The sequence below is a fragment of the Labrus bergylta genome, chromosome 14 (genome assembly GCF_963930695.1).
Source record: "Labrus bergylta chromosome 14, fLabBer1.1, whole genome shotgun sequence".
Lineage (NCBI taxonomy): Eukaryota > Metazoa > Chordata > Actinopteri > Labriformes > Labridae > Labrus > Labrus bergylta.
This window is the reverse complement of record NC_089208.1, coordinates 18,082,266-18,219,243: the sequence shown is the minus strand read 5'-3', so window position 1 is coordinate 18,219,243 and position 136,978 is coordinate 18,082,266. Positions and strand designations below refer to the sequence as shown.

General features: G+C 40.1%; 1 protein-coding gene across 1 annotated transcript; it reads left to right on the top strand.

Annotated features, from left to right (window-relative positions):
- Window positions 1–21,125: 21,125 nt before the first annotated feature.
- Window positions 21,126–107,655, top strand: LOC109988390 (protocadherin-16-like). Its single transcript, XM_065963088.1, has 29 exons — window positions 21,126–21,646; window positions 34,948–35,790; window positions 35,913–36,110; window positions 36,312–37,085; window positions 84,669–84,857; window positions 86,465–86,696; window positions 86,786–87,022; window positions 88,244–89,302; window positions 89,561–89,748; window positions 90,706–90,802; window positions 90,883–91,040; window positions 93,374–93,814; window positions 94,483–94,778; window positions 94,897–95,012; window positions 96,941–97,180; window positions 97,904–98,029; window positions 98,120–98,329; window positions 98,878–99,134; window positions 99,224–99,430; window positions 99,903–100,299; window positions 100,428–100,541; window positions 100,685–100,896; window positions 100,995–101,146; window positions 101,509–101,639; window positions 101,762–102,048; window positions 102,629–102,770; window positions 102,871–103,042; window positions 103,139–103,548; window positions 103,665–107,655. The coding sequence occupies exons 2-29, from the start codon at window positions 34,966–34,968 to the stop codon at window positions 105,707–105,709; spliced, it is 9,912 nt and encodes a 3,303-aa protein (XP_065819160.1). The 5' UTR covers window positions 21,126–21,646; window positions 34,948–34,965; the 3' UTR covers window positions 105,710–107,655.
- Window positions 107,656–136,978: the final 29,323 nt, after the last annotated feature.

The window sequence follows — 136,978 nt, the reverse complement described above, 5'->3', positions numbered from 1 at the left end:
GCTAGGCTTCTTACTGGTTGTAACAGACGACATCACATCACTCCAATTTTAGCTTCATTACACTGGCTTCCTGTACGTTTTAGAACCGATTTTAAGATTTTATTCATTACTTTTAAAGCACAGACGGGGCTCCAAGCAATATAACAGAGCTACTGACACCATATGAGCCAGCCCGCAGTCTTAGATCCTCAGGTGGGGGCCTCCTGGTCGTTCCAAAGTCGAGACTTAAAACTAAAGGTGACCGGGCCTTTTCAGTCAGGGCCCCTCGACTTTGGAACGACCTCCCTAAGGAGATAAGACTTGCAGATTCCCTCAATTCTTTTAAATCCCTTCTTAAAACATACTTTTACAGACTTGCTTTTATGTGATGTCGTCTTCTTAATGTCTTTTCTTACTGGTTTTACTATTTTTATCTTCTTCTACTTCTTACTGTCTTTTATTTATGGTCTTATCTCGTATTTATGCTCATATCTTAATCTCCTCTTGTGTTTTAACTTGGTAATTTCTTATCTTACTTACTTTGTCTATTTATGTTTCATATTTATAGTTAATTTTTTTTTATTTTTTTTATTAATATTATAGTTTTGGTTTTTTTGATCCTTTAACCACTTGTTTTTATTTCTTTTACTGCTCTTACCTTCTTATTGCTTTTTATTTGGTTTTATCTCTTAGTTTCTTACATCTTTCTAAATCTTTGGTCCTCTTGGTCTTAGCTCGTGTTGTTGGGTTCTTGTGTTTCCTGGGTTCTTATGATGGTTCTTATGATGGTTCTTATGATGGTTCTTATGATGGTTGGGTTTTATATGTCTGGTTGTGTATCGTGCACTTTGGGTTCTTTTCTGTTGAATTGTATTTAATTATTTTTGGTATTTTGCATCTGTTATATTCTTACTGTTGTTAATGTTTTTCTGTGTTTAGTTTGCTTTGTTCTTGCTGTTTGTCAAAGCACTTTGTAAACCTGTGTTTTTAAAAGGTGCTATATAAATAAAGTTATTATTATTATTATTATAACCATCCATGTAAACACTACCCAGCCTTTTTAATCATCAGATCTTTTAATTAGGACTCTCTATAAAAGGAAGGGAAACTCAAATAAACATGGACACAGGCGGGAAAAGTTAGGACGGTTCTAAGGATCAATGACTGTCAGGGGCACTAAAATATATTAGAACATTGTTTTTTTTTCATTTTCATTGTTTTTATTTTATTTTATTGAGAGGCCCAAAGTCCCTGGAGGTGGCCTCGAACATGAATAGTGAAGAAAAAGTATGCTGTTTATGCTGTTTGTTTTTCTAATTCCTGTACTGCACATAGCTGCACCCTCTGGAACTCTCTCCCGGCAGTTATTCACAAAGCTACATCCTTGGAAATATTCAAAAAATGATTGAAAACCCACATGTTTAACTCAGCTTATGGACTTAGTTATGTCTTGTGTTGTTTGTGTGATCTGATGTAAAGTGTCCTTGGGTCCCATGAAAGACACTATATAAATTTAAGATATTATTATTATTACCACTTCCTCAAATAAGCAAGCTTGAAAAAAAACCCATTGCTGTTGGTCTTTTATATTTAAGCTGTAAATATGATGTCATCGACAACTCTGCTCAAATATTTCCTTCCACTTAGTGACTGCACCCTTTTTAATGGGCTGAACAATCAATCTTTAAGATATTTTCCAAAATCTTGACTCTTATAATACCCACCTCTTAAAAACACTCTTACTGTGTCTACCTAAGTTTCAATCACCTGTTTCAAATGCTATTCTTATCTTTGAGCTGAAACCGTAGACTGTATAAAATTATATCATATATTGTAAAATACAGTACTGTAAGTGACCACCTTAAGGGGTATTCTGGCCTCAGAAATCAGACAGGGAGAGCAGATATGGTCACTGTCTCAGTTGTAGTATACAGTCTATGGCTGAAACACTCTTGATAATTTCATTAGGATAAGATAATACTTCATTGATCCACAGAGGGGAAATTCGGGCGTTGCAGCAGCACAGACAAGTAAGGTCATACAAAACACACATTGAACAGAATAGATTAGATACGATAAATAAAAATAGGGGGTATATACAAGTACAAAATGAATGATGAATCATCACAGTTTTAGCCTAATTGTATCCAGTTTATACTGTGTGTGTGTATGTGTGTGCTTATAGACAACGTTTCGTGAGTGGACGTGACCTTCGAAAAAACTCGAAGGTCATAATGAAATAAGTTTAGCAGGCAGCAGGAGTTTGGAACAGTAGTCGAGCTTTGATGAGGTCTGCTGCTGCCCTCTGTTTTATAAGTTAAAAACAACCTGTGCCAAGTCCCTGACCGTCACATGCACAGCACCGGCTCCAATATACAGATTTAGTCTTTGCCTTTAGAGCTCTTTATAAAGCTTATACTTTCTTTGATACAGTTTAATGGATAGCAGTCACATACACGCATGCACACACTTTACGGTTTATGTACGTGCTTGGCCTGAGGTCTACTGAGGTCAGCAGTGTGTGAGTTTAGGATGTCCTGTTGATGTAACTCAAAGGAGACGGATGATGTCAAAAGAGGAAAAACACAACTGGAGACACAACATGCACCACTTTGATCCTGAGCAACCCAAAATGAAAAAATAAAAAAAGCCGCTTAAACATCTTACGAGTGTAATCCAGTTTGATGAAAAATTGGACTAACACTTAAGAAACGCACTTTTATATTTGATATTTCAGCTATGCTTGAGGCTCTCTCTTCTGTACTAAACAGGATCAGATGTGTCTCGAATCAGTTTCTATGCAAAAGTTGAGGGTTCTTTCATTTAGATAGGAAGTCCTTGATCCACGTACAAAGAAACCATGACTGTCTGGCTTCACAAGCACAGTGGTTGCTCCAAATAATTCTTCTTCTCATTCCAATAAGTATGAACCTACAAAACAGAAAGAGAGAAAAGTACTCTTGTGCTTTCTCTGATCATATGCGTTTGATTTTGTTACATTATATTTATGAAGACGTGTATTGGAATCACTTATAATGCAAACAGTCCTGCTTGAATGTATCTGGAACGGGAATTGAAATACAGAGATTGAGTCTTTCCAGACTTCCTTGTTCCTGCACAAAATAAGGAAACAATAAAGTAATTTGAGGGAGAAAGAAGAAAATAGAGAACGAGCCTATCAACATAAGAACCCTAACTTCCACACAAAAAATGTTTTATTGCACTGGACAAGATAAGACACATTTGATCAATGATTTTGATTGTTCTTGAATTCATGCTTTTAGGGATTTGCACTCAAACATAACCATCTCATCTGCTGAAGGCTTAGCAGGGTACGCTCAAATTTAACAATAACTAAGGATGAAGAGGCTCAGGAGGATTTGAATGAATGTGATCTGATGGTTTTGTGTTTGGGCGGCAGAACTACAACACTTCTTGTTAAATCGCATGTTTCAGTGTGTCCAACCTAATCACATTGAATGACTAGGAGGTAGAGAGCACTTTTAAATCATCATATCACTGTCGATGTTGTTTTCTTTCTTTAGTTTTGTCCCTACATGTTGAGTATAAGTTTCTCAAAATAATCTTATTTTCACTAAAATACTTTTTTCTATTCTCAACGAGCATCTTTATTTCTTTCGGTTCACAGTTTTATTTTTACTATTCTCAAGGAGATGAAGACAATGGATGAACAGAGATTTTGTTCTCTTCTGAAATCTCACCATTTGCAGCTATAAAGTATTGCTTTGTTTATTCAAAGATTGATTCAAAAGGCAACTGAACAAGACCTCAAACCAGGAACCTACACAGACATATTGCTTTGTTTGCACTGAGAGTGAGCTCGGCCCTCTCTCGTCTTCAGCTGGCTTTAGTGAATTCTGAGACAAAGAAACACAATTTGGAATACAGTCTAGAGTCTCACTAGTGGGGCTGGCTATAAAAATGTTTAAGAATGGACTCCATTGCGAATTTTTAAAAGGAAATATGCTTCATAAAACAACTAATCAATGACATTATACTTTAAAGATCTTAAGTGAAACAACTGACTACCTGCTGAAAGGTGTCTTCTCTTAGTGCAGCTTCAGGGACTTAGGGACAGACATTCTGTAGTAGAAGAAGAGAAAAGTGTCTGGAGTTTGCAGAGGGTTAAGTTAAGGACATAAGAGTTAGGTAACATAGAAAAACAGAGTGGCTCAGAGTGCATGAACCGAGCAAAAGAGCTCAAGAATCTGAAGATGATACTGTCACTAAAATTAAAAACACACCTTAGAAGTAAAATCACATGAGACCCTGCATCTTCCTTGATAACAGTGTCCTAGTGGGGTTTATACTAGCTCCAAAAAAGACGTTCCAACACTAACAGATACACAGAAAAATGGAGAACCTTATCCAAATAAAACCGTGATGTATTATCATTCATACACACACAAAAATGCAGGCAAGCACATTGGCAGACCTCCTTTCGTGCAAAGAAAACACAAATATCTGTGTGCTTTTTGGCACATTTTTGACAACATGCCTTAAGGTTTTCTCTACACACTGCTGACTTTCCTTCTGCAATGTAGAATCTGAAATATTCCCTCCTCCCAACTTCTGCTGCAATACAGTCTAAAGCTCCTATGAGAAGTTTTTAGCTGGTTATGAAACAGACTGTAATAAATACTAATAACTCCATATGAACTACAAAAGCAAAACAGACCATCAGTAACAAGATTTAATATTTTTATTATGTTATTTATCGCTGCAGGGGGTTGGTGTCAGACGAGGGGATAAACAGCAGCCTGCCAAAAAAGCCTTTTTTTTTTAAACGTTTCCTGCCAAAGACTGATTGTGAGTTGCATGTTTAACATTAAAAATGATTTGTTTAGTAAGAAAACACCCCTTACACATATCCAGGACAAGCTCAGCAAAGAGATAAAGCATCCTGTTTTGTCTACAGGGGGTCGCCAAAACCTTAAAAGTTACTCACAGGAGCTTTAAATCTAACAACAATCACATAGAGGTTGACATACCTTTAGCATTAGATGAAACTGAAGCTAAAGCTTGCTAATAATGTGAACATTGCAGATGTGTTGAGCAGTCGGACAGATGGACAGACTGAAAGAAAGAACAAGAGGAGCCACAAACACATTTGAAGGGTCTCTTTAAATCGCAGCCCCCTGCTGTTATTTAATAGGCTGCAATCAGCACAGCGGCTACATAAAAAAAACATGGCTGCCTACTAAATCTTCACAGTGAATGTGCAACATTTCATATCATTAAAACCGACTCATACAGTCTGCTGTGAAATATTATTGCACTTGAATGAACAAGAACTCTTGTGTTCAGTGTCACGACTTACTTTAATGGTCACTCGGTATAGGCCTATACGGAACACCTGGAAACACTGCGAGGTGCCTGAAAAGTCATCAAAGAGGTTTATGAGTGTGTGCCTGCATCCATGGATCTAACGGTGAACAAATGAGAAGGCCTGTTAGGCTTCCTCGAACACCTTCCACCCCACATGGCACCCATATTTCGTTCACACGTAGACGTACTGCTTAGCGAAGCACAATAAGCTCATTACAATCAAAGACCCTCCATTTTTCCCTTTCCTGTCTTTGTTGTCCAATCCCGCCCCATAGCTCTCTCTGTTGTTCAGGAAATTAACCATTTGGAGCACAGGTGAGTGAGTGTGCCGCAGCCCAGCTTCAGAGGTGATTAGAGAGTCTGAGCCGGTTGGTGGGAAATGTGATAAATCTAAAAGCAACAGGCAGCAATCACCTAAGGGCAAGAGCATGTGGTCAAAATCAGGAACACTTTGAATTTGATGACCGATCAGAGAGAGCGTTGAGAGGGAAAAATCTGAGATTGTTTTTTTATTAAGCGCATTGAACTTTCAAGTGTTAAGAAACACACTTTTGTTTCCAAAATCACTTGAAAAACATTCTGTTTGATAGAATGAGAAGAGGCGGTTTTCCTTTTCTGAATCCCTGCATTACATTTTTTTTGGATGCCATCAGTGATGATCTCATAAGAGTGACGAGATGATTGATTGCACATCGATGATAGTTCTTCAATAATTTACATCACTTTCATGGAGCAGATTCCTTCAGTTTGGCATGATTTGCATCCCATCTGCATGCAGGATTCCTAAGTTTATCCCAGCACTCTGGATCCCCTGTCGAGTAAATGAGCTCTGACATGCCTTTGTATAAACTTGAGGGCAAAATAGCCCACTTAATATATCCATCATGTGGTAGAATTTCATAACACTTAAAGTAGGAGAAGATGTGTGTCTTTTTCAATTGTTTTTCTTGAAATGTGCTAAAAATGTAAGAGGGTTTGTATTTTATAGCTGTGGTGGATAGAAAGTAACTGACAAAGGATGTGGTATTGTGTGATATTGAAAGTATATGTTTTCCAGTTGGTTTCATTGTGTATTCATCTTTTTTGTTTGCTGTAAGCATATTTTTTTAAAGTTTATTTATTTGACTTTAAAAGATTGCACATGTGCTATCTATATATTTCTCTGTATGCATTATGCAGCTAATGCAAACTCTGTGTCAATCTCTCAGCGGGATGGGAATCACTTTTAATAAATACATGATGTCGCGTTTAAGATAGTCTGACAGAATTTTCATATTTCTAGTCATTAAAAGAGCTAAGTGTTGGGTTGAGCCTAATTCCATGACAGATTTACCCACAAACTCTGTCATGAATTTTAGCAGTTGGAGAGACTTGGGGACAAGTTTGTGGCTCTGCAACACATGTGTGTGAGCTTGACAGAGCATAAACATTTATGTCTGTGAAAGCTTGTCATTACACCCGGCTGATTAATAGTGGATGAGGAAGAAGTCGTCACTTAGACGTGCACAAATGGATGTGATTAAGTAAGAGACTGAAATAATTGTCTTTGCTCAGCTTTTTAATGTTCTGGCCCATATAAATCTTCCCTTTTTCTCCTCCTTAAACACTCACACTTTGACATCAGAGGTACACGCACACAAACACACACTCTTCCAGCTGCCGTCGCTCTCATACAGTCACTTCTAATCTCAATCTAACTCTGTTTATTATTCCCTAAGAGCAACTCTAACCCTCTCCATGGAAACGCTCACTATCCCTGGCAATTTGCTGCCTAATCCATAGTCAAATTGCCCTAAAATAGTCCTGTGTTCGGTGATTACAGAGCTCAGAAACCAGTGGTCACTGTGATGTGGACAGCCGGTGGGTATCCTAAGCAGTGCAGCAGATTTTCTGGTTGCGGTCAAACACACACCACCTTGCTTTTCTATCTGTGTGTGCAGAGGATGATGGGAAATACAGTGACCATGTCTGTCCCCATGTAAGCCCCGTGCACAAGCCGCTCCAAGGCAAGGGCACAATGTCGTGCATGTGTTTGTGAGAGCTGCTGTCGTCAAAGTGTACAGCTATTTAATGCATGGAACATTTGGAAATGAAACAGTGGTCGCCTGGAAAAGAGACAAGTGAGCCCCCTTCACCACAACCTCAATATCCTGAAATCCCCACACTCCGCTCCTGACACACTTCACCAACATGAAACAGACTGCCTATGCAAGGCACAGTGATATTTCAGAAGAAAGCACTGAGGAGGGCCTCAAAGGCAAACTCATACAGAAATGCAACAATTAGGTTAAGAGAGAAGGCAAGCAATAGAGGGGGAGGGGGGGGAGAGAGATGTTGAGCGCAAAACTAAATAAAAAAATGGAAAAGGGAGTCAGCTGGGTCCACGTGGGTTGTGTAACCAACGTCAGCACCCTCAAGCATCCAGGTTTACAGATATGTCTGACTTTGAGTGACTTTGAAAACCAGACAGCAAGCCAGATGAAGTCATGATGATGTCAACTTCCTAGTTAAAGGTAACTGGCAGCTCACTGTCGGCATAATAGGTTCCTTTACTGCAGTACCGGGAACAGAAACATGAAGACAGCCCCTTTAACTGTCATGGAGGGGACTGAGAAGTGGGTGAATTTCTCCCAAAACAGTCAAGATATAAATGTGGATCACACATAGACAAAAGAGGGGCACATTTAAGAGAGTCTGAGAGGATTGCATTTAGCCAAATTGACACTTTTTAATGTTGCATTGCAAGATCAGTTTGGCAGTCATTTTTGGAAGATAACTTTCACCCTCAATCATACACTCCAAAACTTGTAAATTACACTTTTAAGAATTCAAATCCACGGCAGTAAACAGATACTGGACACACAGAGGTGGAACTTAAAACACTCTCCATGTCCTACAACACAAACTTGATCAAAGGGCCTCCCTGCCAAGACGTCAGACTGATCTTTTAAAGCAGTTTTTCCACATTCACCGAACCATGTAACCACAAGTATTATATTCCATGCTCATATGGAAGCAGGCATGCTGTGAAGAAATGAAAAATTAGCTGCCAGTGTTGGCTACTCTGGACATTCATAGTCACCCCACCCGATTGCTATTATTTAATAGAAATAATGCAGAAATAATAGCCGTTGTAAAAATATAATTTCCACAACACAAACCCGGTTTTGTCAGTCTACAGATGTAAAAAAAACATTAGGAACACTTGTAAATATCTTTATGGCGGATTGCTTTGTGTGGCCTTACTTTACATAAACATGTGGAGGGTATGCATGGGGAAAACAATCTAACATTCAATAAAAGAAATAAGGCTGTAAATGTGAAAATACCTCCTTTGTGGTGGGTAATCACAGGTAGCTCATACAGGGATTTTTTTGATTTTTTTAAACCAAAGGTTTTGTTCCAAAGAAACACCTCACTATGCTGTTTGGCTCCAAACTGCCTACTGTACCTGGACCCTGAATTGTGCAGAACTAGTGTTTATGATTTCCTCACCGGTCAAAATGGTTTATAGTTAGCATTTAACAAATGTCATACATGAATCCAAAGTTTCTCTGGGTCTGTTTTGAATCAAAGCCATGGAGGCTGCACAGTTGTTGGTGGAAAATGCTCACAACTTGGCCAAGACCTGCAGTGCTCTTTTTGTCTTTGTGAAATGAAGCATAATTGAATAAATATGTCATGTAGAAAGGGGTGTTTAGATGGCAGACAAGGCGCTGTAAATATTTGGGCCTTGCTGACTGCCAAGCAGCCGGGGGAGGAGAGAGTTAAAGCCTCTGAGGACAGACACACTGGTCAAAACACGACTTAAGCCTGGTGCATTTAAATCATGACATCACACATACTACTCCTTTCACTATTATGAATGTAAGATGATTAATTTTAAAGTTCCCTCGACAGCTGGAAGAACACTAGTTGATCTTGCCTATTTATTTGTTTCCTTAAAGAAACTGAAGGCTGGGGAGGGCTAAGTCATGGATATTGATTTGCTTTTACAGCAACCAATAGAGCTGAGTGTGAGAAATTCAAAACAGCAGTACTGTTTAACTGCACCATTACTGTTGGCTAGCTTGTAGGTATGTGACATGAGGTCTGGGAGAAAGTCTTAAATTGAACCTCAAAATTAATAATCACCACTGACATCAAGAGGAGTCATCAACATTTTGTGGTTATTCAGCTTCATAATAAGCTCTGATTATACTGAACTCTGCACTCTGCACTTGAATCAACCTGCTACTTGACACCCCTTACTTGTAATCATGCGATACTTGATATATTTAATGTATATGATACATAAACAATATATTTTACTCATGTATTTTAATAGTTTTTTGTATTCATGTTATTATGGGCTATCCAGTGTGGTTGTTGATGTATTTTGTCTTAATGTTATAATGCTCTTGGTGCAAGACGAATTCCCTGATTTTTTACTTAAATAAGTTACTAGTAAAAACCAAATGACTACCTGTTTTAATACCACAGCAACAAAAATAAGCATGCTAGGCAACAAATATTGGGTAATTTCTTGTTTTTAATCTCCCAAAATTGCAGGCAAACTCCTATATTGAAACGTTACCAATGTATTTGTACAATTTAGTCAGTGCTCTCTCTTGTGTTCGTGGCAGCTTTTGGTTAAAAATATGAATGAGGGTCTGCATGTTTTTTAAGTTTCTGTACTTTAGGATACTATTTATAATCAAAATAACAGAGATTGTATTGTTTCAAAAGTCTGATGTAAAGTACTGATGTATCAAAAGTGTTGCCAACCTTGTTTGTGAAATTACAAAATTATTTATTTTGTCATTGGGTGTCTTAGCAATGGAAGCTAAGACCATAGTTGCAGGTGATGACCAAGGGGAAGCATGTAGAAGGTGAAGAGGAGGGGACCAAATACAGAAGCCTGGTGGACGCCTTGGTTGATAGGGGCCAGGGAGGAAACTGGAACCATTGATGATGACAAACTGTTTCCTGTTGTTGGGGTAGGTGTGGAACCAGGAGAAATCTGCGGAGGTATTCAGACATGTGTTTGAGGTGGATGGTGTGGGAGACTTTGTCGAAGACTGTAGATTGGTCCAGGAGAATGAAGATGCTGATGTGGCCAGTATCAGAAGCAATGAGTTGGTTGTTTGAGATTTTAATGAGGGTGGTCTCTATGCTGTGGTGTGCTCTGAAGACAGATTAGATAATTGAATAAGGATTGAATAAGAACTCTTACCCTCAGATTAGCCTCAGATTAAGTTTAGAGAGTTTGTTTTAGAAAGAAGCATGACTGCCATTAGAAACTCCAAAGTCGCATTAAAAATTGAAAAACACACACAGCACATTATCAGTGGCTCCTGTCCGTCTGAAACTCTTATCAGTGTGGAGTCGAGACATAACCTTGTTTACTATGTTGACTGAGACTGTCCAAATGTGTTTTCAAATTTATCTTTGTGTCTCTCTGTGCATGCCAATTAGGAACCATTAAGAGGAAGAGGACCTTGGAGGATGTAGACTGCATGGTCCAGCTCACATGATGAGGCCATATCTCTAACATCGGTTGAGATGCATTTCACAAAGTAAGGATGAGTAAACCCTTGTTTGGTGGTCGTCACGCTTTAAATGCTTAAACTGAAACACTCTGCGGTACAGAGGATGTTTTAGAAGCAGAAATAAATCAATCAACTTGTTGTTCAGACTGTTGAAACAAACTATTTTGGGTCTTTATTTTGTCATATATCTGCGCACGCAAGCTTTGTTAATAGCTGCAGCAGTTGTGAGAGCAGGGAGTCTTTTCTGTAGCATGTGGCAGGCCAAAACAGATAAAATATGCTTTTGAACAGGCATCCAGTGATATCACATGACTCTTGTTCTGAACCAGATCTGCCCTGTTCTAGGTTTTTTTTTTTTTTTAACTGTGGCCTTAACTTCACTCCATCTTTCTCCAAGTCTCTGTATACTCTGGTCACTTTGCCAAACTCCTTCAAACATCCTTATGAACAAATATGAGCTTTGTTGGAGTCTTTCCCTCTCCTGGCCCTAATCCCCTCTAAAAGCCCAGGCTGCAGTCCATAATGTAAACATAATGTGACCTGTATTTTGTGTGTGTGTGGCTCTGTGTTTGGAAATCAGCGTCACCTTATCTTGATTATTGTTCTCCTGCGATGAGTAATTTATTGGAGGAGAAATCCTAAACTCTTCCAAAAAAACAAACAATCAAACCAAGTTGACGCAGGGGGGAGGAGGGAAGACACGGTCTGAACAGAAATCACATTCGAAGAAGGACCCAGAGAATTTCTGCTGCTTCTGCCCTGGCTCCAGCCACAGACAGCTGTGAGAGTAACAAAGCTCTCTTTGGAGTTTTTCTTGACTATTTTCCAGACTCAAAGTGGCCTTGAGTTTTTGTACTGTAATTCCAAGAAGATAGTCAAAGTTTTGAGAGCACCATTTCATAAAAACTTCAGTAAAATCTATCAATCTTTCTGTCTTAATGTAACCAACACCTTGAACTTTACTGAATATAACATTTTTTGCTTTAGGAATAATTTTGTGCTTAGTTTGTTTCAGAAAAGTTCAACTGAGTTATTCAAAAAATAAGGGGCATTAACAACCCTTTGGATAAGGCAGCACTTTCCCAGCCAAAGTGAGAACCTAAAGGATTTTTTTTGATGAGCAGGACATTTCATTAAATCACATATCACACATCATGGTGCTCATATGCTCTTCTCATCTCATTCAATGTGCAAAGGGCAATGTGCAATATATGTTGTTTTAATCTGTGCAACTCTGTTTATATGTGATTTGGTGTTGGTTTCTATTGTTTTTATTTATTGATTCAACTGTATAGGTAGCTAATGTGTGCATCAGTGGAGTCCAAAACACATTTTCCTCAGGAGACAATAAAGTGTCATATGGTATCATATGGTATTGTGTGGTATCATATTGTATAACACTATACTGCATTGCATCACATTGCCTTGGCATGCCATCATAATGTGTCGTATCATATTGTATCAAATAGTAAGGCAGCGTGTCATCGTTGATTGAGCATGGACTGAGTCACCTTTACTAAAATATATTCATATATATTTTAACCTCCAAATATACTCGTCACCACTAATTTACCTAAATGTGATACCCGTGTGAAGTCTGAGTATGGGAAACTCGAGATGTTCATGACCTTATTTATAATAATCATATTGCAGACACCTGCCTGATGAGTAGGCACCCTCTTTCAACTACTTGCACAAGCATGAGGCCCTTATAGATGACGAGGCCCTTTACACACAGCATGAGTTCTGCATTTTTGGAGCACAGTTTCAACTAATCTGTCCTAATTTATACATAAATGGTTTTTTTTTCGGAGCTTGATTTTTTTTTAACATTTGGCTCATAGATTTCCTGCCTGCCTTTAAACAATGTTGGTCCACCATTGTCAGTAACAAAGAGATAATTAATGATAATATCAAGCTAAGCACCTATTTGAACTAACAGTCATAACTCCGCACTCTGACCCTGTATGACGTACAAACTGTATAAATGTAAATAGTAGGCAGGTCACATGGGTCATGTGATGAGATGTGACAAGGCACCGAACAATATGACATCCGTCGTCGGATGTGCTTCTGTTCCGCCGGGGTCAAAGGTCAAAGCCTTGTTATCTTCTTAGAGCACCACTTCAGTGCAACAATAAACAGGAAGCAGCTGATCCAGAAGGAACAACATCAGGGACGCACATGAACCTCTCTTCCGCCGAAGTCCATGACACACACTTTACAAGCTGAGCCAAGGTTCACGCTTCCTGTATGCACCTCACATGTATGCACACAAAAGCGGATATTTTGTCACATAAAGCTTCAAATTTGATTGTGTGGAAAAGGAAGGGGATGTGTGTGTGTCAGATTTGTTCTTGGGGTAAGGATCTGCTCCTGAAGATGAACTTTCACTTGTAAAAAGAGATCAAATCCTTTAAAACGTGCAAAAATGCATCTCCCACAACCAGGTGTTTTTATAACACGTAATAATACTTTAATACTGTACTTACTGTAAGGATTTTTTGTGAATATCTATACGTTTTTTATTTTATTTCTGTCAACTTTACTTCACTACACTACATTTACAAAACAAAATGTGTGATTTTACTCAGATATTTATTCATATACGTACCCAAAGAATCTTTGTTACTCAAAATTATATAGAAAATTGGTCTTGTAATTTTGGATTATGTAAAAATACAGCTTTCAATGAATGGAAACTGAGAGGTTAAAAAATGATGGTGGCAGCAAAGCCACATTGTGGATTTTTTGCTGGCTTAAGAAAAATGACCTTGAAAAACAAGAAGAAGAAGGAAAGGAGAAATCTCACATGCAAGTTTACAACAAGGGAACAGATTTAATTGAGATGGCCTCATTTAAGATTAAAAGTTCATTCATTTAGACCACATTTACTGATCATTTTCTTGTACTATTAAACACCAGCACAATCAATATCAGAAAAAAATTCTTTAAAAAATTACGTACAGTAAATATGAGATATATTTAGATTTTTTCTCGAGTAATATAAAAATATTATAATTTTGACACTGTATATTTTTGGTAACATCTTTTAGTCTACCTGCACTGTCATTAATTTACTGCTCTGTGTGCCCTTGAATTGCCCCCCCCGGGGACAAATAAAGTTTTTTGAATTAAATTGAATTGAGTTGAATTGAATTGAATAGCTGACTTTCACTTCAACCAAGGACATGTTGTATCAAGATGCTGTATGGCTTTCAGGTCCTACATCGCTTGCAACACACAGAAACAGACTTCTTATCAATCCGTTGTTCACTCTAAATATGGAATCACTGTGACGCATTAACAGCCCAATTTAACAACAGTGCCACACAGCAACACATCTGGTTCACAACACCCACTAAATCTGTCCCCGTCTCTGCAGCTTTATGTGTGTGCTGAGTGAGCGAGAGCTGTGCAGAGGTAAGGCTGGCTCTTTCCCACGATGCCTTGCATGAGCGGGCCAGGGGTAGCAGGGAAGGAAGCGGAGGGGATGGAATGCCGAACGGTACACACACACACACACGCACACGCACACACACACACTGACACATAGTAGGGACACATTCAGGAACCTCCTGTGCCCGTAGTTCAGAAACTTGCTGGTCAATAGGCTCATACAGGAACTTCTCAGCTTTGGCTATACTTCCTGTTTGCTAGACGCTTGTATGAGGCACACTGTCTGGCAGTGAGCAGCATTTCAGCAGCTATTAACCAAGAGTAATGCACCAGGAAAGGCATATTGCATGTAACTATTCTAAAGGCGTGATAGCTGATTGTCCACACATTTTAGGAGTTTTAGCAACAATGACCATAAAGTTTTCTCTCATTTAATCTGCATGGACTCTTTCAGAAGTCGGTTTTGCCAATGAGTAAATGATGAAGGTAATGATGATGATGTTTTTATCTTGCGACCACTGTGCAACCAGTTAGATCTTTGTGCACATAATGACGCTGCTTCATACTATTTCCACTTTCTTTTATCCTGTAAATACACAACATCCAATTACATGAAGCATTTATATTAAGGCAAAAAATTACATCTTTGAGTCAGACTCTGTTACGTTGTCTGCCATCTTGGATATGTTGTATACATTACACTGTGACTTGAGCACCATCTTTTTAAAGTCTGTCTTGCCTCCCCGAACCCACCTCCCATCCAACAGGGAAAATCTCCAGCTGTGAGCGTTTTAGGTGAAGGTTAACACCTGCCAGTATCAATGGAACGCTGCCCCTAACTTTTCAATACATTATCAGCAGTTCATGTCTGAAAATAAATGTTGATACTATATAACACATTTTTTTCAATACTGAACAATGTTTGCTTACCAGAAATAACTCTCCTTGATATAAAAGCATCCAGTTGGTTTTGTTGGTAAATGAGTGTAAGATACAATCACAGAAACGACACATTTTGAAAAGAGTTGGATTCCATACAGTCAATGTTTCAAAAGGTTGCACTGGTCGCCAAAAGTTTCATCATCTGAATAGTTTTCCCTACAGCCTTAACAATCTCAGATCTTTAATTGAGGCCGCCCTGATTTAATGGATCTGCCTGCTTTGTGTATTTTCTCAATAACAAAATTAAACACAGACAGAGGAAGGAAGGGAGGCGTAGGTGGAGAGATAAATTGGAAAGAAGGAAAAGAGTGTGACAATAGTGCTGAAAAGGACGGTATAGTCTGCAGGTATGATATATATGATGTTCTATAATGAAGAAAAGTCAGGCAGGAAAAGAGGAAGTGTAGTGAAGAGATAGCTGTTGATATTTAAAGCAGCCTCCAAGAAACTGTCTTTCCCTGCTGCAAAATTAACATCTGCATCCTGTGGTGGACTGTCTTACTGTATATGGATTTCTTTAACACTGGCAACACCTGATAAGACGTATTAATAAGACCAGGGGTTGAAATGATGTTCCCAACATAGTGGGAAAACCTCAGATGGATTGGGACTCATAAATTTCCTGCATCATACAAAACCTGGAAGCTCGTCAGAGGAACTGTTTAATCTCCTTCTGTGATATCAGAGCGAGTGGGGGTCATTACACCCTGCAGTATCAAACCTGGACTGTTTCTTTGCTGATTTCACTCTTTACCTCAAGATAACTCCTTGATAAAAAAAAAAAAAAAAAAGAAAAACAGCCATGACCTTCATGCTTGAAAGAAAGATAAGGCTCTCTGCAAATGTACGGCTAATGCTGGGAGGCCTCGGTCAGGTGAAGCCTGCCAAGTGGAATCAGGCCAGCCTCTGAAGTTATAACTGTTCAGTCTGAGGAAGACAGGTTTTAACTTTTATTTCAACTCTAAGAACATTATAGAGACGACGTCATTCAAGATAAGGCTGAAATATGAAGCTCAGAATTAGCAGAAATCTTCACTGAGTGAAAAGAGGATTTAGCCATGGATTTTGGAAAGTACTTTCCTTTATATAGAAGGTATTCAAGGGCTGAGGAGCCACATGACATCACAACTTTAGCCATTTACTTCAGACTTCATATCCGTCGGGATTTTGTGATTTCATTCTGTGAAACTCTTGGGAAGCTCCATCACGTTGAGCTCTTAATAACAATGCCCATTTCCTGCTTGGTCCATTTAGCCCTAGTCTGTCCCTAAAATAGCCTGTAAAGCTGCAGATGTCCATTCAGACAACTCACAAAAACAATGCACACGTAAAAATCACTGAAACGGCTGAAAAAAGTATAGAGGAAACCGCGCATAACCAACAGGAAATGTGCTGCCAACACACAATGGACTGGAAACAGAGATTTTTTTATTCTCTTCTGCTGGCAGCACAACACAAAGTTGCCATAGATTTACTTTGGATATATGTTATACCTCTATACTTAACTCTTGGGTCCTTTTAGTGACATCTGTAGAAATGCACAACGTAGCAGCTTTGAACGTCCAGCCAAAGTAATTTTCCTTGTGTGTGGTTAAATGGGCACACTGGCCGCTGAGTAGTACAAGTAAGCTATAATAATCTCCCTAAGAATACTTGCAAGGACAGATGAAGAAGAAAACTACTCTCTTTGTTGCCAGTAGAAAAGGAGGGCAAGTGAGAAAAGAGAAAAAAGCCAGTGAAAATCCCAACAGTGCTAAAAGTGTGAGAAGAAGAGATGAAGCTATCGAGCAATATATTTCAGCCTAGTTTCGTACTCTCCAGGATTGTAAAATGTTCAGCACACTTAATTCTGGCATGAATATAAAACTTGATGTTGAACTTTCATGAAGTTAATACTTTACTAAGAGCATTTTAAAGCACCCTTAAATAAAAGGGTCTCGCCATTCTATATATTTGAGTTACTCCATAGCTAAATGGTTCTAATGATTGTTTTAGTGAGCAGTGCATCACTGACACCAGCAAGAAATAAATAAATAGATGAATTAGAAAAATTGGATTCGTTCTCACAAGAGCTGTATTTCTCTCCTACCTCTTCTTCCTGTCAGGTATTTATCAACCATGTCAGCATTCAGTCTCGTTCTGTCTTCATATTCTTCTTTTTACTGTTTCTGAGGGAAATATCTAAAACTGGTCTCTTTATTATGTCTCCCAATCTTCTTGTTAACATCACACAGCCCATGAAGTGCCGTGTTATTTACTTTTTTTAATGAAAAACACATTTTGTTAAAATTACGTCTTGGGGTAGACATCATTTCATACACTGCTCTCAAATAATTTGGAGAAATTATGTTACAAACATCATTGTTGTAACCCTTACAATGCCAAAATGAAAAGAATCTTTGAAATTGTGGGTGAACTAACTGAACTTTAGCCGGTTAGAAAGAAATGGCTGAATAGAGGTACTGGATCTAGACCTGATTTCCCCCTGTTTACAACTTAGCATAACATTGAAACAGTTAGTGTTTGCTGGACTGTGTCAGGCTGGCCAGAGAGCAACATTTGTTACTGATCAATTTGATCTATTCAGTGTTTATAGTGGTCTTTCATGGAAAATATTGCTAAACGTACCCTTTGAGCTTTGCACTTTTCTGTGCTCACAAAAAAGTTAGAGGAAGCTTTTTCAATGAGGCTCCTAAAGTCAGGCAGTGATATTTTGGCCATGGGAAAGGAAGGTTGAGTTAAGCCACCAGTCTTTCCTCTCTTGGCACAGAAACACTGAGTGGAGCCGTGACCTCATCCCATCCTGCTGCACAGGAAAGGTGGATCAGATAGCTGCAGCAGACACCTGCGTGGACACAGAGTGGTATGTTTGGTTGATGGAGACAGACAGAGACAAAAATAAAAGTATGTGCAGTGCTCTGGATAGGAAAATAACTGAATCCAGATAGATGAAGTGATAACAGTTGAATGAAATAAGACATGGTGGAAACGGACACTTTTGAGATGAAGCTGCCAGAATATACAGAAATTGGAAATTATGTTATTTCAGACTTAGTTTCCAGAAGTTATTTCAGAGGAAAAAAAAAAAGTTTTATGATATAATATTCATCATCATTTGTTTTTAAGTGATGAAATCTGAAAATAAGCTTCAGTCCACTGCAAGTGCAAACATGCCAAATTGGCTAATTTGCTGCTTTGATTCACATCAGAGGCATCACAGTCCTGTGGTCAACCGTGTATGTAGCGCAGAGAGAGATGGACTCAGCCAACAAGTCCAATCATACAGCCAATACAGACAGCCCCTTCATTAGCTCCTAACCATGCATTTCAAAATGACCCCACCGCTACTTGTTAGCCTTCCATCATGTCACACTTACATTTATGTTGTGTTCATTGTGACCACATGTCCAAGAAAATCTAAATTGGTAACAGATAATGTTCAAAAGGCCCAGATTCATTCATTTAGAATTACTGCTCCATGGCTGCTGAATTAAACAGACATATTATGAATGCATGGAGTTGGAGCAAATTCAAGGCTTATCTAATACTTGACAGACTATTCATCTTGGAAATGTGCTAAAGATATGAAATGAGGACTGGGGTTATCATGGTCAGGCTGTGGGTCCTGGAGTTAGAAAGTCGGAACTCAAAAACTGGAACAATACAGGAGTCGAAAATTCTTTTGAAAGTTGTTCTTATGTGTACATGTATGTGTTTATGTGTAAATGTGTGTTAGACTGAAAGGCATTTTAAATTAACGAGTTTGTGTGGTTAGATATAAATTAAACAGTGGTTGCTTCCATCGTGGGGAGCCCCACCAAAAGTGTCACTTCTCGCCCATCTGCTATTGGTTTAAGCTGTGTAACTGCAACTCTGTGGTGCATTCAAGGTCAACGCTGAATAAAATCACATACACATACATAGATAGTAAAGCTGCACACATGCAAATACTCACTGACAAATGCTGAATCTACAAAGACACGGATGGATATGAGATGTGTGAAAGGAAATTTTGGCTCCTTAGGGAATCTTCTTTTAATCTCTTGGTACGTTTCTTATAAATTCAAGCATAAGCTAATAGCTTTCTGTTTTCACAGTTAATGTGTGGCTCAGAAAACTAAAAGACAGTATTGAAAACAGCATTGTGTTGATTTATTCACATTTATTATTACTTTAATTAGCTAAAAGGATTAAATTGTACCAACAGTGAATTGCATAAAGAGGAAAAAATTGAGATTTCAAAATAAACACATAAAGAAAATGTACTCTAATTGCTGTTTTACTCTGTCAAATTGGAAGCCTGTTTTCCCTGTGTTAGACAAAAGAAAATATGTTGTATTTAGTAATGACAGGGATTTCAGCTTATGTGAGGTAGCTAAACAAACTTTTTGTGACATAAATGGCATCTGATAAAATGACTTTTTGTGTATTGATCCATTTAATTTGAGGTGAAAAGTGATTAAAATGCACTTTAGACTACTCCTTATTGCCTTTTTCTTCTCTTATGTTTGAATTCAATCTAAATAAGTGTAAAGTATTGGTTTATGATTCTAATACTGCCATGATAGTTCACTTATTAGGGGACACCTGGTCAATATGATTGTTTGTTTTGTTCTTTTTGTTAAAAAGTATGATTGCTTTTTACATTCAGTTTTTATTTCAGCAGTTTTTTGTGCTTTTGTGCACGTCTCCTTTATTTATTTCTGGCCATCAGGTCATGGGCAATGTGGGTGAAAATAGAAATGTAATGGTTTAAAGATTAAATGTATCATTAACCTCTATTGACTGTAACATACAGGTACACACTCATGGGGCATTTGGTCCTCCAAAGCAAGAGGAGATGGATTGATTGTTGTCCTCGTCCACTGTCTCCACATGCAGACTCCCATCTCCACACCATGTCTCCCTCCTCTTGAGCTTTTCCTTCCTTGCTCTGCTTCAGTGATGCAGGTGGAGGCTTGACCTAAAACCTGGGGGTGATGAATGACTCTCATCTTGCTGATGCCTGTAGTCTGGAGAGTGTGTATGTGTGTCTGAACCTCGGCTCAGCCCGCTCTGCTGCTGCCTATTGTGGGTTATAGTCCCATGCTTTTATGTAAAACATTGGTAGATATAGTGCATATATTTATAATATAGATGTATGTACAGTATGGGCAATATTATTAGATGGATACTGCACTGGAAACATGGTGCATACATGCTAAGATGTAAGGTCAAAATAATGATAAGAACATTTATAACTATTATATGGTATAATATGACACAATAGGAAAGGATATGTTTTAATTTAAAACACATATCACACAACACAACCTAATTAACTTACATGTAAAGATATATTCAAGTAGGCAACTGAAAATATATACCTGACATTTTACGAGTATTTTTATTAGAATCTAAAGAAACATTCAACTTTTTTTCATGTAAACAAAAATAAACCCCAATAATAATCTTTGTGGTTCTTAAACCATAAAATAAAAATTAAAACCATAAAATAATATTCAAATAAAAAATTGGGCCTTTAAATGGTTTGTTAAATATGTGTGATGTCCTTCTAAATCATGCTATAACATGAAGTCATTATCCATTCAAAAAAGACAGAATAGCTGGCTCTAATGACTCATTTGCATTCAAATGATTGTGGCATGCTGTGCTAAACTCCTCCTTTGATGGTGCGCACCGCGCTCCTTTGTCTCAAAGAAAACTTCCACTGAACGGAGCTGGGGGGCACCAAAGTCTTCTCTCCAACCTACTCTCCCTCTGCGTACTCCTCACTTTACTCCACAGCCTGCCTCTCCTCTGTACCCCCTTTTGTGTTAGCTACCCGAATAAATTAGCAACCCAAGTCGGTGAGGGGAGGAGGAGAGTTGGAGGAAGGGGGGGGGGGGGGGGGGGGCTGGGCCTTGTGGCGGAGGAGTCGGCTTTCACTCGTTAGAGGTGCACAGACCCCTGAAGCCGCTGTGTATCAGCACACACATACACACACATACACACACGCCGTGTCTGAGTGACTGGATGCTGAGGGGGAGAAAACGAGGAGAAAAACGTTTAAGATCAGCCAGACAGCACAGCACTGCAGGGTTAAAACGGATCCTTTTTTTTTTTTTTTCCACAGACAGCAAAGAAATCGGAGAGCTTTCCAGCTGATCCAGACGCGCTCACCTGACACGGGGACGGAGACGCCGAAAAAGGACCATTCACTGGAGGAGTACCGGCTTCGAAAATTGGCGGAATTGGCTCAACAGTCATTTAAGTGGATATTATGTAAAAACAAACAAAAAAAAAAAAAGCCCAGTCCAGCTGGTCAGCACGGCTCCATTCAAGATTTTTGTCCCCTTGGATTGTCTGTCGTTGTGGGGGAGTATTGGAAACCCGTTTGCATACTAATCAGTGTTGGAGGACGATATCCAGAGAGCACTTCCAGAGCTACGGAGAGTCAGATGAATGTAAGTGACAGCTCTTTTATTTATTTATTTATTTATTGCATCTGATCAATTAGGGACAACGGTAAAGAAATCAGCCCTTGCCGGTTAGGAGCTTGATTCTCCATGTAAATGGGTGCACCCTGCATCTGCATCTGCACCTTGCAGCTCTTAGCTGCTATATAATGTAGGGAGACCGTATGAGAGGGACTACAATACCTTCATGAAATCAGAAGATCAAGGTGATGCAGCATAGCCTTATATTGGTAATCATTTATAGCCAAAAAAAGCAAAACAGTCAAAAGAGTGCCTTTTGAATTAAATGCTAAAAATAAAAGAGGGTTTAGGTAACAGGCTAGAATTTAGGCTTATGGAAATATTTAATAAGAGTTAGTCAGTGGCTTCCTCTCCAGGATTTCCATTTTACTGGGATTACACTTTGTTTTGGATGGAAGACTCAACCACTTAGTAGGAAACAGCACGGAGTGCATAAAGTGGGCCAGCATGGACTACTTTTTTGGATGACAGGGTTTAAAGAAGACTAGTGGAGGAAATTTTGAGAAATGTAATATTCCTTTGAGCAAGGGATAAGACCAGGAGCTACATATGGCCTTGCTCCCCTGATGATTCCTTTTTTTTGCCTGATTATGAAAACAGAACACAAAATTGCGGAGTGACTATCTCAGTAGACGGAATTTAGATTCAAAAACAAGAAGTCCAGGAGGTTTTTAGGTAGTTTTGATATCAGACAAATAGATTTTGGCACATGAAGTGTATTTTTAGCAGCCAGTTCTGCCTTTATATGTTTACATGTTCAAAAGTTAAATATGGGCACCAAGGGGCATATTTATGCACCTAACCACAACAGTTATTTCAGTCATATCTGGTGTCCGCAAGCATCCACAGCTCCTGGTTTTCTGCTGTTTTGAAGGATACGGATCTTTGCATTATTACACTATCCCCTTACATGGAACTGTGGGCTTCAGCTCTGCAAAAAAAACCCCCCAAAAAACAGTCAGAGTTTTTCTTGCAGAGTGATGAGGCGTGCAGCAAGACGTCTTCTAACAGGAAACATATGGATATTGGTTGGTGCGGCTGCTGCCGTGTAGAGCCTATGTTTGTACAAACAACTTATAATTACTGACATCAGCTGCTTAGCTGCAAGAAACTTTGATAACTTCCAGAGTTTAGTCAATTATGACATTTCTCGAGAGTTTAGATACTTCTTAAGTCATAATGTAGATTTAAAAAAAACAAAAAACATTTCAAGTTTGGCATTCATCTTTGGCAACAATTGGTATTCCCATTTACAACCTGCATTTTCAAGTCCTTCATTAAGTGTGACAAGGTTTAGAAGACTATTCATTCAGGTCAGAGTCAGGTCTCTTTGTAGGGTTTATCACCCAAGCAAACATCGCTGTTTACCTTGCACTTCCTGTGGTTCATTGTAGCTTAATGGATGTGCATGCACTGACTCCTACAGGGTCAAGAGCTTGGTTTCTCATTAGGCTGTGTCAGTCATCAATATACATCTCAGATAACAGTCTCTAATTTCTTTATATTACAACATTTTGGGACAGAATTGTATTCATTCTCTTAAATCCACCTCATTATATATTAGATTATTTTGGATGCATGTCAGTAGCTATATTGCTTCCAGCTTGGTTTGTTCTCTTTGTCTTATTCTTCGACTTGAATCTTGTAATCTTACATCTGACTCCTGTTGGGAAATACTTCAAAATCTCTGCTTAAGCTTTAATCAATTTAGCCTTTTCTCAAAATGAAATATAATACGACTACACACAGTCTTTAGGGATATGTCGTTGTTTATTCTCATGGTATTACTTTAGGGAATGTCCAAGTTTGGGCTTTATTCTTCTGAAACTCTCAAACAGTCTGGAGAGTTTACTTGAAATCAAAAAGATATACAGAGTAATCAAATAGCAAATTTACCACCCACACTGACACTGAAATCCTTCTTGCACTGTTTATTCTGCTGTCCTCTTTGTGACTCCCAAAAACCCCACATAAGAAGTAAAATTTGTCTTTTCAGTCATGTTCCATTATGTGCATGATTTTATCCTTTAACCGCTTTCTCACAGAGTCAAATGTCTGAATTCGTACAGAGACACTACACATGAAATATACTGTGTAGAAAATGTTGAAAGTGACGACTTTACTGTAAAATCTTCCTCAGTTCATCAACTCAAATCATGGCGTGCTGCCAAGAAAGAAACAGGGTAAAGACAGAAAGCATCTTCCCACCCAAATGTCGCAGCTCAAACAAAAATCTGTCTAATTGTGTCCCAAACTGTTTCCTGGGTTTTGTTTTGGGTTCAGCGTCTGAGTACAAATATCGGAAAGTGACTCAGAGACTCCCTCTCCCCGTCTCTCTCATAAACTCACGCACATTCAAGCATAGATACTACACACTTCTCTTTATAGCTGATCTTTCCTTACTCAATAATATTCCTAACATAACTTTGTACCCTATAACCCAAAACAAATCCCAATGCTTAAAATGCTACATTAGTAAAGAAACAGAGGCAAAAATACCATTTACCCGTCTTAATAAAACACTCATGCATACCTTAATGTCAAAGAAGGAGAAGATGACAGACAACAAAAACAAACATAAAATATTTGTTTCTCCTCCTTGGTTCCACAAGTGGTTAGCAAGTGGAAATATTTACCCTCCATCTTTCACTCACTGCCGATGCGAAGGGTTAGCGTTGGTGTTTTTACTTACCTCCAGAAGACCACCATTCCAAGAAATTACATACACCAAAGCCTCAATATTTAGGGGATTTCATGTTCAAGTTTAGTTGATAAGACGGCATGTGAACTGTTAAACTGCAATATTGCGTGAGGGAGTATCTTCAGTTTCCTGGAAAGCTACTTGTGTTTGCATCATCCATCCACAGTAAGGCCAGGCGGTTATTATTAGCTTTAGTAGTAGACACGGAAAATAAGATCCCCATTGATAAGGAATCCCCTTCGCTGATTGCTCCACATTTCATTCGATCTACCCTAAGGGGATCCTTGGTTGCCATGGGAGCCACCATCACCAAATCTTGCTGTGATAACATTTGTGATATTAAATTACACCATAGTAAAATTTTAGTTTTGTGTGTGATTAAGTGCACAGAAAGTCTTACACCAAATTTCTAAGCTGTAATTGAATTGATGCATTATAATTTATCGAATAACAAAAAGCAAATAAGGAAAGGTAAAGGCATCAAGTTGTTATTTATCACATTTATTTTTGCTGGCTACCATACTTGCTTAGCAGTGACCAACCATGCTTTGCTTCTTCTTTTTTTTTTTTTACTTCATCCTTGCTTCTCCAGCTTTTGGAGATATTGTTTGAATTATGTGTTTCATACTTTGCAATTTGTGGTCATGGTCATGTTTTTATTTAAAAGGCAATCTGGCAAAAAGACTCCATCCCAGATATATTATCATCCTAAGTGTTCAGTCACCTTCCAACTTGGACTGAAGCATATTTTCTGACTATATGCTGCTGTCTTTCCTCTGGGGAAATACAGATCTTACCTTCCTACTTCCATTACAAAGAGCCGTCTATCTGCTGCTCTGTGGAAGATATTACTCAATGACCGACTCAGCCAATCAAAGGAAATGACTGGAGTCTCCTGTCAGACGCAGCGTGATTGACTAACTGGAGTTTTGAGATGGTGCACTTCCAATTTCTGTTTGTTCTGAGTCCAACTTCTGAAGTAATTGCCTTCATCATTCTTCATGGTCCCTGTCCAGGAAGTAGGGATCCAGCTAGGATAATGAACAGGTCAGCTGAATGGGAAAGACTACAAACTCCTAGCCCAAAAAAAACAGAAATCTCTCAGTTCTCAAATTTGACAACAAATATTGATCCAAACTGGCCTGCATAGCTCAACCACTCCTTAAACTGGCCCATTATCAGGATTGTGGATAATGACTACTGGAAATAGGTTGTTAATATATTACTGGAGCAAGCTGCAGATGGAAGTCCTCTAAAGCCTGGTGTTGTCTCGAGTTTCTCCACCATGAGTTGGACCTGTGACACCAGATCCCGAGTGCCAAAGTGCGGCAAGATCGTTGGAAGTCTGGGTTTCTCATTGTTTCAATAGATGGAAGGAGAAAGTCATTTATTTCTTTACCTGCATGTAGACAGGCAAGCAGTTAGCCTTTGGATATAGCTTTCAGTTTGATGGAAATATCTCATTATAGGTCCAAACAGTGATGAATTCCATCGGCAATAAATCTTTTTATTGTTTTCCAGAATAATAGATTTACCATGTGTTGTACAATGTGTCAAACAACCAACAATCCAAACCATCAGACAATTATCCAACATACAATTATGTAAAACAAAGTAAAAATGAATTGATGTTGTTTCAGCACGTTCTCCCAGTCTGCCAGCAGATACATTTCTTAGATCTTTTGAATTATTCCTGCTCATGGAGAGGACAACTGATGCAGGCATTTATGCAGTATACAGTATGAACATGTTTCTGAATGAAGGGATCCATTAATTTCATTAGTCACATGAAGAGATAAATGTGGGAATTGCTCAGAGCAAAGATGAATGAAATGTTGAATGGTATGCCCATCTGGGAGCTTGATGGATGGGAAGTGTCTGAGCTCTAAGGCAAGCGAGTTGAGCCAATAGAGGAAGGGATAGCCAGTCTGTGTAGTGTCTCATGTGTTTTTAATGAAGTAAGTGAGATGATCTGAGCTCCTGGTAACTTCAAACACTCGCAGCAGGCTGTGAGCTGCATGTAGGGCATCGCAGCTCAGGTAGTGTTATGCAAGTTAAAAGATCCAGAGAGTGGATGCGTTGTGTGAGACAATAGGATAGTGAAGTAAACATGTGGGTCTTTATCATTTTCAGATTGAAAGCAAAAGCTTTCAGAAAGTTTCAAGTTTTATTTATGATTGATATTTTGTCAGGGGATCAAAATGAGTTAATTTTTCAGTTTGAGCATCAAACACAGCAGTCACATCCTGGCCTTTTTTATCATTATTTCATTGGCTGATCATTAACTGATGAGCAGCGATGTCTCTTTAACTCTCCAGCGCAAATTAATACAAAGACAGACAGACTTAATTCCCAGGCTTACCACAAAAAACTATAACAGAGTAACATGATACAAAGGCATTCTCTTGGAGAGCAGCTGTTGGAGCACCGACTAACCCGAGAGTTAAAGGAGAATTTAATAACTAATAAGCCAAGTTCTGAGTTAGAGATGAGTAATTACAGATTTTGATAGTTTCCAAGATCTGTCAGCCAAAGAACCAGAAACCAACTCCTTCCCAGACAGGGAGATGAAGCCCGTTCCCCCTGGAAGAATCTGACCTCTTTTTACCTTCAAGATATGTAAGCTGGCACTCAACTGAAATTTGTATTACTATGATTAACATTAACATTTACAGTAACAATAACATGATCCGATAAAACCTTGTACCAGCTTTGCAGTAAGACGATAATGCTGATTATTTCATTGGGTGGAATCAAACAAAAGATTAAAGTGTGATGTGTGTGTTTAAGTTCCAAGATATGTCATTGGTTTCTTTTTCTCTCTCCTTGTTTTGGCTATCAGTTTGTTTTGTCTTTGGGCTTAGCCTTTGTTTCTTTGTGAACAAATGCTTTGAGTCTTCTGATTTGGCCCTGTGTGTGTTTTTATGCGTGCTTGTTTAAGTGGGGTCATCATTGTGGGGACATAAAGCATACCACTTTAAATACTAACTTACTTAACCAAGACCTTAACTTTGTGTTTGCTGCTTTTAATGCAAGTCTAAAACACAATGTGCTGCCAAATGAAGCCATTAAGCTTTAATGTCCTCCACATTCACTCCTAATAAGAATATTTCCGGATGTTTAATTACTTCCAGTCAGATTTTTGTTACATTGGGCTAAATTACGGGAATCTTCCAGGAAAAACAAACAAACAAGCCAAATCATACAAAACAAAGCATTGTATTTGAACACGTTTAAGTGCATTTGTCCCAGTTTCAACAGTGAGGTGATGTTTTACGGAGAGTAATAGATTTGGTTCAGATCAGCAACATGCCCTTGTGAGACATAAAAACATGTTCTGAGAAGGGGTTGGGGCAGATGAGTGATGGTGGATGGTAGCCGCTGCTTCCCCTTCAGCTTTTGCTTTTAAATTAAAATCTCCTATTTCTCAATGGTCTTATTCTTCATCTTCTCTTAATCATACATAATTACACACGTAGTCTTCTTTTCAGCAGTGTCGGGAGTAATGCATCACTTGGTGTGAGCTTTTTGTCTCGGAAATACTGACATTCATTTTGTACTGCTTCTGTTCAACGACAAGAATAAAGTGGTGAGTTGTAGTCTATGTGCAGGAAAGACAACTTTGTCCACATGTAGAACAGTAGTTCTAATCTCCTAAACAACCTAGCTAAACAACATGCTACATTTTAAATCACTACCAGCTCCAAAATCAAGGTATGTTGTTGATGGCATGCTTCACATATCACCTGCTGAATCTGTTGCCTTCAGAGAACTAATTAGAAAAAGACCTAAATTTTATCTGAAATGTGCAAGTTGTTTCCTATCATACTGTGACAGCAACACTAAATAATGGCTTAATCTGAGTATTTAATCAAAAAAACCCTGCTAAAGTTACTAGTTACCTTTATAATGGAGTAACTCTTTACTTAGGAGTAACTGAAACAAATTTTTACAAATTTTAACCTGCCCATTACTGCTCTTCAGAGAAACAAACCTCACTGTATTTCCACTTGGTTGTATGGCCTTTGTATCTTAGTGAATCACCTCTGGCTGTGTTTTCACTTGCCCCTCTGGTTCACTGATCGTTCAGGGGGTACATTTTTTATGTGTGTGTGTGCGCGAGTCTGTGGGTTTGTGTTTCAGCCCTCACTCAGACTCTGTTAGAATTCTTTTCAGCCTCTTTCTGTCTCTGTCACTGTTGTAATCTTTTTCAAGGAAACCTCATTCAAAATCCAACTTCTTTTCAGCATCTAGTTCCTCTACTTTTTTCTCTTTAAATGTACTTTTACTTTCTCCTGCCGGTCTGTTGGGCAGTTAAATCTAGGACGGTTTGTCACAGGGGACCTGATGGAAGTGTGTGTTACTGTATTCTAGCTTGACATCCTATGTGTGTGTAAATAAACAAATCCAAGTCACTACACCAGGTTTGAATTGTTATGCTCCTGCTGCTGCTGCAGAGTCTTTCGCTGTTGTTTTCCTCCAACTAATATCCCTATGGAGTTGAGTTACACTGTTAGTGAGGAGATGCAAAACACAAGTGTAGCATGACTTTCTGTTGAAGTAGAATATTGAATTCAATCTGATTTGATAACGTCAACGCAAAGCTGCAGAATACATTGAGAAATGTAGTCTATTTTTTTAAACTCAGAGGAATTAACATTACCAATGGCTAAGAAGAGCTCTAGGAACCTGATAATGTTGTAAGCTCAGAATTACTTTATTGAACAATATCTTCAATAGCACTGAACCCCAAATAAGGAAAAAAAACAAGTACAATGGTGGCTGCATGGTATTTTATGACTGAAAATAAGACAACATTTTAACCTAGTTTTCATTGCATTGTTTTACATCCGAATAAGAGTATGGAGCCAAACCAAGAGAACAATTCATTACTCTATAATTACCATTCGATTGGTAAAAAACAAACAAAGCTATTCACTTAGTTGAGTCATCTTTTTGAAATTATTTCTGTTCTTCATGATAATAAAACAAAATTGCAATTCTTAAACGGTTACTAAAGAGGGCTATAACCAGAGTCTAAGTTGGATCCTTCAAACACACTGTGAGCTATGATGACGTGGTCCCTTGACTCCAACCACTCACCTCCCCTCGCTCTCTGCAGCCTCACTGATGTCAGTGACATCAACATTTATGTAGGAAATAGGTCATAAAATAAAACTCCGGAGGAACATTTCATGGACAGAATAAAAACAAAAGCTTTCACAGAGTTGAGGTAAACTGGGGAACATGTTACAGTGAAGTTCTTTGGCACTAGACTTTGTAATCCATGATATCTTTCTGCATTGGAGGAGGACATTAGATGATCAATTAGAGGATACAATATGCTAAAATCCGAAAACCTTGAAGCATTACACTACATGAGATTACTATTGACATAATATCATGAATGCGTGTTGCCAATATTGTGATTAATGTGCACTGTCCTAATTTAATAAATTCAATAAATACATAAAAAATTGCGGGCATCTTGCTGGATAAGTTGTCATTATTTATTAGATCAAGCAATTGAGCTTCAGCAAAGTGGCAGGGAACCGTCCCCCCATATCATAATTAATTCAAACTTACCTACTTGCATTCTAGCAGACTTCACAACCTGATAGGTTGGGTTTCTCAGGTTGTGAGAGCTTTTACGCCTGCAGGTTTCCCTTGGGTGGGGGAACCCAATTATGCTACCCAGTCATGAACTCTCTAAGGGCAAAGTAGTATTAATATTGATTGTGTTTTGGTGCCGCACGTGCATGTATATTTTAGAGTGTGTGCAAGTGTCCAGACATGCGGTCGTCTGGCTGTCTGAGGGGCCGGTGCTACCATCTTTTCAATCATTGTGTGAGGGTTGATTCAATTTGAATTGAGTCAGTTATGTAAATAAATTCAAACTGATATCTACATTAAATGTGTAGTCTCAACTGGAGAATAAGCAAAAGAGGGACAAATAAATAACAGGTGATATAAAAACAGACACACCCAACACACATGTAGTTACAGAGCTGGTGACAGCTGTGGTTTGAAAACGGGACGTCTATATCCAGAGATCCGGGGAAAGGCCACTCAAGGCGAGACGGGGGTCATAGTTTCTCCCCCCCCCCCAAACACACACAAACCCAAACTACATGAAAACTGAGATGCAAAAGCATTCCTCCATCCTCAACCCCCCGCCAGACTCTCAGCCCTCCCTCTTGTCACAAAGCCTTTTATTGCTACAGATGGCTGCAGCCTGTTTCACCACAATCTAGCCTAACCTTTCATTCCCAGTCATTTGAAGATTTGGTGTTTTTTCAGCCATCCTGTAATTGCACACTTGCAAAGAAATGTCACAAAAAGGACTATGTTACATTTTCAAATTGCACCAAAATGACATACCTTAACACCACATATAGCAATACATGCGTGACAAGATCTAAAAAGAAGATTTTCAAAATATAGAAATTCCCCCATAAATCCAAGTTTTGCAGTTGGGGGTTTTTAATATGGAAGGCAAGGTTGTTTCCAGTATCAGTCCTTATGTCCGGCATAATTCTGTTAACTTGTCCATTTCATTTTGACAGCTTCTCCCTGTATTCTTTCTCCTGTCTGACTTCTCTGTCAATCACAGATTAAGGCCAATGTTTGTTCTGGGTGACGGAGAAGCAGTTGAAACCCTCAGTAAGAAGATGCCAACTATTTATAGGCAGTGCCAGACCTCTCAACCGCTGAGAAGCTTTGTGTATGCAATTCTTTGCAGTCCGATCAAAGCAACCAAAACATGGCAAAGATAGAAAAATTGAAATTTTTTAGTCAGAACTTTCGTGACTTTGACTTCTGTTTCGCTTGGCTATAGCTTGCTATGGTGTGCCCAGCTCGATCTGCTAAATCCATTAGAGGGGACGGACAGAGGGAAGGAGGAGGGACAGACAAGTGAGGGATATTTTAGATAAAGAGGCCTGTTAAGACTTGGCACTGCATGATTAAAATTTACTCCTCAAAACTGAGATTTGACAGCATAAACACACTCACACACATCCTCATGCTATTCTTTTTTTTTTAAAATGGTCCCATCCTATAGAAAATACTATGGTTGTCTGTTATTTGGTAACAGCACTTAGGAGCGGAGGCCCATGTTTGAGGCTTTGAGGCTAGCGCACAGCAGAGCCAGATTATGGGGGTGCAATGCCAGATAATAATGTGGCTGAGACTGCACGGAGCCCGCCGGCTCTGCCCTCCCTGTCAATGTGGTCGCACAGAGATGATGTCACTGCCTGTATTCACATGTGTTGTTGCAGGCATATGAAGGCAAGGACTGAAAAAGTGACAAGTCACATAGGTGGAAATATGTCATTGGTAACATTTGACCTCTGTTTTGTCCATTTTTACATGTTTTTGGTGAAAGTATAGACTTGAACCAGCGTTTACCATTATTAACATAATGTTATAAAGAGTGCCACTAGAGGGAGTGAATCAGGTGGATGTCTTTCACTCCACTGGCCCTCTGTTTAAGCCAGTTTCCTTTCAGCATGAGTTATATTTTAACTCTCCATTCCTCATCGGATTGTGTTGTCCAGAGAAAACACAAGTGCATTACAGCACACGTCAAAGGGGAGATGAAGTCATGGACTGACTGCTCATTGACATTGACAGATCGCAGCAGTGAGGTCTGTTCATCAATATAACCTTTCACTGACACTCAGCTGAAGCAATGATGGAGAGAGAGCGAGAGGACGTAGACAGACACACATACACACTCACATACGTTACAGAACACCCTTTCTGACTTGGTTTTTTGATCACAAGTTTCATCTACACCGCTCAGTGGTCCCTGAGGCCGCCAAGCCAAAGAAAACTGTAATCACTCCTCAGAATAAAACTTTTCTATTGTGTCCCAGATCTCCCTTTTTCCATCCCTCTGCTTTGTTCTTTTTTTGTTGCTCTCCCTGGTGTTCTCAGTGGCTGCATTATGGCACTGTACTGTGGGTTCATTTCGTCAGAGCGGGGTCTCCAAAGACTCTGACTCAGCAGTTGGGTCGTAGGGTTTCTTTTCATCATCACACCCTTAATTGTTCCTGTCAGACTTCTTCTTTCAACTTTTCTCCTTTTTTCTCTTTCCATTCTGCTCTTGTTTAAGACCAACAGTCCCACAGATACAAACACTCCCAACTTCATGACACAAAAACAAACACACACAAAAAAGTTAGGGCGTGTATATGGAGGCTGTGCTCAGTCTAGCTCTGTTTCCCTTTTTTAGGTAGGACTGCAGCAGCAACTGTGCAAAGCAGCCGTCTGGACCACATGGAAAGGTCAGGGACCATACCAGAGGGGCTAGCATCAGTGTCCTTCTCCCTGTCCCAGTGGAGCTATAGACTTTATTAATCTGTCCTCCCCCATGGCATCATAAAGAACCCAGGAGGTCAGGGTCAGTGAAACGGCTGGTGGGGATGGATGATTGAAGGAGGCTTTATAAGACATAAAATAATGTTTTTTATTCCTTTACATGTCATGAGAAATACAAGCAGTCTTTTTAAAGCCCATGCAAAACAAAACACATGACTTAAATAGCATTAATGTATGAGATTTCAATAATGATTAGTGTTTTGCTGAAATAAATATGTTTTAACCAAATAGTATTTTTCAAACTTCAGACTTGACAGGAAAGGAATAAGAAACAGGAAAACGAGTACAACAAAATTCTTACAGGACAAACATTATGTCCCCCTTAAAAGGAATACTTATTCGAGGGCAATTGCAATCAAATAAGCTTTTATCTAGTAGAAGGAATCATTTTTGTTGGTCTTACTGACAGCCTTACAGAAGTCAGCCTTTACACTGGTCTACAAGAAGGTCAGTCGATGGTATTTTTTCACATATGTGAGTGTGAATGCTTCAATTCAACTTGTGTGCAAAACTGCAGCCGACAGCAGGCCGGCTTTCTCTCTAGAGGTGGAAGACATTCCTGAAGTTAACTGTCCAGTTTATACATGCACATGGGGAGTGATTGTCTGGGTGAAAATGGCCGGTTGGCAAAGACCAACACCCTCCAATGACAACCAACGTCTGTCTGCTACTGGATCTTTGCCTGAATCAAACATTTATAGTTTTCAACATTTGTACCAAACAAGGGCCCATAGAGCAAGGATTTTCAACAACTAGTTTATTTACAGGTATATCTAGTGATTTATGTCTAAGATTATTAAACTGCATCCCCCTATCTCCAAATGTGATGAATGAGATATTTCCAGGCTGTATTGTTTTCCTCATTACAGGATGTTTTGAAGAGTAACATGCTTCATCAATCTTCCTAAGTAAATACATGCAGAATCAACTGATCTCATTTGAAGCATTACCTAAATATTTATAATACTCATCAAGAGGAAAAACATGCATCCAACTTTTAAGACTTTTACAGGGTTCAATATGCCCAAACTGTTAAGATTTTTCTGGAATTATGCAGTACTGTGCAAAAGTATGTGTGTCAATCTGGGTTCAAATACCATTTGCAAATAATTATTGCTGTTTGTTTAACTTACTTCAAGTACCAGATGTTGGGGTTTGCAGTAGAATAATTTGACAGTGTCAGGTGAGTTTTAGATAGCCTTTTAAACTGTAGTGATTTTCTGTTCTGTAGTCAATGTGCCATCTGATGAGACATATATGACTTCTACATGCTCAGCAGTTTAGGCACCCACACAATTTATGGCAAAATGCGTTTGACCCTGTTCTTATGCGTGACTTTGTGGATAGTTTATGTATGTGTTCATGATTAGATCCAGTCTGGGACTTAAAAGATTGATTCAGCGTTAGCACGAGGATGATATTATCTATATGGATTTGAGCATGATTTAAGGTATGGGGAACTTCAATGCTAAGCTTAGTCTTAAATGGTTGCTTTTCCCCATAAAGGATCTGCTGAAGCAGCCATAGACTAACTTTCCCATGCATTCCATGTATTTGGGAGAGTGTGCATATGCGTGTAAGCGTTTGCGATCATCATATGAAAATCCTCCAAATTCAGAGAAAAGATCTTGATGCCTATTTCAGTGTCTTTAATGAGTTTTCCCTCAGGATTCCAGTTTGTGACTGCTCTAAAAACGTGCTCACTCAGTTAGTAAAACTTGCTATCCTTCAGATAAATATAGTTTATGGTTCTGTCCTCATTGTGGTAGAAGCCAATGTGGATCCTGGACAGATTTAAACTTCCATTTTCATGCTCTAGCAAATCTTTTTGATCCAGCTGAAAAGTTTCCAAAACATTATGTATATCCCTTTTCAGGCAAAAGAAGCTGAAATTCACCAGGCAGGGTGTTTAATATAAGTTTTAGATTGTAAATGTGTTAGCTCATTGTCACGCAAGGATTTACATTCTCATTTAAAAAAAAAAAAAAAGCTTTCTTTTTGTACTCAGAATCTGAGTGAATTTTCAATATGTTCTGAAATAGTCAACCAAAGAACATGTTCAATTGCTTAATACACGGATCATAAAATATTTCTGTACTTGCAGAAATCTTTTCTCTGGATGATAATTGTATTTTTCTCTTTCTTCTTTCTTTTCCTCCCTTTATTACTTTTTTCCCTGCAGGTGTAGCACAACCCAGCCATGCCGATAAGTAAAGGGCCTAGACAGAGGGCGTTGGTCAGCAGACCCTGTGTGTGTTCAAGTCATCGGCGATGGAAGACATCCTTTTATTTCTGCATCGTGCTTGTTCTTTTCCAGTCTACAACTGTCCTTGGAGCCCTTGAACTCCAGCTGGATGAAGAACAGCCAGAAGGGACCATTGTTGGTGACATCAGTGCTGGGTTACCGCCTGGTGAAAGTGCAAGTCTTTACTTCATCTCCGACCATGAGGGCACAGGTGTTGGCAATGATCTCAACATTGATGAAACCACTGGAATCATTTCCACTGCGAGGCGTCTGGACCGTGAGCAGAGGGACCACTATAGTTTCATTGCAGTAACAATGACAGGAACCACAATTGAGGTGTCAATCACTGTAAATGACATCAACGATCATGCACCTGTGTTCCCCAAAAAGAAAGCTGTTTTAAAGATCCCAGAACACACAGCAGTGGGGACAAGATTCTCCCTGGAGCCTGCAACAGATGCAGACAAGGACCAGCTGACCACCCAAGGCTATGCTATTCGAGAGGGAAATGTAGGCCAGGCATTCAAATTGGAGACCAAGAGAGCTGCCAACAAGGTGCTGTATCTTGACTTGGTGGTCAATGGACTGCTTGACAGGGAAAAACGCTCATCTTACACCCTCGTTCTGGAGGCCTTTGATGGTGGCTCACCCAGAAGGATGGGATCCATGACTCTTGAGGTGACTGTGACTGACATCAACGATCATGCACCGGTCTTCAATCAGAGCAGATACCATGCGATTATCTCCGAGAGTCTCCCACAAGGCAGTAGCATCCTACAGGTCAGTTCAGTAATTGCTAGTGTTCCGCTTGTAACTTTTACTGCAATAAAAGTTCCAAATTCTGTAAATCCAGACAGTTAAATTGATTTTAATTTAAGTGTTTGACTATCCTATTTTTGCAGGTGTTTGCTGCAGATGAGGACGAGGGCGATAATGGTCTTGTCCTCTATGAGATCAACAGGCGTCAGAGTGACCCTGACCGCTATTTTGTGATGGATATCAAGACTGGGGTCATCACTCTCAATAGGCCCCTGGATTATGAACTGAAGAGGGTCCATGAACTGGTGGTTCAGGCAAGAGATAATGCAAGTCACCCTGAGGTATGGTAATTCCTTGCTGTGCTTTAAGTTTAAATATGCAAAGTTGAATGAATGCTTATACTGCTGAAAGTGTGCTTTACACTTCATTCCTACTTGGTTTTCTAAAATTAAACATTAATAGATTCCCGTAAAACAGAAATTCATGGGCAACACCACTTTATTTCAGGACGAAGTAACACCCTTCATTCACTGTTTTCCCAGGTGACCAATGCTTTTGTAACCATCCATGTCCGTGACTACAATGACAACCAGCCCACCATGACCATCATCTTCCTCAGTGAGGATGGCTCTCCAAGGATCTCTGAAGGGGCCCAACCCGGCCAATATGTAGCTCGGATATCTGTCACTGACCCTGACTATGGAGAGTATGCCAATGTGAATGTGTCCCTTGAAGGGGGTGATGGGAAGTTTGCTCTTACAACCAAGGATAGCATCATCTACCTGATATATGTGGACCAGGCCTTGGACAGAGAGGAACGAGATTCGTATGACCTCAGAGTTATGGCAACAGATTCCGGCACACCTCCTCTCAGAGCGGAGTCGTCTTTCACCATTCAGGTGACTGATGTCAATGACAACCCCCCTCTGTTCGACCAGCAGTCCTACAGACAGACTATTCCTGAGGTTGTCTATCCTGGCTCCTTTGTTCTCCAAGTAACTGCCAGGGACAAGGACCAGGGCCCCAATGGGGACGTGATATACAGCCTCCTCAAGGGCAAGAACTCTCACTCCGATTGGTTTTCCATTGACCCAGTCACTGGGATCATTACCACAGCAATGGCTCTGGATTTTGAATCAGAGCCAGCACCAAGTGTGACTGTGGTTGCGACGGATAGTGGCAAGCCGCCACTTTCATCCACAGCAAAGGTGGACATAGTTCTGCAGGATGTTAACGATAACACACCTGTGTTCTCCAGCAATTTCTACAATGCATCCATCAAGGAGAACACTCCATCAGGGACCTGCTTCTTAGAGGTAAGAAAACCCCTGAAGAATTTTCTCCACACTCTTCTGTCCCTCAGTTTTACTCCACTCTGTATCTTGTAGGGAAACTGCTGTTTTTAATTCTCAGGGTGCTCAATCTTGCAGCGTGTTGGCCCCAACACTATTGTCCTACATATGCAGCCAAAGCCATATTCACTGTCTCTCTTGTACACCCATTCCTTTCTTCACTCTATCTTTTCACTTACACCCTCCCTGTAAGCCCTCCATGATTACTTTTCTGGCAAAAGCCTGATAGATACAGTAATATAAATGAGTCTGGAAATCAATGTCATGTCTGAAGTGAAAAGCTGCCTCAATGTCCTTCTCCTTTTGGAAAAAGATGCTGCACTTGGAAGAACTGATGCTTTGTGATGTGATTCATAAAAAATAGGCTTTTACCGGAGAAGCAGAGCCATTCAATGTGTCCATTAAGAGGGAGAAAAGATTTATAAAATGTTGAAGACAAATGAAACAGCTAGAGAGAGGCAGGGAGGGAGAGTTCACCTGCATTCCTGAAGCTGCTGTGAGGAGATTTACTCTTTTTGCCGCTATGTCCTCTCTCTAACCTCATTTGGTTGTCATGGTTACAAAGCCATCAGCGTAGGGTGAGGTCTGGGTATCGTGGCACTATCTCACAGCAGCATGGCTGTCTCGCTTTTATCTGGATTCCTGCAGCTCTAATGTGTAAGAAGGACATCTCCTGAGAAATGAATAAAGGGTTACTTGGTGTTTGTCTTTCAGCATGGTCTTAATGGCATCATGCACCGTTTGGACCAACTATTTGTACAGGCTGGTAGTACCCTGTGGCCGTGACGATTTTCTGTTTCTCAGCATTTTGAAAAACCCTGCTGCCAGAACTAATAAGAGCAGCGGTGTTACTGAAATATGTTTGACTTCTACTCAGATCACCAGAACTGGTATAGATAAATACATACATGTTACATTCTTGAAGCTTTGTTTACTGTGTACTTGAAAAGGTGTCTGGTTGGTATTTTTTTGAAACTTGCATGTGGGCATATTCCTTAGGAGAGACAGAAGGCAATTGATCTGATAGGCTGATATCTGATACACAAATTTAAAAACTACAAATAGAGGCAGATTGACCTGTGAAAAGATTGAGAAAAAGTACAAAGTAGGATGTGGATGAAAATAGCAATACAATGATTTACTTTTGAGCTGTCTTTCCAATCACGGATTCACTCTGTCCATTCATGAATTATTGAACCTTGTAATTTGCTTTCTAATTAGGCTGCTCTCTTGAATTATTATAACATTCTACCAACTCAATCAACCCCTTGGACCTTGATTCCAGTGGTTGCAACTGTTGTAATCAACTGTTGTCGTTTTTCTATTCCTAGCCGGCAGTTATTCTGGCACTAGGTGCAGGCGTAATCCCATGCCAGACATCACGGGTGGTTTTCCAGTATGCTAAAGTGAGTGAATAAGGCTTGATATGCTCATTCCGGCACGTTCCTCAAGGCTTGCTCGAACCGAGCCAAGATTCTCGGGGTGAGAGTCTCCCCACAGGGACTGTGATTTTCAGGATAATTGTAGTTGGAGTAAACCTTTTTTTTTTTTTTTTTGGCCAATGGAATATGAGGCCACTCAAATAGGACACACACACACAAGATGATGTTAGACCTGACATCACAACCTATTAATGGATGTTGCAGCAGATTTTTCTAATTTTCTCAATTTGCTTGCCAACCAACTGTCGAGATCGTGGAGCATTAAGTATTTACTCTGTCAAGATAGTGACAAAGTGAAGACTACAGTTAGCTGGTCCGGTAGGCCAAGCTTACATTTTTGTGTGATGTTATTTGGCATGAAAATCAGGTTCCATGGGTTTGTCATGTTCCCAACAGGGCAAGACGAAGGCAAAATGTTCTCAGAATTGTACCAATGTTTACAATAGATAACAATCACTGCTTGGCTTTGCAAATTATTATACTGGCCGGGCTGGCTTAGTTTGAATTTTAAGCAAGGAAAATTAGCAAGCTGTTAAAATTTGAATAAGGAAATCGATACAAAAGAACTGTTTGAAGCAATATGATCTGTGAGCATAGTATTGTCTTTCTCTTTGCTGCCCAAACTTCTCATCCCTGAATTAAAGTTTTCCAATTTTCACATTTTTGTTGTTTTGTCTTGAACCATTCTCTTCATCTGTTTTCCTCTTTTTCCTTTTTTTCTTTCTTGTATCCTCTACTCATGCACACATGCACATGCAGCACCAGTGTGTAGGCAGTTTCTTATCAGTTCGGCTGCTATAGTAATCTGTAATATGCTGCACTGTTTATGTAGCAGCAACACAAAGAAGTTATTTATTTCTTGGTTTCCCTGCTTTCCTCTACCTCCGCTTCCTTGAAATATTTCCCAGGCAGGAGAGGTTATGGTGCATTTGTGTGTGTGTGTGTTTGTGTGTGTATGTGTGTGCACTCATTTGATTCCTGTTCATATCCTGTGAAGGTAGAGATCATGAGAACTGCTTGAACTCTAGCCTGTGACAAAGTCGAAAGCATATTTAAAAGTCAAGCTTTTTGATTATTTAAAAACTTGTATTCGCAAAAAGAAGTTGCTGAAATGATCTGCTGTGTGGGGCCTGTTTGAATGCATTGATGTGCTTCCATCCATGTTTTACTTGGGTTTTTGAGAGGCTATGCATAATTTACTTCCTGTGTAGGTTGTGCCTTGCAGAGCTTCTTTCATATTCAATGACATGCTCGATTTGGGCATGACCTGCAGCCACTAGAAAGCCACTGCAGATCTCACAGAAAGTGACATGCCAAGAGTGAAAAGAAGTATAGCCTACCAAAACATCAAAAGATGAGCAGATGAAGAAACATTGGATAGAGAATGAATAAAACAATAATTAGAAATGAATACAAATAATTGAAAACTATTATACTAATATTAATGAAATGTTAACAAAAGAAACTAATAAAATGGAAATACACTTTCTGAGAAGTAGACTACAAAACAGAACGCTCTTTGCTTGTGTTTACATTCAAGTGCATACCTGTGTGTCAAACATGTGTGTATGTGTACTTGTGTAGACAATTGAAGCCATGAAACTTGCTTTCAGCAGGTGATGAATCTCCCCTGTGATGTTCACCATGTGGTTTCGTGGTCAAGCCTGTTCAACAACACTCAATCATCTTGACAGACACACAGATGTGTTCACCTGGGAGTTGTACAAGACATTGAGAACAGGTTGCTGGCATTGCAGTTACACTACATCATGGTACTTCATTGCATGTTGGTAGAGAACGGCAAGACAGCGTGCTTTTAAAATGGACAATTTTGAGGGATAAAGACATCCTGAAGATTTTGCTACTTGTTTTTCTATACTCGTCTTTAACTTGAGCTTTATCCCAAAGTAAGACTTGTACATTAGTGGCTCAGTATTATTAAGTATTTACAATTTTCCCACATATTCCCACAATATTCCAACAGTTTCAGCCATCAATATTGCAGTAAGTGGAATAGGAATGCAGATATTATTATCAAGATATTTTTCGTGCAGCAACCACAGATATAGGTGAAATACTGACCTGATAATGGGGATTTAATTCTGTTCTAGCAACTTTATCTTCCTGTAAAGCTCATATTTTGATTGACAGTCTGAAGTTTCTTGCCCATTGAGACTTGCTCGTATTCATGCTAAACGAAGGAGGAAAGACTAACACTAAAACATGTGAGGGTGGTGTGAAGTTGACTGAAATAGAGCAAAAACATGCAGGAGACAGGTTTCTTTTGACAGGTGGAGTTAGTCCTCCTGAACTTCCTGCAAAACCACTTAAATAAACACAGCCCCTCTGCCTGTCAGAGCAATCAGCCTCTTTAAGTTTGAAGTCCAAAGTCTGGGACCCCATGGCTAAACTCTATATGACTCTATAAGGAAAGAGTGATCATATTTAAAACATACAAACTGAGACAAATCACATTTGATAAACTAATAGAAACAGAGACATAAGGTGACTCAATAAAAACAGGAAGGTGTTCAGTTTAAGATTCCTGTAACACCGGGCCGGTGTCCCAGCTGGTATCGAAGTGAATTTTGCGCCCATGGAAACTGAAGCTAGATCTAACCACGGCCTCCACTTGGAGTTTGCACGCTCTCCTTCAACCCAGTCACGCAACACACACATTGTAGTTTTTATTAAGCTTGAAATTGTGTGGGGGTAGGATTAAATTTATTGTCCACTTGATGTCTTCCCTCCTGCCTGTTCTCCTACAGTGCCAGCTGTGCTTTGATACAGCCCTGCTCTGTTGAAACTTAATCTTGTGTGTTTTAATTAATCTGTCAGTGTGTTTAACTTGCCACGATCACTGAAAGAGAGGATAAGGATGCAGGTTGGAACGATCACTGTCACCACATCAGCCTCAGTTGCGCCGAACAGGTGATCACTGATGACAAATGGTCAGGTTCACACACAAAAAGACACCAGTGATCGAAAGTTTGGTGAATCTTTTCAAGCGGTTAACAGCTGGCCCCTATCCTGATACGCTTACTCTCTCTCTCTCTAAGGTTCTGTATTTCTGTCCCTCTCTTACCTCGTCACACACGTCTCTCAGCTGCCAGCGCTGACAGGATGTGTGTGACGAGGGATCAGGATGGTGTGTCTGCTATGTGAACTATTCTTATGACATCCATCAACACTTGCTACATATTCGTCACCTGTTTGTCACTGGAGGCTCAGATGGCATGAATGAAAAATCAATCATGGCTTTATGCTCATGCCTTAAACTTTCTTCATAATCAGGTGGGCTTTAGTTGTTAACTTTATGATATCATGTTAAAATGAATGGTTTGCTTTGTATTAGCCCACGCGTAGTAGTGTTCCTTTTTGAGATTGTAACATTGGTGTGTTGGGCGGTTTGGTCTGTCAGTCCAACACTGTGGTTAAACTACCTCAACAACTACTGGATTGAGTTTCATTTCATTTTCCACAGATACACATTAGAGAAAAAATACTAAGGAGGCACCTTCATTTCCCTTTAAACTTACTTTTTCTGTGTTTTTTGAAATATCTAAACCATTATTGGATGGATTAGTGTGAAATGTGATACTGCACATGCGTTTTCTCTTGGAAGTACTTTGGTGGTCTTCTTTCTTCTCAAGTAACATCATCAGGTTAAGCTAAGTATTACTAAATAAAACTGACAACAGCTGTACTTTACGTGAATTATCCTGTCTAAAAAGGAAATGTTAGCGTCCTGTCATGATAAACAATGATGTATGTATGATGTAAGCATTTAGCTCAAAGTGCTATTCTGAAAGTAAAGCATCAAAGAGCTGATAACTTTGTAGATTCTAGGTCTTGTTATGGTTGTTCTTTAGTGGGTGTGTGCTGCAAGAAGATACACGAGTTGTCCTTCTGTTGTATTTCTGACAGAGTAGCTCCTGAGGACATGTTGGCTACAATAATGATTGGAATGGAGCTTTTCGATCTTCGTAAGAAAAACAAACTAATGGTTAACTCCAAAACTAGTTATCACTTAAATTAGTCTATATACAAAAGATGCAAGACTTAAGAGTTAAGCGTCTAGATTCTCGAGATTCTTCTCTTTTCACTCTCTTTTTCTCTCTCCTCGAGTATATTTTTTAGTTGGAATCAGCTTCAAATGCTTATCACACAGACTACTTTCTAATGCATTTTTCTGCCTTTTGGTGGTAGTTGGTTTCTGGCCCAGGTTGTGTAAATTATTCCAACTCCTTTCTTTTTTCCCCTCAGAAGCAGTTGTTTGGTTCCATATCACTAGTTGTTGGCATATGCTGTGTTTGAAACCTATCACAGTGTTCATTCATGTGTGATCTGACTGGGCACTGCCTCTGTGGAGAGGATGGCCTTACGCCTCATTTAGCCCAATACTTTGTACCATATGGCAACGAGGGGTTTTCTTCTCTCACTCTCTTCTGACTGGTTTCTATTCCATTTATTCATCTCATCTGTTACTGAGTCTCACGCTTTCCATTGTGTTTTTCCTTGGTTTTAACATCACGTCTCATGGGCTTTAAAGGTTAAGGCTCCTTTATTGGTCTCAACTTTTCCCCCCCTCTGCTACTTTAAAGGAATCAATCTCCCATCAGTGTGTGAGACCATCAAGAATGGAAAGTATTTCTCTTTTTTCCTTCTGTTATTGTTGCTCAGAAATATGGAGACAATTCATTTTCCATCATGGTGCAGTGACATGTCTTCATTGTCCCAAAAAAACCCCCTCTGCCTCAGTGGACTTGTTTAAAGGTTAGCTTTACCAATAGTCAAAAATGCAGTATTTAAACACCTTAGTGGTTCTTCTTTTCATAGGAATTTAACAAATTCCCATCCCAATTTCCCAAATGCAGAGTTGATATTCATAAATTCCTGTTTTCTTCTCACCAACAGTTCAAAACTTTTTCGTTGTAACAATCAGAAAAACAAACACCAAATCCTTAATTTTAGGAAATTAGAAAACCGCATGCTGGAGCAATTTTTGGTCAATGGATGGTTACACAATTTATTATCAAATTGTTGCAGATTAGTTTTTAACAAGTCAATTAATCAACATATTGTTTCAGCATTTCTATAAAAACCTAACCACGCAACACGTTTGGCTGTTCTTGAATCAGATGTGATGAATGCCTGAGTATTTGGTGATTAAACCAAACAATAATGAATTCAAGTGTGTAGGGGGAAAAAAATTGGGATTTGCAAAACTTCGATTTTGCATGGAGGACACATTCAACTTGAGCACAAAAACACAGCCGAAATAGCTCCACTAGACAAAACACAGAGGTATCAAAAGGCTGCAGGCAGGATTGTCGATACACAACACAGACTTAACTACAAACACACACACACCTACAGCTTTTCTGTCTCTTCTCCTCGCCTATCTCTCTATTCCAGCTCTCCTGTATTGCTTCTGCATTGTGTTTCCTTTCAAACTTATCTGCCGCCCAGACATCCTTTCTCTCTCTTTCTGGACCTCCATTTTGTCACAGTTGTATCCCCTAATGCTCGAATCCTCCCTGTCGCCCCTACAGTGGATTGAAAGGAACACACCCACATGCGTGTAGACACACAGTCACACATTGTAATTGAATGCACACTCAATATTGCACACACCCAGCACACGCGAGCGGCAGGTGATCCGGGGGCTCTCCACAGTTCATTTGGTCACACTAATCTAATTTCGTGACACACTGAGTTAAGTTGGTGTAAATTAGTATGCTTCCTGAGTTTCTTTAGATTGTATTTGCCTTGGGAGGGGTTCTGCAGTTTGGGACAGCAGGTGGTCAATAAGTTAGGGTTGAAGGGCGATGAAGGCGCTGGTTTCCCAGTGTATCCGATTCTGTCATTGTGGCTTAACAGAGCTATAGATGTTAGATTTGAAGTCACAGTTGGGTGTGACCAGACATTTCTTTCTGTCATCAGATTGTTTGTGTGATAAAATATGTGAATGATTCATTTTTCTTTGTTGAGATTTTTTCACTACTCAAATGCACGATACACTTGTTGTGTGCGTTTGTGTGTGTGTGTAAGTGTTGTAGCACGGCTGTGGAGCTGCTATCAGGCTGACTCTGCTCCTCTGTTGTTGTGTCTGTCCCAGCTCTCTTCACGCTATTTATTTTTCCACTCGGGGGTCAAAGCCTGTGCAAGACTCTACAGAATATTTGTTTTCTCAAATGAATCATCCATTCAATCATCTCCCTTCGTCCTCTCTTTCTACCTTCCCACCTCAGGAACTCAAACGTGGAGCTAAGCTAGGGGAAGCAGAGTGGGAAACATCGGTATTCCAGATCTAGTGTTGCGTTTATGGTGCCAAAAGACACAATATTAAACAGTGCCGCTGATCTCGCCTGGTCTATATGAGATCACAGTAACGGCACCGACTTACACAGAGGATTTTATATTCAATATGGTCCACATCTCATTTCTCACTTTCTTTACATCTCCCAGATGCATTTCTGTCATGCGTGCACCTCATATTGTCTTTTCTTTTGACTTGGGCTTTTATACGGATAGTTCTCACCATGAGATTTCTATGAAAGGTTAGAGCAACACCAGAGAGAGAGAGAGTTTCCACTTTCCCAACGTGGAATTTTTAAAAAGAATCTATTACTGCTTCCCAACTGACTGTCCCTTGCTATTTCCCTTTTTGCTCTCTTTTTTAAAAAAAAACTTTCTGTGGATTCAACTGAGCTCTACATACTGAAGTTGTAGTATTTGAGATTCATCTTGATCTTCAGACTTTTTGAAGGTCTCTGTATCATCTCCCAGTATGTTTTACTCTTTAGATAGCTCTCCAACAAAGAAAAATCTTTTTTTGCATCATTTTAATTCTAAGTCAGTCATGTAGTGTTCTATTTATACTGGTTTTGGCCTGGTCTTGACTTGGTCTCGATTTAGGTGGTCTTGGGTCTAAGTGAACTACTACAGTAGTTCATACTGTTAAATGAGATAAAATGCAAAGTTATGTTGGTTGATTTTGATAGAGACAAACACAGTACAGTAAAAACCATTTTGCATTGGCAGTAGGGATAAGAACCACAGAAAAGTCCGACTTATTTCCACTTTGGGCCTCCGTGAATGTGAGCATACATGTGTGTTTGTGGTTGCTGGCTGTGGTCTGTCAGACAGGGCTGGAAGGACTACACGAGTGGAAATAACTTCAGTGTTTGACTTGGGCAACTGCTGTGATTTGTTTCAATGAACTTTACAAATCTTGAGCCGCCGCGGGGGCCAGGGGACAGGAGTGAATGAAAGAGTGCTGACAACAAATGGAGAGGCGATCAGGAAGAGAATTCAAATACTGGAACAGAAAATCAATTGACCAAAGAAAATTGATTGAAGACTTATTCTACATCCCAAACATCTGTCTTTTCCTTCAACAAAAGCCCCATCTCCAGACAGATAGTCGAGGTCCTCTCTTCTGTCGCCCACTGGACTCAGTGAACCCATACATGCAGAACAAACAGCGTATTCATTTAATAAGCAGCCTTGAGATTAGGAACAAACCTCAGTCTTTTTTTCTGTCAAATTGACTGCCATGTCAGTTTGTGTTGGATGATTTAGAATCTACCACTGTGTTTATTGCTGTCTCGTCTAGCCTTCTTATTGGGCCAAGGTCTAACAAATCAATCATGTCGGCACAAATGGCAATGATATGCTTTTCAATGAACACTCACAGCAATATTTGTAAAGCTCCACTGACATTAAAAAGCTAATAATATATCTAGAAATACATGCATCCAAGCTTTCCGTTCATCAATAATGGTTTGATTATTTCTCTAAGCTCTTGGTTTTAAATATCCTTGACAACTTTGGTCAATCAAACTTTTGCTTCAAGCTATTTTCTGCTACTTCAGGGTGGTCTATCCTTTTCTGACCAACCTTCCTGTAACTCATTATTAAGGAAAAGGGATTCTTCATAGTGCCTGTCACTCTGTCTTTCAGTATTCCCAGCCTGGAGTTGGTGAAAACTACTGTTAAGGACTACTGTACAACTAAGGGGTTTTTTTTTTGTATAGAGTTCATGTCTTTCAGTCAGCTCTTTCATAACATATTTTTGTTGGATTCTTGTAAAGGAATCCAGGATGAATCCTTCTGACCTGAAACAGTAGTTGCTATATGTTGTTTTAACCTCACACTGAGTACATTTACAGGAATCTGGCCTCAGTGATAGGTGTTGGCTTCGGCAAGGTAAATCATATGTTTTGGCCTGTCTTCTGTCCTGCTGTTGTAAGTGATTTAACTTTTATGGTAAGGATGATCCAGATTTAATGTCAATTCAGGAGAACCAAGATTTTTGTGCATGTGGCTCAAATTCAGCACTGAGGTTTTGGATCAGATTTACTGCGGCCTAACACACCCTGGTGTGCAGAGTACAGTTAAGGAAGTTCTTTATACTACTTGGAATAAATCTGCTGGTTTTGAAATAACATGTCCGTTGTGCAGAATTAAGCGGTAGAAAAGTTCCTAGATGATGTTTTCAAATCAACGTGTAGGAAAAAACGGCAGTAAACATTAACACACTTAACTGTACCGCTGTAAAAACAGAAGATCTTTACCCTGATACAGAAACATTGCTAGCACATGTATGAGACTGGATATTTGAAGCCAGCAAACACTCAACTCCCCTTTTGCTTGAATATGTTGAACTGCTGCCATTAAAGGGATCAAAGAAATTGTCAACAGGAGGGAGCTGCAGCAGCCATCTTTAAATGTCAACATCTGGTGTCCTTGCTGATGTCACTCAGTGCAGCCTAATGTTTTCACATCATGGCTCAGTGGAGCGCGACTGTTGCGGCAAGTGGGAACATTTGGTTAGTTGGAAGATGAGAGGGGAGATATTTGCCATTGAATCTGATGCCCCACTCATGTATTGGCACCCAGAATGGAGGAGGACATGTTATTGGTTACTAGCCATGTATCAGTAAAGGTGCTTTACAAAATGGGCATTTGCTTAAATGATACATCTGAAGCATTGTATCATTAACTACCTCTTTTGTAGATACATGTACAAATCAGTAGTATTTTATTCTCAAATATAAGGCCAATCACAGTTATGCATCTTACACAAGACATACAATCATGCTTAAGCATGGTATGGGACATTGCCAGTGTGACCGCGCCCTTATATTACATTTGTGTCCACTAAAGACCTTCTCAAACTTAATGCATAAATATAAATGTGTGTTTTGACCCCTACATGTACTTGGCAGTTGTGGCAACCTATCTCACAGTCCTTAGGTTGATTAAAGGTATAAAGTTGTGGGTAGTTACAAAAAAGTATAAGATATACAGTATATATAAGATAACATAAGATATGGCACGATATGATCATACATTACGATACATACAATGAGGTAATATATCTTACCTGACATATAGCTGGGACTCACTCCTTTATTTTAGCACTAAGGAGCCACTGAGACAGAGGTCTCTTTTCCAGGGGTGACCTGCAGCATGAAGACCCCAACAAAATATACCCGTGTATACACATTGTAAGAAAAGTTACATATTCAATTATAAACGCATATTCATACAACTACTTTCAAACCCATGCCCCTTTCTATGTGTTCACATTTTAAAATAGTTGCAATTACCTTCCTTTAGTCGTTCAGACAAGCTCTTTGAAAACCCCATATGATACCAGACTGGGCAGCTTTGCAGTCTTTTGAAAATCATTCCACATAATTGATGCAGCATTACTCAAAGCAGTGTTCTCCAATTTGAACACACACACAAACACACACTCATTTATGCATGTCCACACATCTATGCTTCCCCACAAAAGCTCAGACACGTGCACAGTGGCATACAACCACACCACAGGCAGACTGTTGGGAGTATTTTGTGCTTTGCTCCAGGGGACGATTATAGAGAAGCTGCTTGATTGCAAGAATCTTGGAGTGCCGGATCTGCCACTCTAATACCGGATACAAGGGCCTATGTGAATCCATATAAGGTTTTTTTTTTTCTCCTCCTGAGTCTTTGTTTCTTATCTAAAGAATGGTTCTTTTAAGTTGTTCAGATGGAGCAATTGAGAACAGAGGAAGTGAAGAACAGATGTCCTGCTTACTTGTGGATAACCTGTAACAAAAATATATGCATGCTGTATGTTGTAATAAAGCAAACTGTGACACTTATGAATTGCAACAGTCTGATCTTAACTGATCAAAAGCTGGTCCTTTTTGTACCTGAACATATAATACAGCGGTATTTAGCTACATGTAGTTATAAGGAGAAACCTGTCTTAATAGAGAACGACGTCTAAATGATGTTATAAAGCAACCAAAATCTGTTTTTGGCATATTTTAATATCCAAAGAGTTATTTTTTTCAAAAAAATGTCAAATAATGTTGAAGTTGTTTGGCTCTTTTAGATTAATAAAATATAATGATATACAAAAATCAATGGTTTAATGGAGCTATTAATGAGAAAAAATAATTATACTCTATGACCATTTTACAATTTAGATCTATATATATATATATATATATATAGCATATATGAAAGTACTGAGCAGCTCTGCAGTCGGAGCATCACAGAGAGCGAGGGTATGACAGTGAGAGGAGGGAATGATGGAAATGATGCAGCAGCATGTGGTGTGAAAGCATGAATGCAGGATGTGGCGGAGGTGCTGACGGTTACCATGACAATGAGAGACGTAGAAGGAGGTCAGAGGAGGTGGGGCCGAGCCAATTAATCACAGCTTACTTCAGTATTTGGGAGTGTGTGTGTGTGTGTGTGTGTGTGTGCGCGCGTGTCTTTGTGTGTGTTTGTGTGTGTGTGTGTTTGTGTGTGCGCTTGTGTGACTTCACCTCTATCTGTCTGAGTATGCCCTTGAAACAGGCTATGTCTCTCTCACGTTCACTGCTTGCACACACATTTACACACATACTATTTGTTAAAAGGTAGAGCAGTGCAGAGGGGAATTCAATGTGGAGCAGACGGCTAGTGGGCAGACCAGCTGTGCAGGTCAAACAACAGAATTTCCTAGTGAAAAAGAGAGAAAATGGACACAAATATTTCTTTGTTTTAGCTCTCAAAGCCCTGTGATTCTCTCTATTGTGCAGGATACATTATCTTCTACAAAATGCCGACTGAGGATTGTATCAAAAAATGCCACAATGAAGCTCCAGAAAGACTAATGATTGGATGAAAAGATGATGGTGATGACAGGACTTTTTTCTGTAATTGCAAATAAATAGGACCAGATGAGAACGAGTGCAGACTGAAATTCGTGTGTAGGGGAGGAATCTTCCATTTAAAGATGTTTTTCATGGCTGTCACGGGGAGAGTGGGGGTCATGTTATTTTAACTGGGCACAGAGACAAGCAGGCAGACTCATCATTATGAACATTCACCCTGTGAAGGATTATCACCCATTACTTCATCCATAGAGTATGTGTCTATGCATGTGTGTTTGTGTGTGTTTGTGTGTGTGTTGGGTGGGGAGAAGCAGGATGGTTTTCAAAGGGGTTGGAGCCAATATGCAGCGGTAACCATGGTAACAGGATTCGCAGGACCACAGGGAGGGAGTACAGAGGAGAAGGGGGTAGGAGAAGGAAAGATGGGGAGACAGAGGGAAATAAGGGGGAGAAGGATTGTGGTCTGTATCTTATGATAAGGGTTAATGTGAATTTCTGCCTCACAGAGCCAAAAAAAAGAATAAAACCCTAGCTTGGTTTCTGGGGCCACTCAAAAAAAAAAAAAATCAAAGTACATTTTAAATCTAATTAAAATCAAAGATTAAAGAGACTTCAGAAGGAAGGACGGAAAAATGTGTCAGAATTTGAAAAATTACGTAATCATACTGTGTGTGAGGTGAATTTTCACAGCCGAAAGGATCTTTATCCACCTCTTTGGGAATCAGGCTTTAATGCTGGGAAACATTCTGTGTTTCTTTTCCCTTCTTTACACACAAATGCACAATTTGTTTGCATAACTGCATGCACAATTTTTAGACAGATCGTGTCTGGTACATAGATAAGTGTTGAGCTTGAATTCCCAACATTTAAAGTGGGACTAAATTTGAGGTTAACGACCCTCAGCCCGCAGAAAAGAAACAACATGTGCGGTTTTTATTTGCATCACCTTTAAATCCCATGTGGTCCACCGCTGCTTTGAGGTAAACTGAGGTAATTTTGCTTTCCAAAACTGTAAATACTCGGTGCATGAGCCAGTTTGACTGGCACAGCAGTAGGTTCGGCCTGATGGTTTGAATTAGCAGAAAGGTAAATTCACATTCATTCTTGTCCGGCCTGGCTTTACTTACGCCATCTTTTCTTTCTTATCAGAACTGATGGTTCAGGTTTGTTTCAGCTCAACTTCCCCTTTTTTTGTCTGTTTCAGTTCATAACAGAATCTTGACAAGGACACACACACACACACACACACACACACACACACACACACACACACACACACACACACACACACACACACACACACACACAGTATACACAGCCTCCAACTGTGGCTCTAAATGGAGTCCTTTGTTTTCTTAATTGTCAAATGAAACATGTCACTCTATTTGAATGGGACACTCATACGCCAGCTGCCAGTTAACCCAACAGAGAAATGGGGCCCTTATTCATTTAATTAAAGACACGAGCCCCTTCCCCCTTTAAAAAAACTACTTAAACATGCTTGAAAGACCCCTCTCTCGCACACACATATGTGCATGCACACACACAAAGAGGAGAGGATGAGGAGAAGTTGGTGCAATCTTTTGTCTGTCACAGAGTGCGGCTGGATGGATGACCCCCCCCAGCCCCCCCCTCCTTTCTTCATCTGGTAACAATCACCTCTCAGGCTGCCTCAGCCTCTCTGCTTGTGTGTGTTTAACCACGTGTGGCGCTCCCAAGCATGTAGATGTTAGGACAAGCATGTGTGTGTGCATCCATGTGTGTTCATGTGTGCGTTTCTAATCCCCAAGTGCCACTAGAAAGCCCCATCCATCCCTGTGCTGTCTGAGAAATATGAAGGTGGAAGAGGAGGAGGAGGAGGAGGAGGAGGAGGAGGAGGCAGGGTCCTGCTTCTAAAATGGAAAACTACAACATAGAATAGATTGGGCGCCTTCTTTCTTCTTTTTTTTTTCCTGTGGGTGATTATTCTTTTATATTTATTTGCCAAGCAGACGTCCAATTTCACATCCTCCATTTTACACATTAGTCTGGCCTCTCTTCCAGCTGCCTCTCTCTCACAGCAGAGTGGATGTGAACCCCGTAGCGAGGTCCAGGCTGCCCACAGCTCCGCACAAGGCACACCTATATTTCACGCAGTGGGAGCTAATTCTACTGCTTGTTCCTTGATGAATGCTGCAAGATGTTTTGTAAAGGACGGATCATTTAGCTTAATTAATGTCCTCTTGCCACACGGCCCTGAAAACACATAATTAAGGTTCTGAATTCAGAGCGTTTTTTATTAGGTTAAGACTCAAAGGAGTGAGGGGTGCCAACATGTCTTTTAGTCCAGTCAATGGATTGTTGAGTATTTCAGAGCAGGTGTTATTTCTCAATGGGGAGTTAAAAAAAAAAATCCATGACTCTGTATAGGACAAATAAATCACAGAATCCTGAAAAGCTTATTCATTAATGAATGCCGGATTTAAACCTGTATCCTTCAAATAGATTTACATCTTTAAAAGACAAAACAGGTTGTTCTATTTTTGGAGGAAAGTTTTCTATTTTCCTAACCGCCCATTTTCACATCATCTCATTTTGGTTTCAGTCATGGCTCCAATACTGCTTAGCTATGTGCACCGTGTAATAAAGTAATCTGGCTTCTTCTTCCCCCCTGCCAGCTCATCCCGATGATTTAAAGGACTCTAGTCAGGTCCACATTTTCGCAAGGTTAGGTTTGATGAATAAGACCACTTTTGGCTCGGCTCTCTAGGCGTCTCAGAGTATAAGTGTGTCTCTCTCTTTTTCGCCTTACATCAGCGAGGCATGATATACACCAGAGAGCATTTGGCTGAAATCCTAAATGTGATACATTGGGTCACCAGGGAAACCGATACAATTATGCACTCATGTCTCTTCAGGCCGAGTGCAAAGAGAAAAGGACGGATCGAAGCTAAAATCCGAACCCGGGTCTGAGCAGAATATCTTGCTTTGAGGTTTTAAAATGTTCAACCAAATAAAACAGACTGCACTTTCGCCCCCAGAAAAGTAGTAGAGGACGTAGAGATGAAAATGGGATGGACAGGCGTGCAGGTGGACTGGCAAACACACTATACACTCGATTTCATGCTTTTTCTGTCTCAATATCTTGGTATACAAGGTTAATGCATTGCTGGTGGTCTTCATGGAGTTGGCGTGCTGAGTGTTCCATTTTAATACTGCTATGTTGCAAATTGCCCACCCACACACACACACACACACACTAATGAGCACACACACAAACACACAAAAAACTGAACATCCAACAAAGATCTTCAGCCAAGATAGAGGGGAGCTGTGGCAATTATTCACCTAATAAATCAGTCATTCACTCATTTTTGTATGTATGCGCTCACTGTGCAGCCTTGCCTCTCCCCTGACGCTGTTGACCTCTTCACCCACATTCAAACACATATGGACACATTTTTAGTGCGGTCTCACAAATAAAAAGGCTTGTATAATCACATGCATGGAGAGGTCCCCTTGGCTGGTACACAAAAATGACACACACTTATTTCATGGCTGACAGCTTGCGTATGGAAAGACTGAACTTTTGCAACCAAAAAACAGCCCAGTTTAGGCTTCTTGGACAGTCTCCTTTGGATTCTTCTGTTGGGTGGAGCAATAAAGGTATGGGTATCTAAGACCTGGATCAAGGGCGTAAACATTCTGGCCTGGTTTAGCCATCAGTCTCTACCATTTTTGGAAAGCTAGCATGGAAGAAAGAGGGGTGGGGTACTCCTCGTGTCCCTCTCTAAGCCTATAGGGTTGGGCTCAGCTGGGCAAAAACAGGATGGCCGTGTCAGATCTGGCGGAGTTTCTCAGGTGTGAGAGACAAAGGGACATTTACATCCCAACGTGTGTGACAAAATTACAGCTGACAGCTCCATCCTCCAGGCTTAGCCGCAACTTCCACCTGAATTCATATTCATGCAGGACAGAAATAGACAAGAATGCAAAGAAAAGTTTGAATGACATTTAGGAGCTGCCAGGTTTAGTATCAAACAGAATGAAAAACTTAAAAGTTGATCTCATTTTAGCTATAACAAAGTATGTAAGGAAAAACATAGCATGTTTGATAGATGTTTGAATATATAAGGACCAACAGGGTACAAAATGTTTCTAGCAGCTAAGGTAAATACAGTATAAAGAGAGGGGCCGATGCACAGATGGATCATATCATGGGACAGACTGAGACGTAAAAGAAGTGGATGAAGCCTCTTGGATGTACTCAACTCTACTGGTTTTAAATGTAAGTGCAGTTGTAAGAAACCATTTTAGAACTCAGACCCATTTCCAGTTTAATAGTTACCTTGTTTACTATTTTCTCCTATGTTCTCAATTGCTATTTTCACTTATTTTCAAAATAGCTTGATATCAATTTAGGGAAAAAAGGTAAGATAAACAACAAAATTGAGGATAGAGCAAGGTATTCTCTGGGCATTGCTACCTGCGATTTACAAGTCGCTGGGCTATCAACAAGAATAACGATGTAGCAATGTTAATCCAAGCTCTCCACCAAATATGGACACTTCTAGTTTTAAAAAACTACAGCGGTGATGGCCAAAATGTAGAAAATCAAGGTTTTGATACCACATTTTAGAACCAATTTGTGATATCTCATTGGCTCTTTCATCTTCTTTTATAGTCCTTCCCTCTAATCACTGAAGGAACCCGTCTGACAATTTATTTAAACTACTGAGGGTTGCTAAGTGTGTTTTGAATTAGTTCCCAATTTTGTCTTGATTTGTGGCTTGTATTCAAATCTGGCAATGAAGTTTTCCAATATGGTGCCCCATTCAGTCCAATGAAAGATGGCTCATGAGTTATATACAAAATATGTTTACATTTTTTAAGCCGTGTACACGCTCATTATGGTTCTTTGAATCTCAGCTCATAAAATGGAATGACAATATTGGCGTATTAGTTTCAATTTAAATTGGACCAGATGGCTTTGATTCCATAACTATTTCTAAATGTGGCTGATTTATTTTGGGTCTCACATGATGGGGACCCCTAAGAAGCCCCTCAAGTGGCCCTTACAATGTCTGGACCCCAGTTTGGGAACCACTGGTCTAGCATTAACACCACCTAAGAGAGACAAAGGAGCTGGGAGTCAGGTTTGGTTAGCCAGCAGACCACAGAGCCAGGACAGGGGTAATGTGAGACGCGGGTTGTAGCAGACCTATGGAAATGGAGAAACGTCCGTTTATAGTCCAGCTATAGAGATTTAATCTGCACTATTAAGCTGGACGGCGGCGTCCCTTGGCTGTTTCTCTCTTATGGGAAATTTCAAAGGGAACTATTACTGTGATTTACTATCCACTGGTCTCAAAAAGTCCACACTCTCTGTCTGCATTTCTGAGACATTTTATTCTACTTTTACTCCTCTCCTTTACTTTGTCTTATCATACCTGTGTCCAGAGCCAGACTTAAACTTGCATGAAACCGCCATAAACAATAAAGTACTGGGCGTGTTTATACATGCAGTAAACCTCAGGGGCTCGGTGTACACACATGGGTCTGGGTAGCATTTCCCGGCAGGGTCTATGAGGTTAGGGTCAGACTCTCATGTAACACACCCCTCCATAGTATTTTGTTTAACTCCATTGCCCCCCTTGACCTCACTCCAATGTCCTGATCAATTAAAGCCAATATAATCACATTAGGCACCAGCCCTCTTTCTCGTATCCCCACCACCTCCTTTGAGCATTTTGGTCATGGTTAAGTTGGCATTGTAGCACAGCTGCTTTACTAGTTTCTCTGTGATGAATATTTCCATACACAACATCATTTTTTATCATGACTTGAATGAGTTATTTTCTTTTCATCATGTTTTTTTTTTTTGTTAATGGGAACAATATCCTTTTGAGTCAAATTGTATTTTTTGATTAGTAGCTGAATATTTCAACAATCTTTGCCCCATTTTTCTTTGTCGCTCACACACTTGGAAGCAATCATACAGCCAACCGAACCCTCCCACATGTTCCATCACTCAATGTTACTGTTCGTGTATTGAACGGTGGGAAAAAGGGAATTATCAACAATGATCTCAGCTTTGTAGCGCAGTATTCTCCATCTGGCATACAGTTTAATACTGACCACCTCTAGGGTGAGTCAGCTGTGTGGAAATTAGTCTAATTACTGGTCTGTATTCACAGTATCAGAGGAGGCGAAGAGAGAGGAGAGGAGTTTAATCTGATTTAGGGATCATAGAAAACTTGATTGAGTTCGTGCCTTTGAATTAATATTTTCCTGGTTTCTTTTGGTCTTGGTTTGTTCCGCCAGTCATGTCAATCTATTTTTCTGTCAGTCTTATCCTTTCAATCCTTCCACCCCTTAGGGATAGCTTTAGCAGATGTATGTAAATACACACATGTGTGTGTCTGTTTTACCCATCCCTCTGATTGGGTTAAGGCCTGGACCCCGGGGCAGAGACCGGGGTGAGAGCTGGGTCTGAGGTCCGCTACTCACGCGAGGTGGTGAGTTTGGACCTTAAGCCATCTGTCAGCCCCCCGTCTCTCTCACATAATGTACAGACACAGAGGGAAAGTGAAGGCGACATAAAGCTTTGTACAAAAACTTCTGTTACACAATGCAGCCGTTTACTGGAAAATGAAGTTCCAGTTTTTTTTTTTTCTTGGATTGAGACAACACTGGCTAATTTATGTGCTGATAAGGTTTCACAGCCATAAAGCCTATATGTCATCTAATTGTGGGGAGAATGTCAGGCTTGGTACCAGTGAAGTTTTTACTCCCTTAAGCACTTCATTTTGGCTTTCATCTGTCACCAGCCTTATGTTTAATATACAGCAAATTCAGCTGGTGAGATGTAAACAGGGGAACAACAGTGAGTGCAAATAAATGAGCAAAAATGTTAAGAACATTTCTCTCAAATGTTGTACATGCTTTTTGAATATGAACATATGCTTGTGTATCTGAGTCCTTGTCCTTGATCACAGGTTAAAAGGTTTTCAGCAAAGTTGAGGATGAGGTGAGATGATCCAGAACAGTTTTTACCTTTCCAATATTTATTCTGATACCTAGACTTCAGTATTAGAGGATACCGAGTCCCTCCAACACTATATTGGGATACAAATTGTACTCATATGAATATTTTTACTCAATGGAGGTGGCAATCTTACTAACCCTGAATTAATGTCAAATGATTGATATCATTTTGGCTCAGTAAAAAAATTGCTTACCTAAAACCTGCTCGTCAAATCAAGCTAAGCTAAGTCAGCCCCTCCTGATGTGCCGTGTGAGCAAGAAGTGTCAGAGAAACCCTGCTTTTTCACATCACAACATTTTATTTTGCATTTTTATCATGTTTTAATTACAGAGACTTTCAGTTTTTCAAAAATAAACATCTGATTGTGAAAACAATGCTTGATATCATTTTCACTTGCTTGTATAGTGTCACTGTCAGCTAGCAGCACACTGTTCTTCTCTTTCATGCACTTAAACAATGGTTGTTCATGGAAAACACAATATAGGGTACATGATTAATATGTATCCTAATGTTTTAGACAAGAATACACAACATACATATTTAAAGAGCCAAATAGTTAATGTTATGGGGGAGGTGTATTTACTACTTGAAATACTTGACACTGGATCTTAGGCTGTCATGTGAGCACCTCTGTTACTTGTTTCGGTATAACCAGTGTAGACCATCTCACTGCTCAGCTCATTCTGAGGTAAAAGTTAAATCTTGGTTTATTACAATTTCAGTATTATTTCTGTAATGTGATTTGTATTTAGGCGAGACTTTCCCTCACCCAAGTTCATCTGTCAATCACCTGTCGTAACCGGAGGTCAGCTCTGTTTCTGCACAACTGGTTGCATTTGAAGTTTATGTTTGTATTTGTGATGCACACAGTAAGTGTTTGGATTTCGTTTTTCTGTTTATATGCAAGTTAATCATGTGGCGTCTGTTTGCAAGTGTGGTTAAAGTTCATCTCTCATGTCATCAGTTGTTGAATGGGACGCTGGAAGTTTTAGCCATGTAATGGTTTAAATGTAAACAAAAGATAGAAGTTCTCCTTGAATGTCTTAATCTGTGTGTCTCTCTTCTGACAGATAATTGAGATGTTTTTTTTTTTGCCTCAGACAGACTTAAGTATTATTAATGAGATGCTGAAAAAGCAATACAGTTTAACCTCTTATTAGAATACCAACTTCTTACCAAATGAAATGTAAATGTAAACTAGTGAGGAAACACTTTTAAAGCTAGATTGTCATGACATTTACAATCTCTCTCTCTCTCCCCAGCTTCTCTTTCTCCCCTCATACAAACACTGGTGTAGGGTGACTGATAGTGCAGTTTATAATGCTGACTGGCTCTCTAGTGCTAATAGAATACAGTCCCTCCCTCACCCTGTGAGGTTATGTTTCACTCTGTCGCTTCAATATTTTATGCCCCTTGTGTTAAAACATTTACAGATCTATTGATTATAGGGGCAGGTTAGAAGACCACCCTCCCCCAAAAAACAGACCCATAGGCTTCAAAGCATGGAACCTGGATGTTTATACTATGTCTCAACTTGCTATAGCATCTATCTGTGTAGATCTAACCTTTGCATGTCAAGCACCAGGATTACTTTCCATCGCTCAGAATTTAACCACTCTGGAAACCATTACTTGGCTTTGCCCCTGCTTCGAAGTCTTCTCCTGCTCCCTCTGATGACAAATCAGCATTCTCAGTTCCTCTTGGCTCTGTGTTGTCTGAACCGATAGTAGGAGGAAGACTTCTAGAGTGTGAAGAAACTCCTTTCTAGCTTTAAAGTGAAGTATCCCTGTTGTGCCCTGGGAGTTTGAAGGCAGTTTATCTCTACCATGGCAGGATTATTTGTTCCAAAATTCAAAGTAATGTTATGAAATCAAACTTTTCAGTTTCCTCTTCTATCTCATTCCTTCACTTGTTAAAGTTTCCTTTGTAAGCTTGAAGGAGGCACTTTGAACTTGAAAGGTTTTAAAGTTTAAAGATTAGTTCTCATACTGCCTTGATGTTTCTTTGAACACTGACTTCGGAGAACAGGGATATCCAAAACAAGTTGGGAGTTTTGTGCATTGGGAATCATCAAAACATTTGGGAATTTCCTTGAAGGAATGCAAATAAAACCACAGGTTTGGTTTATATTACATAACACCAAATTTTCCTTGGATAACAAAACTGTGATACGGTAGGATACCGTGAGGGGAAATTTGTAGTGGACTTCAAATGCTGCATAGATTTAGCTTATACCTCTAAAGTAGTATCCATAATGATAATCTGGTGTACACAGCAAAGCAGGAGCATTTGTCAACAGAGCAGTCAATCTTGGCAAGTATCAAATATCTCATTAAAACTAACATTGTCTGGAAATTAACATTTGGACAAAAATCTACATGATAAAAAAATTAAAACCTTAAAGACAGAAACCATGTTTGAGAAAATAAATATTTGTATTTTTTAGTTTGTCCATGTCCTTTCTGTTAACAATGGAGGAATAAGAGCTTATGATCTATACTACAACGAACTGTTTTGGCTTCACTTTTGGTGTTCTGTCGGGATGGCCATCTTTTTATACCTAATTATTTGTGTCATTTACATTTCAGCTAAATTTTTCAAAGTGTACAAATTATCATTGAAAGGAAATACTCTGATCTGTCTTTGTGCTTTTCAGCCATATGGTACCTATCAAGGTAAGGAGTGAAAATAAATATGTTTGCCAACATGACCCAGTTCTCTCATCGCTCTTGTTATTGGTGCTGTCTCTCTCTGTGACTCTCATGTTGCCATAGCGACTAACAAGGAGACAGCCACATCAGGGGCCTTTCTCTACAATCTCAAACTTGGCTTTCACCAGAACTGAAACATCAATATCTACACAATTAGTCTCATTAGTCTGAATGTAACAGTAGATCCACATAAAAGTGCACACACAAACACTCCCATCGACATGTATTAACCTTTTACTCTCCTTTTGAACCAGTCTTACCAGCAACCAGCTGTTTGATTAAGGCTGTATGAGTAATCCAGATGTGTTCTCCTGCGAATTGGCTCCCATTATGAACCCATGAAAGGCCCTTTTTTTTAACGTCTCAGCGTCTGTCTGCAGATCTTTTCTTCTTTATTATTATTTCACACAGCTTCAGTCATGGCTGGTAGAGATTGGTTTTCGTACCTTTTTTCTTGACGCCTTGTGCAGTCTGGCTGTCGGTTTTGAGAGCTCACTTGAATTAAATCAATTTTGCACAAGCATACACAATTTGTGTGTCGCTGTCAGTAGCACGCAAAAATCCCATTTAATCATGTTCTCATTGACAAGCATCCTTTTTGTCCTTGCTCATAATGAGGTTTGTGTGGTGAAAAGAAGTGGAAGATCGGTTTGAGCAAAGGAGAGCCAAAAAGAAATGTACTCAATGCACCAAAACATCGAGTTGCTCGAAGCCATTAGAAGGCTCTGTGCTGCACGCCAGTTCTATTTTCTACATGCCTGTCTCTGTGTCTGTGGTAGAGAATTCAGGATGTTGACAAGGAGTAAAAGCACGGCTTTGATGAGGAAATCAATGCTATGCAACATGGAGACTTGAATGCGAGAGAAAAAAATGTTCCTGTCACAAATCGTTCTCATGTGTGTAACACAAGGACTAAGGAGGGGGGGGGGGGGGGGGGGGGGTTAAAGCACAGAGTCAAGGGATTTGTGTGTGTGATGCATGATTCTCCTGCGGTGTTACTGTAAGAAAAGGGTTTAATTGAATCTTAGGAAGAGAGGTGTGAAATTGTGTCATCAAAGTGCGGCAATTGTTGAGTCAGACCAGAATAGCTGCCAGGTTGTCAATCTGACGCTGGAGGTTTGAGAAAGTAAACATATACATTAACTAATAGTCATGCTTGTCACTTGCTCATCACAGGGTGTATTTCCTTATAGGATGAGCTACAACGATTCTGCTGAAGCAATAGATTGCTTTTCTTCTTTTACCATTTAATGTGGGGCCGGCTGTGGCTCAGTTGGGATAAAGTCATCGTCTCTTAACAGGAAGGTCAAGGTTTCGATCCCCAGCTCCTGGGGCAGCAACTTGTCTGTTATGTCCTTGGGCAAGACACTTAGCCCTGAATTGCTCCTGCTGCTTTGTCGGCGGTGTATGAATGCGTATGAATGGGATTAGTTACTTCTGATGGTCTTCCCAACCACTGCCATCAGTGTGTGAATGGGTGTGACATGCGGTTTAAAAGCACTTTGAGTAATCAAAAAAATAGTGAAGCGCTATACAAGCTCAAGTCCATTTACCATTTACCAATGTCTGTCATTACAAATTTATCATAGCTGTGTTTACACGTGTTTCTCCTTACCAATCAATGACAGACCTTTGTATGTAATTCAGTTTTTTTTTCTTCATATTCTTTGAATGATTTATACTTATCAAAGCACCATAGTGGATACTACCATTTCAACTTTGTCACTGAGGAGATGGATTCATAATTGCCTTTGATTAACAGAAAGTGTTTCCTGTCTTTAAATTACAAACCAAGACATATTGCAATCAAAACCTATCTATTCTTAATTTTCTTCATTAATAATGTATATGAAAAAGCAAGTTCTGAGTTTTTAGATGTGTTTTCTAATATAAAATGTAAAGACAAATCCTTGGAGGATGTTTGTTTTTGAGAGTTGAAGTCACTGAAGCGTCACATTTTCTCAAAAGGAGTGTTTGAAAGGGATGTGTGTGTGTGTGTGTGTGTGTGTGTGTGTGTGTGTGTGTGTGTGTGTGTGTGTGTGTGTGTGTGTGTGTGTGTGTGTGTGTGTGTGTTTCTCCTTTTTACTTTCCTTGTGTGATTCCTGCATAGAGGTTCCAGCTCTTGTGCATATCGTTCCCCGCAGAACATCCGTTTTGTTGTCCTAACAATAGTGGCCACTTCCTGGTTTTATCGCATCATTTCCTGTCTCAGTTCTAATACCGTCTCACGCCTGCAGCGTCCGATTCAAGAGGCTGGAAATCCACCCTCTAACCCACCAAGAAATCAAGGAAGGGGTGAAAGCTGAAAAAAAAACAAAAAAACAGGCAAAGCTTAACAAGTTTTGTAAATTAGATTAAGTCATTTTATACACCATAAATCACATGTTGCTTGTCCTCTATCAGCTACAAGATAACATGAACTCCTGTTCAAGTTCACTTTACATTCAGCTCAAGGAACATAATCTGGTCATCTTCATGGATTTAGCTGGCCAGTAAATTGAAATGTTACACTCAGTTTCCCTTGTAGATCACATTGAAATGGCATGTAGCAATGACGAATTGCATTTTAATTCTTTGATTTAGGTCAGGAGATGAATGGAACGAAAACAGAAATCTTGTTTTCTCTTTTGAAGCCACATTTACAGCACATCTGGCTTCACAGACTTTTAGGATTTATAATATTGATTTTTTTTAAATTATAAACATATACTTAACAATGACATAACCATGCTCTTCTGCCTAACTTGGATTCATCGTTGTTGAATTAAGTCATGTCAGTTAGGCTTAATCCCTCTTTGATGTTTAACCGGGAAGTCACCTGATTCACCCAGCATTGTTTCAATCAGCTGCAGAGTGTGATGGAGGCTGCTATAAGACTAGCTTTGTGCTACAGGACATAATGCAGGCAGATGATCAGGCCTTCCTAACATACTGCTGGCAGGTTAATCTAGTCCTCCTCTTCATCCAACACTTGCTCCCAAGCCAGGGAACCTGAATCCAGGGGTTATGATGAGGACTGTCCTGTTAAACCTGAGCTGGAATGACTTATTGTTGGGCTTTTGCTGCCTCAAACCTTCTCTCTAACTTGCATCTCATCATGCCTGGGGACCAGGTTTAATGAAAACGTTATAGTAGTGCCATGATTCACTGATTGTAATCTTCCTGACTGATTTTTTTTAGCTTCCATTACATGTAATCAAAAGGTTTGGCATAATGTAAATGTAGAATGACTTCACTGTGTTTAAAACATTTGGCTAGATCGTGTTTGGGCTCATCAGAACTTAGTGAAAGGCCTGATATCAAAATAGGTCCTACAGTATGAAAGAAAAGAAGGTTTAATTAAATGACATGCAGCTGGTGGACAGTGATGTAGAACAGCAGAGTCTGAAGTAGCATTATGTAACATTTTTGTATCAAAGTGTCAAAAAAGAGATGACTAAATTGTTGTGTGTATTCACATCTCCCAAAATGTTTTCTTCTTAATCAACATCATAACTTGATTCAAGGTAGCGGTGCATTTCATTTAGTCCGTAAGGAATAACTAGATGATTAGAGAAAGGAAGGAACTTTTGTAGAACTATGGCAGTTTCAATAAAATGCCACGACATAATGTGAATGAATGTGACGAAAACATGAATAAAAATGAAATATAGAACATGGTCATGGATGCTGCCTGAATCACTTCAGATCCGACTTCAGACTTCTGGTCTTGACCTGCAGTGCTGGCTTTTTTTTTTATCAAAGAAGAAAACACTTCTTTTGTGTTTGATTATGATAGTGCTGGACATCATGTGCTTGGTGTTTAAGAAAAGTGACACTTTGCGTCCATTTGCACTGAAATTGTGGCTCATATTCTACCCATTGTTTTCTGTTTTATTTCACTTCCCACTGAGACAATTTGACTCATATACAGTACGGTCGAACCAGTGCTGTCATATTGTCTATGTTTGCAACATTTTTAATCTAACAATTTGCTCGAAACTACAACTAAGTTTGAATAGCGGATACTTCATTTTGCTTAAAACTCTTAAAGTGTATACAATAACTTGATTTTACTATCCTAACATTGGAGGAGTTATAGGTGCAGAGGGGTCAATTCTTCTACGTAAGTTTTTTTATTGTGTAAATGTACCGCCTGATGGGACACGATCACAATAAGTAACTTTGAGTGCAGTGTGGGTGTGCGTGTCAGTTTGTGTGTGGGTGCCCACTCAGCTTTTTGTCATTCTTGGTTTTCTGAACCTGACCCTGCTCAGTTCTGCCAAAACACTGAGCGAGGGAAACCCAGTATCCTCCGATGGAGCCAGTTTTTTTTAATGGAAGGCGCTTTGCAGTTGGCGATCTGCTGTTGTAAGCCTAAATATGAGTCGTCAATATGCATTATGCTGATGGAAAGATCAGATTTAACTTTATTGTTTTGTACAGAAATTGTTCTGATATGTGTAAGTCCTCTTCAGAAGTCTGTGCAAGTCTCTGTGATGGTATTTATTCTGCTACTGTACAAACTGTAGCCTGTTATCTGTTTGTATCTTCATCCTTTTGTTCATAGCATCGTGTGTGTGCAGGCCTGTGTACACATGCGGTGTGTAGAGTCACAGCTTGTGTAGCTCTGTGCCAGTATGTGCCACAGAGAGTGTTGGAGATTAGTGAGAGTATCAAAGCAGCGAATCAGAGGAGCGCTGTTTCTAGTAATGCCTGAATTTACTGCCCCCTAGCCTTCTGTCATCGGCCACACCTAGTGGGGAACAAAGAGAGCGGAGGCTGGCACTGTCTGGAGAAAATGAGGGAGGAGGAGAGTGGGAAGCAAAAGACAAAAGAGGGAAAACAGAGATTAAAAATGCTCGAGATTAATCGACCTGGCAGGGATAGGAGTGAGAAAGGAATGGAGGCTTAACGGGGTTTTTCCTGCTTTAAAAGGGATATTTGGCCGTTCCTTTGTCCATTGGGGCCAGATGATGTCACAGGAAAATGTTCAAATTAGTAATGGCATCAGCTGCACCAGTGTTGGATTGTCTGCTTTATAAAGGCAAATCTGAGACATTCACAACCCTGTTAATGTCACATACATTGAATAAAAAGATAAATGCCAAGATTAAAATGAAATAATAGGCTTTAATAAATCTTTAGCACCGAGCAACTTAAAAACTGTAATACTAAAACTACAGCAGAATATTCATCAATAAAGACATCACAATGTAGCTGAAGTCTTTGGAAAATCCCAAACAAAAAATGAACATTTCCATCTGTTTGTAACTAAAATCCATTTTTATGGCATGTGTGTGGTTTATGTTTTGCTATAAGTGTGTGTTTTCTGTTTTTTTTTAACAGCAGGAGTTGGAGTCCATTTTGGTTTGGGGCCCATTTACCAACCACATCCCATATTCACTTTCAGAGTTTTCTGCATTCAGAGACATAACAGACAGAAATTTTTGTTCAATTGAATTACACATTGAGTCCACAGAACGACAACAGTGCTACTGCATTATGTTTTTTTCTCTGAGAATAATGACACTGAAGATGATCCTTCCGATTATCCTTAAAAACTCTTGGTGTCCGTCCAGCCGTGCGGTGTTCCCACTGCTGAATGAATGCACAGCAGAGGAAACACAGTGTACCCCAACATAACAGAAGTAAAATCAAAATCAACCAAAAATATTTTTGGCTTTTCTTGCCCGGTCAAAACCAAAATGACAGTGGACCGTAGCAAAAACATCCAGAAATGAATGTGACACACCCTCCTTGTATAGTAACGTACAGCTTACTGTAGCACAAACTGAAAACAGAAGAAGAAAAAAAACACGTCAAAAACATATATATTACTTAAAGCTTCCATGAGGAGTTTTCATTTGGTAATGAAACAGACTGGTTTGCTTTTGTAGGTCATAAAGGTACATCAGTATTAATTTACGCTTTTCCACCCAAAATATTTGTTGTTATTTGCACGATAAATACCTACATATGGCAAAGAAGGATGACATTTTTTTTGTCGGAGAATACAATTTATGCTTGTACAGGACACTACCTCTTCTGAGGAACTCTAGGGTTGTGTCATTTTTGGCAACATCTGTAGACAAATAAAGTGGGTGGATAAATCTCTTTCCTGAAGCATTTACTGAATATAATACCAAAGTACAAATTCTTAAGGTGATCAATTCATTGCAGGTAAACATGCATTACTTGTGGCTTTCTAGGTTTACCTCCTGGCAAAGATTATTGCACACGTGAGCAGCTTGAATCCAGTGGGGATGAAATGTCAATCTAACCAAGTCAACAGATAGATGGAGAAAGCTAAGGGGCCATGAACATTCGATTGAAATGACATGGATTAAAATGGGTTCAGAGGAGGAATTGAGGAAGTGATAAGAAAATATATATATATATATATATATATATATATATATATATATATATATATATATATATATATATATATATATATATATGTATATAAATATAAGTCCAATAACCTTTCAGTGCAGAGATTGACCAACAAGAGGGAACCTGGGGAACATTTTGGTTGGCCCACACACACAAGGACCCATTGTGTGCCCATAGTGGCTCACTAACTGAGTTTGAGAGGCTTGTTTTGGCTAACCCTTTGGGGAGCAATATATTTGTGAGAGAAATTTACAGGCGCATTTTATTTCCATGTCTCTTAAGAAGCTGCTGTATTTTCCTCCCGTACAGTTGCTATCCTTCATGCTTCATTCATAAAAAACACAGGGGGCATATTTACCTTTGGGTCACTGGGAGAGAATCTTTACATGCTGCTAGACTCTGATCCACGTTGATTTTTACTTTGGAGTTGCAAATAATAAATGAAAAATAAGCTAAATCACTGCTAAATATGTTATTAAAATAAGTAAGTGATGTACCAATGTGCACATACTGTATTCCCTTAGGCATGGATCATATGAGTAATAGCTTTATTGTGTACGTGTAGGTTCAGACAGTATAGTTAACCCACGGGAGGCAGGTAGTGTGCTGAGCCAACACAGCGTCTGTAATGAAAGAGAAAACCAATAAGACTTTAAAGACAGGAGGGACCTCCTCATCTTCTATCCCTCTGTTATTTGCCCTAGAACCTTACCCCACTTCTTCTTCTTATTGCAGTTGTATCAGTTGTCCCTCCGTCATCCTCCTTTGTTAGTGCTGTGCTGAGCTAAATGTGACCCCCATTGATGGGGGGCCTTTGCTGGCTAAGGTGTGAGGCTGCCATCTGAGCCGACAGAAGGGGGGTGGGGGGGAATTTAAGGGTGAGAAAAAACAAAATAATATAGATGCCTCTTGGAGGTCAAGTAAATACATTAAATGGTAAGCAAACAGAGAGGAAGCTTGGGTAGAAGCTGTTTTTTGGCAGCAGTGCATCAAAGTGGGGGTTGGGTTAGGGGGGCCAGCAGGATGCAAATCTGTCATAGCAGGTGCATACTGTAGAAATTGTGAATATTGTATTAGGGGGGAAAAGTCTGCTTTTCTTTTTTACTTGACAGGACTGCTCATCTTTTCAACACTTTCTCTGCCAAAGTAAGGTATAAGAATGAATGCAGTTATAGCCAATAATTCAGTTTTTCCTAACTCTCTCAGGCTGCAATATAGCTTGTTTTTCCGTCATGAAGCGCAACGTTATTAAACTTTTACAGAAATATAGTGGGGAACCAGGAACAACAATGCTACTTTAGCTATGTTATAGTCCCTTCTTTGAATTGGAGTGAAAGTGATGAATTTGAGGGAAAGCGATGAACTGGTTGAGAGTGCCTTTCACTCTGTTCTGGCTGAATCGGCTATCCTTGACATACTAAACATGTACATTCAAGGCCACACTGTAAAACAAAATACTACCGTAGTTGTTTGACCTAAAAAAAGTAAGTGTTCGTGCTCCCCTAAAATTTTAGTTGACTAAAATTAAGATACATTTCATATTCATTCAAAGCAAAAAGCTTTGCTAGTCCAATGAACTTGTTCTTGTAATGACTTGTATTTCTAATTTAGTTGTCTCAACACATTCCTTTTTTAATTCAATTTACCATATCTCCTGACAAACTACTGTATAAGTTATCATGACTAATTTGTTTTTACAGTGCATTATATAGCCAAAGAAAACCAAAGGCTCTGACTGTTTGTTCACAATGAATCTTGGGAAAATGCAGGCACTGCTAATAGCTTTGTCCTTGTTCAGCCTACCAAATAATGAGGAATTGATTCCTTCAGTTGACTAAAAATACCATCAATACTAATTGGACATATGCATAAAACATGGTTGGACATGGTCAAAGTACTATTAAATAATACATGTTTTTGGTGTGTATAATGACTGGAGGCAATTGCAGAAGAGATTTTGGATGTGATGTAAGGCTAATTTAACCTCTTTGATTTACAGTTTACTATATCTTTAGATCTCCACCCTCCTTTTATCCAACACTCTGCCCCTGTCCTCCCCTTCCCTTTCTGAATGCTAAATCCACTCAAATGTGGCTTTGATCTGGGTACTAATCTACGCCAACCCAGTCCACCTTCCCCATTTTACCCTGGCAGCCTTGGTGTGACCGGGCATGTGATAGCTGGGACCCCATCATTTCCTATTACTGTGTGGCTTAGTGCTTCTTAGTCTTGGCCTCCTACTTTGAACCCCTTGGCTTACTGTGTTGGAGGTCTGTTTACCCCGTGACTTTAAGCTAATCTCCCTGCTAACACCAAGCTAAACCTTACAGCCTTCATCGCCTGTCCTCCCCTCATTCGTTGGCAAAAATTACTCCAAAATAGACCACTGTCATCTGCAAAGAAAATACACAAAAATACAGACCTGTTCAGATAAAACCATGAATCACTTTTCTATTCTGTTGTCATCTCTTTGGTTTGATGTCTTCATCCTTCTACATTCTCTCGGACTTTCTGTCTACCTCCTCGTCTTTGCATCCTTAAACCATCTGTGTCCTATCTCCAAAACACCACATTAGCTCAGCTTTTTTCTTCCGCCCATGCTATACACCTTTCCTCACATACGCTTCTTATCCTGACAACTTCCACTCCTCCCAGGACGTACTGTACACGGCACTTTAACTGCACATCAGCACCCCATCTCTCAGAACTAAACCCATTAGTGGAATTACTCTATCCTCGCTTTTAGCCCCGACTTCTATTTACACCTCCTCCTCTCTTACTCTTGAGGATGCCAATGACAGGTGCATCATGATTTGTCGTGTCGAATGAGACGTGGACTTCCAACTTCTGTCGTTTCCTGCATGTGTCAGCATTCATTTTTATCTACTGTACTGAGCACAAGTTGTCCAAAACTTTTTGCACGAGATTATCAGTGCAGCTGTTTTCCTGTGCTGCAATGACATCAGCGATGTGGATGTAATGATTCAGCAGTATAGATACAGATTGTATAAAGATGGACTAAGGAAGATAGACAAAGCCCCTCAATTAATCAGACTCACTCGAGACTCATTAATTTTTTCTTTGAAGCCTAAATCTCCCTCTATACGAGAACTATTTAGCCTCAAATTAATCTTCATTCCTGCTTATCTCTGCTTCTTTGCCTCTGCTAAAGCAATTAAGATTTCCACCTTCCCGAACATTCAGATAAGACGCCTGTCTAAACATTCAACATTCCTTTGAATACCTGTGGTGTGCTTTTATAGGTCTTTATTGGAGACAATGGAGCAATCTGTGGCCCTGTCTGCCCAGTTCATGTCTGCTCTGTTTGTGTTTGAAGCTACTACCATGTTGTACATCCCTTGCAGCGGGTCTTTGTGTTGAGAAGTCATTTCCCAGTGAGTTGACTGATGAAGTGCGGACGTGCAGCTGATTTAAGACTTCTTTCCACACATCCGTAGGTGTGCAGGGCTAACCCCCTTCTCCCTCCTCTTTTTTTCTCTCACACTCTCTCTCTTTCCCCTTTTTCTACATCTCTGCCTGATTCGCTCGCTGCATGAGTTGGCCGTGTCTCTGACCCCAGGGCTGCATCATGCCTAGCCAACCTGTTTTTCTTGGAAATTCCAGTTGGCTGAGCTAGCTGTGTGGAGGATTTGGGGGGAGTGGGGGGGGGGGGTAGAGTTAGTGGGGGAGTAGAGCATGCACATATGCGCTGGCTGCCTCTCTGCAGATAAATGCATCTTTAATGCTCTACCGTGATGACACCATGGTTTACAAAGACTTTTTTTTTTTGCTTTTGGTGAGGCCAACTCTGATTGGTTCCCTGCTGTTTGGCTGTCCACATGGACCATCTTTTGTTTGTAATAAAATCAGAGGGACTGAGAAAAAGTCAGAGAGAAAGGTGCTCACCAAAAGGAAGCAGTTTTCTGTGATCCTCTCTCAGACAACCAATGAGAGTCGGATGAAAAGCATGAAGATCAATAGAGGAAAAAACAACAGAGAAAGACAAAGATGATTTAAGCAGCTAAAGTAGCTTTGGACAGAACAGTTTATCCCATGAATAACTTGGCAGCTACTTCTAAGCTCGGTTTAAAAAAAAAAAATCAAGCTTTGGTCCCACATGAAATGTGATTTAACAGGTGCTGTGAGAATCAGGAGGGCCTTCTCGCCACTTCCTCATATTCACCTCACATGTGCAGAGTCAGGAAATTAATTTAACAAGGATAAGCTAGTTTTACACCACCCCAGGCTGTATATGAATATGTAATCGAGGTGGCTAATATCCTTCCCCCACACACTTACACATTGAGGATTTTTGTATCTCTGTGGGTCAATAAGGCAGAACTTTGTTATACTGTAAGCACGTGTGTTCATGTGTGTGTTTCTGTGTGTTTCTGTGTGTGCGTGTTTGGCTCCTGAACCTTCAGCAGAATAAAGTCAAATCAATAGAATTCATTAAGATGTAATTGCTTTGACTGAACGTTGCCCATTCAGCAGTTTGTGTGTCAGAAAGAGTGCAAAGTGTGCAAAGAGTGTGAGTGTGCGTGTGCTAGTACATTTGTTTTAACAGAAGCAATCAGTTTGTAAATGATCAGCACGCCATGTGTAGCAGCTAGAGTTCATAACCTTCAGGGGCCTTGCACTGGACACAGGTAGTTAAACCTTTCACCATTACATTTGTTAAGTGTGTTTAGCTTCATCTCTTATTCCACCCTGATGCTAATTGGCATTAGTTCAGACAGAAGAACACCTATATGTTTCTCTTAACTGTGAACCGAGCAACTGACCTATCCCTGACTCCGACTGTGGTTCAGGCCGGGGTCAATGAGAAGCTAATCCAGTTATCATTGCTGCCTGTTACTCCTAACTGCGCAATCAACTTGGCTCCATTTTGAGTCTGAGGTCCAATATTAGCAGCCGTTAAGTTTGCCTCCATGTTGTTGGGCCCTTATCATGCACATGACTGTAGAAAATGTACAAGGTCAAGTCACAAACAGACTCAGATACACATGAATGCACATAAGTCCACTTGTCTGCATACTTTCAGTTTTACAAACAACTGTAGGTTGGCAACAATACTCAGGCTTTATACTCACCAGGTCAGAACACCTTCAAAAAATGTAAAGTTTTGGGCGCAGGTGGTCCCTTAATGCGAGCGCCCCATGTATAGAGGCTGTAGTCCTTGAAGCAGGCGAACCGGGTTCAAATCAGACCCGTGGCTCCTGACCCACTCTCTCTCTCTCTCCGATTTTCAACTCTATCCACTATCCTGTCTATCCTTAAAGCATAAAAGCCTAAACAACAAAATCTAAAAAAAAAGTGATGTCCAAGTCATGACAGTTCGGGATGAATAAACATACCGTTACACCCCTAGTTTAGCACATATTATAGGGATGTAAGCCTTCATTCTAATATGAACATGAACGTATTGTATTTTTAAGTTTTCTAAGCAATAGCCCTCCAATTGACTTGCATGTGTGAACCTATGTGTATGTATATATATTCTGTATGAATGACACACTGTTCACTGAAATTTTAAGTAAATGAGCTTATCCTGTATATGAGTGTGACCTAATTTAATTTGATTGTATTGATCAGATTAGCCGGTACACATGATACAAGGCTGTTTGACTTAATTCAAGGAAATCTCACTTGGCTTGCCTAATTAAACATTTTGAAAGTACTGAAAGCCTTGTGTGTGTGTGTGTGTGTTTAGAATTAGCAGGTATTACTTAATTTAAGCCTTTCTGACCTTAGGTCTGTTAAATGGATGTTGAGACTTATTTTAATAAATCCCATCAAGTCAAAAAAACTCACTGAAGTGGCAAATAAATTAGTTTAATGCAAATAAAAGAAAGCTTTTTCGTAAGTAAATTTACATTGAAGGAACAGCGAGGGTGAGCTACTGCGGCTGTCATACACAGGCCTGCTCGTGGTTTACCTATTTATCCTGACCTGGCTTTCACCCTCGTGTAAAACAGTCACTCTCATACTTTGACTCACATACACTATGGATTTACAGATAGTACTGTGCCGTTTGAAGTGTGCATAAAACTGCACAAACACACAGAGAAACACACACACATGGAACATCTTGTTTGGAGCTGCTGTGCCTCCCTGCTGTCAACAACTATCAGAGAAACCCAACACTTCATGTAAGCTCAAAGCTCAGGGGGTGCACCTACTATCTTTTACTGTTGTCACATCCTTCAGGTGGAGGTTGCTAACTGCCTGACCTCGGGCAGAAAGAGTAAAAGATGTTGGGACGTGGAGAAACTCCAGACATAGACGAGGGATTTAGTTGAAAAAAAAAAAAAACCTACAAAGAAGAAGAAAAATCACATGGTACAGAGTTTAGGGGTGATCCTCCTTAATATTTTTTAGTGACATGAATTTGATGTCCACACACACACTCACAAAAATACTAAAAAACGTATCTCTGGGGGTCAAGGATGGAGAGGCGCAGCTGGAAGTTTAACTGACCTTTGTCGTCAAGACTCACTTGATTTGATCTCACAGGGACTCACGCATACACACAGACGTACTCTTAAATGACCCCCACCTAAACTAATGTTGTCAGGCAAGTATTGGCTCTATGTATGAGCACTTCTAAAAAGGCAAAAGCAAAAGGCAGAGGGTGGTTAATTTAGTCTATATTAAAGCCTAGCTTACGCACAGTGGTAAACACACTCGGCCTTATTAACTCAAACCTCCCACATCGCTTCGTGTTGGTTTACACATCGAGAAATAAAATATCACTGAAACATAAATGTTTATGAGGAAAAAATTAGGCTCCAAGTAGCCAGGAAGCCTGTTTGTATTAAAAAAAAAAACTTGCTGCTCCACAGAGGGGGGACTTGGTTTCATTCAGATATTCTTTATAAACCCTTGATTTAGTTTGAATTGGAAACATGTCAGCATAGAATCCTTTAACTCAACTTTGGCTAGATTTATGGTATTCTTAGCCCCCAAGCTCAGAAAGTAATAGATAAATAATGTAATAAGTCTTTGAGTTAAAGACTTCCATCTGGTGACTTACGACAATGCCCTAACCGCAGCAGTGCAGTAGGCAGAAGATAAATGGAATTGTTGTGGCAGTGACACATGATTTTTGCTGTTTACCTCTGTGCGAGGTCAGCCATTTTCATCTGCCATGTTTTGATCTTATGATGGTGAGTGGTACAAGGAACTTTTTAACCTGTTCAGTGAGTATTTATCGGGTTCTTTTCTCAAACAAGTTTGCCTCACGAGAAACTATCAGGAAACCAAGTTGTTGTGATATTTTTCCACCCATTTCCATTATAAGAATTGAGGTTGTGCTGTAGTACAGACTATCAGCACTGCTGTGTTTTGCCATAGGTATGAAGATGCAGATCCTCACAGCCCAACTGACTTTTTGTCATTCTGTAAAACAACACAGCATTGAGTGTGATATTGTTTGGTTATTACATATTTTGATTCTGATTGGCACAGCTAGGGATAGCAACAGTCTGCTATCCATTGATAGCTCACTGTTCTCAAGACAAGCACACAGTTTCTATGGGCTTGGCTCTTATCACAGACACAGATCATCATACACTATCATCATACCAATCTGTGGGAAGAAGTCCTGTTAGTTAGACGCCAGTCTGTTTACTGTGGGAAAAGTAGAAAGAAGAGGATAACAATAAGGGAAAGAGGTTGAAAAAACCCAAAAACTGTATGACAGAGACATCTACAAAACTAAAGAGAACGTGCTGTGGGGTACGGTGGTGTTTAAAGACTGCTGAATGGAAAGGGAACCTGCTGATTCTTGCTGATCTGTTCACCGTCACTCATTTAACCATCAGAAGAAATGTTCAGTTCAATGTGTATAAAATCAGCTTGTTTCATTTCAGAAAGGCTACATGGTTAGCCATTGCTATGGACACAGCTCAAACTGTATGTTCCAACAGACTAAGTTAAGCTGAAGAAATAAATATTTCTTAAATCAATACAATTATTTTCAAATCAATATCCTGTTTCAAATTCTTGATTTCCTAAGTAAGTATCCGTGTAATAAGCGGGATAATGTATAGCTCACTTTGTCCCTTACAAAACAGTTCCAGCTAATAGCAGTAAACAGTAATAAGCAGCTGCAGATTATTATTCTTCATCAGATAAGGGATTTGGCTCCAACATCACTTCTAGTTCTTGTCTGCAACTTAAACATTCTCCTGCACTTTTACTACTTTGTGTATGTCTAAAATAATTACATTTAAGTGGAATATATTGAAATAAGAATCTGTTGAGGGTTACTTCTGTGATACATGTGTTTGTTAAATCAAGCCAAAGATCACCTGTTGTAATGTTAAATAACAGTATTCAGAACACCTGAGGTGGAGTGATATAATAACAAGTCTCAGTGATGTGTTAATGTGATAGTCATGAAATGTCCAATCAGACCATCCCTTTGGGTAATTTATAATTATTTGCTATGGCAAAGCATCACTCAAAATAACTAAATGCTGATTTGTATAAAGTGATTTGTATAAAGTACCTGCCACAACCACAATTCAGCCATATACTGTATGTCTAAAGTCTAATGAATTTATTAACATCCATTGTCGTCATTGTTAGAGCACACTGGTGACACGGTGAGAGATGATGAAACTGTCCCTTGGCCTCAGGGATCACATTCAGGAAGCATGACTAAATGGGTGGAGGGCTGTAGAGGCTTAGAGGCACTATTTTGGTTAAGTGGAGCGAAGCTGTTCAAGGATAAACCAGAACCTTTGTGTGTAGTGTCTCATTTTAAGAAGATATTGTGTCTATCTCTATTTGTGTGAAAACTAGAACCATCTTATTGAATGCATGATTCTCAGCCTGTCATTGGAAAACTTCTTTCAAACAACGCAGTAATGTGATAAATGTTTTATTTGTCTACACCTGATAGGACTTTCATTTCTTGCTGATGAAAGAATTTTATTAAAAATATTTTCTTTCCTTGAGCGAGTTCACATTGACTTTCTCCACGCCTTCGGCAGCTGACTCCCTGATCGATTGTTCGAATCCCAGCTATTGATTTCCTCTTTTGTGTGCCTTTTGCTTTCACAGATGGACTAATCAATACTGATAATCAGAAGTGTTCAATGTGTCAGCCCACACACGGACACTCATAGGGGATTGGGTTTCATTGGACACCATTTTCCAATTTGCAAAGCTAACACACTGAAACATGTTTAACAAAGTAGATTATGTAGGTCGTTTTGAGCTTCAGTTTCTTCCAAGCATATAGTATCTTCTTCCCTTTCTCTTCCTCCCTTTTCCTTCACCATACAGACAAATAAAACACAATTGGAAACAATAACAGTCAACAAGACGCTAACCCTCAAATACCAAGTACCCACTCCCAATGATATACAGTGGTCTTAGAGTCGCACACTCCTCAAAGAGTAAATAAAATCCTGTGGTGTCCCAGTGTAGGAGAAAAAAGCTAAGCAGATTCTACACTCTATCCATCTCTTTGTCATGTTTGTATTGGATAAACCACCAAAATGCACAAAATGTGTATATATATACACACACACACATGCCTTTTCCCATCTTTGGAAAAGAACTGCAGCATTAAAGCCCAGATGCGTCCTCCTAAACAGTTACGGCTGTTTTAGCATGATACAGGACCTGAAATTACCCCAAGTGGTGTCCCAACTGCAGCGACACTCATTCCCATTATTCATTCTCTTAAACTTCCAAAAACCCAACAGCTTAGACAGCCTCAGACGGCAGACCATGTCTGAGGTCCACCTCCAGTCTGCCTTTGTGCTCTCCCTTCACTTTAATTGCTGTTTTCTCTTCATCTCTGGAGCAAAATTACATCTCGACCACAATAAGCGATAATCAACCCGTACTTTGTATGACAGGCCTCCCTGTGTAAATCAAAAGAGGTGCTCTGGAAAAAACTTTACTTTCAAGCATTTTTTTCTATTTGTTTAGTAGTTTTAACTTCACTTTCTGAGTATGTTGGTATGTTGTTATAAAATTAAACAGATCTGTTGCACTGCACAGGAATGATGTAAAAGCGTTGAGCCTCATTAAGTTTACAAATGTCCGACTTTGATTGCTGACCAAGGATCATTTACAAGGGCGCTATGTTAATTGGCCTTATTATGCTTAAAAAGAACACTCTGTCTCTCTGCTGAGAATTCTTAATAATTGGGGTCCATATTACCTCAGTCATATCTGATTAGCAAAACCGTGGACATATAGCGTCAGATCACCTCAGTGGGTGGTGAACATGCATACTCACACACAGGCTCCTCATTAGCTTCCGTGTTAGCTTATAGTGACAATATGATCCCTGGTATTTCACAGATATGAAGAGCTGTTTCTGGCTTGCTGAGTCATCTATAACAGACAGAGGGCAGAACTTAGACGGCTATAAATAGTTGTCAATAACTTACAAAATAGGGCTAATTTTTGCCCAGCCAGCTGTCAGTCAAGTACCACAGGATTGACTTTCCCACTTTAAAGGGGGAGGATAAGCAAGGAATAACAGACATACACATTTGGTATACACACACGCACACACATAATTGTACACCCAGGGTTAAGAGTTGCCACATTGCAGGGCTTTGCTCAAGATAACATCACTACCATCTAAATCCCCTCGCGTCTCTTATCACTCCTCAGAGTCCAGAAAGGTGATGTCATCCCTCATTGTGCTCCTCTATCCCTCTGTCCATCCCTGTAACTAGCTTTTTATCTCCCCCTGACCTCACTTCTGTCCTCCATTCACAGCGGACTCCTTCTGCTTTATTCTCTCTACCTGTTTTCAGAATAGATTTCACAGCTTGTAGAGCTAATGGTGACAAATGTATAATCATTGGTAGGTTGTAATAATAAGAACTTTGGTAATAATTGATTATTGTCTTGCCACAGTGGAATCATATAACTGTAAAAGAGACATAAAGAGATAATATGGAAAGGTATTACTGCTACCCAATAAAAAAATGAACCGAAAACAAAGGTACAAACAAACAAAAAAACAGCAACATATAATCAATTAGTGGTGGTTTGTGCAGGGTAGCTCACAATCTGCGATGATGATAGAAGATACAACATCCTAGTTTATTCCAAAATTCAAATATGTTCACAAGTCGATTACATCGCACCCACCCACTCTCAAGACCACCTTATCTTTATTAAAAAGTTCAAACAGTTCATGCGATAATAATGTAAATTTGCTTTTTTGCGTTCAGAGAAGTCTTTAGTCAACACATGAAAAGTGACTTTGTTTGGATATTGTGAACAAATCATGATATCATGAAAATATCATTTTGTATACTGAAAAACATCTTGTTCAACACAACATTTTCAAGCTATATGGTGGAACGGACCTGTTTTTTTTATTTTGATAAGATGCATCTAAACAGAAAAAAAAAAAAACAGGTCTGTTGGAAGCAACAACCTTCTGTAGGATGGGAACCATAAAACATCAAAACTTAACATATGATGATTCGACTTTTGAACAAATTGTGGATAAGGCTGAACAATGGCTCCTGTGTCCTTTAACACGAGATGCATCCCAGATAAAAGTCCTAACACACACCACATGTCTGTATTCCAAACTCTCGAGGCTAAAACTGCAACTCTCTGGAAGTTATGGTGTTGATATCTACAAATGTGTCCTGCTGTGTTTTGTTTTGTTTACACAAGCATGCACATTTGTGGTTGGAGAGAAACAGAAAGAGGCAGGGCGACTTTTCAGCGGCCTTCACCCCTTATTATGTTCATTAATATTATTAGCGCTCTTTCTTCCAAATATAGAAATCAATCTCTCTCGCTTCGTCTCCTTCACCTCCCTCCCCTTCTCTTCCCTTCACTGGTTTGATGTCCCTAATCATTTCCAGCCGTGAACTCCACATGAAAGACGACGAGCACTTGCCGTAATAGGGTGCTGAAAGAGCGGGCGAGGGGAGAGGACAGAAAAGAGGAGAGACGTGAAAAGAAAAGAAAGAAAGGGGAGGTCAAGGGAGGAATGGAGATTGAAGGAGTAGTGAGATGAAGCCTGGGTCCTCTTCGCTCTCATTTCAAGGTCTAATGTTATCATTAGCCCTCACTGCCTTATGTTCCTCTGCCAAACTATTCCCCCATCCTCCTCCCCCTCTTCCTCCTCCTCCTCTTCCACCTTCCCCTCCCTTCTGTTTCTTCCCTGCCATATATCTTAATTGTACCCATAGTGCCTCAACTCATCGGCAATAGAGAGGCAGAAATTGATTCGGAGATCTGAGAATGTATAATGTGAGGAATGCAGCTCACTGGAGAGTAAAAGGAATGTGTAAGTGGGAAAAGAAGAGTAAGAACATTGAATGAATGTTGTAGCTCTTCGTTACACTCCCACACAGTTCTATTCCTTTAAATCTAAAGTCCTATTTCAGCTTGTTGTAAATAGCTTCAGCGTGCATTCAATTACCTTATGTTGATTTACATTCAAAGGCTCCAGGTCCTTTTTTTAAGCACATTGCTGCATCTTTAAAGGATAATTCTGGTCTATGACAGCTGGGGTTTACTCTAGATAGTTTAGTTATATCAGCTCATTGTGAAACAGTGCTCTTGGTAAAGGAGACAATTCTGAAAAAAATGGTTGATGGTGTACAAAAGAATGACATACATGGAAATAACCGTTGCATTGATACTGATACCAATATTGGTTAAACAAATTCCCAGATAAGCCAAGCTAAACCAAGTTCTACAGCAAAGACGTTTAAAATAATACAAACCAACATTATGATATCAAGGAGAGCTATGCAAAAGTAAAATGTAATCATAAAACCACAACGAATAGAGACTAATAGTCTCTAAAATACAAAACTTTTTTGTACAAAACTTTTCTTCGTTCTCCGGGCCTGTTTGACCTGGGAGAAAATGATCGCTTCATAAATGCCTGGCACCAGTCAGAGGAGAAGTAGATTAGGTACATCTCTGTGTTTTACAGGTTTTACTAAAAAAGCTTAAATAATCTCCCTCCTTCACTTTCATGAGAAGCTATAAAAGTCCAGGGACGCAGCAGCAGCTGTGACCAAAAAAGCTGTGCAAAAAAAAAAACTCCTTCTGACACTAGCTGATGTTTTACAGAGACAAACTGCCGAGAACAGCAGGATCCACCTGGACCAGTGCCCACATCTGGGGAATGATGAGAAATGAGGAGGGGAAGAAGAGAGGGAGGTAGAGCACAGTGAAAAGGGAAGAAAGGAATGAGTAGAAAGGAAGAGAAGGACAGAAACAAGGGCAAAAAGAAGAATTTGGTTTATGGTATACCTGTTACTTTTGAGATAGATGCGGATCCTGTGGTATTATTAGACACTTCCTTTTAAACCTAACCACATCCGAGCATTAAATAGCACCGGCAGATGACTTTAATTGGGTGATGTGTATGAGCATCTAGTTGCACTTGTATCTGCAGGAGGAGGATGGGAGTGACAGTGGGAGCACATGATAGAGAAAAAGGATAAGCAGAAAGCTAGATGAGAGAGAGATAGGTTTGTGAAGAAGAAAGTGAGAAATGAATAATGAATAATGAGGTCTGGATTTTTTTGCTAATGCTCCCGTGAACGATCGCTCCCCTACTGTCCAAGCCAGGGACGAATGGCTCTCTGTGGACAAAAAAAAGCTCCAGCCCTGAGTCTTGGCTGAGTCTGATCCTCGGCGCGCTCTGTCGGACTGTTTTTCACATAGTCTTTACCCTGCTGACTGGTGCTGTGTGAGACTGGAGCTGTGTGTTTTGACAGATATATTGTAGCTGGACAATGAACTAAATGACAGGTAAATGTAAGTGCTGGATGAAAATCCTAAACTGAAAGCATGTTGGATAGGATCCATGTATCATGTATTATAAGTTCAGCTGGTTGGCAGATGCTGAAGTCCTGAAGTGCATTTCTATGTGTGTTAGTGTTTTGATGATTTTTCCACTGACCATTGCGCTGAAGGAAAGAGAAACTACACAGCTGGTACATCAGATAATGCACAGTAGTAGTGATTTTCAACTTAAAAGTCCAGCTTCCTGGTCCGAAATAACAAGACGGACATTTTTAAGAGGCATTTTTGTTATGTGCAATATTTTTATTGATATAAAAAGATGGAAAAAGGGTGAGAATCTTCTCTGACAATGCCAACATCCAAATTAAATTTTTGGCTTAATCAACAAAAGTGGATTGATTTGTTCTACTTTTCAAACACAGTTGATTGTACTGGAGTGATGATACCTTTATTTTATTTCTGTCATATTTATCGTTATAGTTATTTTGAGTTTTGTTACCTCCGCTCATTGTCATTGATTATTTCCGGCTGCGCTTGTCTACAAAATGTTTCTCCAAACACTGCTGCAATCTTGACATCAGGTAGGAAATCAGAGCTCCCACAGGAAATAACCACATTGGTGGTTTTTGCACTTTAAGCCCATTAAGTACAAATTGTGTGTATTTAACATTACTGCAGACCATTTTCCAAAATGAACCGCACTCCAGGCATTCACCACCTTCCAGGCAGCCATTAGTTTCAGGCATCCATCGCGATAATGTATGAAAATCTGCTTGGAAAAACCACCATTATGGCCCTTTAATATATTATTAACAACCATAGGATGTGAACGTTTGTCTTTCGGCTGCAGCTCATATTCCCCAATGCTGCATCATCCACAATAACTCATAAGAAGTATTACCACAAAGTGTATTAGTTAAAACCTTTAAAAGAAAACATGGGAACCAACTTTTGACCTTTTAAGTTAAAAAACAGGCCTTCTAGCAACAAGACCACCCTGCCTACAACAGCACACATCCAAAAACTTGCAAATATGGAAGTTCCTTACGTGGTTACAATATCACAGAGACCAACTTTATGCAAGAATACTTAAGAGCAAGAGAGACTTAGATGTTGAAAGGTGTGGGCCTCTCTCACTCTGTATGTGTTGCCATGTAGTTGTATGTTTATCACAGTGGAGATCCTCTGGAGGGAACGATGAGGAAATAGGTGTGCAGACCAGAGTCAGGCTGGTTGGCTGGTTATGGATCAGCGAACAAGCTCTCTGGTGTGGGAGGAATTCCTCTCTGGCAAACACCCTCGTCTGGCCTACCAGATCTCTTGATTTAAGAAGACACGTCGAGGATGTGTGTTTACTAGATTATCTTACTGGCTTAAAACAGGAGCTACTTATACAGACAGGATAAGTGCTGTACAAGCGTTTCAAGAGGAGTTTTTGGCTTTAAATCGGCATGTCAGCTTAATCAAACCTTATGGCCTGCATTGGATGATGAGCTTTAAAAAAAAAACCTAATTTATGTTTAGGCTCTGGAGAAGAGATAGCCTCATAAATATGTAATATGTACAACTTTTATCCTACCTTTGTAACTGGCTTAATCTTAAATCTTCCTATTTCCTGTTTGATGGAAGAGGCTCTTGTACATGACTCCCTGCCAATTGCAAAATAAACATTGGAAAAGAATAGTTAAATAGAGGTCAAGACATAAAATGTTTCATGTTTTAGCAACCTCCAAAGAAGCACAAAGTTTGCTTTTGTTGTAATATTGTAATGTTTAGATATGGTTTGGGTTCTAAACTTAGACTGCACAAAACATGGACGTATTGTCTCAGTGATGTAATCCATTGGTTTCTGGAGAGGAGTTTCAAAGGCTGACAATAGAGGTATTGGAAATGATGACTCCAACTAACTAAGCAGATATAACAGGCAAAATGGTGGAGTTGAGGCGGGCTGAATGATTATCTCAGTTGTTGAAACATGTCCTTCTAGTTTGGAGTCAGACTCTGGTGGACACTCAAGGAACTGCAGTTCTTGGCTCTTCTGCATTTGCTTCATTTTAAAACAAATGAGGTTGTGTTGTGGTTTTGAATTAGTTTTGGACTTCTTTAAGCTAGTTTGATGGCAATTAGCATATTTTTCTAGTTTTGTCACCAGCTTTTATATAACTTTTGGGATTTTAAATAAATATTTATTCAAATGGCAGGCCATCTTTCGGAGGGATATGCTTCACGCACATTGGTGCTGTGCTGTCAGGGAAGGGAAAATGTTCTGAAGAGAGATTTGATCCTTGCAGGCTCCTGTCTCTACAGTAGGATTTACATTCTTGTGCACACATATCCAACCTTGGTGTTTTGACAATACTGTCATGTATTCCAGCCTGGGAGCGTAGTCTTTCTTACTCTCTGTTGTCTTGCTGCATATTTCTACATTTTCCTTCAGCATTTCAAGTTTTGGAACCATGTATCTACTGCTCTGTATACAGCATTTGAAAGGAAAAAAGTCACAACATTGCACCATTTATTTTATAGCTCCCAGTGTTTCCATTAAAGTGTGCTTGCACAGGGTTTTTGCAACCTTGTCTTTGTCTTGCATATTTTGTTCAGCGTGAAGAATCCATACTTTACTGCTGGGATTTTTTAGCTTTTAGAGTGTGTGGAGAATCAATGTCCTGCTCCTCTTCTTCTTCCCAACTTCCCTACCGGCCCAGGACTCCTTTCAAACACTACTCGTGTAATTATTTATGTTGTGTCCAAACACTTTATAGAATAAAAGCCTATAACGAACCCAGTCATCTCTGCTTTGCTGTTTTATCCAGGATGGTTAAAACCCCCTTGTCCCTTGTCTTTGAATGTGATCTAAAGAGGATTTGGGGGTATAGATGGAGGTGACGATGAAGTCACCCTATAACCAGGTGGGCGGTCATGGGTGTTTAAGCCCCTTTAATTAGATTAAGTGAAAAGAATGGGGTCATTATATATGTTAGTGTCTGTGAGAGCATGTACAAGTTCCTCAAGCTCTCATCAACACAGGTGGCTAATCCATCACAGACTGCCAGAAAAATATGAGCCATAGCCAGACATGAGCCCAGATCCCAAAGATAGTGTTAGTCTCAACACTGTACTCTCTAGGAAATCCCACCAATGATCTCAAAGCCCCAGCTGTAAACACGGACTAACGGAGGACCTACAGTATGACCCGTCAAAAACCACAACTGTCTAGCCACTTTAATGCTAAGATTACAAACCCTGAAGCAGTTCTTCAATAAAACCATGTTTTAATATCCTATACGAGCGACTGTGTGAGTCAAGGTGGTTGTGTTTTTGTCTACCTTTCTACAGCTTGAAGGTGAATTTGAAGTGTTGATGTGATGGAGGGAAGGTCACTGGTGGCGGTCCTGTGCTCTGTGGGGTTCAGGGACAGCACAATTTCAGAAGTAGAATGGCAGAATCTGTTTCAGGTTATTGCCAAGAACGTTACTATATTTATATATGACGCAATATATCATATAAAAACACAAGCTGTACAGTTTTGCAGATATGTGCAAGATTAAGGTTGAGTGCAAAATCTTAAAAAAATGATGGACAGTTTGCAGTGGAAGCGTGTGTTATTTACTGTAGATGTTAATTCAAACTTTGAAATAATATATTTTTAATTGAATATGTATTTGCAACTCTAAAAAGATATTCTATTAAAACTTCTTGAGTAACTAACATACCGGTAATATTCGGGCCTTTACCCAAAAAGACAAAAAAACGTAATCTTTTTTTGATCATAATATGTCCTACATTTGTCTTATTGTTACTGTAGTTGTATAGAATAATAATGAGGAAATATAGATTAAAGAGGCTAAAAGTCAGAATATTTCAAGGACAAAAGTCATGACACTCTCATGCGACATTCTTAAAGTTCACATTTTTCCAAGTTGTCAAAGTTTCCAGGAAATCAAACACATCGGATGTCTTACTGATCTCTCGTTAGAAGAGACTGTGCGACAGAGAAGAAGTGATGTCATGAAGCCCCCTGGGTCTTGGCCCGCCTTCAAGGCTTCCAGATCAGAAGGGGAAATGCTTTTTTTTAAGACCCATAAACGCCATGCAGCAAACAATATAATGGTTCAGTGTAAAACTTCAGTCAGAGAAACGACCCTGGAGCACAGAGGACATTTCCCCTTTGTGTTTTGCAAAGAAACCTTTGTTGTATTATGAGAGTGATTTAATAGATTTCATCGCAGCATACAATTGATATTTGTGTTACTGTATGTGTGTGTGTGTGTGTGTGTGTGTGTGTGTGTGTGTGTGTGTGTGTGTGTGTGTGTGCAATCGAAAGGAGGATGTTAAGTAGATGAGACAAATGAGGTCAAAGGTCAGGTCAAGACCTCTGTCTGTGTAAGCACTTGTAAGCCATTTGTAGGAGAAATGGAGAGTATGGTGGATTCATATCTGCGGTTTGTGTTTAAATGGTTTCAGTCAGTCTGCATGTTCTTGAAATACCAGTGGAAACCCAGATTGTGCTACTTGAACTTTCAACATTCATTAAAGAGCATCCGATAGCCCCCTGCACCTTACTACAACCTATGTTGAAAAACTCTCCTCTCTAACTAAAGGTTACCTGTCAGCTCCGTCCCCCGTATCCACGGTTACAATGCACCACCTGTCCCTCTGCCAGTTTTTCAAACACACCACAGGGGAGATCTTTCCATTTTTTTTTGCATGATGTTTAAGTGTAATCCATAAAAGTGAATTGCTCTCGCAGATGCTTGGTTTTTATAGTACTCTGGAAATCATAACAAGTAGTGCTATGGTGTGTGATATTTGGACAAGTGCAGATGAACGAGCCTGCGAGGTGACTATATTATGGGACACCACTGTAATAACAGAACTGCCCATAGCTCGTATATAATAATTTTGACAGATGGACGTTTTCTTTCATGCAGATTTTTATGACCCTGCTGGGTTTGTTGATGTGATGCTTTCTGAAATCTTGGTGTCTCACGGGCAGTTTGGTACAGTTGGACCGTCCATGTCTTACCACATATTTCTTTTTCCCTCAGGTGTCAGCCGCAGACCAGGATCGTGGTTCCTTCGGTGCTATATCCTACACCCTGGGATCTGGATCTGGAAGTGCACTACCGTCCCACTTTACCATAGACAAGGAGACGGGACAGCTTTGCACCAGCACAGCTCTGGACCGGGATGAAGGATTGGACAAGTTTGACCTGACTGTCACTGCAACAGATGGCGTAAGGACCTTCTTACTGTAAACACTTAAGATATAGAAATCACTTAGAGGTTATAATCTTACGAAACTTTTTATTCTTTTTTCAACAAATCAACTGTAAAATGCAAAGTTGGGCCTCTTATGGTATATATTTTTTGTCTGTTTTTGCCAAAAGTTACACCAGAGAATAAACACCATTCTAAAAAACAGTAAATAAATTTAAAGTAAGCATACTAGATTAGCACAAACACTGCAATTCATTTAATGTAACTTTGTAAGAATAGAATATGCCTCTTTCTTTTTACTAAGGTTAGGTTACTATTTCCCATATTATTTGCCATTTGTTCCAGCCTTTATCCTATGCTTAGCTAGACTAGACTTTACTTTAGCTAACTGGCAGCTAACAGAAGCTTCTTATTCAACACACTGCTGAGGAGTGGATAGTAGTAAAAAAAACTGAAAGAAATTTAACTGTTGCTTCTTTTATAAAATCAAATCTGAGTGAATTAAAGCAGAAATGGACTTCTTAAAGAGATCAAAAGGTCACAGTATGCTGAGCTCTAGCTCTATGTACTGCTCTATGACCAAACACAGCCCCCTGCTGTGGGATAATGCTCCCTCTGTCCAAAGCTTCAAACTGAAGGCAAATTAAAGATGTGTTCAGCTGCTCTCAAATAAATCTCAAAGAGACATTCTGGACATGTTTGAAGAAGACAGCGTCCTGTCTCTTTGCATTCGCCTTCAAAAAAAAAAATCAAGGGGAACCGCAACAGCATGGCAAAGCAATCAGAGCAAACACACGGAGAGGTTAGGAAGTTAGAAAACAGATCCAGTTTGTATAAGCCTGCACTGAAGGACAACATTCAAGTTAAATATGGTGCTCTCTTGACCACATTTACACAGTCTTTGTTCTTGCAGTTTTAAAGTAGATTCATGCACATTTAAATGATCAATTAATCACATTAAGTGGATTTAAATAGGCACTGATGGAGCAATAAATAATTTATCCTCATGTGTATACTTTACTTACTTAAATGAATATTAAAAACATGAATGTATGCTGTAGTGTAGCAGTGGTGTTTTTTTTTCTATTTACCCCAATTCAGGTAAAGAGTGAATACAGGTCTATAATTTACAAGCCAAACTCCCTGATGCATCTTCTCTCCCACCCCAAGCACATTCCCAGTTTAATTCATCTGCTGTCTTTTCCCCTCTGTCTCAACCATCCCTGTTCTTAATGGCCTCGTAAAACTAAGCCCGCAGAAACAGTTTAATGAGGGCGAACTCTTCTCCTCTCTGACAAATGCATAGAACGGTTGATTGGCTCCATATTTTGTGGATCTTCAGCAGAGAACTTGTTTGAGTGTGTCCCCTTAACAGCTGCATCCTCTTTACACTGTGACATAAATCTATTGTCACAGTTTCATAACATGAAAGTCCTGGACTGTCACTTTTCACAAAGGGATAGAAAACAAATTGAATGGTGTTTTCAGGGGATAGACAGGACAGTCTAAATATATGAGTCAGACTATCATTGTTGTCTGCTTTGTCTTTGGGTAGTGTGCTAACATTGTATTTTATTACAACAATTAAAAATCTAATCCAAGTTTTAATTTTATTTTATTCTAGGGTGGTCTGAGCTCGGTAGCCCGTGTTCGAGTCACTGTGGTGGACATAAATGACAACCGACCTGCTTTCTATCCAGTCCTCTACACAGTCAGTCTCAGTACCCACAGTGCCCCGGGAACCTCTGTTGTCAAGGTGACGGCAAATGATCCAGATGCTGGGGAAAACGGGAGGGTGACCTACCGCACGATACCTGGAGGGGGCTCTGCTTTCTTCACTCTCAACAAGGACACAGGTAGGAGTTTGTGCAATGTCTCACAACTTTTTTTTTTTTTTTTAATCTTACAACAAACGTTATAGAGTTATTGGTTTCCTCCTCTCCAGGTGTGATTTCTCTCTCACGCTCACTCCACGGCAAAGCCAACACAGTGATCTCCATGGTGATATCAGCCGAGGATGGCGGTGGCTTAACAGCGCCTGTCAATGCTCGGGTGAATGTGAGCGTGGTTGGAGGTTCAGTGGCGTCTCCAGTGTTTGAGCAGGCCCAGTATTTCTTCACTGTGTCTGAGGATGTCCTGAGGGGGACGGCGTTGGGAGTCGTACGTGCTTCTACGAAGACAGGTGAGGACGAGTTTGCTCTTAAGTCATCACTTGAAGTATTTTCTCCTTTTTTTAAAGATATCTATTCTGTCTGTAGTCGCTTTGTTGTCCAAATGTGCTCCACATGATTTGCCAGGGGGAAGTTGTTTTATGTGGTCTACCTGGTTTCAACTTTCTTGTAAGTGCCAGCGCAAAAATGCACTAATGGGCAGCAGAGTGTGTGACGTCCTACCTCTTACTTCAGCACTTGTACAAAGCAACACACTCATTGAGAAATCCCATCCATCACACAGTGTTGGCTTTACTGAGGATTATTTCCACTTTGGCCGGACAGAATGAATGACTGAGGTTGGATTTGTTTGGGGTATTGAGTGGGAGTCTGTCTGATTTTTCTCAGTGGTGAAGTGGACAGGGGAACCATTATCTGTGTCTGTGTTAACAGGTCAAAGCTTACAGTGAGTGATCTTATTGTAAATCTGTAGTGAATTCATCTCTTCATAACACTTTAATGAGCTGTAAACACAGTGTCTCCCTGAATCCAAAACATTGGAATAGATCATTGATGGGTTTTCTTTTGGTGTGTAATGGGTAAGGGAAGGAATGGAAAGGTACTTCAAGACACGATACAATATCGGCAACGTGGCCCACAATAACAACGTTAACATAAAACAGTGATTTTGTGTCGATTGATGTATTGTAGGACCATCATATAATGATACGTCATAGTCTCTGATTCAGTAAAGAATACAAAATATCCCTTAAACGGTAAAGTGTGGTATTCATATATTTACTCAATGCTTTATCTCTGAACTTCTTTGCACTGCCATCAACTTCTCCTTCGGCCAGTTTACCTCTATTCACGTTACACTGATTAATGTCATAAAAATCACCATGAGGAGGATATTTAAAGAGCTGTATTATTGCAAAACCAATATTTTTGTTCCATCCCAAGAGAGGTATGTATTATTTTAGCTAAAGATGAGTAGATAAGCAGCAGCTGTATGCAGGCTATTGAAACTTCCTCTGTCAGATCTACTATTATATGTCTTTATTTATTCAATTATTTTCAGATCTAAAATTTGATTATTTGATGCCTCTTTTCATTATGCATGAACTGAACAATGAAGCATTTTAAAATTGTAACCTCAATATTCTGACAGATCTCTTTAAGGTTTCATTTAAATCCGCAGGCCCTTTGTCATTAACTCACTCTCATCGTCTTCCTTTTTGACCTTGATGCAGGTGGTACTAAGGATATTTTCTACTCCATCTCCTCCGGGGACCCAGATGGTTACTTCACAGTGGACAGTGCCTCTGGTGCCATTCGCACTGCCCTCCCACTGGACCACGAAACCTGCTCCAGTCTCGACCTGGAGATCCAGGCGCGCTTCGGCTCTCCTCCAGCGTACGGAACCAGCCGGGTGCGAATAACTATCTCAGACGTCAACGACAATGCTCCAACTTTCCTGCCTTCCTCATCAGAGTCCCTCCTTCTACCTGAGATCACCAAAATGGGGGCTGTTATCTACACCATTCAGGCCACCGACAAGGACTCCGGTCATAACGGTCAGCTCAGCTTTGACCTAGTTTCTGCCGGAGCTGCGGGCAGCAGTGGACAGAGGACATTTGGTGTTGACCGCGGAAGCGGAGAGGTGCGTCTGATCGGGAGTCTCTCATATGAAAGTGTCCCGCGTTATGACCTGCAGGTGGTCGCAAAGGATGGTGGAGCCCCTCAGCTTAGCTCCACCTTCACCCTTGTGGTTCATATCCAGGCGCAGGATGCACAAGGTCCCAACTTTGACACCCTGACCTACCGCGTGGAGCTGCGGGAAAACACACCCCTAAACACACGTTTCCTTCAGGTTCGAGCCCTGAACAGAGAGGCTTCTGGGAATGGTGGAAGCTCCTCCTCATCTTCTGCCTCCACTATTTCCTACCGCCTCAGGCCTGACGGTGACGCTGCAGGTTTTGGCATCATGCCTGACAGTGGTTGGCTGTTTGTTCGGAGTTCTTTGGATAGAGAGGTCAAAGACATGTACCTGCTGACTGTTCTAGCTACTTCAGGCCCTGGAGGTATGGGAAGAACAGGCAGTGCAGCAGTAAGGGTGACGGTAACTGACGAGAATGACAATTCCCCAAGACTGAGCCAGGAGAGGGTCTTCCTGGCTGTCAGGGAGAACCTGTTGGCTGGGACTGGCTTTGGCAGGGTGTCCGCTACGGATAGAGACGCAGGACTGAACTCTCGACTCACCTACAGGCTGCTGCACTCTGACAGACACTTTCAGATTAACTCACAAACAGGTAAAGTTATTACCTTGATGATTTACCTTGTATCCATTTGAGATAACAACAGTTTATACTATGATTACATTACGCAGTTTGTTGTATTTGTGTTTCACTTGATGAAATGTATTTACTACATAAACAGCACTAATTACAGCATGATTACCCTAGAGGAATTTATATTTGCAGTTTGTCAATTCAAATTAAAATGGTAATGACTCCCTAACTACTGCGAGTATTGCAAGCTAAGGCCTTCTCTCCTTCTCTTTTCCTAAGGCGAGATCAGCACCCGCCTGGCTATGGATAGAGAGCAGCAGTCCAGCTATCAGCTTGTTGTTGTCGTACAGGATGGGGGGACACCTCCTCGCAGCGCCACTGGTACCGCTCACATCACTATAATGGACGAAAATGACCATGCACCCAGTTTCTCACATGCTAGGCCGGACAGGGAGCTGCTGCTTCAGGTGAGATTGAAGGGGGAGTGACAGATAGGACTTTGAGAGAGTCAGGGAGATGATTATTGCCAAAGACCAAACAGAAGGTCCTCTGGTTTTAGATTGTAGAGCATGTTTTGTAATGCCCTTTCCAAGTGGCAACCTCCAGTGTTACAAAATAAAGTTAATGTGAGAGGCAAACGACTGCAGTTCCTTTAGTTTCCATTTAAGGCTGGTTTAGAAAACCAAGGAATCTTCATTAGATCGATATTAAAATCCGCACTTTGACAGCAGAAATAAACTTGTTTACATGCTAGTCCAAAAATGACTTCTGGATCTTAACAGCTGATTTCTTCATTGGTAAAAATCTGTACAGTGGCAGATTTATTTTTTATTACTCATCCATTTTGATAACGTGAGGGCCAAGAGTATAATGCACACATTTGCGTATATCTATGGGTGCGGCTGAGTTGACTGACAGGTGTGCGTGTTGCACATGTTGGCCAGGAGGCTTTAGGCCTGCCTCAGCAGCTCAACCTCTTGACCTGTTTTTAAGTTTCCTCAAAATATGGGTGGAGAGAGTATTTCTTTGGTGACGGCCATCGTTGGGCTTCATGACTTACTAAAAAACAATTCATGATATCACTGAGGCTATGCCCATGTTTTATAAAGTGTCTGATTTAATCCCAATTTCCTGACAGCAGGAGATTAATCTTCTTTTTTGACCATACAATTTCTCCAATCAATAATAAAAAATTAACAACATTTTTAAAATTTCCTTCCACTTTCGAAGTTTGTCAAGTCTTATTATTTGATTTTTAAGCAACAATAAACAGTTTCTTTTTAAACCAAAACAATCATGGTCCTAGAAAAGAAGACAAAGACATGATAGGAGTTAGGTGTTATCATAATGATCATTCTGTATGTAGAAAGGACAGTGTGTGAAAAAAAGACATGTTAATTGACATCAATAACTCTCCAATATAGGTGATGGAGGGTCTTCCTTCTGGGACAGCCGTAGGCACAGTGACAGCTAAAGACCCTGACGAGGGAGAGAATGGGACTGTATACTACTCTTTATCAGGTGGGTATCATGAATCCCCTTTTTCATCTTCATAACCTTGACTTTGAGCTGATGACCATGTTTGTTGCAATCCTTTGTAGGATCCAGAGCAGAGCGTTTCTCCTTTAACCCGACCAGTGGCGAGCTGAGAACAGCTTCCCCTCTAAGATGGGCAGAGCGATCCGAGTATGCCTTCACTGTGACTGCTGCTGACCACGGCACACCGGGCCTCAGCTCCACCTGCCAGCTACGGATACAAGTAAACATAATCTGCATATTTGTATATATCCCAATATATCTCCAGGGTGCATGTTAAAATGCGACACATTTTTAGTCTGCAAAAAGTTTCCAAAAAGCACCAGCCAAGCGGAAACAAAGGTCAATGCGGTGACCAAAACTAAAACTGTCACATCCACTCATTACCTCAGTCCTTTTACATTCCTTGCTGTGAGTAATTTCCTCAAACTGTGCACAAACGAGCAGTATAACTGTCTTAGGAATTGGAAAAGGAGGTAAATATGAGAAAGAGAGAAGCTGAACCTGTGCCTGAACAAACAAAAGCATCTCTTCAATCTACTGTGTGTTTCCTGCTCCAAAGGTTAGTGAGGTAACAGAAACCCAAGGTGAGAAACCCAGAGCTGCAGGAGGGAGCTGGTCTGGTCTGAGTTATTGCCCTGAACTTTCAGCATGAGGGTCAAACCTGCGTATCTGCATGCAGTATCAGGAATGCAACAGTCGGAAGAGAAAAAAAGCCACAGAGACGTGTTATGGTTTTTGCTTTGACTGTGGAGGTTTGAGCTTGGTGATTTTATGTGATGTGATTTGAGAAAGGAAAAGGATGCTAATTACAGCAGGAGAGCTTGCCTTAGATTTCCCCTCAACCTGCTTGTGCAACTCCAAGATTAGACAGAGGGGAAACAGGCACCTTGGAATCAAATGCTCCCAGATGAGATTTAAAGAGAGCCAGCTGCAAGAAACAACACAGAGAAAGAAAGAAAAGGAAAGACAGGGAGAGAGAGAAGGAATACACGCTACTGCACGGTAGCTAGCAGAGATACACACACATTCAAACCTCTTCTGAGATAACATTTCCAGGTAATGCTTTTAAGGTAACATCTCACGTACTATAGCTATGGCTATAATCAGACACAGGATTCACCACTGTTTGTTGGGGAAAAAGTAGAGGGGGAACACAAGGAGGTACAGTTGCCTTTACCGTTAAAGCATCGCAGAATAGGTCATTGAAACCCTCAGGATGTAAATAGGCATATCACACCTTGGAACTGGAGCCCAGTCATGCTTTATGCAAACATTGTTGGATACATTTTTCTAAGTTACTAAAATTCATTTGAATTGTCAAATCGCTGCTCCAGTTTGTTTCATGGCTCGGTATGGTTTTGTTTTCTATCTTTCCTAAAAATAGAACTCTGTAACAGGAAGATTTGTGGTTTTTAACTGCAAATGTCTGCACATTCGGTCAGCACATAAGGCTTATGCATTCAAATTACCCCTTTCCTCTTATAAGTTTATCCTTTTCATATAATTGCCAAAAAAAGTATGCTCTTTTTTTATTTTATTAAATGTTGGTAAAGAAAGCAGAGGATGGTGCATGCATAGATTTTTGGATGATGATGCAGTCTTTAGAGCTCTTTGATCTGTCTCAGAACAAAATAGAAGCTTGCGGCTGTAACAACGAGCGGCGAAAGCCCCCTGGCACTGGACCACAGCATATGGATGCTACACTTACTCGCTCTTCTGGAATATCACCAGTTTTACTGTACACCCTCCCAATACACCCTTCATTATTTGGTCATAGGTCACAAATGCTGACTCTCATCTTGATCACAAAATGCTGCAAGGTCAAGATATTTGCTGTAAGGCGTGCACATAATGTCTTCATGCACAATGAGAATGCCTGTGAGGGTAATTATAGTAACAACAAGAAAGCAGAAACAGACTACATCACCAAGGCTATGTTTAGGGATGGGCTGGGGTTGGCCTTATAGCTTCATTGTCTGCAAAAGAAATCAAATCCTGTATCATACACGGGACAGAGCACCTCTTGATATTCTCAATGCAATGGCTGTTTTCCAGCGGTTGGCCTGAGGTAGCCTGTGCTCCCCCGTAATCTGTTTGGCCACCCCATAGAAGAACCTGTAGTCCTTAACTATGATAGGCTATCTGAAAAATAAAATGTAGGACTTTAGCTCAAACCTACATGTGCAGCTCCCTGAAGCTTTTGTGCACATTTCCATTTTTTCTTTATTCTCTGAATTTTTGGAGATGCATCTGCTTTTTTAAGGCCTTAAATAATGAAGGTTGAAGGTGTATATGCTGCCACTCTGTTGTGTTAACTTTGAAAATGATAAAAAACCTAAGCACAGGAAATTTGTAACTGTTTGATACTGAACTCGTCAATACATCCTTTAAACGGGAGCTCCTTGGTGTGCAGATCATGTTTGTTTCTATAAGTGAAGACAGAAACAATTTATAAATGCAACTCCACACCCTGTGTTCACACCCTACTCTATGCTACCCCTGAATAAGTCAGATAAATGTTAGTCATTTTGACCTTTGTTTCCTTTCCCTCAGGTCCTCAGCTCCTCCAGGTCCAATCCTAAACCCAACATGCTCAGTATGACCCTGAACACAGTGGAAGGAGCTGATCCAGGCTCTGTCATTGGCTCCGTACGCCCTCATGACCAGCATGAATCCGTCCTATTGGAAGGCCAGGTGACTTACCTGGTGGTAGGAGGAACAGACCTGGATGGAACTTTCATGGTGGACCGTTTAAAGGGCGATGTGATCCTGGTACGCGAGCTGGACTATGAGAAGGGTTCAAGGTACACCTTGCAGATTGAGGTGTCTGACTTCTCCCAGGCGTTTCCCAGCACCCATCAGGTGCAACTGGATATTAATGTGCAGGACAGCAATGACCACAGCCCACAGTTCTCTGAAGACCCTGTTACCATAGTGATACCAGAAAACATGGAGCCAGGAGCTTCCATATACACCTTCCAAGCTTTGGACCAGGTGAGAGTCTGGATATATTATGTGCTGAGAAGTTTTAAAATATTAACTGAAGAACATGTTTTCCACGAAATAGCATAAATCAGACCAGACATTTTTGTGTGTTTATTTTCTGTTAATGGTTGCAACAGAATAAGGTTGTAGCTGATGATTACACTTTGATTTATCATTTTAATTGATTGTCCTTAAATGACAGAAAAAAGAAAAAGACAAACCAAAATTCCGCCCAGATGATGATTGGCAAATATATGATTTAAAGCGGGATATAACAAAGAGAAGATATAATGTTCACTTTTAAGAAGATCAAATCTCAAATATTAAGCATTCTTTTAATGGCTTCGAATTGTCATAAAAAAGAAATTGTTTGAGATAAGTTTTCTTTTGAATAAGTAATCATTTGACACCTAATACAGTGATCTCATTGCTTCCAAGTCAAGTGTTATCTAAATATAAAAAGAGAACGTCATACACTTAAGACATCAGTGAAATGTGGTTTTGAGTTGTGGAAAAAAATGTCCAGTTCACTATGAGTTATAATAACTTTGTATAACACCTATTTCTAAATTGGATATGGAGTTCTCACACCCCAGGTTCTACATTAAGTGTTTTTCCTGGCTCAATCGTTTTTCTACACTCTCTTTCTAATTGGTCTTTATTTCTTATTTTAACAGGACGGCAGTGGACCCAACAGTGATCTACTTTACTCCATTGAGCACTATTGGCCTGACAAACCTGACCTCCTGACCCTCGACCCCGTCAGCGGAGTCCTCACTTTCGGGGAGAAGTTGGATCGGGAGTCGACACCGTCCCTCTACCTGGTGGTGCGAGCCACAGACCAGGCGGTTGATCCTTCTCAGAGACGATGGGGATCCGTCACTGCACGAGTTTTTGTGACGGATGAAAACGACAACGCGCCGGTTTTCAGCTCGCCATCTGCGGTCAGCGTCATGGAGGATCAGCCTGTAGGGTGAGTGAGGATATCTGACAGGTTTTTTTTACGCTGATGTTACCTGGTGTAATTTATTTTTATTGGCTCTAAGTGGTTGCCACGTTTTTTTATAATCCCTTTTTTTTTTAATTGTCAGGTTTGTGATTTTGTATGTGATGGCGAGAGACGAAGATGAAGGTGAAAATGGCAGAGTGTCTTACAGAATCCAGGGAGGCAACAGCGCTGGTCGCTTCAGTCTGAACTCCAACACTGGTGAGCATATTATTTTGAAGAGTAATACACAGTATCTAAAAATATCCTAATCTAAAACGGATGTCTCAAGGTTTGTGCAGACTGGGCATTACCCATAAATAGCCTATTAACACTCCATCAAGGGACGACTTGGTCAAAATGTGCATCATTTAGTGCATTTACAATCCTGCTTAGAATGATTTAACACAGCGGGACTTGAATGTGGCCTTTTTCTGTAGGGTTTCATGATTGATATATAATCAGCTACCCATTGAAGCCCACTGACTGAACACAACTTTCCAGAACATCATAATTACCCTCTGAAGTGCTGCTAAAACACTCATAACCCTCTTTGGTAGATAATCATTCAATGCCTTATAGAGCAATATTTCTCCTGAATAACGCTTTGGTTTTCCTTTTCTTGACGGGTTCGTTCATGGGCACTGATTCGGGATTTGGACTTGGCCTTTGATATCTTTATATATACGTAAATGTGTAATCTTAGAGTTACAGTATGTTTGCGTGCTCCGATCTGGCTGAGAAGGGATTAAGAACCAGGAGACAGACACTTAATGCAGCTTCCAGATGGAAAAAAAGTCTTTACTTCATTGCTGTCAAGTGTCAGCTGTAGTAACAGGGCTTGATTTCTCTTCTGGTTTGTTTCTTAGTCAGTGTGGTTATGCTAATGGATAATCATAGCTGTAATAGTAGATTAGCATTGCATTGAGAAGACATTTACCAAACTGCCAGGCTAATGTGGGGGGTATCATTAGCCTGATTAGTGCTTGTAAATTATATGTCTGCTCTGCCAACATGAACTTTCTTTTATTTCACATTACAGCTGCTTTATAGCTAGTTTTATTAACCACTTGAAAGCGAATGTTTCTAATGTGTACCGCCATTTCTTCACAAAACACGTTGGTCATGCTGTTTGAGAACTTGCATAGTTATAAGAAAGAGAATGCAACTTCAAACATAGCTTGGCTGCCACACTGAAACATATTTTTTTTCCCTCTGAAATGAAGTAAGAATTGTTGTTTTATTTAAGAAAACCTTCAGGTCTTCAGTGGGATTAAATTAAAGTTACATGTAATGTTTGCTGACACAATCCAGAGAGTGAGAGAATAGCCATATTTTGTGTTTGATCCTGTACCCTTAAACCTAAAAAAATGGTGAATGTTTTTGCATCCATTTGTGTTCATCTGAAAACATGTGAGCTAACGAATCCTGACAGCAGGAACATCAGAGCTTTAGCCTCACACTTAAGATTACAAGAAATGTATGTGTTTGGCCTGCTGCTTGTTTTATAAATTACAAGTCTCAGAGGAAAAGCACGTAAACTGAATTTACACTAACACCCTTTATTTCCTTGTTTTTATTAAACTTAAAGTGTGTGTGTTGTTGATATAATCGGTTGGAAGATACTGTAACTTAAGCCAGAGTTTGAGAAGAGGTTGGATTTACTCTGTTGTGTTTGACCAAGCCAGATAAACACAAGACATACATTAGGATTAACTTTAAATTGCAAAAACACAAATCTTCTATAAGCACAGTTTTTAGGTAGAAGCAGCTTTTTTTTTTCTCGATGATGATCTGCTCTCTATTTTCTGAGTGTGTGTTTATATGTTCACACAGTAAGCACTGCACTTTTCACATTTAAATGTGTCCAAAGTACCAAAATGAAATAACAGGCATGCAGTAACTGCGGTTCTCTCATTTACTGTGGAAATTCTTGTAAAGCAAATCTGTAAGGGATTTGTTTTAACGGCTCCTTTAGGCATGCAAATCCTGCCTCTCTCAGGTACACAAAATTACATGTTCACAAGTTTAATCCAAACACACACTCAGAGCCAAACACACCAACATGCACATTTAAGGACAAACAGGAGCCATGTGAGAATGAATGAAGCTCTGATCGAGTTGTCTTTGATTCTTTGTGTCTCTTATAGGCTCTCTCTCCATCCTGAAAGCCTTGGACAGGGAGGAGCAGGAGATCTTTAATCTGACTATTGTAGCAGAGGATCATGGGATACCTCAGCTGTCCACCTCTCAGGTGCTGTGTGTGCAGGTGATTGATGTGAACGATGAAGCTCCTGTGTTCCAGCGGGGGGAGTTTGAGACCCAGGTGATGGAAAACCAAGGACCAGGAACCACAGTGTTAAAAGTGACCGCCACTGACAGAGACCAAGGTTAGTCTAAGAGTGACATTTATATAGTACACAGAACCAGTATTTTCAGTGAGCAAAATGTTGTTGTGTTTTAAGTAGAGACCACAAGACCACTAGAGAATGTCCTTTAAACAGCTGACCTGGAAAGACATATTTTATGGTAGCAAATAGTCAGAGGATTTTTGCTTACTAAGTAGAATTTGCACATATATTTAGCAAGATTTTCTGTTTGTTCCACAAAATATAAAAGTAATCACTGTAGATCCTGCATGGGACTGAACACATCCATCCCCTTAGCTAGTAAGAGCTAAACATAATGTTGAGAAGGATGGATTTAGTTGTACTGTAGGAAATCACAATATATAAACATAAATTGGAAGAAACGTTACTAAATTCCCTGAAGGAAAAAAGACATAAAAAGGTACAGCTGATGCACAATACAAGCAGTATGATTTAGGTAGGAATGCCAGAGAACTAAACAATAGAGACACATAAATGGTTTTGGGTAACCAAATCCCTTTAAACTGAACCACATGCTAATGAAAATGTGTGGTTACGATCATCTAGAGCCTTGTAATTCTATGCCTTTCATTAGGACTTGCCAGCGGCTCTATGAGGCTTTGTGTTTGTAAATGTCACTGCTTTATTACTTTGAATGTAGACTCTTTTCTTTATTGCTTGTTTTGTAGTTATGTCATTCTGATAAATTTGTATTTGTGATTTTTTTTGTGTGTTACAATGCAGGATCCAATGGCCAAGTGACGTATGGAGGTGTGACAGAGGAAGGCTTCATCATCAACCCTGTGACAGGCGTCATCACCACCACGAGGGAGCTAGACGCAGAGCTACAGAAACACTACACACTTACCGGTACCACAATATCCATTGACTATTCAGCTCATTTAATTTTTTTACATGTTTGTACATTTCATCATCCTAACAGTGTCTATTACTCCGCAGTGTACGCTAGGGATGGAGGACTGCCTCCTAACTTTGCCAAAGCTGTAGTCCATGTGGAGGTGCAGGATGTGAATGATAACACTCCCATTTTTGCAAAGTCATGGTACGGACTGGAGGTGCCGGAGAACCAGGCCCCTGTAGAGCTCTGCTTTCTCAGGGCCACAGACCCTGACTCAGGCCCTGGTGGAGAGCTGGAGTACAGAATCACTGGTGAGAAACTGTGTTTTCTGCCGAAACCAAGAATTGGCTTTAAAAAGTGATTATGTGAACCACAATTGCTGCAATTACTGTTACAGGGTGTGTCGAATGTTGTGAACGGAAATATTTTGGGAGAGACAGGCAATTTTTGTCATTTTGGATGTTTTTCAGTCTTAAATTGTTCTAGTTTGAATGTTTTCAGATGATCGCAATTGGCATTCGATGTGTATGCATGTGATGATTACAGCTAAATCACACTTCTAAACTATTTTTTGGTGATATCTGCAGTTGTTCTAACCCTGTTCAGGCCTTACATTATAAGGAGTGGATACCTACTGCATTTGTACTGATGTATAGCTTTTGACAGGACCTTCTATTCCTCCCTTATGAAAGATCAGCCATACATACAGTTATCCCTAGCTTGCTCCTTAAATCATGTGAAAGACAATTTATTCCATATACCTTTTCAGAGAATGTCTGAACTTTGACTTAAGGGCATTTTTGGCACAGATGTACCCCTTTCATGTCTTCTTATTCTTCTTTTTTTATTCTCCATCTAGCTGGGGACCCTGATGGAGATTTCCACCTGCATGGCAGCACAGGAGCCCTCTCCACCTCACGCGGCCTTGACAGGGAGACAAGGGCTGAATATTCCCTGGAGGTGGTGGCAACAGACCGAGGAAGCCCTGCTCTAAGCACGACCGTGACAGTGGAAGTCAAAGTGCTGGATGTTAATGACAACAACCCTGTCTTTAGTAAAGGGAGCTACACTGTGGAGGTGTCAGAGGATGCTGCGGAGGGGACCCAAGTTCTGGAGGTGAATAGAAATTAGAGTTTTAAGGAGAATAAAAAATGAGCGATTTGTTTAAACGTCGAAGTGACAAACTGAATATTTCACCTGTACAGGTGGCTGCTGTAGATGCTGATGAAGACCTGAATGGGAAGGTTCTGTATTTTCTGAGCAAAGAGGCACATGGCGCGTTCAGTGTGGATGAGAACACTGGTGTTATCACCACGTCAGCACTTCTGGACCGGGAGAAATTGGCATCATACAGCTTCCAGGTGTTCGCTGTTGACCTATCACCTGCTGCACCCATGAACTCCTCTGCTCAGGTACATGAAGGGTTAGATGTTTGAGGCATTTATTTGAGCAACTGTTCATAAAAAAAACTTTTATTTTTATGAATATAAAAGTATTTTATATGCCGGACAAGGCAGCTTTATATGTATAGCACATTTCATACACTGGGGCAATTCAAGGTGCTTTACAACGTTATTAAACATGAGTGAAGAGATAGATTTACAATTAAAAAGAGCACTATAGTGAGACAATTATTTTTTTTTATTTTTTGTATATATTCTCTTCCTTTCTCTACCTAACTGAACCTTATTTTTGTAAAGCTCTTTAGAAGTAAAACAAAAGTTATTATTCACATATTGGATTTAAGATAGGCTTACTTTTTTTTAGGATTTATAATAATATTAATGAAACAATTTATATTACACATTTAACATATGAAACCCTAATTCTTAAACACAAGCAATGAATTAAGCATCTAACCCACGTGCGACCACTTTCTTTTAGGTGACAGTCACCGTCCTAGACGTCAACGACAACACTCCCTTCTTCATCCAGGATCCGCTGGTCATTGAAGTGTCCAGCAGACGTTCTCAGCGTGTTCTAGCCACCATGAAGGCAGAGGACAAAGACTTTGGGGCAAACGGTTCTGTGTTTTATCGTTTTGCGATGCCAGTGAAGGGCTTCAGCATCAACTCCCTGACCGGAGAGATCCAGGCCACAGAGCCGCTGGGGGATCTGACCCAGGCTCAGAGGACCCTGATAGTGGAAGCCATGGACCAGGGAAGTCCTGCTCAGTCTGCACAGGGAGTGGTGGTGATATATGTGAAGGAGGTGGAGTACAGCGGGATTCGCTTTTCTAGGAATGCAAGAGACGTCAGCATACAGGAGAACGCTGACAAAGGTTAGACGAAACCACTGTTGTTTTTTGAGGGATTAGAATTATCATATCACCAATTTGTCCTCTATACAGTTTGTCCATCTCTTTATCAGTAAAGACATTTTTTTTCTGTAATACTTCAAATAATTCAGGCACAGCTGTGGCTCAAGCTCAGGCTCAACACCCAGATGGCACACGTAAGGGTATCAGTTACAGCCTCTTCAGTGGGAACAAAAAGCAGGCCTTCACCATCACCTCCTCAACAGGTGACACGCACAATTAGAAAAACAGTTTGTAACAAATGATGTCCTGGAAAAGTAAATTAGACAATGATTTTGAAAATAAAAAAGGCAGGTCAAACTGCCATTTCACATTAATATATCCATCTAATCAAATATGTATGTTCCAGGGGAAATCAGGGTGCAGAGCTCCAAGGGGCTGGACTTTGAAGACACCCCCAGACTCCGTCTTGTTATCAAGGCTGAAACTGTGTCCTCTACGTCTTTCATGGCTATAAACCTGATCCTGCAGGATGTCAATGACAACCTCCCTCGCTTCCAGCTGCAGAATTACGTGGCCTACATGAAAGAAGCACAGGGATATGAAATGCCAATCATACAGGTACTCTCAAATGGAAAAAAATACATGAGGAACTTTGTCTTTTGCGATAAGGGTTAAAATAACTTCTCATCTTCCTACATTTTTCTTCCTTCTGCCAGGTGCTCGCTGAGGATGTGGATCAGGGCCAAAATGGTCAGGTGACCTACTCAATCCAGTCATCAGGCATGAGCGGTCTGTTCAAGATTGACCCTGTGACAGGGAGCATTACCACAGCAGCCATCATGGACCGGGAGATCTTTACCCAGACCAAGTAAGAACAGATCTTTGATTTTAAAAAACAACCAACAACACTTTCTTTGTGCACAGGTTGAGTATGTATATTTTAGGTTTAATAAATGCTGGAGCTGCTGCATGGTGTTGTACTGATAAATTCAATGATATATTCACAAAGGTAAACCTAGACAAAGAATAAAATACTGTAGATGTGGCACATTTTGCTAATATAGTATATCCAACTAGTTGTTTTTAAGACAGCTGGTAAAGTGATTCATGTAGTTTGATTAAGATATTAAAACAGTTAGAGCTTAAATTTGCATGTCAGATTTCATATCCCTACTCTGACATGACAGGTACGCTTTTTGAACAACCTCTTTTTTTTTTGCCCAATCACAGGCTCGTAGTTACAGCGACTGACAGAGGAAGTCCACGATTGGCCGGATCGGCCACATTAACAGTGATCATTGTCGACCAGAATGACAACAGCCCCACCATTCCCTTGCCCAAGGAAGTCCGCATCCCAGAGAGTAAGTCCTTTTAATATGCAGACATTTTTAACCTTTAAATCTTGAAGTGTACACAGTCACACAACAAGCCCCTTTTGGGTCTAAGGAGGGTTTTTTGTGCAATCTCTTTCTCCATTCATCAGATATGCTGATTGGCACAGAGATAACTCTTGTGACGGGTAATGACGTCGACTCCAGTCCGGCCCTCTCCTACTCCTTGCAGCTGGACCCAACAGCGTTAGGCAAGTTTGGAATTCACCGTTACAGTGGAGGTGTATCCCTAACAGCCCCTCTGGACTTTGAAGAGAAGACTTGGTACACCCTGACTGTCAGAGCCACAGACAGCCAGCACCAAACTGAGGCTAACATTACAATACTAATTGAGGATATTAACGACAATTCCCCTGCATTCACCCATGATCTCTATCAGGTAGGATGGCATGTTGATTTTTTTTTACTTGTGTATTTAAATACAATTGATTGTGTGTTGTGCAGAATTCTCAAAACAATCATACCTGGACCTTAAATGTATACAGTATGTATATCACGCACCTTGTAATTCCTTTGTTTGTGAACATTGTGTTGTTGTACATACTAGCTGCTGGGTTACAAGATGTCTGGTGTTTCTGTTGTAGACCTCTGTATACACTCGTTTAAGTTTTTCAACAATCATTAAGGAGAAAATTGCACTTGTTGACATTTCCATGTTGAAACTCTCATTGACATTCAATGTGCTCACAGTAGGGATGATTATATTTAACTGCCCTATATTGACTGAAGAATAGTTGCAAAGATGACCTTGTATAATATTAACTTCTCTGTCTCAAAAAAAACACGAAAAAAAGGAACCAAAACATAAAATGCAATTTCCCCCATGTGGGTTAAGTGTATGTTGACCAGCTCACCATGGGTTTGGGTATTTCATGGTATTTTTATCATGCAATCTGATGTTTTTATGCTTAAATGCTTTTTATGCTGTAAATGTTGTTATTAATATCCCTGCACCCCAGGTAACTCTGCCTGAGCACACGCCGCCAGGAAGTGCAGTTGTCACTGTAACAGCAACTGACAGGGACTCTGGAGAGAACGGAAAGATCACCTACAGAGTGATGTCATCAACCCAGAATGGTTTCTACATTGACCCAAACAATGGTAGGCAACCTTAATGTCCCACTTTAACTGCTCAATTAAGGATCTTAAAATAATTATTCCAAGCTCAGTGCTTCACTCCTTGTCACATTTCTGTATCCAGGAACCTTGTTCATCAACCACAGAGCTGAGTTTGACCCTGAGCGTCCCTCAGTTAGTATCGTTATAGAAGCTCGTGATGGAGGTTCGCCTTCCCTCTACTCCCTCACCACTATCCAGGTTCAAATCTCGGACGTCAATGACAATGCTCCTGTGTTTCACCAATCAGATTACAGGTGAGTCCACACATTCCAGGTTAGGTATGATAGATTGAAGATTGTGGGGTATCCATTATATTTGGCCTTACTTATGCAATGTCCTTCTATTTGCAGGGCTATAGTCTCTGAGGATACCATCCCAGGGTCAACAGTTCTGACTTTTGAGGCCTTTGACAGCGACCTTTCTCGAGAAAACTGCGGCCTCGACTTTGCTCTCGCCAGTGGAAATGAGGGAAACGCTTTCCAGATTGAAAGCAGTGTGCGCTTCTTGGAGGGGCGGGGCTTTCAGACAGTGGGAACTCTGCTGTTGGCTGAGGGGCTTGACTTTGAAACCAAACCTATCTACAACCTCACTGTGGTGGTGTCAGATCGTGGTGTGCCCCAGAGGAGCTCCAGTGTTGCTGCGGTTATAACCATTGGTGATGTGAATGATAACCCTCCGGTGTTCGGCAGAGCAGAATATACTGTGTCACTGAGTGAGGGAGCTGCTGCTGGGACTGAGATTATAAGGTTGACTGCTACAGGTGGGCTATGGTTTTCTTTTTTTGTCACTTGTTGTCCATTTAATCTAAATTGTTTCTTAATAACGGTCTTAATTTCTTTCATATGACAAATTTTCTGCTTTCTTTTTTTCTCCCAGACCCAGACTCAACTCCCAATGCTGAGGTCCAGTATACTATCAGCTCTGGTGATGAGGTTAACTTGTTTACCATGGACCAATGGACTGGAGCTTTGCGGCTACAGCGAGCACTTGACCGTGAACACCAGTCCACTCATATTGTCATCATCCAGGCCACAGATGGACAGGGTCACTTTGCACTGGCTCCCGTCATTGTTGAGGTGAAAGATGTAAATGACAATCATCCATTCTTCCCAGTGGAAGTCCTGACAGCAAGTATCAGAGAAAACCAACCAGCCAACTCAGCTGTAACTGTTCTCCATGCAATTGACCACGACACAGGGGTTTTTGGTCAACTCAAATACTATATGGTTGAGCGGTCAGGTGCAGGAAAAGACGGCTTTGCCGTTGACCAGAACTCTGGAGAAATCAGGAGCAAAATACCCTTTGACTTTGAGAAGGTCAATTCTTTTAACTTTGTTGCAGTTGCAGTTGATTCCGGTAACCATTCAGCCACTGTCACTGTACAGGTGTTCGTCATAGGTGTGGATGAGTACGACCCACTTTTTGTATCCTCAGATTTCTCCTTTGAAGTGCCAGAGGGAGCTAAGAAAGGCCAGAGCATTGGTCAGGTCCAGGCAAATGATGAGGATGACGGGGTGGATGGTATTGTACTCTATTCTCTGCCCACCAGCTCTCCATTCTTTGATGTCAACAAAACCACCGGAGTGATTTTCCTCAAATTGGATGGTTCAGGCAGCAGTAGCAGCAGTGGCTCGGGACGCACCAAACGGGACACCAGGCTAATGACCCTGGATGTGAAAGCTCATAGTCCTCTAGATGCATCTCGCTCCACTACAGCCCAGGTCTCCATTGATGTTACAAACACCAACTTTGGCTTGGCCCCTGATGTCAACATTCTTCTTATAAGCATCATAGCTGTGTCTCTTGGATTCATCATATTGCTGGTGGTCATGGCTGTAGTGGTGTTCCTTGTTAAGTCACGCAGAAGGAAGAAAGCCCAGGAAGCAGGAAACCGAACTGTTGCCTCAGGAACTGCTCTGCAGAAATTAGATGAATGCAACTCTGGACAAGGAGGAGACCGGATCTACCACCAGGCCCTTCCAGGCTATGCTGGAGATCAGGGGGCTGGTGGTGGGCCCTACACTAGAGGGGGCTCTCTGGATCCTTCTCACTCAAGTGGCAGAGGGTCAGCTGAAGCAGCAGAGGATGATGAGATCAGGATGATAAACGAGTACCCCCGGGTCGCCTCGATTACCTCATCCATGCAGGAGCACATCTCGGCCAGAGGACCAGACTCTGGAATCCAGCAGGATGCAGACCAACTATCTGACATCTCCTGTGAACCTGCAGCTTTGGAGGGAAGCACCTGGTTCAAAGGAAAGAAACTGGGAGGTAGTCTAAGTGGGACCTTGCTCTCTGGCCAACTCCCAGTCTACAGGGATGAAGGTGGAGGATACCTTGGAGTTGGTCGGGGCCTTAACATTACCCTCCCCAAGGATTATGCCTTCCCTGAAGACGGTAAACCTTCAGTGGATGGTTCTCTCACTGCTATTGTTGCCAGTGATGAGGAGCTCCGTGGAAGTTATAACTGGGATTATCTTCTCAACTGGTGCCCTCAGTTCCAGCCTCTGGCCAATGTCTTCACAGAGATCGCCAGGCTGAAAGACGAAACAGCTCAGCAGAGCCAGAACCCTCGCCAACCCTTCCAGACCAAGCACAAAATCGATCCCAAACCTAGAATCGACCCTCCACCACTCATCACATCAGTAGCCCACCCAGGGGCCATGTCAGTTCCACCAAAGGTCCCTGTGATTGGAAGGACATTCCCCCACTTGGCCTCACTGCGCAGGTCCCCTATCAGTCACGAGGGGTCCATTTCCTCTGCAGCAATGTCCCCAAGCTTTTCGCCTTCTCTGTCCCCTCTAGCAGCTCGGTCTCCTGCTGTTTCTCCTTTTGGAGTCAACCAAGGGCCCTCAGCCTCCATGATCAGCACAAGGGAGCCCTCACTGGACCAGAGTCCTGATCGTGAGATGAGAATATGAAGGAATAGTTTGAAAACTATTTAAGAACTTGAAAACAGACAACTGGAAGAAGCTATCGCTTTAGTTGTCCTTTTTTTGGAATGAAATAAATGCAAGTGGAGTACACAGTTGGACTGTTCTCATGCAACCATTTGTTTCAATTGTCCAATCACTTGGATTTTAAAACAAACCGACTTGAACATACTTAACCTCCCTCTGGTAGAGTATTTGCATTCTTTGAAGTATTTCCATTGGTGGGCAGTGTTACATGATTACACGTGAAACATGTGCCTGGGTTGACAAGACCATGTCAACAGTGACGCAGGTCTCCATGAACTGATCAGGGTTAAGAGGACAACTAAGCTCTAAATGGGAATGTGCACTTACCATGCCCTGCAGTCAGAGGTCCCTTAGTGTGTAGATAAATGGATGTGTAGTTTTCATGTTACCTCACTGGCTGGCCAGAGAGCTAAGGACCTTGTTCTACTCTTTGTGTCTGTGGACATTTTTACACTTCAGTATTAAACTTATCCAGTAGCTGTTTTTAAAATGGTATCTGGATGTGTGTGGGAATCCCATGGACTGGAAGATGTGTGTTCTCAGAGACGCTGACCCCTTCAGTTGCCATCACATAGTGTAAGAACAATTGAGATTATTGTTTTTCTCATCTTTTAAGAAGACACTTCTTTTGATTTTAACTTTTATTTTTATATATTTTTATATGGAATTATGATTTCAGACCCCAGAATTTCCATTATTCCACATGGAGAGGTTTTTGTTTTTGTGTATTTGCATATATGTATATTTGTATGTATGCAGGCGATGCAATGTAATGTATGTGTCTCATAGGTTTTTTAGAAACTTCTGTGACAGTTCTGATGTGAGTGAGAGGATGACTTTTGTGTTTTATCATTATTTATATAAAAAAAAGGACTTGCTGCCGTATTTGGACAGAAGGAAGCGAAGCACAGCTCAATTTAAGCTGTGTTGAACCTTAAGAATTATTCTTTTTCTTTTTTTTTGTCGAATTGTAGATCATCCTAAATGTAAAATAGCAACTGGATGAAAACCTGTGATCACTCTGCTCCTCCTGCAGTTCAGCACTCTGTTGTGGTGTGCAGTCATGCAAAGCAGCACATTCCCTCTGTTATTCAGGGACCTACCTAATTTGCTGATCACCTCTGTGTCTTTAAAGAAAGAGCTTCCTCCAATCATTTACACCCAGTCATTAGCGTACATGCACCGTACTGTGAAGTTTTTCATCTCAACACAACAAAAAGCGAGCTATCAAGAGGCTGAGATTTTCATGGGAAAGTGGCATAACTTGGACAATTGTAGCACATAAGCCAGACAATTGGGAAGCAAAGGCCTGAATGCATGAGCTCCGATGAATGTAAAAGGATTTAGCAACCAGGGCAGTATTTATTTTCCATGTTAAGTTTCTGTTCTGTGGATTTTTATGATTCAATCATGCAGATCGTCACCGGTTTGATGAGGTGTTTTTTGGGTTCCATGTGTTTAACTCATCATCTGCACCTTCTTTCTTTACACTCATTATTCATCCAGGTTTAGCACTCTGCAAGTGTAGCAAGAAGCTAGGGCTTTAAGAACATCATCCCTCCATGTTTATTTTTCTTTCTGTCTATCCTAAGAGGTAATTGTATTGATTGGATGTACCCCTGGTTACCAGAGATGACCTCTACCTCTGTTTTTTTTTTTCAACATTACCAACTGCCTCTTGCAAAGCTGGTATTAAAAGTTACACATGCCACGAGCCTAACATCAGCACAACGCACTCATGATTCATAATTATAGTCTCAGAAACATTTCTGTGTTGGAGGAAATCCATTTGGAGTTCAGTTTGAGATTGCTGCCAGAGACTGATCAGTGGAGCAATGACAAAAAAAGCAAGAGCTGTTCATGTATTTAAAGCAAATAATAAATTCCTACTGATCTCTTTTGACAAACGGGAGTCTGACTTTTTCTTTCCAGAAGTAAGATATCAAATGGAGAACTGAGGTTAAAACTTTACTTTACTTTGTCTGTGTTGTTTAGACTGTGAATAGTTATTTGTGTTGGAGGTAACCTCAGTCATTTATAAGAGAATTGAAGAGGAAGTTTTGACTTGTCTTGTCTTGGAAGGTTTTATCTTTGGGAAAAATCACTAAACATCTTATATGTACATAAAGGCATAACAAATCCAACAAATACAAGATTGGATTTTACATTTTATCACATTATTAAGTAATTTTTCTTACAAGATAAAAGTTTACCTTTTGTGCTTTCTCAGGAATCCGAGATCAAGCCACCATCCAGTCAACAGTGGACTTAGTTCCTCAAGCTCATATAAAGGCATATGATGTTAATGTAGCTGAATAATTGCAAAAATGTTTTATTTCCATGTGGAGCACAGAATTGTTTATATAGCTGCTGAGATTTCTGCCTCATTTGGTCATTACACAGCCGTGCAGTGTTCCTCTGTTATTGTTTTGCACAGAAGGAGCTTGATGAGAATTTTGACAAGGTGCAGGGGAAAGAAACGGAAGCTTCTGCGGTATTGGAGAGACATGTAAGGCTTCTCGTGACATGAAAGGTGATGATAGATTGACCATTTGCAATAAAAACTCTTCTTCAATGTCGACTTTGTTAAACAGCGACATATCTTACACTAATTGTTAGTTTTAAGATTAATCCTACTATCCACAGTCGAAATTACAAAATGTTGTGTCTTACATCATGCTGCGCAGACATTTGCAAGTCATTTGACATATTCAGGAACTCATCTATGGTCTGGACTGCAGAAAAGAAAGAAAATAACGTGCTGCCCTCACTTACACCTCAACACACAGCTGTGTTTATAGGCCGCTGTCCCAAGACTTTTGCAGCCTACTCCTTCACTAACCTCACACAGTTTACACTTATCACCCTCATACACATGCACACACATGCATACTTTAGAGGCTCCTACACCGTGACACACATAGCCCACAACAATCTCCCCAGCTGACATTGGCCCAGCTCCAGCTCCTGGAGGCACATACTTGGCGCGTCTTCTAGCTGCAAAATCTGGGAGAAATCTGTCTGGAGCAGAAGTCTGCTCCCTGGAGAGGTTGTAAGACATACTGTATGAAAGACACTATAATATTTGTGTGTGTGTGTGTGTGTGTGTGTGTGTGTGTGTGTGTGTGTGTGTGTGTGTGTGTGTGTGTGTGTGTGTGTGTGTGTGTGTGTGTGTGTGTGTGTGTGTGTGTGTGTGTGTGTGTGTGTGTGTGTGTGTGTGTTCATGGGATGGTTATTTGGAGTCAATTTAAGCAAATGAAAAGACACAATACATTTCTGTCATTAGTTGTCCAAAGACAAATAACCGTATAACTGGGAAACTTCTAAAGCACTTAAAATGTTCGATTTAGAATAAAGAAATTACATTTTTCTGTCCTAATGTAGCTCTCTGTCTGTACATGATTTTCCTTTTCCAATCTTGAAAGAGGGATCGAAAACCCATTTTCTCAATCATTTTCAGATGTACAGTGAGGGAATCTTAAATAAAACACAAAATGCTCTGTCAAAAGTACAATAGTTGCCTTTTTCAAAAACGGCCAATCTGTTTTTGTCCGCGATTTATGGTTTGAGATGGGCGTGGCTTCATTGGGTAAATGTGATGTCGTGTACTTTTGCAGCTCAATCAGAGCAGAGAAACATTTGAATCGGAATCTGATGACAGTCGTTGGCTTGTTTTGCCTGCTTCAAGGGCACAAGGCAATCAGTTGTCATAAAACACAGCCACAAGGTTCAGATAAGCTTCATTTTTTTAAACAGTGGGGAGGGGCTTTAATATGATCATCAACATAATCTGAGTATCTGAGACCTCTGAGAAAATACTGTGTAATATCTCTTCTGAAAGAAGTCAAGGATCAGATTTATTTTAGGGATCATATCATGTGTCGATGATTGATACACACACTTAAAACGTATTATCTGCAAATTACTTTAAATTTAATTGGATTTATTTCCTGTGTTTAGTGTTTGCAGTTTCAAAGTTGAACCCAATATATTTCAAACCTTCAGTTGTTGAGAAAGCCTCACTTTCCCTCACAACTTTTGGAATTCCTGTAATTGTAATTGCCAGAAAAGTCATCCCAAGAGTTTGGAGCCGAAGGGAAGGCTTTGCAGAAACTAAATTATGTAGTTTGGTAAATCTTATTCTCCATAAACGTCAGCTTTTGAAAATCCCAGCCAGAAAGCTCACTCTACTAAAGACCATGTTTTGTTTCCAGTGGGTCTTGATAATCTGCAGCTGCACGCTCTGGGAATCAAGCCTGTAAACATCATATTAAACTTGGCCCACACTGTAGTTAGTATCCAGGTGCTCTTTCATCTGGACTTTGATCACTCCAACCTTATTAAAGGAGGAATCAGTACGAGAACATAAATACACAGCTACCAAAACACACAAACATGCATGCAGCTGTTAAAGTATTGTGAAATATATTTGAAACAAATATTAAATGTTGGTCAGAAGTCAAAGTTAATCTATTTTATATATATATTTCTAAGATGAGCCCAAATAAAGTGTCTGTTGCACTAGTGTTATTGTGTGTTTGGTGCCGTAAAAAGACTGAAAGTAAGGAAGTAAAAAAAATCCTAAATTTGATTGACGATAAGATATCGTATTGCAAATTATGCAAACAAATGTAAATTATTTTTATGTATGAATAAGACTAAGAGGAATTTATACTAATTTTAAAGGTTCTATATGTAACTTTTTACATGTATAAATAGTTTTTTATCGCCCATTAATAAGCGAACGGTTAACTGATGTAAAAAAGTAGATGTTCACTGTCTATCTGTGTTGCCTGTATAACATTTTTCCCCGGGTCTCATTTTCTGCGAAAGCTCCAGGAAGTGACATTTTATTCTCAACGTCCTCCTCACTCCGCTCCGCTTACAGAGATCAACAGTACAAACTCATCACACACTCCCGGTCTTCACCGCCACAGCCAGAGGCCGTCTTCCACACACTTCTATCCGCCCTAGGAGCTCTCAAAGGCGGACAAACTCATCACACACTCCCGATCTCAGCCAGTGCCTGTCGAGACTGTAGTCTGTAGGATGGAGAATGAATACAGACACATAGACTCCTTCACAGGCTTTCACGTGTATGACAACTTACCTCCTCTGTAAACATTATGCCGGTAACTATCCAGTGTTTCACGGCCGATGATAATGCTCGTTTGTGTGTGTGGCCATGCGGTATCGCTACAAATGCAATGTTTTGGAAAGTTACATATAGCCCCTTTAAGTTACAATGTTTAGAGCACAGAATTCCTCTCCATGGGTTTTAATCTGGAGTCCTTTATTACTGCAAAACTTAGAAGAAAGAAAAAAAGGGATCTTCATCCTTTGGATCAAAACGTTGCCCTTTTAAAGTAAGGTAGCTCATTGGGAGCTGAACAGTGTGCAGACCTTTCTCTTTTATCTGCTCTTTAATCTTACTATAGAACTTAGCCATAACTATGAAACTAATAACTTTTAACGGCTATTCTAACATACTTGGACACAATCTTCCATTTTTACTTTTTAGGCTTACTTATCAGAGAAAGCAATGCACGTTTGGAAAAAAATGGAACTACTGTAAAGAAAAGGTTTGACTGGTTTTGTTGTTTTTTGGCACAAAAATGGGTTTAGGACTGTCAATGTCTCGGCCTTTGCACTGATTTTGACCACTCATTTAAAAATGAGTCTTTTCTCCAATCATTTGTTTGTAAGTGCAATACAGAGTTTACAGAGAGCCCCTTTAAAGTCTTTACCATGAAGATGTTCAGATTTTTAATGATATCACTATCAGTCGACTGCATTCACAACAGGAGAGGTCCATTATTTTGCTCTTCAGTTTAATCGTGTAAGTAATACTACATTTAACATAGAAGGTGAGATCATTTCTAGAATCTATTCATAGCGTCCTTTAACCCAGACTTCCTCTTGAACACATACCCAGAGCTACAAACAGGACCTGTGAAGTTGATAGACTCAACTTCTGCTCCAAGGTCAGACAGGCCCCAGATAACCTGTAACCCCTCTCTGGTACCCCACAACCTCTAATATAAGAGTATGGAATTATATCAGCATGTGAGCTACCTGCCCAGAGCATGGCATTGTGTCAAGGAGATCTGATGCATGTGTGGTAAGTGGATGTGTTTTTGATGAGTGATATTCGTGCAAATGTTATATGACTTCATGTTTAGGGTGTGTTTTCATTTTGATTCTGTCCTATGTTCAACTTGCAATAATCAACTTTTCAAAAACAGCCCATCAAAGCAGCAGAGTTTATCTCTGTGGTCAAGAGTTGCTTTTTTTACATTGACCAATACCTGCCCTCTGTGCTGAGCCACTTTCTAACCAACAGGATTCATGGAGGAAAAACATTCACCCGGGCCCTTTGGCTCAAGGCCACTGAACTGCTATTTTTAGAGAGTTTTCACTTTTTTTCCTGTGGTGTCAAGCAGAGAATTAAATGACAGGAGCAAGGGGCCAGCTGAGTCAGTGTGAGGCGAGCCTGGTTCTCATTTGTGCTGACCTTGCATTACAGGACTCCCTCACTAGTGTCACTCACACTTCAGGCTGCTATGAGGAAGGAGTGATGGAGGGAAGAAGGCTCCAGATGGCAAAAGTTTACTACAGCATTTTTTTTTTCAGCAAGAATCAGATTGAGCCAAACATGAGGCCAGTTTTTGAACTGTGCTATACTGATAATTAGTGAGAAATGACAAGAGTTGAAGGGAATTATTCTCCGGAGAGTTTGCTGTCGTTTCTACCCATTTCTAATTTCACATTGCATACATACTTTAGAAAGAGCTTCATAGATCAAGTTTTTGAGTCTAAAAAAACTAATTGCTCTCTGGATAGCAGCACAGTGCAATCAGGCAGCAGCGTATGAGTTCATGAAAAAATTATTTGTGATTTAGAAACATTTCTTCACAAAACCAAAATGTTTCTGTGAGAGAGTGTGCAGGAGTCAGGTTCTGTGGTCAGAGGCCAAACATTTCACTGCATGGTCAGTCAATCAATCTAATGGCTTTTAGGAGGCTGAATGTACAAGGCATGTGTTCAAGGCAAGACTTGAAATGTGAACAGTTGCAATAACTCTTTACTAACGTACTACAAACGTTACAGCTATGTAAGAACTATGTGGAGTATGCCAAGTTAAGGATCACATTAACAGGAAAAAAACATATATAATAAAGGCATGGTCTTATGAGAATAAGGTCTGAAAATGACACGAAAATGTTTAAATTCTAAAAGAAAATGTCAAGATTTTGAGAGAATTCAATTGTAGATAAAGCCATGGTTTAAGTGGAATATCAAGAGAGTGACACAGAGACACACTCAAAAAAGGATTCAAATGCAAGGCCCTGCATTGTATTTTCAGTACGGTTTGACACACAGCAGGGACTGTGTAAAAGTATTTACTTCAATGCAAAGGACAATCTACACATTATTTCGAGCTGTTTTGTAAAAGAGCAGCGATCCACTTATAGAATAAGCTGAATAGGATGAATCCACTCAACACATCTTTCGTATTTCTGCGCTGAGAGCCAGCTGTGACATCTGTTTCTTGTTGCACTGGCTTCTCATTGGTTCTTACATGTCAGCTGATCGTCCGCATTAGCCAAGTGAACTAAAATAAATTACACTATCTCACTAAAATGTATACATACATCATCACAGATTACAATCATTTTGGGGTGGATTGGATCTGGATAGTCAGTGAATATACACTGATCTTCTCAGTGGGATAGAAAAGTTGCCGAGCTCACGAAGCAAGTGGAATTTACAGTAAGTTTGCTAAGTTATACCGTTCGGATAATGTAAACACAGTCCTGTTATGTCGTTTACAACAGCGGCAACCTCAGAGGGTTACATCAAATTTCACAAATAATTGAATACTTATTCTTTGGGCACAATAGCACCAATTTTACAAAGGCCTACATGTACGGTAGTCTCAGGACTGGAAATGTGTGCAATACACTGACTTTATTTGAGAAACAGGCAGTCTAATAGGCAGCCTGAGCATTCTTATAAACAACTCTGTTCTTGAATATATAAGGACTATATTCTTGGAATATTAGGACTTTATTCTTGGATATATATTGACTCTATTCTAGAAACAATTTTTTGTCCTTCAACGTGGCTCATAATGCTCAATGCTACCGAAACTTACATTGGTGTTGGGGCACCGTTATCAGGCGATCATGTTAATATGGAGTTTTATCTTTACAGCAAAAACATACCAGATTGCAGTTTCATCAGCTTGTTTTCAGGTTGCTAAAATATGCTATCTTTTTGTGAGTTGCACAATTAGAAAAGTGTCATGAAATCAATGGACTCACTCAGTTTGATTCATTTCCCAGAATTACCCATTTACTTTTTTGTCACCACTGAGTAATGCTTCTACCAGCCGAGTTTGGACCTGAGTTATTATAACCAACAAGGGGAGCATCATTTCTTCCATGAGATGACAAGCTAATGACTTGGTAATCTTGAATTACTTAAACGAATGATTAACTTTTACAGACACTCTCAGATTCCACGCTCTGCTGATAATTGGACTTTTACAACATTAGGGGATTGGTAGCATTATTATTGATCATGTACGACTTCTGTTTCTGAAAAACACTTATTTTACTGGTTCTACCTTCTACAGTATGTTTCCCACCTGATGTATGATACTAATTGAATACAATAATCTTAGCAACAAAACCAAACAGCAGAAGGCTAAATACATTAAACCTGACATCTTGGTTTTTGTATCCTAGCCATCTGCTGTCTTTACTAATTGTAAAAAATGAAGAGATGTCACACATTTACTCATGAGCTCTTTGAGTCTGCATGGGCCATTCAACACTGACAGGTTGTGATGTCGCCAGAAAAAGAGAGGGTTAGGAGCCGTTCAATAATATATTTGCATCAATTACAACGACGCCAACGGTGACTAAGAAGAGGGTCAAAGCTTTTATGGAACCAGTTGAAAAGCAGGGGGGAAAGGATAAAGAGCCAGAATGGTTCTACCTTCCCTGCATTTCTTCATCTTCGCTCTCTTCTGTGTTTCTAATAGGCGACTTTAGCAGGAGAGCTGTTCCTGGCTTCACAGCCGGCCTGCATGGTGTTTGTCTGCGAAGATTGCCAGAGTGTCAGCAGCAGCTCAGTCTAAGTTCCCCCCAAAAAAAAAAAAAAAGGTTTCATGTCCTGGTTTGCTTCTTTTTCAACATTATGAAATCTTATTCCCTCATCATCTACATCTCCCCTATCAATCCTAATGCCACGAAGCGATCCCAACCTCTGCATTTCTCTGAAACATACTTCATATTTACCCTAATTTCTGTGTCTGAGATGTGAGCCAAAGGTCTGACAGAGATACTAAACTTAAGAAAACACTCTTGCCCCTCCATTGGAGAGGTTAAAACAACACCAGAGTCAGTGAGGAAAAGCAACCGGACAACAAAACCCACTTCATATCCTTCTACACCAACACTTTAAAAGCAACACTTTAAAAGGCAAAAATAGATTGTGGTGGAAAAACATGTTTCACATTACAAGCCATTACGTTGATTTATGACTGATAGACTGCAAGTTAGATGGAAAAGTTTTTCACTCAGCAGCGATTTAAGCTTTTCAAACACAACAGTTGCACACTATTTCCTCTGAATATCACGTGCACACCTGATGTTTCTCACCATGTGTGCAGCATATGCCAAAGCTCCATAAGAAGCTGTAGGTCACTGACCTCTCACTGTCAAGGAAACGTCAAGGAATTATCCTCTGCAGATTTTTCAAATAAAAACAATAACAGCAAGCTTTACTCGCGGGGGATACAACCTGCATTCCATCCAGATTACTCGTCTTCTGCTCACTCCTGGGCAAAATCTCACGCATGTAAACCTAATGGATTCAATAAGAGCAGAGCAAATCAGCGGAGTTGTCTCATCCCCGGAGCCTCCATGTGGTGTTCTGCGTTATAGACATTTGTAAACAACAGCAGAAATTATTGTTTACTTCAGCCAAAAGTTCCTTTTTAATTACTTTTCCATTTCAGTCTAATCTTCGCTGACTTTATAGGAAAATAATTCATCCCGAGAAAGAAAAGCCGCGCATAATTATTTTCCAGTAGACAAGTAGCTTACATTGATGTTTTGTTGGGGCGACTTCTGTGCACTCATTTCTATTATGATTCTGATGAAATTATCATTTGCTGTATTCTAGTGCACAGAGCTTCTGTCTTCTTGTATTATTTATTTTTTGCTTTGCATGTGCCCATCATACTAATGGAAGAGGAACTGTGAGAAGTAAAGCTGCTTTATATTTTGAGTTAAAGAGCATGTGTGCTGTGCAGATACAGAAGCAGGCAAAAGTCTCACCAGAAACAAAGTCAGCAGTTCTTCATGTTATCATCATAAGTCATACATCTCAAAGATATTCCAGGTTTCAGACCATAAGGTGCAGAAAGAAGAGAAACCTGAAAGCTGTTTCCAATTGGGAAAAAAAAACACATAGAAACAGGATGATGCTACTTGACTGTTACCAAGCATCCCAAACATTCTCCTCACAGAGTTGCCGTGATTAGCTAGTTGAGTGCAAGCCAACCCCCAATTCATTTGTTTGATTTGACCTGATAAATAATACAAAAAAAAAACAAACAAAGGAGACTGACACAGATCGGAGACACATTTTTTTCAAAGGAACATTTCAGTTTAGTGTTGTTGGTGACTCACAACATATCAAAATACGTAATATGTTAACTAAAGCTTTGATTTTAAATTCCCTCTCTTTTAGAGTGAGATACACATAGCTTCACTTCCAACCACATGAAGAAGACACATTTTCAAAGTAACTGCTTCTCTGATGATTACATTACTATTTAGCATATGTTTTTCTCCCTTGCTTCATTTTTTGCAGTTTATCCATGATTTATTTGTCAATCCTTCCTCTTCAAACTGTGCTTCATACGAATGACATCCATATGCAGCTATTCTGCAGAAGTGATTTATATTCAGAGGCAGCGTTCATTGCCAGTACAGGAAGTAGTGCGATGTTCATGAAACAAAGAGCAAGCGAGTGAGGAGTTTGATGAGCTGAGTTGATGTTTTAGGATATGGATATGCAGAGCTCCACTCAAAGGGTAATTTAAATTGCCAAGAGCTATTTTAAATGAACCCTTTCAGCTGCTGTGTTTCTGTTGGATTTCTGCAAAAGTCCTGAGTGAAAATGAAATGCGATTCATTTTTATTGTAATCAATGAATAAATATCTGTTTTTCTTACTCACTTTACAGACTTGAATCTGTTTCCTAGCTTTCATCCGCTCACTCTTGATTGTCTTCACAGCAAACGTCCTCTGGCTGATCAGAGAAGAGCTGCTCCATCTTTTTGTCTCTCAGTCACACAGTAACTTCAGATGAGTTTAACCAAAGTAGAGAAGTGAAACAGGGAATTAGGGAGTATTTAACATAAGAGGGAGATCAGTTGTATGAAACTTTTTTGGCCCAGAAGAGACGTGGATCAGGCTTATCATTGAGACAAGCCAACTGCTTGTCACTTCGGCTTTAAGCATGGGGGCTACTTAAGAAGTCTAGGCATGAGAAATTTGCTCAACACTTTGTTTGGATAAAGTTGGAAAGGAAAAGTATTGCTAAGCAGCATGGCTTATATCCACATTATGTGCACTTAAATAAATTGTCTGTAAGTCTTGTAAGTGTGTCTGTCAAATAGACACAAGGAGACACATCAAGCTCCTTAGCAGAATCATAGAGTTTAAAGCTGAGGAGACAGCGGCAGGGCTGTTGCCGTATGCAATCGAGATTTTCTTATTGGTCCAATAAGCAAAAAATCAATTTATTTCTCTATCCGTTTAAATATAACAGTATAATTTTTCAGTTGGTTTTTATCTCACACTTTTTCAAGCTATATTGGCTATTATGAAAGGTAGAGCTTTGTTTGCACTCGATAGATTGTAGCAGGGCAGAAACTCAACAGATACTGGATGTACTCCGACTCCTTTGACTTTGCAGCAACTCTATCTAAAGCAGTACAAAACTTGGCTTCCATATTTTCAACAGCCTTTTCAAACAGTGGCAGTACTGTACATACCACCATCTTTTGTGGGTAGTTATTTAATAAACAGTACCTCTCAGCCAACTTATATTCCAATAAAATATTCCAAACTATCTCTCTAACATATGTGTGAGCTGGCTTAGCCGGAGATACACTTCATTTTAACTACCCGTTCACATGCATGATGGCTGCTTTGCGTTCCTTTCATCTGTTTGGAGCATCAGCTGTGCATGTACTCAAAAATTAATGCGCACAGTTGCAAGATTCAGTATTCAAATGAACCGTGGGGGAAGTGAAGAGGCAGAAGGGATCTGTCATTGTCACTGCATAGCAACTCACTTGCCTGTCATTATAGCTGGTGACATATAAGTTCCATTTAAGTAGTCAACGTGGAAACCTGCAAAACCAAATAGAAAGAAGTCCAGGACCGTTACATCTCTATACGGAGGAAAATGTTGGAGATATGGGGTGGGGACAGGGCCAATGGTGTGTTCTGTCCACCTGCAATCAGTAGCCTGAGCTGGCAGAATTTGTCAGTCACAGATCTTAGAATTAACAAAATAGTAACATACTCAAGTGTCACCATGTCTGTTGGTTACATTTTGCACATCCGGTAGTTGCATTCAGTCTGAGCTCTCTGAGTATCCTCCAGTTACATGTTTGCATAGCCAAGTATATGTGAACTTGAATTTGAATTTGGTTCATAACACAACCGATTGTGTATACAAATTCAAGGTTATAAAGCAAGTGTTTCTGGCCTGACTCTTTACAAATGCTCTGTTGCTGACACAGTTCAATAGAGATGTCAGTGCAAACTTTTGGCTACCTATCAATACAATCACAGTATTTTGTGGCCTGATTGTTTGGTTGGCGTCAACAAGCGAGTTTTTGACAGTTCGATCAGGCATAATAAGCCACTCAGTAAGAAAGCCTTTCCACATAGTTAGCTCTTGCAGGTGTGGTCATGATTTATGGAAGTGGCCCCGGCTAGATCTGGCGAAAATCACCAGAGCACATAAACATGTTGTGAGTGTGTCATTACTTCGATGTTGCTGGTTAGACTGATGATACACTGAAATATGAGACCACCTTTTACAAACTCAGCAGGGAAACTAAGACGTCCAAGGTGCCCATAGTGTAATAAATCCAGTCTGTTAATGGCAGCTTAAATGTTTCTTTGAAAGGCCTGAGTCACTGCTGCTGTCAGTAGTAGTAGTAGCTGAGTCAGGGTACTTTGGCTCCTGCGTTTTATTATGACCCAGTGTCTCAGGGCTCCATATGTCTCCCAGGGTGTCTCTTACAGGCTGTTTTTTGTGAGAAAAACAAAGAAAAAAGGACAATCTGTTTTGGCCTGCATGAGTAATGAAACCACAATACTTCTTGCTCGCACGAAAGGAGCTAGAGCGAGAGAGAGAGAAGTCATACAAACTAAAAGTATTCAGGGTTTTTATTTCCAAAAAAATTTGTTTTCTTGCTGACAAAAGCCTTATTTCTTCCAGTGATTTATGACAGTGTTAAGTTTTGCTTTAGGCTCACTCTGCAGCCATTTACATGCTTGAGAGGTTAAAAAATCTGAATGGATGGTCCCAGTCAAAGTGGGTGGCGTGGCTGCAGATAAAATGAGTCACACTTAAACAAGGTTGTTTTTTGTTTTACTCTGATAATAAATGGTCAAATTCTGGAGGAATCGGTTTGGCTGCTTTGCCGATGACAGCCGCAGACCACATAATAGAGATATCAGGCGCAGGGAGCTGTGAATGATGAAGATTTATGGGGGCAGTGTGGATATCTCCGAGATGTCCCCCATGGCTCCCACATTTCCTGTCACGTCCAGAAAGACTCCCTCCACAACCTCAGCGTGAGAGTTCACTCCCATCACTGCCACCTCCCCTACTGTGTCCTCTGCTGCTAACTCCCCTTTTACCTCCCATCTCCCGCAAACTCTGATAGTTATAGAGATTTAGATGCATCAGGGTATTGCACTTCTCCAAAGCCCTTCTCTATCATACTTACTGTCTTCTGTCATTGTGAATTATATCCAGTGTGGAAAAAAACAGGCCGAAACTCATGCTAATTGAAGAAAAACAAGCGCTGGTTGAGTCTGGCTACCTGGAAGGAGACAAAATGTCATCTATTTTTGTAAATCACTTGAAGTGGACTTCTTGATATGATTGGGTTCTTCTCGCTCATATCTTATCCTTAATTCTTTACATGTGCTGTTCAGTGGTTCAAGGTGTGTTTTCCAGCTGTGTCAGTGTGAAAAATGGCTCCATAAAACAATATTTCTGGGAAAAACAGGAAATTTGGATGCGTACTTTTGTACATTCAAGCATAATCAAGACTTAGTACCAGGGGGGCTACCACACAGTGCAAAGAGGATCATGGATCTTTTTAATACTTGACTGGACTAATTTGTGGGTGATGCTGACCTGGAAAAAGTACATATTTACTTTTTTGACGAATCAAATTCTGTTTCCCATGTGAGGAAAAACCAAATTACACTAAAAGTTAAAGGTAATATCCAACACGTGTGTCAAACTGGATTTAATGGAACTTTTACCAACTTTCTCAGTTGAACTTGACAGACAAATCTTTATGTAAAAGACTGGTTTTATTAAGAAAACACAAAAGGGTGATATTTATGTGTACCAACCATATTTTGTATAAAATATGGACATCACAGTTCCAAGAAAGGGAATACAAAATGTTTGGAGCTGGGTTTTTTTTTGCCAGTGTTAGCAGTTTTGGTTTTCTGACAGCCTTGTCATGTCTCACTCTTTATTTTTTAGTGTTAGAACACCATCACTCAACATGTGGTTTCTATTTGTAGACAAACTAATAAATACAAAAACACTTCCCTCAAATTTCAGGAGACCACGAGGGGATTACTTTTAGGCAGGTTTTGCTCTGGCTGGTTTAACCCCCCCCTCTCAGCTCATTTTCTCCTGTTCCTCTTGGCCTGTGTGAATCCTCCAGGCTTTAAGGACACAGTGTGTGACTGTTCATGGCACAGATAAACTGAATTCCTGGCTGTGAGGCATTTCACTTGCAGGCACAGTAAGATGTCAAGGCCAGCAGCCCATGAATGAAGGAGGGAGAAAAATGTGCCCGAGAGATTGTGAGTTGGAATAAGATGGATGAGATGAGAAGAAGCCCATTTCATTACAGAAACCGGAGAACATAACAGTTGAGCGCTTTTTCTCCTCTTTTGCGCATTAAAAAAAAACTGCAGGTAGTGAACGTCTAGGGTGGCCTTCTGGTATTTGTGATGACTATGGTTTGAAGCAGTAAATCAATTCATTCAGATTCTTACATGACAGGATTGGTATATGGGGGGTTTCACACTAGAAGTATGCTTGACCGTTGATCCCAATGTCCGGTTCATTTGATCAGTGTGAAAACACAAACGTACCGTACTCGTACCGTACTCGGGTACTATGCACGAGTCTGCTTGAAGAGGTGGTCTCAGGCATCGTTCATGTGAACTCGAGTACGGCCAGCGGGATATGTGAACGAAACCGTGATCAAACAAGGAAGTGGACAGCTACTGTATGTGACCTAATTCTTATTTTGGATATGTGCAGATCTATTTCTTGGTTGTGAGCAGTCATTTACTTGAGTCCCTGTGGTTGCCTGGCAACAGTAGGCAATGAAACAAGCTAACCCGCTTCTGGAAAAATGCTTGTTGAGCAGGCCGACATGAGAGCTCTATAAATCATTTCATTGGTCTAAGCAAGAAAGTAAAGTTAAAGGTTACATTTTCAATTACAGCCCTTAATATTTACTCTTACCTTACAAGAAGATGTATTTTCGGTGCATTTGTAAGGCAAACAACACAGGGACTGTAATGGTTATGTAAAAATACCTTATTCCTTTTTTTTAAATAATGTTTTGTTTCAGGCGCTATCATTAAAATATAATCAAAACCTTAACATTTCTAGTTGAGGCTCTTAGTCATTGCAGGGAGCGGCCATGAGGTCAGTGCTTAAACTAGATCCGGAGTTTGCTGACCCTGTGAACGGTATAAAGTTGTTCTGTATAAACAAAAATACAAATTTTGCCACACAGAAGCAGAAATTCTTCATTTCTGTGCTCTTTTTTTGTTGAAATAATGGGCACATGGGCGGATGCTAACAATAGAATCACTTGTGCCATTAATCACCGGCTAAAAATAAAACCTAACGCAAGCACAACTGTAAGTGATGGAGAAGGTGACCAACACAGTGACTCTCTGGAGAGTCCAGCTAGAGATGTTGAAAACAACTTAATCATTCTGAAAACCACATGTGTGCGTGTTTGCATGCACGTGTTTGTGCACATGGCTATACAATACAGTTAATGTGTTTCTAAGAGCCAGACTGCTGAGAGAGACAATCACTCATGGCCAAACCTTTGTGTGAAACAAGAGCTGATGGTACCTTACATTTAAAGCTGGAGCCAAGCGGTTTTGTCGCATGCCCCTGTATGGAGGCTTTAGTCCTCAATCTCATCCCTTCCAACATTTCCTGTCTGTCTTCAGCTGTCTTATCTAATAATGGCAGACAGGCCCACAAAAGAACCTAACAATATATACATATATACAAATCTTTTTACATCTATCTCAGAGGCCTGGCAGTTTCTGAGACACCTACACACTCTTCACACGCAGGATCCAGACCGAGGATGTATCAAATACTTGTTTTTGGTACTTTGAGCTGAGATCATGCATTTGGCTCGCACATTTTATGCAGCTTGACGCCAAATTGTATTGTGCATTTACAAAATGATAAATACTACTGGCTGTTATTTCCCACATTTTGCTCCTCAGGATCTTATTCCACACGTGCATTGTGCAAATATCATTCTTGTCATTTTAAATAAACTGAAACGGCATTGTAAGCTGTTACTCGGTGTTATTGTGTTCAAATCCAGCAACATCGTCAACTGACCTCTCATGAACTTGACACAGCATTGTTTAGCTACAGTTTTGAGCCAGACGTCTTGTTGTTTTTGCTTTCGCCGTTTCTCTCACGCTCACCCTGTCACTGCGGAGGGTCTTTCCAATAGAACTCAGCAGCTGACCTCACACAGCGAACTCCAGCTTTGTTATGAAGCATTATTCCCCATGAACATCTTCGTACACATTGCTCAAATGTCTGTGTACAAGTACATTATTGTAAGAGAAGGCAGGACTTGTGTATATGTTTGTATCTGTGGTTCCAAACCTTGAGTTGAAGGCCCAGAAATGCAGGTTGTAGAAAACTGGACCAAGCTCAGAAACAGCAAGCGGAGCAAACACGAGTCCAAGACTTCAAGTGGAAACTATTCCTGACTAGAGTCCCATCTGCTTTCACTTTAGAGTCTGACTCCTAAACTAAATAAAGATCCCTCATGAACACTTTTATTGCCCTTCTCTTTCTATCCATCCTTCTCTCTCTCGTCCGAGTCTTCTCTTCAAATCTCCTTTCCCCTGCTTGGATTGTCTTTATTGTGTCTTTGTGTGAGCTTCAGATAGTTGACTCCAATGTAAGGGGGCTATACTGTATTTATTCCCCCCTCCCTCTCCCTCTGGTCGCAAATAAAACTGTCCCACAGTGTTGAGTTAAAATGCCCCCTGTATAAGGGCAAGATCTGATCTCCCTTTATTTGGAACACTTGGGTTTATTTTTATACATGCCTTGTTTTTTTGTCTCCACCTTCTTGTTGTTTCCATTGGTCCACCCATCCATCCACCCGTCTGCTATCCATCCATCCCTCTGTCCTTTCCTGTAGTGTACTGTCCTGTCACATGCATCCATCCATACCTCTGCCCTGCCCTGTCCTGCCCTTTCTATACATCCATCCATCCATCCATTCATATATTATTAAAAAATAGTTTCTCTCTTCAAATATCAAACACTATATATGAGATACAGATGATGTGCTAAAAGACAGATGCCAAAAACCATCCCATCCCTCCATTCCAACATAATCATTATTCTGCACACTATGGTCTGAGGTTGCGTCTTATAAAAAAATCCTCCCTGAAGCTGAGATGGCATTAATTAAAGACATATTGTTTTAAACTGTGTGCACTTCCATGCAGCACAGACAACCACAGAGTAGCACAGCAGCATTTAATATTCCAATTAATTCCACAAACAGAATAGTTGAGTGCATTCTGCATTAATAGGGCCCTAACATAATGAATAGCTGTCCCGTTAAATCGAGGCAGTCCGACTGAGTCAACACCACAACGCGTCCCACTAAGTTCTCCGTGATAAAAGCCGTTGCAGCTCTGGTGCTGCTGGAGTCAAACCAAGAGCCGTTTGAAACCACGTTTTAAGTGTTTGTGTGTTCAAAGTCAACGGAGGGAGCTCCTGCACAGTGAATCACATCCATCTGCTAATGTCATTCCAGCAAGCTGCCTCTCCCTGTGAGCTATGGTTTGGATTGTCACACTCCACAGCCAATGCAATCACTAACTCCCAGACATGCGCTGTAGCCTGCAGCCTTGCTTTTTGTTTGTCTATGCAAACACTACTCATAGTTTTGATGTGAGGTTTGTTTTAGTTTTGACTAACAGACACCAAAGGGAGAGACTGGAGATGTTGGGTATTGAACAAAGGCTTCCACTCCCACACAAATAATTCATTAAATTCTGGAAACACTTCTAAAGTCCACAAGGTTCTGGAGAGAGATCTGCTGAACAAAGAATTAATGATGCATTTGTGGCTCAATGCATTATCCTAAAGAGACATTTCTTGTATGTTCATGGGGAGGTAATTGTGTTTACCAATGTGCAGTCTGACTGGCTGTCTCAGGTCAGAAGGGGCAGACTGCTCTCAGAGAGATTCTGACTGCCTGCTATTAGGGCTCATGTGACCTCGTGGGGTTGGAGACATCGAAAGACCTGCCTCACGTCTAATTCTCCCCATGGGACTTTAACCAGCTACAAAGGGTGCATGAATAAATCATGAAGTAACCTTTTTTTTTGTAGATAACACTCCTCTTTCTGATTACCATCCCTTTTCTATCCCTCTTCTCTGTGTTCAAATGGATTCAGAAAGAGAGCAATTCTGTAATAAAGGAAAACATCTTCTGCACGTTTCTTTGGTTCAGGTGCAGTTTTCTTTTACGCGATGAACACTCTCCCTCCTCCCTTCCTCTCCTCTATGTCTCCTTTGGGCCCTCTTGTGGAGCAGAGAACAATTAAATCATGTATTGATTTACAGTACTTGTTTGTATGTTAGCCACATGTGAGGAAGGAGGATCTCACTGTGTGGTTATATGTTTGCTACAGTTATCTGGCTCACTTCTTTAATAATTACAAGAGACAAAGACAAAAGGGGGATCTTTGTGATCTTTGTACTTTCTTATTTTGCGTTGATATAAATGGATTAGGTTCAGTTCTGGCTGCTGTTCTGTGCTCTATATTTCAGTGTAGCCCCCAGGGAACGAGATTAGGGTTAAGAGGTCAAAAGGTCAAAATACAAAGTGCTTAAGAGGGGTGAGAAAGGCTTCAAGGATGATTGACTATGAGAGGAAAGAAAAACAAACTAAAACGAGTAACCTGATGCCCCTTTGAAGTAATTTATGTATTAAATGTGCAGAAAGTCAGAAAAAGCATTAAACACCTCAAAGTTGAGAATGCAGCATGACTGAACAGAACATCTATGCTCCAGTGTGTTACCCCCCCCTTTTTTTTTTCTCACACACCTGACTTTTCCTATCATATACCCTGCCCTACACACTTCAGCAATGAGTGACTATGGTGAATTTCTTAGATTAGGGTTGGCTTGGACATGTGTGTGACATCTTTGAAGCTGCTAGAGCATTCTGTCAAACCTAAAACAGATGCATGTTCACAACTCCAGATCCTGCAACCAGCAGTTTCCACATATAAGAATCAAACAGTTCACTGTTTGGCTTTTCAACCATCAGAAGCCTATTCAGTTAGTTTGAGAGAATGAGAAACACATAACCTTAGACGGATGATGTCCAAACCTGATCCAAAAAGGTTTTGTTTTTATTCTCTTTTATCTTTCGCTATCCTTCTGTGTCAAATTATACATTTCCTTGTATCTGATTTAATTTGTCAGAAAAGATCAAATTCTGCAAAAAGCAAGAAAACAAATTTCAGATTTCTTTTTTTTTAACGAACAAACAAGAAATCTGAGCTTGGCAAGGAGGATCTAGAATGCAATTTACAATCCCACAGACGGGAGGTAGTAAATCAGAGCTTTGGTAAAACATGTGGAGAATGCTGCCCGAGTGTGTATGGCTGTGTGTGAACAAAAATGCAAGCTGATCGCAAATCTGTCCATCCTTTATAACAATGAAAGAGCCATCGGGCAACATGTGCACCTATTTTGGTTGGATTTATTGCTTAGTGTGATTAAAAAGACTCAACACAATCTGTTTTTCATATTGATTGCAATTTAGTCAGTGGGGAAAAGGGAAATCTTTGTTGGGTGTTAATTGTGCATCACCAACTTTCACTCACAGGACATCACTTTCATTGAGTGAATGTTTCCTTGGCAGTGCTTCAACCGGACAACTGTGCATTAACACAGTATCAGAATATTAACCAAGGTACTGCAATAAAACCAAAACAATGAAGATCACAAAAAGTAAAAAAAACACCATGTTACTTCACAAACCTTTAACACAATAAATATGAATAAAAACTAAATTTAACTTGGTTTGATGCAACTTTAAGCTAGGTGTGCTAACTCTTTTATGAGCCAGTTAGAGTTCCAGTTGAAATAAATAAATTGAAAGGTTGGGACCATTGACTGTATATTAATATGGACAATACTTCTCAGTCTCGTGCAGTTTTACAGTTTACAAAAGTAAAGCCAAACGGGCATTGACATATTGCGCAGATTACATCATTTGGAGCTAATACATGTGAAAAATGGAGCTGGCTGGTGGAACTACAGAGCATCCAAGATCCCTCAGGCAGATAGGGTCGACGGCAGTACAGATATTTTGCTCTTAACCTTACACCGGCTCTTTTTTCCTCATCAAATAGCTTATTTAAACAGAACTACTCCGAACAATGAACACTTGTACATTAATCAACTTGATAATAACCAACTGTAACAACTCTGGGTTTGACAGATATGTAGACAATGTGAATTTTAACTTTATAGTATGACCCATAAATTGTTAAAATGGGTGACGTGGGGTCTATGACCTACTGCAAGCCAGTCAGCAGGGGGAGCTGTAAATCTTTTGGCTTCTCTCCCAGGCGGCTGTTGCTAAGTCCATCTTAATGCACAATATATGGTTGGGGCAGACATTATCACATTGTAGAGAGCAAAAAAGTTGGACAACCATTTACACAGAGCCATCTTTAGTACTAACCATAGAAGAAGAAATTGAAACAGGCCTCTGGACTTCAATACACCAATACATTCAGAGGTTTAAAGTTCCTCCAAATTAAAAAAAAAAAAAAGTGTCAATGTTTAATGACTTCCTTCATGCAGAAACTCAAAGTTATAAAACCAGTCATGTGTATTCATCTTTTCCCTTTTGACCATTTGACCCACTTCTAAGACGGAGCGAAGAGAGAGAGAAAGAGTTCATTGGGGGCTTTGAAAAGAAGACATTGAAGTTTACTTTGAACATCCTGGTTATAATTCAGGATAAAAACCCTCTTTGCTGTATCTCAGCACTGGCAGTCTAAAGCTATGCGAGCTTTGAGTAGTCAAAGGTATTAAACTGGTCCTTAAGCTTCCACACATGGATATACAATGGTAAGACCCTTCTCTGCTTTACCCGGGATATACTGTACATACTCTCAGATGAGCAGGATGTTACTGCAGGGCACAATAAACACAGAGCTCAATATATTTCTTAAATACGAAGGACAGACGTCTTAAAAACATCAGCAGCAATTGCAGTGCTAAGATGAGCAGCTTTCACAGTAAGCCACAATGAAAGGCTGTGGCAGTGTTTAAGCTGGGAGCTCGGACAGAATGAAGTTGAATCTGTTTTCCTTCACTTTTTTCTGCAGTATGATGAGGATTTGTGAGTATCACTTTCGTTTTATGTCTAGTTTTGCTTGATTAAATACCTATGCTGGATCCAGAGATCCAAATACTGCCATTCAGATGACGTGGATGAAGCGAAAAGTTCTGAGCTCATTTTAAAGATTGTAAAAAAACATGCAGTTACTTGTCACATACTTAACCAGAAAAATGTATTGTATAACTTGGCTCTTATTCATGGTGCATTCAAGCCAATTTCGCAGGTGGATGATGATTGTTTGATGTATTTTGAGACTGCAAGAAACCCTAATGAGGTCTGGATTTCTTGCAAGTTCCAATATACCTAAAGTGTGACATTATTTGTAAGCTATTCTTAAAACACAGAGGAAATTTGCAAGAATTCAACACAGTCATCATCACAGTGATTACAAAGAAATCCCTTGGATAAGCTGCTCTGGTGTCTTTTTTCCTGCAAGTCCTTTGCTGATCTGAGTTCACAGGTCTTCAAACAGTAAACTCTGCAAACACACTGAGAGTGAGTCCAGCTAGCAGAACAGAGGGAAAAATTACACCATATAAGGACATCATGTCTCCTGATCTGCAATCTCAAACGCAGCTGCCTCTGTGTGTGTGTGTGTGTGTGTGTGTGTGTGTGTGTGTGTGTGTGTGTGTGTGTGTGTGTGTGTGTGTGTGTGTGTGTGTGTGTGTGTGTGTGTGTGTTCGTGTGTGTGCGTTTGTGTGAGTGTGTGTGTGTGTGTGTGTGTGTGTGTGTGTGTGTGTGTGTGTGTGCGTGTGTGTGCGTGTGTTGGTGTGTGTGCGTGTTTGTGTGTGTGTGTGTGTGTGTGTGTGTGTCCTTGTTTCGGGAAACTGAAAAAAATAAGGGTTATTTTTTCATCATTTTCACTCTTTAAAAGCAGTTTGAGAGTTGAAGACACATCTCAAAGGCTCTGGGAAATCAAATCCACATAGCCCCCAAACCATGTACAAGGTCTTAATTAGCATCTGGAACTCTTGAAAATGTTCTTTTGGTCCAAAATAAGGAAAACCGTAATTCAAGTTTCTGTGAATTTTCCTGATGTTCGGTTTGAAATGGGATCATGTTAACTCAAGATCGGTTTTAATATAAAAAATGTGATTTTTTTTTTCCCCCATCAACAAATCATAAGCAAAAATGCATGTCTGCTTTGGTTACTTGCTGATTGTGTCTTTCAACAGTTGTAATGTTTAGAGCAAGATGGACATCAGTCAAAACGCGATCAGCCAACCCAGCAAAATAATGTTAACAGCAAACCAAGCTGATTTTAGTGGGTAATATAAACCTTAAATTCAACTCAAACTCAAGCTTCAGGTGATCCTTAATGGAAATCTTAACTTTGACACCATTAAGGGTTTCTCCTCTGCTATTGTTGTCGACACAGCTGTTATCAGAAGTCCCGCCTCTTATTTCATTTAGATTTATTGTGAGGGAGCAGTGAAAGTGAAGAGTGCAGAGGTGTCACAAAATTTGAAATATTTTCAAACAGAGCAACACCTGAAAAAAGGTGACACTGAGGGTGTTTTTGCTCTTGAGAAGCTGAGATCTGATAATGCATTGGCTTTGAATCGAAAATTGGCCTTGCCAGCGCAAACAAAACACTGTCAGTAGACAAAGGCCCTAATGCTTTTTTATTATTGCAAGCCAAAATTGCAGAGGTTTTAAAGGTTACTTTTAATTGTATAGCTTTTTGTTCCTGTAGGACTGAGAGTAGCATTCTGATTATTGTTGTTAATTTCTGGGTTAGTTTTCTTTGGCTAGGAAATGTAATTTGTTGTATTAGTGTTTGTGAGAGGCTAATTTGTGATTTTATACATCACCATATTGGGAATTTTTCCATCATCACCTTGGATTTCTGAAAGGGACAGTGTGATAAAGAGAAATAGAGGACGAGGCAGTGTGCTACTTTCCCCAAACAAAATATTTGGCTTAATATCCAGTGTGTGCCTGTCTGCACAAAACATAATCACTGAAACTCCCAGCATAATACTGTACAATTTCTTAACATTACAATGTCACTTGTGATGCTTTCAATCCAAACATGCCAGAATGAAAATGCAATGGTCCAAAAACGAAAGAATATCTCATCCACTAGAAGCTCTTCTGGATCCTTTGTGCGTAGTGTTCCTTAAAGGAGTCCATCAGGGATAAAACATTTTTTGGAGCGAATACAAAAATAAGAGCAGAGAAAACCGAGAAAGTGTAAAATTCTGCAAGTTGGAAGGAAAACAGGTGGGCTGAGCACACACGTCTGAGCAGTAAAACTCACTTCGGGATAACAGCAGCTTTTACTGTGCCAAATCTGACTCACTTTCAATTCACACTGAGGGCGGCGAGGGTCACAAATGTGTTCACCTTGGAATTTATTCAAGACACGCACAGAGACAGAAGCAGACACAATAATATGCAGAAACTCATATTGGAGATTGAGGGTCTCTGCAAATAGTTGGCTCTGAAAATCAGTTAGACCTCTTCCTTATGCAGCACTCCTCCCTTACATTTTTATATTACATTTGGTTCAAACTTGTTTTCTGGCTACATGTAGGTTGGCGGTTCGATCCCCAGTTCCTACAGAGCTCATGTTGAAGTGTCCTTGGGCAAAACATTTAACTCTGAATTGCTCCCGAGTGGCAACGGTGTTTGAATGGGCTCAGTTAATACTGTTGAGCACTTTGCATAGCATTTCCTGCCATCAATGCATGTAGGTGAAAGGGTGGGTGCGACATGTAGTGTAGAAGCTCTTTAAAAGGAGATTAGAAAAACACTATATAAGTACAGTCCATTTACAGTAATAATATGTTCTGAATTAAAGCCTCTTGAGAAGTCAACCATCTGTGGTATGTTAGGGCTGCCACTTTTCTTTGACTTATTAGGAATTCACTCTAATTAAGATGCATGGTGCAATGGTTGATGCTTTTCACCTCAAATCAAGAGGGTTCCTAGTTTGAACCCCTGATCGCAAAATGCCTTTTTGTGTGGAGATTGAATGTTCTCCCTGTCCATGTGTTAGTTCTCTCCAGGTATTCCGGCTTCCTCCTACAGTCCAATGACATGTTCCCTATACTGATGTTAAATGGTGGTTCTAAATCGCGAGTATGAGAACGGAATTATTGTTTGTGTCTATGTCAGCCCTCAGCCCTGTGATTAACTCACAACCTGTCGAAGACCAACCTCTTGCCCGATGACAGCGTGAATAAGCTCCAGTCCCCAACACAACCCCTTATGGAATCATCTGTAGAGAAAATGGAGGAGAGTATATTTTCCTTTTTTTTCCCATTACGCCTGCTTACTTACCATCTTTCTTACACTACAGCCATAATATTCTACCCTTACCTTTTGTTGGCCTCCTTTTATAATACAGCTGATGGTTACATTTTATTTCAATGAGGATTTGTATCCACAGTAGGGAGGCTCAGGAAGGGGCTGTTTGGGTGGCTGTGGTCCCCTGCTTACCGAAATCCTCATAAGCTCTCTATAAATTAACTCTGTTGAGAGATTCACTTCCAGACAATCTTGTAAGTCTCTTTAAAATAGGTTTGGGTCCCTGCTTCCTTCATCACAGGTAATTTAATGAACAAGTTCCACCAAATGTTTGTATTTTGTCATTTTTGGCCTGTAAAGTACAAGGGATATATTTTTTTCTTCAGTTAAAACATTAAGGCAGCATCCTGTGTCTACAGATGGATGTGAGAGCAATCACTCCATTCTGATCACTTCAACAGCAGCTAGATGGAAAAAGCCAAAAAGGACTGGCTTTCCCTTACTTTAAAGATGGTTTAAGTTAAATTAAGAGGAGGAACAGCAGATGAGGAAATTACGGAAGCGTAGAAGATGTTATTTGTTTTTTTTGCAGGAAGGGGGAGATGGTCTTGTCATTTTGAAGGGTTGTGAGGGGATGTTTGCTCACCCTCTAAATGGCTTAAAAGGACTGGAAGCATCTATCTTTCTCTCCTCAGAGCTTTCCAAGGGGGGAAAAGCCCAAGAGAAATGGACACAATTCTGCCCTGTGACTGATTGCACACAGTCTTATAGATACACCCCACCAGCACACATGGAAAAATACCATTAATAAAGTAAATATCACAGTGGAATTTCCATTACACTGACATCAAGGAGGGGTATACACCGTATTAATGAAATCCCATGAAACCAGTTTACATTTTCAACACTCATCAGAAGTTCAGGAGTTTAGCAATTTGTGTTTTTACAGACATCAGTCTTTGGAAATGCTTGTAGATAAACAGATTATTCATCGCACAGCACTGTATAACAATGTAAGCAGACTTTGAGTGCCTTAATGGATTAACATCCTTCTCTTGTGTTTGCATCTGGATATAAACTTATTATTTACTGAATTTGTCGACGCGGTGAAGCCTATGTCTCTAGAGAAAGAAGTACACCAAAAGAATGTTAGTGAGCATGTTTTGTGAAAGGAAGAATCCTGAAAATAAGGGGAAATAGTACGTGGGATAGAAAAAGATGTCAGGAGGCTGTGAAAACATCCACACACACATGCATATACACACACATCACTCTATAAATCATGTCTGCTGTCACTGGCCACTGAGCGTGCCCAGTGACAGCAGTTTGTCTGCCAGGCCTCAATCACATGAACCCTGGCACTGGGGTTGACAGCCTGCTCTGAAACATGTGGGCCAAATGGACTTTGGGAATCTCTGAGGGGGGCTGGATAGGATCTCTCTGCACCTCCAGGTCCCACACATCTGGCCTGCTGCACTGCTGTTGTGACTAAAGGGGGTTGCAGAGGTTAGCAGAGGCTAATAATTGTGTGTTCTGGGGCAAGGATGAGGCTGAGCTGTGCAGCTGTTCTGTGGTTGCTTTACTTTTTTGTGAACCCTTATGTATATATGAGGATAAGTGTTATCTGAGGGGGTACAATCTTTTGTCATTATCAACATAAACATGCAGTCTATGCAGTTGAATCTGGCCTATTAATAGTTTCTGTAATCATATTGGGCCTGTCAGTGTCTGTTTGACATATATTTGGACATTATGAGAGAATAATACATAAGTGGGGATCATATTATGCTGTTGCCTAGTAAAAAAAAAAAAAAGACACATTTTTGGCATGTTGGGCACTAATCTAATGTGACATTGGATTAAATGTAGTTGCAGTGCACATAGAAGTTTGACAGGAGATAATGCTGACTTCTACTTATTTTCCTTGCAAAATCTATTCTGTCACTTTCCATTTTTGATGTTTTCGCATCAGAGCTGCTTGCTCTTAGTTGGTTGGTCATTTAGTTTGTTGATTGTTTGGTAAGTTGACTGGTTGGTTGGTTGGTTGGTTGGTTGGTTGGTTGGTAGGTTGGTTGGTAGGTTGGTTGGTTGGGTGTAAAGATTGTTGGTTGGTTTTCTGGTGGGTTGGCTGGTTAGTTGGTTGGAGGGTTGGTTGTTTGCTGGTGGTTTTGTGCGTTGGTATTGATTGGTTAGTTGCTAAGTTGATGATTTAGTTAGTTGATTTGCAGGTTGATAAGCTTGTGATCTGGTTAGCAGGCTGATTGGATGATCATTTTGTCAGTTGGTTGTTCAGGCATTTGGTTGTTTGGTTGGCAGATGAGCTGATTGGTTAGTAGGTCAGTCGATTGGTTAGATGGTGGGTTGGATTTTTCTTCTCTTTTTTAAGATTTTATCCTCTTTTTATTTCATTTATATCTGTTATTCCTAAAGCCTCCTATGGACAGGTGTTGCAAATTAGCTTTTTCTGTAAACACCAAGAGCAGTGCATCTGGGACTTTTGCTTGATTAAATGTTACAGCACCAATGTTACTGTGTCCATGTCAAATGAACAAATAATTCAATAAAAGTGGTTGGTTGGCAGGTTGGTTGGGAGGTTTTTTAGCTTGAAGGTTGATGTTTCATTTGTTGTTTGGTCTGTCCTGTTTTTGTCTTTTTCTTTACCTTTTCTTTCCCATGATCTCTTCCAGCTGACCAGCATAATGGAAAGCTCAACACCAAACCAAATTGGACTCAACGCAGAGTTTATCCTGCCTAATTTAATGGGCTGGATAAGGCTGGATAAAATAAATGTCACCAAGGAAGACAAAAGCAAGAAAACCAGTTTCTGAGTATGAGTATGTGAAAGGGTTATCCTAGAGGACAGTTTTTGAACCTGTGGAAAGAAATGTATATATTGAGAAAATACTGAGGTATGTTAATTCACTATAAACAAGTTGAATACAAACTCATTAATTCCTCTGTATTTATAAAGGAACGGTTGTCTCTTTTTGTCACAACTGAAATAAGCAAAGGTGATGCTGAAATTACAAAGTCGTTTCATTACAAGGGGCAATCAGTAAAATACTGAGTCAGGAACACTGACTGTGTGAATAGGTGTTTTCTCTTTCATTGTTACTGGATCATGAACCCAGTAAAAGCTTTGTGCTTCCGTGGTGGTGTGTTTGATTCCAGCACATTTCCCCTCTCCCACAGCCCCACCAGGTGGCCAGCCGACTCTCCTTCCCTGTGAAACAAAACCTCTCTGACATCCTGCAGAGCTCAAAGCTCCTGAAGGCGATGAAGTTACTTTAGGGGCTTTTGGGCTCACTGCAAACAAAAAAAACAAAAAAAAAGGGTTCCTCAGAACAGTTTCAAAACAAGAACATAAAAAGAACAAAGTGGTGCCTTTAAGCTCCTTGATTGGAAAAAGGATTCCCCAGAATACACAATATGTTCGAGGTCCATGAAGTTCTCAAACAGGGCATTGAAATATTGTTCGGAAAGGAACCCTCAAGATTTAGGGGTTTTCTTATGATTCTGGTCAACTGCCTTTGTTGATCATGTGATTGAACTCCACAGATAAACTCCATAAGAACAGTCACAAAAATGTACATGAATGCACTTTATCATTCAAAGTAGTCACCATTGTTTCCTCATTTTAAAGAGGTTTGTAAGCCTTTTTGCCAGGGGTATTTCTAATTTTCTTTACCTTACTTGAATTTAAAACATGTGTCAACAGTAATACCCTGTTTTTCTCATTGGAGAATATTCCAAGATGAGCTCACTAGACCGATGAGTTTGAGCACAGGACAAATAATCCTTAAAGTCTCTTAAGATGTCACAACAAGTCTGAAATAGTATCTATACTCTCATTACCGTCTGATTGCCAACAGCTGGCCTTAACATTCTGGAAATAACTCTTATTTATTTTTATTTCATATGCATTTTCGTCCTCCTTTCATGATTGAGCCTATGGATTCCCTGTTTCCTGGTGGGATTAGTGTGTGTGCTTTGATGTGGTTATTGCCCTGCTTAGTGTGTGTGGGCAGGCCTCTTACTACTGTGTGTGTGGCAGCGTTGAGGTGAGGGGGTACATGCAATCCACTTTTTACTCTGGCAGTGTTTAGATGTCGTGCGTGACCCGGAGTGCACTATAAACCAGCACATTCAGGAACAAATGCAGCTGTAAAACACCAATCTTGGCAACTCAGACAAACACTTCTGATCACAGCTCACTCATTTGACCACATCTGTTGTGTGTGTGTGTGTGTGTGTGTGTGTGTGTGTGTGTGTGTGCGTGTGTGCGTGTGTGCGTGTGTGCGTGTGTGCGTGTGTGCGTGTGTGTGTGTGTGTGTGTGTGTGTGTGTGTGTGTGTGTGTCCCATTATGTAAATGCACATTGTTTTTAACAAGCTTTAGTGTGTTCTGCCAAGTACAGGTAGCTGATATCAAAAGAAAAATAAACTCAGGAAGCATTAATAATTTCTCTGGCACAAATAGAAACACTGAAAACATTGCAAAAGACTCCATATGAATGAATAATACTTGAGTAGGAGTGTCAAACTACAGCAATATCATTTTCAACATGCATCAATAATAATATTTGTCACATGTGTTATCCATTGACATTGATAAGAAAACTCAGCATCTGACTGCTGGACTAAGTTTCAAAGTAAAGTGCAACCTTAAGGGTTTAGGGTTTAGGTTGTATTCTATGATCAGTGTTAGCATCAGATGATTAGGATGACTGATGACCGTCAGATCAAGTTAACCTACAGATGAAAATATGAAACACATTGCATGAGAGTTAATTATTTGCCTAGGAAACAGTAGTTAAAAAAAAACTGAACTCAAGGTCCAACAACCACTCTGGGCGAGCTTCAACTGCATTTCCTTGAATTCTCCAGAGGATGGAGTTTGCTTAGGATGTCATATTTAATACAACTGTTGCAGCTGAAGAAAGAGTCAAGGAAGACAACTGGATAGTGTTGAAAACTCTTGAAAAAGGAAGGATCATTCTGTTTCACTTTGGTTCAACAGGAACTAGTCTATATAGCTTATATAAAGTATGAATTAAACAATAGTTAACAAATATCTGAACTCAGGGTCAACTTACCTTACCTATGCATTATATTGCATGCCATGGTGTCCTCTAGTCCATGGAGTTTAGTCAGGTATATTGAGATGGAGCTGTTGTCATGCAGTAGTGTGACAGATGGGGAAAATGTTGAGGAAGACTATTATGAGATGCTGTCAAAGGTTCTGGAGAAAAGGGCTTGAGGGCTTAAGGTATTTCTTTGGGAAAAAATTCAAATAAGGTTTTGAATTTTGATTTTGCGATATAGAAAAAGAAATAAAATGCCAGAAATCTGCTAACAAAGTCAAGTCTGGCTGATGGTGTTTTGAGCTTCTGCTGCTTCAAAAACAAAAGAGATTTGTCACTTCTCCATGGAAAAAGAAGGAAAGGATCTAACACTGCTGTGCTCTGAAGGCTTCTGTGCTAATGTTACAGCTCTACAAAGCAACACACGCTGTACAATAACAGTGGCATGGGATCCTGCAAGGAAAAAGAAAAACCTTGAATGGCAATGACCTGTAATATTTATGCAGAGTGACTCCTGAATGGCTCCCTCACAGCTTCAGACGGCCCTGGCCAGGGCCACTGTTTTTGTTGTCTGTGATGCAGAACAGAAGAACATGACTTTTTTTGTGACATTTTTGGTAGCTGTTGAAAAAGAAAACACCTTCCATTAAAGTGTAAAAAAAAGTGACACGACCTTTAAATCTAAATGAGAAAAGTATGTCTGTCTGTCTGTTTGTTGTGCTACTTAACAGGAGTTTGTCTTGTGTTAAACAACCACTGTGAGGTCAAATACTCTGGTAAAAGAGAGGGTGGGGTGTCTCTTCACAATGTAAACACTTCAAGAGCCCATTAGCAGATTTCTGATTATCTGCAAA

Coding starts and splice junctions, on each gene's coding strand:
- LOC109988390 (XM_065963088.1), top strand. CDS start 34,966: ATGCCGATAAGTAAAGGGCCTAGACAGAGGGCGTTGGTCAGCAGACCC. Junction 87,023..88,243: donor ACGTGCTTCTACGAAGACAG/GTGAGGACGAGT, acceptor ACCTTGATGCAG/GTGGTACTAAGGATATTTTC. Junction 93,815..94,482: donor CCTTCCAAGCTTTGGACCAG/GTGAGAGTCTGG, acceptor TTATTTTAACAG/GACGGCAGTGGACCCAACAG.